This window comes from Malus domestica, chromosome 01 (assembly GCF_042453785.1).
Source record: "Malus domestica chromosome 01, GDT2T_hap1".
Taxonomy (NCBI): Eukaryota; Viridiplantae; Streptophyta; class Magnoliopsida; order Rosales; family Rosaceae; genus Malus; species Malus domestica.
In genome coordinates, this window is record NC_091661.1 from 14,986,798 (window position 1) to 15,130,190 (window position 143,393).

Sequence of the window (143,393 nt, forward strand, 5' to 3'; positions counted from 1 at the left end):
TAGACTTCCCAAATTCATTCCCATTTTTCCAGTTCGAAGGCACAAACCCTCGGGTGTTCCGGTGGCTTTATCCCTTTTTCTGGTGGCTCCGGCAAGTTTCACCATCCATGACCACCACCAAAAGATTTCCCTCAACCCCAAGAAAAAATCCCAAGCAGTGTTGGAGGCGTCGGAGTTCGATTGGAAGCCGAATCAAAACATACATTTTTCTAGGATTTCGGCGAGTTTGAGTGAAATTGAAGTATTTCCCGGCTAAATTGGACTTGTCCATAGGTATAAAGTTTGCTCTAATCTTTGAGATCTTCATTTCTGTAATTTTTGGTAATTTTTAAAAATAATTGAATTTTCCGACAAGTCGGAGCGGCCAACCGCCACCCGCGGTGACGCGTGTGGCGGCGGCGGCCTGGCCAGTGGGCCGATGATGTCCTTTTAAGTTCAATTATATACCATGATTTCATAATTGATATCCTTATGATATGTTTGATTGTTTGAACCTAATTTCATTACGATATGTGGTTAGGTCAAAAATATGATTCGATGATTCGACCGTTGGATAGTCACCAAACCTTACTGCATGATAGAACATAATATTTTTGCATCATAGAAATTTACGGATTGAGAATCTGATGTACGGATCTTCCCTAATTGGATTTCTAAGTTTGTAAAATTAAATGTCGACCGCCACTTGAATTTTGAAATTGCCGGAGATCCGACCGTCGGATCTTGTTGAGATTTTAGTATGTTGTTATTTGAGCATAATGTGGACTTTGAAAAGTTACGGATCCAAAATCCAAAGTGTGGATCTTCCTGATTGAATTGTGTAGAATTGTGGACCCTACCTTGATCGAAAGTTGACTTTTGATCAACATGTCTCGAAACGTCCTAATTACTAAAATTAGTGCTACGGGGGACTAAGTGAAGTCTAGTGGGCCTACATTGGTTAGATAGCAACTTGAATATATGAAATATGATTATTATCTTAATTTCTTATATTAGTATCATTTGTGAATATGAATTGGTCTTATAAATATGATTTTTATTGAAATGTAATTTTATATATTTAGCCATAGACCAATGTTTATTAAACATGATTTGGCTCGTGTACTGTTGATGATTGTGATATGTGATTTGACTTGCATATTTGAAAGGTGGTTGATTTGCATAAATGGTATGATATGATAAAATGTGAGTGACTTTAATATATGTGATATAGGTGATTTCCCTGTTTTCATAATTATTGTACTGAGTGGATATGAGATGGTTTATGATTATGTTTCCTATAAAATGTTTAATTTTTATATTTAGCCATCGTTGTAGTTTTATGATGTGGGAATTGACGTGCATATTGGGAATATGGGTTGTTTTGTATGATTAGTATGTTGTGTATGATTACTTTTATGACAATATGATCCTAGAATCCTATTAGAAGTATGTTGTAGCACTTATATGCTTGTGTAACATATTAGTTGGTGGCCATGAGAAGTGAATATGGTAGGTGACTACGTTGTGATTATAAAGGTGATGAGGTTTAGATATACCTGGTACATTCGGAAGGTACCATATCCCTATGGATTCCATTGAGTGATGGTCCGAAATCGTATCCTTATTTGGATTCTATTGAGTGATGGTCCGGAATTCCTTCTACTTCGTGATTCCGTTGAGTAATGGTCCAGAATCGTATCCTTGTTTGGATTCCGTTGAGTGATGGTCTGGAATCGTATCCTTGTTTAGATTCTGTTGAGTGATGGTCCGAAATCGTATCACTTGACTTGTTGGTTTCTTGGATTTGATATCAGCTTCAGAAATGTAGGCTTGGCTTAACTATGTCACTCTAGCCTTAGTTTTAATATAATTGTGAGCCATGGTTTCAAGAATCTTGTGAATTGAATTAGAAAAGCTGTTGGACGTCTGGGTGACTCCTTCAAGATTTTCTATGATTCAATTATGATTTCATAAGTATGAATTTAGAAGATATGGTTATGGTTGTTATTATTTTGGTCAAATGACTTAATTAATGTGGCTAGAGAATGGTACTGTGCTTCGTCGGTTCTTGATATGATATATGTTGTGAATTGCGGTATCATGTTGCTATATAATGAATTATATAAAAGATGGAAGGAAAATCATGATTTTCGGGTGGGTTTGTTATGTAACCTTGAGTCTAGTAATTTCATGTTTGTCAAGTTCTACTGATTGACTAAGAAATGTTATGCCTTTCGGCTTAAGCGGACTGTGATTTATATCGAGTTATAGCGAAGAAGACGAACTATGAATGGCTTGATCCTTAATTAGGGTACGTAGGTAGTCTAACGAGGAGGTTAGATGCAGCCATAAAGTGTACAAAAAATTATCATGTATCTGGATCTTGAATTATACTTGGTACATATGATAAAGGCAGGGTATGTTGCGTTACGGGCATTTAGTGACATCACGTGTTGATCTTGGACGTATGTCGGGATCGGGGCATGACATTCCATCCCGTCTCGTCTATTGGCACGTTGATTTAGACACCATATTCTTGATATGTTTGCTGTAATTGCTATTTGGTAGCTTCGTCGTCCCTTTGGACCTCGGTAACCTCTACGGGGGTAAAGGTCTTCTTTCTTTACTCCTTAAGAACTTGCACAGTGCATCATCGAGATGTGACCTGGTAAGACTTGATTTCTCCGACTCCTTATCTCGAGATGCGAAATCGGATCTTTTGATACTTGACTAGGGTTACGACATCCAGCTTTATCAGCCAAGGTCACCCTACAATCTCATCGTAGGGAGATGGGTCGCTTACTATCGTGAAGATTTACTTTTAAATAATTGGCAGTGTTCTCACGTCAAGTGTGATGTTGCCGATGGTAGTTGAGGTGTGTCCGTTAAATCCGGTGAATACCTCCACTTGGCGTATAATTATGTTTTCTAGACCCATTTTCTGAATTATTGAGAGCTGAAGTAAGTTGACCACACTTCCGTTATCAACCATCATTCTGTTGACTATAACGTGGGCTAGTTGGACAGATACCACTATTGCATCGTCATGTGGGAAATCGACGCCCTCGGTATTTTGCTCGGTGAAGTCAATGCCAGGTTGGGTGTTAACTGCTTGGACTTGTGTGACTAGTAAAGCCTGCTGAATCTTTCTTTTCTTGGAGTTGTTGCTGGTCCCCAAGTGCTCGAACTCGGCGAAGATGCCATTAATTCGAATTGTATTGGTTGGTGGCTCTTCGTCAGTGTTTACGTTCCTTCTAGGCTGCGCGGCTGGCTTGTTCTAAGTATATGTCGACCTTGCTTTCTTTCACCAGTTTTTTTTCAGGTAGTTCCTCCAAGTGTAGTAGTCGTCAGTTGTGTGACCGGGATCTTGATGGAATGTGTAGTACTTGTTATGGTCTAACTTGGAGGTATCTCCATTTGATTGCTTTGGCAACTTGAACCAAGGTTCTCTCTTGATGTCGTGGAAGATTTGGTGGATTGGGATCGAGAACTTAGAGTAGTTCTTAGGTATCGGGCATCCTTTAGTCGGGGATCGGTCTATGCGCTTAGCCTTCTGCATGCTTTTGTTGTTGTACTGCTTCTTGTCCTCATTCTTTTGAGCTACTGCCTATTCTTTTCGAGGCTGTTCGGGTGCCTTGTTTGCTAGCCGAGCCTCATCCCAAAGTGCATGTTTCTCTGCCAAAGTGAAAGAGTATGCTAAAGTTAGATCTTCTTTCATGATCAATTCTCCGAACAGCAGATGGTCTGTTGTGAGTCTTTTTTGGAAGGCTACACTAGCTATCGAGTTGTTGCATCCAACTATCGTTGCCTTCTCTACTTTGAACATCTTCACATAATCGCGAAGCGACTCATTTAGGTTCTTCTTCATGTTGAACAAGTGATCAGACTTCTTCTTGATCGAGCGATAGAGTGAATACTCCTTGGTGAAAACCAAAGAAAGCTCATCGAAAGTTTAGATAAACTGTGGCGGCAAGGTGTGGAACTAATCTTGCGTCTCGCCTTGTAGAGTGGTGGCGAATATCTTACACATGAGAGCGTCGTTGTTCCGATAGAGGATCATTGCACTTCAGTAATGCTTTAGGTGTCTGTCCAGGTCTTTATCTCTTTTGAAAGATGTGAAATGTGGCATGCTGAATTTGCATTGAGGCTCTGCCTACTTGATCTCGTCCATGAAGGGTAACCTACTTATGTTGGTCATGTCTTGTTGTAGTGTTTCGTCAGTGACCTCATTGCGTTGAAAATCGTGCAATCGCTCAGTCAGGGGCCTCTCTACTTCTTTCTAAATTTATCTTTATTGGGGGTGGTAGAGCTCTTAGTTGCCCCCGGTCGTGACCTACTAGTCTAGGTTATTCTTCCACATTTCGGCTCGTCTATGCCACGACTGCAATGCATATGGTACATTTCTAGCAGGCAAGCAAGTTCTTCGTAGGCTGGCAGTTGAACTTAAGCCAAATTAAGTGACTGTTTCTCTCTGTCCATCATGCTACCGACTTCGATGTAAGGTACATGATGTTATTTAAGGGCCAAGTCATTAATGAATATTTCGCCTGGAAGGTTGCTCATGTTGATTATCGAAGTGTGGCCCCAACCATGAATGTATGCTCGTCCGTGGGATTAACTGAGAGTGCACGCTTCTTCGCAGGCTAAGACGAGAGTATACACTATCTCAAGGACCCAATCGAGAGTGTACACTGCCCTAATGCTTGGTCCGTGGCTGGTCGAATGGCTGCTTACCGGGATGTTGCTAAAGAGGTTCGTTGTCTACCCTTGTCCTACTTCGGGACATCTCGTCTGGGGCATGCTGCATCTCGGTATGTTGCAATAGTTGATTCACCAAGGTCATCTGCTGCGCAAGGGCGTTTGTCAATTCTATGACTTGTCAGGACAAGTGTTGTTTGCCATTTGGGTTGGAAGAGCTTGGACGATATACGTCTCCTTGAGTAGTGGAAGTGTAATGGACTTCGGGCATGAGATTTGAGTTAGGATATGTTAAATCTACGGAGAAATGGAGAGAAAATCCCCTGGTTCAATTATCGGTCCAGAAACCTGAAGTCGGGATGGTTAAGCTAGTCTTGGATTACTTAGAAGGCCATGTGAGTAGGCCGGAGCAGGTTGGCATGTGGCCTAGCCCATGTCAGCGGTGCGCGTGGGTGCTGGGCCTGGGCTCGGTTAGGTAGCGCGTTGGCCTTGGGCCCACGAGTGTTGGACCGATTCTCCTGCCACAGTTGCTTGGTTCTTGGCCTACTCAAGTTGGGCCATGCTAGGCTCCCTTGTGGCGCGAGTCTGGGCTCGCAGTCACAAGGTGGCGCGGGCCTGGGCTTACGACTGCAAGGTAACGCCTTCACCGTGGGCTTGGGCTTCACTAAGGGCCGTTGCCATGGTGGCTGCCACAGTGGTGCCTCGTGGGGGTGGTGCCGCTCCACTCGTCGTTGCGTTGAGCCTTGTGGATTGTCGTGGTCCAAATCCTTGAACGTAGGAAGTTCTGTTCGTTGTGGTTTCTAAATTTCTAGTCATTGTACGTTTATTCAAAGAACTTTATAAAAAAAAAATTATAGGAATAAGAACATATGAAAAATCTATAAATTAATGAGAAATTAAAAACTTTGAATTCGAGAGTCTTCTTCGAGCATGTGAATCAAACTCTCAATGAAAGCACCAATTTGTGGATGCAAATTTCTGCCTTCTTCTCATTTGACGAAAATGCACCTGCACAATAATAACAACTAATATTAAGGCCAAAAGCCTCACGTGCCCATGATGAATGGGGGTGCTTTGGCCAAAGAATCTCTTATGCCAAAGTTAGAATTTGAAAGAGAATGTGTTCGAGAATTTTTGGGTAGAGAATGGCTTAGCATTTTAGTGGGAGAATAGAGCTATATATAGGGGAGTGGCTGACCCTATTTGGAGAATAGGGACTGCCCATATATGATGGAAATATGAGTATAATTGCAATATATTATGTCAATTAATCCTAAATTGCATAGGAAAATGGAGAGTTACCTTTTGAGTGAGGATTTGACGAAGAGTGATGATAGGGATTTGAATAAATATCATTTTGATCACCTTTGCCTCTTCTTTGATTTGAGCAGTTATTGTCTGTTGCATGTGCGTGGGAATCCTGGTGTGCCTCGGGGGAAATTTTGTCATTTTTACCCAAAAGTCCACATGTCGCCTCCATAGTTTTCTTGATTATTTTTTGCTCCACATAGACGATTCAAATTGTTGAAGTTCGATATGGTGTGGATCCCACAACTTATCCTCATTTTTGAAAAATAAAAATAAAAATCTCTTTCCTTAAAGATCCTGTATGATATATGGAGGACTGTAACGCTCTGCTGCTCGGGATCACGGGAGCTACTACTACCCACACGCGTCTCCAAGCTAACAAAAGCTACTCTCGCTCACCATGCCATTTCCTCCTGCGTTCGCTCCTATTTTGAGGAACCCCCAGACAACCTCCTTGATGTTTTGTTTTCTGATTGTAACCCTTAATTTCCTGGTGTCCAGCTTGTTTTGTATGTTGCAATCTTCTATTTCTATTCTAATGACTATTGCCGCTGCTTTCAAAGAAAAAAAAAATCCTCTATATATATGTATTGATGGATTATACACAGTGAAATTTGGATGGTGGCTTTTGTAATCTATTTGTTTACAAAGTAAAATGAACGCCTATTTTCTTACCTTCAGTTTTTTCGTTTCATCTTTTGTCATTAGAGTTGAGACTCATAGGCAAATTCTTATTTATATGAAAAGGCTTATAATTATACGAATAAGTATTGAACACCTCATCCCTTCTTGTAACACGCAAAAGAAATACAAAGGAGAGGGTTCAAAGTTCATACTCTAACACAGGGTTGAAGGTAAATATATACTCTTAAACTAAACGTTGTTAGGGTCAAAAGACACTATTGCTCCCACTGTTAGAGGGCAGTAATTGCATTTAGAGTAGTAATTCATAAGATTTGAACTCAGCACGGCTCATTCATGAGTGAAGAAAAATACTGTTAAACGTAATATTAGTACTAAGTGGCATAATATATTATTTGAAAAAGTTTTATTCTTCAAAAGCATAATATTTTGGATTTGGAAGACAAGATCTAGAAATCTAAGGCCTGACCAACCACGGACTTGTGCTCATGTGCTTAAATAAAGCCTAGGACTAGAAAAAGAGCATCGGTTTGACAACTGCAGAATCGTCAGAATTGGTCCCTGACCGTTGGTCGTTGCGGCGCATTGCCAGTTTACCATTCAATAAAAACAGACGCCTAGCTAGCTAGATAAACATGAAACCCCATTCATCAAATCAATTCTGATATAATTTTTCCTGATATATATTGAGTGAAAATGGAAGGGGAATCGAAGGTGGGTGGGTTGTTCATATGTAATATTTGAGTAAGTCTAAGACAATAATCAATGTATCAAGAACTTAATTGAAAATCCTACGCTGAAGTTAACGCGTTGAAAATTGTTATATGGTCTCACAATATTAGCTAATCACATAATGCAAAAGTTGATGTGTCCATTCTTTTCTTTTCCTAAATTATTATGGTGAAGAGAATGAGATTTAAACTCTTACTGTAAATATTGAAATATCTACCATAGATGCCTCACAGTCGAGGATATATCCTCTTGTATGTATATAATACGTGGTGAGTGCTATACACACAAATGCAATATACCAGTTTAGTACAGATTTTCTCTCCACCATGACCTCCTACTTTCAGTTAAACAAATCATCACACTGCTGATTGTGGCAAACCTTGAATTATCTAATAATCGAATTTATTATCTACAACGAATCAAATATTACGTATTCATTCAATTGTCCAAGCAAGTTGATGCTGATCCTCTGCCAAAAACCCAAGAATTTCAACCGCAGCAAAGGCTAGTTCTGCTAACCTAACCCCTTAATAATACTACTGGTCCTTCTCCCGCACATATTACGTACTCCTGAGCACTGCTTATAAGCAGTCTGCATGCATATGCATGGATTATGATGGCTCGCGGACCACATGCCGGAGTTTACAATTAATTAAGCTACAAAAAGTATAAAAATTTTCAAAACAAATAAAAAATGACAGGTGTAAAAGAAATGGGGATATAATATAATCGGAGTCGGTGTATCTAGGACAGGTGGGATTGTATGCTAATTTAAACCTCGGATAATTTTCAGTACAGGACAACCGACGATATGACGTGGTGCTTCATTTGCTGTGCCTGCTTTTTTAAACAGATCGAGCGATAAGCTGCTGACAACGACACCTTGTTTTTCTTTTGGAAAAGTAGGACGTTTCTTTCTCGATTAATTATAAGAAAAATTAATGAAAAATACTTAAAAGTTTTAAATTTTAACTATAAGAATAAAATAAATGATAAAATAAATAATATTAAAATTGATTTTTTAATATAAAAATATAATTTTTCTTTAAAATAAACAGTACTTAGAGCATTTCGTTAAATTTCTCTTAATTGTATAGGGTAACTACACTTAATTTGGACCTTGGTTTGGGACCATAACACTTTGGTCTCTGATTCTTAATAATTGACGACAACATTTTTTAGAGTTACATAATGTTTCACTGTAATATCTGATTCTTAGTCGTCAAACTATCAAGTTAATTTACTACTACAACTTGACCTGACAACTAGTAAAGCTGTTTCTTGCTTATATGAATGTTGGACTAGCCACGCTTGGGTATTTTTTTTTCATCGCTTTATAGGGGGTTAGGTTTTTTTTGACAAAAAGTTTTGATTTATTTGATTTAGGACAAGATACATATCAATTCTAACGAAGAAAGATGAAGAAAATAAAATAGTTCAAATTCTAAAAAAGAATAATTAAAGTTTACAAATATTGGATTCAATCAATATAGCTACAGAAAATGCAGCAAGAAATATTCTAATGTCAGAATTGGACATATAATATGTTGATTCTGAAGAAAATCATGAGCAAATCAGGACTCATGATTTACCATGAGCCCGTCGTGTTTAAGCAAAAAAAAAACAATCGCTTAGACTTCCAGAACCACAAAATTAAGTTTGTAATAAATTTTAGACTTTTCAATTGTCTTCCGCTTAATGTCTATTATTTTCGTTTTAATTTCTTAAGGCTTTTGAGTTGTCCCAGTGTGTTGTAAACAACTTTTTAAGTTGTGGTTGTTTCCCATTGTAATCATCAATTCAATCTTTAATAAAAAAAACTTTTTTGGGATTTCTTTCAAACAACTGGTGAATTCCATATTTTAGTTCTACAAGGATTTATGCTTGTAATCCTTCTTATATTGTGATTTGATTATTGTTCGTATGGCATTCGAGAGTACACTTGTTACCAAGGTGCAATGTAGGAGAGCAACTTCCATAGCATTATTACACCACCATCGTGGTTTCAGTGTCAATGATCTAATGCCATGTGGATAAAGACTTACCCATGATCCTATATCATTGGCATTGGATGCCACAATCACTGGCGGAGCTACACCCACGGCTACAGTGGGCTGTAGCCTAGGGAGGATTTTAACAAACTGCTGGTATAATAGTTTATATATGAGTTTGTTGTTGCTTATTGTATATATAATAGTCCACCTAAATCCTGCCAAAATTATTAGTTAATGTGTTTCTTAATTTATAAATAATACTTTTATTACCTTATATTATTTTATTATTTTTAGGCTAAAAGTAAAAATGGTAAATTAATACATAATTAGGTTTCTCATATTCCCTATGCTTTTTACCTATTCGTTCAAAACAAAAAAATTAAACCCTCTACCCTAAGAAAAGAAAAACTATGAATCACCATCAAATTAATTTCTAATGAAATTCAACACTAGGTATGCTCTTCATGTCTTCATTTAACCTATTTCTTGATTCAATTGTTAGGTTAATTTTTTTTTAGTCCTTGAATTTGTCTATTAGGGTTAAAGATTATGGGAATAGTCCATGTTTCATGGTTTTTGTATTTGTAACTAATAAAAAGGGCTCAACAACAATATCGATTCTAATAATAACAAAAGATTTCAATTTCATTTCATATATCTACGGCACGACTTGAATTGGTATCCCCTAACCTTTTTTTCTTTTGGGTACTTGTTATCAACAAAAGTGATAATATTTGTTCTCTTTCTATTGCTTTTTTGTATGCATGTTTTATTTGTGTAAAAATTAGTTGGAAAGTAATTTATAAACTTGTTTGGATTAGTACTTCATGTTCTTACTTTTATGTAGATTACTATATAATTTTATGTAGGCAAAAAAAAAAATTTCATAAGATTATATGCTAATAATTTTAGTTAGCCCACCCAAGAAAAATTTTCTGGCTCCGCTATTGACCACAATACTCTGCATAAATGTCATATGTGTCATTCTCCCAATGTAGAATCCATGCAAGCACAAAATAAATCCAAGGAGTGTCACATAAAAAAACAACAGTCGACGTGATAATTAAACAGCCCTAGCGGCCAATAATTAATATAACAATTTGTTACCAATTTTTGAAAGACAGCAAGCCCAATATTACTCATCCTATATATGAGAGAACTTGTGATTACCTATCATGCATGCGGGTGATAAATATATAATTGTTGTACATGAAAATGGTTTGAGAGAGAATGAGAAAATTCTATTAGAGAATTTCTCTTTAATTGATTTATTTTTTTAACAATAAAAAAATTTAAACTCAAAATACAATGAGTTATAAAATAATATCCTAATCACAGAGCAATCGATCACTTGCCAAGTCAGATTATTAATTTCTTTTTGGAAAGGAAGATACTTTATTAATTGCACTTACATTGCATAGTTGAGTAAAGGTAAATCCATGCACCTTGCATATTATCCACAAAAAGTTTAAAGCTAGCACATGCCAGTAATAAAAGCAAGAATATTTAGTAATATATTTGAATGGAGTAATTTTAATCCTTATCTCATCTTGTGTCAAAATCAACTGTGTCCATGATTCTTCGTTATTGATGCGCCATGAATGGCAAATGGCATTGGACTGTGTGGGAGAATTATTATGGGGAGAAAATTTTCATTGTTATCAGAACACAGATAGTACATTACGTGTTTGTATTTAAATGATGAGAAATTTTATTTTTTAAGTTATTAACTTTTTAACACATATCTCATCATTTGTATGTACTATCCCGTGTACCGATCATAATAAACAAATCTTTCTATTATGAGAACAGTTTATATACACAAATTCAGCGTTTTGAAATGTTACAATTCAATATATTTCATTGTCTTTAGAACGGAGCACTATATCAGTGATCATGTTCTGTCTCAATTAGTCCCAGTGTGACATATACTGCTATCCTCCATATCCCTTTCTGTTTTTCCACTCTCTTGTTTTTGTCAATTAAAGAGCAATTTTCTGTCTGCAAATTATGGTGGAAACATATTAAGTTTTATTTAATCTTATCCACAGATTATCGAAGTTTAAGCAGTTACAATTACGGAGACAAAACCATATCTAAATTTAAGGAGTCAAAACCATATCCATTTTTCTCTCTCAGTTACCGACCATATTTTTTACCATTTTTTTCTTTTTTCTTTTTAGCAAATTACTAGTTGGATTATGGATATGATTAAAGACCAAGTGTACTTCAGTTGCCTAATTTTACTCATGTCAGAGTGCTACTCAGTCCACTCGTGAGGATAAAGGGTGGGTTCGGTACGGTTACCGTATCAAAACCCTTGTACCAATTACCGTACCAAACTTTCGGTTTGGTAAAATCTATTACCATTACCGTACCAAACTTTTGGTATACCGAAGTTCGGTATTGCCAAAAGTTTGGTTGGCATGTTATGGCAATGGTAATTGCCATTTCGTTTTGGGACAAAATATGTTTTTGTTTTTTTAACCCAATTCAAGGGCAAGTTTGGTTGGCATGTTATGGCAATGGTAATTGCCATTTCGTTTTGGGACAAAATATGTTTTTGTTTTTTTAACCCAATTCAAGGGCAAAACTTTTTTTTTGTACCTTTATCTCATACATTATAGATTAAATTCATCTATTATTCATCATTCACAATTCACACACATAATAATTCAAATGAAGCATCAAGATTCATCATGAAAATTAAGCTTACAATCCAAATAGAAGTTACGAACCAAAACAAATAGAAGTTAACAATCCAAATAGAAATTAAAGTTTCAAACCAAATGAAAATTGGAAGTAAACTTCAAGAAGGAGAATTCATTGATCAGTTATTCAAGCTTGAGATGTCGAAGCTTTTGGAGGAGGCATTGAACTTGTAGAATATTGAATTTGTATCAAGCTTACATTACAAACAAAGAAAACATATTAATTAGTAGCAAGAAGAATTAAAGTTGAAAACCATTAAATAACAAATTTACTAAAAAAATTAAAGCATATCTTTCTTGTTTTCTCTTCTTCTATTTCCTTGTAAAATTGAAGCATATCTTCCATTGGTCCTTGTAGAAGTTTACTTCACCTGCCCTAAGCCAACCACTAGTACACACTAGTGCCTCAATTATTTTAGGAGTCAAGAATACCCTAAAAGGGTTCACAACCTTCCTCCATAGACTAAATGCATTTTCACTAGCAACAGTAGAAGTGGGGGTTACAAAGATATTTTGGCTATTTGTGAAAGAATTAGGAACTCTTTTGTGAATTTTAAGAGATCAAAGTCACCAACAACAATGCTAATATAAGTAGGGTTTTATTTTCAAATTATAGGAATATTATAAATATGTGTTATATAATTATGTATTATATAAATTATAAATTATAAATTATATTGTATTTTCGGTATGATACGGTAATACCGTGGTAATGGTATCCATTACCAATACCGTACCATGAAATTTTGGTACGGTACAATACCGTACCATTACCGATTGGTACAAAAAATTTGGCACAAAATCGGTATGGCAAGGTTGGCAATTCGGTTGGCACGGCAATTTGGCAAAATAATCCACCCCTAGATAAAGCTGCTGACCAACAACTAATAGGAGCGACTGAAAAGGAATCGACGGATGAAATTGAACCAACCAGCGACTGGTTCCACATCACCAAACATTATTCTTGCGGCAAGATAGAATACGCTACATATTAGCGCTTAAAATGAGTAAAAACTCCACAAAAACATATGTTTCCAACCAATTAATCAAAAAAGGACAAATGAGGAAACTGCCTCTTAACAATTGGTTAGAAATAGAATGGTGATGGCAGCATGGAATTGCTGCTGGTCTTTATCCTAACCTTTTAGGTGAGCTAAGTACTCGGAGAGATAGGATTTAACCATGGTTAGATTGTAACCAGAGTTGTCCCTCAACCCTATATAAAGACACCCCCTCACCCCTCTTTTGCCTCACCATTTGCTTCTCACCAATTACTCATTACCCTCAACTTTGATGCTCTCTCTCACTCCCTCATTATTTTTCATTTTCCATTAGTCTCCTCTTCATTTTTTTTCCTCCACCTCTTAATTTCTGGTAACTTCCCCCTATAATTTTGTTATTTTCGCGTTTGTATTTTTCTCTAATCATGAGATTAACTCAGAAAAAGTTTTTGTATCATGACGTGGCGTTATTAGTTTTATGTATCTATTTCTGATCACATAAATATGTGATATGAAAAAAGAAGTAGACACGTAAAAGAGAATAAAAAACCGTTCTAATTGTCATTTGTTACTTTTCTTATCGCGTGATAAAAGAGATGAACGCAAAATCTAATTAAGGCTCTATACTAACTACAATTTTATTACACGTAAATCTGACATGAAACTGAATTATGATGATTATTTTGTGGCAGGGAAGAAGATGGCGTCGAATGGGAACGGAGAGTTCAGCTTTGCGAGCGGAAACGGAACGGTGGCAACGGCGGCAAACGGTAACGGAACGGCGAGGAACGGGCTGGCGAAGATCCAGACGCAGAAGAAGGACAATGGAGTGTGTCACGACGACAGTACGCCACCTGTGAAGGCGCAGACGATCGACGAGCTCCACTCGCTGCAGAAGAAGAAGTCGGCACCCACCACCCCAATCAAGGGCACTCAGGGTGGTGCCTTTGCCGTCACCCTCTCTGAGGAGGAGCGACAAAAGCAGCAGCTCCAGTCCATCAGGTATGCACTTGTCGCCACACCCATGCACCCTCGTCACCCTTTCAAGTCCAAATAAATTTTTAGAACTTTTATCTTATTTCAAGTTATTTTGTGGAAAATATTTTAGAACCACACCCCAAAAATTTCATAGCACGCCGTATTGTGATTTAATTGGAATTTACATGCACTTGAGATGCTATAATAACGGTATCTGAAATTAAATTTTATTACAAATTATTGTGTATATTGATTTTTTTTATCTATAATATTACTTGATTGCCTTGATATATCATTATTGTTGCGCTCTAGTTGTAACATCTATGAGAGAAACTTTAAATTTTTATTAAATTAGCAAGTGACAGTATCAAAATAAATGTTTTAACTATTCATTTTATCCATTCATCTTCAATAACAGTCTACTTTAACAAACGTTAAATATTTTATTATTAACAATCTATGCCTAACTCCCTGATTTTTCAAAACAACCTTCTCTTTTTTTTTTCCTTTCTCAAGGTTAAATTTATTATTTTTTAACATTTAACAAGTGAATAGTTTCTCTAAATTTAAAAAGTACATTTTTGTTCATTTTGTTGAGATGAATTTTTGTTGTTTTCAAATGAAGAATGGACCCGCAGTACGACCCAGGATTATGTGGGCCCTCCCTCAAGATCAAATGAAATTGGGTTTTTATGGTGTTTTTCAAAGAAAAAATAATCTCCAAATAGTGGGACAGGCCCGTAATTTCCTGCTTGGTTTAATTTTGACAAACAAACAGACCTCGAATTTTCCCGGAAAGTCATATTCCGGGAAAATGGACTTGATGTCACGACCTTGAAAATTCGCATACCTTGGCTTGATTTCCTCGCCTTGTGGTTTTTGATCTGTTTGTGCTGAATCTGTGGGTGGTAGTGCATCTTTGGCATCGCTGACGAGAGAGACGGGACCAAAGGTTGTTCGAGGAGACCCGGCCAAGCAGTCCGATACCCCCAAGGTTTCGTCGCACGTGTCGCACCACCACCACTTCACGCCCACCATTAGCGTCAGTGACAGCGCCTTGAAGTTCACACATGTCCTCTACAACCTTTCTCCAGCTGGTAATACCACCACTATATATGACCATCCTTCACAATTTGCATCAATGGATAGGATAGGATAACGTTGTTTTGCTAGACTTACGTCGTGTCAGACATCTATTTATATAGAATATGTTGTCGATACTTACGTTGCTATACAGTCTAGCATAAGAACACATTTCTCTTTATCAAATAACGGAAACAGATGCATGCAAAGTTTGTCTAGGGTTAGGGTCAGGATTTTGACATCTAATTTAACCTATGAGATTTCGAAGTGATTACTCTGTAAATGAGAGTGCCAAACTCTAAATTGAGACTGTGAAAATCGTTACTCTCAATTTATATGCTAAACTGATTGAGGTAGGACCCTGAACATTAGGGGTTTTTTTATTGATGTTTGGTTTTGGGTGGTATGCGGTGCAGAGTTATATGAGCAGGCAATAAAGTATGAGAAAGGGTCGTTCGTTACGTCAACCGGCGCGCTAGCAACTCTTTCTGGAGCCAAGACTGGTCGCTCTCCAAGAGACAAACGCGTCGTCAAGGATGACACCACCCGGGACGACCTTTGGTGGGGAAGGTAATAACTAATTATAATTACTGCCGCCCGCATTTTTCACTTTTACCTTTTGTTACTGTGTGTAATTATACATAGACGTGGTGGTTATTTTCATCTGTAGCGGCTCACCTAACATTGAAATGGACGAGCATACGTTCATGGTCAACAGAGAAAGAGCTGTGGATTACTTGAATTCTTTGGACAAGGTCTTTACTTTTTCTCTTTTTTTTTCTTGTTTTTTCCTGCTAAGAAACGACGAATTTATAGGTAATAAGTTTCAAAATTTGACTCGTGTTTATTCAATACCACGTCATTATATTAGAAACTAGATTTACTTGTATTTTATAAAACAGGTAAAAAGAGTTGCCTGGTTTAGAATATTTACATGTTGAGGAAAAAGATTGGTGGTGGAAAAATGCATGCATGTTCGTATCCTTGGAATATATTGCTTTTAGGAGATAGTGATGCGTGGGTGGTGGCATCTCCCTTGTCCTTTTCCACAACTTGGCCAAGATTTCATTGGGAGTAGCAATGTTATCGATATTATCGGTTACAATTATCCGCATAATTTACTCATACATGTTTGAGCGGTGCTCTGTATTTTATCATATGCTTGCTGTGTTGTACTCGACCTCGTCACTACTTCACTGGGAAAGAAGGAATTATTCATAAAGAACATGCATTAATACCAGTCAACTGTTCACTTTGTTGAGAAATTATTGTTTGTCACTAAAACACCGCATAGATATATTACAACACGTTATGATACATTGATAATTTAATACCAGTCAGACTGTTCCCTACAGTCCATACTGTTATGATGTTTACAAATATGTAAAATAGCTTAATGAACTAAGAAAGTAGCTGAAAAAATGTCTTTGTTTATAAGATGGGAAAAATGTTTGGGGGAAGAAATTAGTTGTTGAGTACGGATAGATAATTTGTGTATAGCTATATTCTTTTTCGTACCTTGTTGATTAAGAAGCGAGTGGCGGGGAGTAAGGGTGATTGACATTTTGATATTTACAGGTCTTTGTAAATGATCAATTTTTGAATTGGGATCCAGAAAACAGAATCAAAGTTCGGGTCGTGTCTGCCAGGGCTTATCACTCATTGTTTATGCACAACATGTAAGTAAAGCTTAGGAGTTTTTATGAACAATTTGCTTCCTCTGCAGTGTATATTTCTGTATACGTTCCTTCCTCCTTTGGGTAAGCCTGCCAGATAAGTCCTCTTAACGTTGCGTATGAGTTTTGACATGTAATCTTTTCCGAGTATTACCTATGTATCGTCCCTAAGCACGTAGGTTTCCGTCTAGGTAGGTGAAAACATGTGTGATATTAGCTTAGTGTGCGTACAATTCTATAACTCGATGGGTCGCAGGTGTATCCGACCCACTCCTGAAGAGCTGGAGAATTTTGGTACTCCGGACTTCACTATATACAATGCCGGCCAGTTCCCATGTAATCGTTACACCCACTACATGACATCCTCTACTAGCATAGACCTTAATCTTGCTAGGAGGGAAATGGTCATCCTCGGCACCATGTACGCTGGGGAAATGAAGAAAGGTCTTTTCAGTGTCATGCATTATCTCATGCCTAAGCGACAAATCCTATCCCTGCATTCTGGCTGCAATATGGGGAAAGATGGAGATGTTGCCCTTTTCTTTGGATTGTCAGGTATAGTATCATCATTAGATCACGGTTGTCGTCTTGCTCTCGCAGCCATATGATATGTGCCCACTTACTCTCTCTCGCTCTATGTTAGCTATGACAGTTTAATTGTTTCTTATGGATGCTATTTGCCTTTTCTTTTCATTTTACTATTTAGGTACTGGAAAGACGACTCTGTCTACGGATCACAATAGGTACTTGATTGGAGATGATGAACACTGCTGGACTGAGAACGGTGTGTCAAATATCGAAGGTGGTTGCTACGCCAAGTGCATTGACCTGTCAAGGGAGAAAGAACCTGATATTTGGAACGCCATCAAGTTTGGCGCTGGTAATATATCACCTTGATTTCTTGGATATGTGGATATGATAGAATCAAGATGATGAAGAAGTAATAGTGTTTAATTTGTTTGGTCTTTTGAATTCGACTTGAATTTATCGAATTTTTCTTTTTTGGCAGTGTTGGAAAACATCGTGTTTGATGAGTATACACGAGAGGTGGACTATTCTGACAAATCTGTTACAGGTAAATATCAATTGTTTTCATCCCAAAATTCACACAATTTGAGTTTGAATCTCATACGGTGATTGATTATGCTTATACATAATTCTGATGGACCATATAATATATTGAGCTGTTTTTCTTCTGGTTGCAGAGAACACTCGTGCAGCTTATCCCATCGAATACATTCCCAATGCAAAGATACCATGCGTTGGTCCACATCCAAAGAATGTCATACTTTTGGCATGCGATGCATTTGGTGTGCTCCCTCCTGTGAGCAAGTTAAACCTTGCTCAGACCATGTACCACTTCATCAGTGGCTACACTGCTCTGGTAAATTCAACTTCTCTATTTGTACTCGTGAACACATAAATTTCGGTTACTATATTAACTAATTGTTGATAAATTTATAGGTTGCTGGAACTGAAGATGGTATCAAGGAGCCAACAGCAACATTCTCAGCATGCTTCGGTGCAGCATTTATAATGTTGCATCCTACTAAGTATGCAGCAATGCTGGCTGAGAAGATGCAGAAGCACGGTGCAACAGGATGGCTGGTTAACACTGGCTGGTCCGGTGGAAGGTATATGTGCATTCAATTATCATCATAATTTTAAAGAATCATTTCCGTGAGAAAATCTTAACCAAACAAACATCTTTCTTTCCTGCAGCTATGGATCCGGAAAGCGCATTAAGTTGCCCTACACCAGGAAAATCATTGACGCCATCCACTCCGGCAGCCTCTTAAATGCGAAGTACAAGAAGACTGAAGTGTTTGGACTTGAAATCCCCACTGAGGTCGAGGGAGTGCCTTCAGAAATACTGGATCCAATGAACACTGTAAGTTGGTTTTCTCTTTATATACCGTTTCCCTGTTCATTCGGTCTTGACCTTCATCATTAATGTGATATCCGAATCTTATATGTGGTTGCAGTGGTCGGACAAGAATGCATACAATGAAACTCTGATGAAGCTAGCTGGCCTCTTCAAGAGGAACTTTGAGACTTTCACAAACTACAAGATTGGGAAGGACAACAAGCTGACCGAGGAGATACTTGCGGCCGGACCAAATTTCTAAAACCTTGGCAGAAAAGGAGAATAACTAGAAACTCTAGGGAAGCTTGGGGGTCAAGGCAATTGATGGAAATAAGAATTGGACAGATTCAGAAGTAGGCGTATTGTTATTCTATTTATTAGATATGCTAAATGGTTCTTTTGTACTTTTTTATGTCCTATTAATATATATAATCAAAGGAGGTTGTTTCTCTCAATTTCCTTCCCCTCTCATTTTCTTCAAAATTCATCTGTTTCGAAGTTAATTTGACAATCTGGACACAAATTTAAATGGAAACAAAGAAAAGAAGGCAGTTTCCAGTCACCAATTTACAAAATTGAGTAGTTTTGGACAGTATTTAGAAGTTATAATAGAATGCCTTACTATATTCTAGCTAAGGGGCACCTGACTCTCAACTTATATTTTTCTCAGACTGATGCGAGCTCCGTCTTAGACTCAAATCTTATATTGAAACTCAAATATTTTAACTTCACTCAAAAAGTATTTCAAGTTTCCAAATCAAAATCAAAATCAAAATACAAATCTTGTCTGCCAGGGCTTTCCATTCATTGTTCATGCACAACATTCAAGTTTTGAGGTATGTTCCACGTCGGAAACCTGCACGAAGATACATAAGACTCACGAACGATTGATTTTGATGTCATTGTAAAACTCGTGCATGAGCTTCATTTGTGTACATTTGCAGGTGTATCCTACCCACTCCTAAAGAGCCGGAGAATTTCGGAACTCCAGACTTCACCATCTAGTGCCGGACAGTTTGCCTGCAATCGTTACACTCAACACGTGACATCCTCTACCAGCATAGACATCAATCTTGCTAGGAAAGAAATGGTCATCCTCGGATCCATGGACGCTGGGCCTTTTCAGCTTTATGCATTATCTCATCCCTAGGCGACAGATCATCTCCCTACATCCTGGTTGCAATCTGGGGAAAGACGAAGATGTCGTGCTCTTGTTTGGATTGTCGGGATATAGAACCAACTGATGTTTAATCGTAGAGTGCATGCTAAGAGGCTAGTTGGTTCTGATAAATGTTTGCTAACATGTTTGAATAATTAGGTACAAGAAAGACAACTCTGTCAACGGATCACAACAGGTTCTTAATTGGAGACGATGAACACTATTGGAGCGAGACTGGTGTATCAAACATCGAAGGTGCTTGCTATACCAAGTGCATCTCTCAAGGGAGAACTAAAATATCACCTAATTTTGTCACATGGGTTTTGGGATGGTCAATGGATTGTAAATTACACTACCCTTGTAAACTAATATTCAATATAATGAAGGTTTTATTTCCTTGTTAAAGAAAAAGCTAAATTTTTTTAAAAGTTCTATTTATAATTTTGTGAAATAAACTAAATTATGACAATTAATTTAACAATCTGACAGTAAGCAAACCTTGGCATTCAGATTTCCGCAACATTCAGGGAATAAGTTTCCAAGCATAATCCTTAATTTCGTTATTTATGAACGGACGCAAAGACCACATCAGGCAGTAGCTCTCTAACTCTCCTGAAGATGACTTGGGATTAAGTGCAGAGACGATCCTCTCCTGCATCAAGTTGTTACATTGGATGTTTTAAAAGTTCATACGAAGGGCACAGATAATGGGTATTCAGGGTGAGAGCTTTAATTACCTGCATCATATAGTCTTGCTTGACCATACTGTAAATGACACCCATCACGACAACATAATCGATAACTTCATTTCTTTTCGGATGGGATGACGTAAATTCCTCCTATAGAAGTTAGGCATCATTAAGAGGTGTTTCAAATTTATCATCAACCATAAGAAATCAGAATTGGTGTAACAATTTTACTGAGCAGTATGCAAATCTGAACTAGGAACGGAATACTTAGTGTGGAATGAACATTCAGAAAGAAAACAAAAAAGGAGAGAAAATTAGGTGATGGAAAGATCAGCCAAATATCTTAGAACTCAAAGATATAGCTCCCTCATTCCCGGAAAATCTTACACTTTCTTAATCATAATATTTTGCGACAGAAATATGCATTCAACAGTTCTATGTACCGCTCCTCTTCCCATTTTGATCAGGAAATGAATAGAAAAACTTGTAAAATAAAGGATAATCTGGAAATCAGAGATATTAAGGATTGACCTTCAAAATAGGCAAGCAGTGAAGTAAAAACTGTAAAGAAATGAGGATATTTAAGCTGGATACACAGTATAAATGTTGTACTAAGAATTTTGTAGTGAAATGAGACATTTGAATGATGGATCATATAACTTTGACCGAAACTCTGCAGATTAAACCATGCTTATTGGCAAGTGCAGGCACTCTGATTTTCAATAACAGTAAAGATTGCAGAAAATCTCCAACCCGATAAAATTACAAAGACAGTAACTCCTTAAACACCAAAGCTACAAAGAAGCAAACATGTTTCAGCTAAAACCCTAACAAAATTCCAAGCATACAATTATCAGAGTAATTTAGTGATACATTCAAATCAGTGATAACCATTGATACATGTGTCTGTGCGTATACGGGTACAAATACAACAGAAATGTACGGACAATTGGACATAAGTCCAATGATGGGCAACGATAATTACTGAACTCGGAGGCAGGGAGGGTAGATGATACAATGCTGATAATTGTACAAATAATCTATCGATATTGATTGCCAAGTGTCATGTAGTCATTGGTTTAGTTGTTTAGTGTTTGTTAGATGGACATTAGGAGTTGGTTATAGCTGTTATAGCTAACCTTAGCTTGCGAGTCAGGTATTAATACTTGTCATCTGTGCAATGCAAGGTGATTTGTGATTTTGTAAACATTGGTATTCAGTAATACAGAGAAGTATTAGCATACGAGTGCAAAGGTTAGAACAGAGTTCTATTAGGAGAAGGAACAAACAGAGATGAAACCTATCAGAACTGAATGTACAAACAGCGTCAAGATATTCCTTGGGATAAGAGAAAAGAAGGTTAAAGACTACCTTGTCACCGTTGCATGCTTCTTCATTCAACCTGTCCGCAAAACTGTCACCCTGAAAGTCGGGTAAATTTCCCATTGCAGTTCGCATTGCACCATTTACATCCTCCAGGAGGCATTCAAGTTCATTAAGTACGTTTCTGCCTACAACAGCACTTGCATTCATAAACAAAAATTTCAAGAGTACATCAAGTGTGAGATTGCATCAAGTAGGGAAATGTACCATTAACAAACTACAAACTGCAACATACATCAAACATTCAAACTACAAACTGCAACACACGAGATACGAAAGAACTACTACTACTACGAACAGATAAAACAGCTCATTGATGTAAAGGCATCACCACTTCGCTTTCCCTTTAACAAGATTCTTTTGTGATATATAATAAAAGAAACAAATAATGACAATTTCGGAAAGACATGTTACCTTTACTTAGATGGTCACAAAGTCCAAGTTGGCATGTATGCACTTCTCTACACGAATTTCACCATGTATAAGAAATACATCACGTTCATAGTCCAGACCAATAACGTATCAGAAAGTGGCAAAACTCAAAGTAAGGGAACAACACCATACAAAAACAAAGGATAGTAATTCAAGGGCAGATATAAGAAAAACATGCTCATTAGTTAGATACCCAGTAAATCAACTCTACAAATTATCAGCCAATTACAAACAAACTGTCACAACAGCAGGATAAAAGGGCATAAGTACGATCAGTGGCCTTTAACCGATATCCAATTTTTTTTATGGGGAACCGAATTCAAATGAAGAGAAAGAAGAGACTATCAATCTCTCAACTCATTCCAATTATTTCCAGTAGATTGTGAAAAATAACAGTTTTAACAAATAATTAAGCATATTTCGATAACATTATAAATCTTTGCTGATATAAAACTGATAAGAGCTTGAGAGGGTCTCAACACTCAGTTATCTAATCAACAATCCAAAGAAAGCATAAGAATATATACAGAATTGCACTCACACTTGCTTATATTTCGCCTGCCATCATCAGCGTTGAGACATCCAGCTTCAACATATGACTTAACCTTCTTTGTTTCATTACCTCGGATTATGTTTTTAACCAAATCCGATGTCTCATCTATCCGAGGTCGTCGAAGAAACTCTACAAAAACAAAAATATTACTTACTAAGAAACTAAATCAAATTTGAAACAAAACCCAGAATGCTACTTACCCAGCCCCTGCTGAAAGTTGACGAGTAATGTGCTTCCGGTGGCCACCAACTCGTCAAAATTGCTAAGCCTGCAAGATTGATGAATTTTAAAGATTGCCCAGATGAAAAAGTGAATTTCTTCCGGTAGTAAAAGACCAAAGCAGAGTTACCTGGCCATGAAATCTTTGAACCAATTGAAAATTTTGTATTCGAATTCAAAATTCGACATCGGCAATGAACTGAAGAAGTAAGGAGAAGAACTGAACAAGGAAGAAGTACAAAAAAAAGTGTGGCAGAGGTCTGAGAGTGAAGGTTCGATATGAGCTGAGAGCTTTTGATGCAGGCCACGTCGTTCTGGAATTGCGTCTGAAGGGATGTAATTAGGACGCCATTAAAAAAGCTTCGAGCTTTGTATCGGCCACTGCTATCTTTTGGATTGGGGATTTTACGGTAAATGGAGGTTGGGGTTTTGCAGCGGTGGTGAAATTAGCACCGTCCAGCGCCCCATGAACCCTACCTAAGCCCTACGCTGCTGGTCATGTGCGGATTAATTCTTAATGCGTTTCAAAGTTAAGAAATTACGTGTAGACTTGCAGAGTCTGTTTCAGTCTAGATCGTGACTTTCATTACAAAAAATAGACAATTTTTATTTATTTTTATATATTTTTTTAATAAATTTTAAGAGACTTATTGAATACTGAACACATATTATAAACTTGTTTCCCACATTTTCATTATGTTCTACTATTTTAAACCTATAATCATTTTATTTTGTAGTTTTTGTTATCTCAATAGAATTATATATTTTTATGTATAAATCAACACTTATTTAGATGATATATAATAATGTATTTGAACTCGCCTAATTCCCTTAGGCCTCCGCCTAAGCGCTAAGCTCCGCACCTAGGCACGAAGCTTCAGCTAAATTAGCTACTAGATCCGTCCATCCTAACAAATAAAACAACAATGCGCATTAATATATCACAACCACAGTCAGCATATATCCAAATTCCAATCAATAAATAAAATAAATGGTTCAAAAATCTGAGCATTCAACATAGAAGTATCGTGTATTTGAACTAAGAAGCAAATAAAAACCAGCTCGTTTCTAAACTAGGAGAATATAAGTAGCCCCACCCCCACAAAGATAATACAAACATGAAAGCTGGAACCTACATACAAGATTTTTCAGCACTTACTTGTCGTGCTTGCGCTTGTATGCTAAACCTTTAAAAGCTGCTCGAGCATCAGCAAGTTCAAGAAAAACAACCTGAAGAATAATAATTCAAGAAAATAATTAGTAGAGAATCACTCTTTAACAACACAGCATCATAGTAGACTAATATGATCAGTAATCTAGAAGTTTCTTCCTCTCTGCAGTATAAAAAGATTGGGAGAACAAAAGTACATAATGAGGCATGATCAACCAAGTGTCAAAGAGTAGTTGAAAAACTCAACTAATTAAAAAACCAAAAGCAAAGTGTCAAATTTCCTAAAACATTACAAAACTACTCTCTTCTACTCTCCTTGCCCAAACTGCGACTTAATCAAGTGCACCACAACACATTTATTCAATTATTCTTCTCACTTATTAGTAAATAGTGGAGCTCTCATATTTGGCATTAGTTAAGGAGTGGAACCAGGAAAAATGATTAATTTGCATTTAAATGTACATGATCGTAGACTAAATATTGATGTCATCAAACTGGTTTGAACCAAAAGCGTCAGTATTTGAAATTGAATCATAAAAACTTAAACAGTTAGGGTCTGGCAAACCTACAGACTTTGTAACCTCATGTCTCAATGATAGGATGCTATGTCAATTAGTTTAGTCATCTTGATGAGTAAGCATCTTATTTGTCAATTAGCTAACTAACAGTTAATTATGTGATTAGCAATTAGTTAATTCATGGGTCTTTAGCTGAACTTGCAGCCAACTATATATAGTTGAGTTAAGTGAATGATATGTGAGAGTTCTTAAATGTGATTCTGTTTCTCTTTCAGTGTCAAGGTTTAAACAAGGTTCTTTTACTCTACATAGTAGGCTATAATGGAATCAGGAAAGTTGATCATCTAAAATATTTTGACTGAACTAACAATATCGTTAGCAATTAAAACTTAAAACCCTAAATTAAATTTCAAAAGGAAGACATAAATTAGATTTCAAAACACTAAATTAATTACCTAATTTGGGGTGAGAGTGAGACTCGAACTCGGTGTGGTGGTGAGAGAGATCGTGAGAGAGAGTGGTGACCGTGTGGTGAATGAAGGTTAGAGAGTCAGAGACGATAGTATGGTGTGGTGGTGGGCCGGTGGCTGGCCAGAATTCGACACAGACATATGAGATGAGGGCTCGGTAAGGGAGGCTCAGGGGCTGCGCTTCGAGTTCGATGGATGGAATCAATCAATGGAACTGAACTACGAAAGTGAAATGGGATCTAACTTAAAAAAAATGAACAGCATAGATTAAATCCAAAACAATGAACGGTTGAAATAATTCTCTTGTAATTAAAAATAATATATATATATATGTCTACTAATTAATAAAACACTCATTGTCAACCAAAATCTTATGAAATTACCAGTTTAACCCACTAATTAAGACAAAACATGAATAAGAAATATGAGGCAGAAATGTAATTTCACACAACCAAATTTTGTTATTTTTTTTTCAAAGCCTCAGTACATGTAATCCTAACATATCTCTAATTAAAAATTAACAATTAAAAAAATTAAAAACTTTCCACTTCGACATTCTCTATCACTCTCTTCCTCTTTCCTTCTGTCACAGCCCGTCCCGAGATTTTATTTATCGAGGTTGTGAAATGACGAAATTATCCTTGACGGGTGCTAAGGTATGTTTGTGACATATTATTGAACAATGCATATTTCCCTAAGTTTTGGAAAGTTTGAATTTGATTAAAGGTTGTATGTATTTTGTGTGGTTAGGGACTTAAGAAAAATTGATGGTGATTGTTTTGGGATGGACCACACACACGGGACACTTTCTCCTTCCCCGTGCCCTCTCTCTCTCTCATCTTTCTCTGTCACTCGTCTCTCTCTCTTCCTTCGAAATTGTACGGACCACACCCAAAGACCATCAAAACTTCATGGATCGAAGTGGAGATTAGCACCATTGTGTTCGTGAGTGCCCTACGAACTCAAAGGTACCATTTTCAGGTAAGAAACCCTTCGTTTTCACGTTGAAAACTCAAGGTCCGAATTGAGTACTATTCATGAACTTTGTAATGGTTGGTTTTTAGGACAATCCAAGCTCATAGTGAGCTCTAGGAAGTTCCCACGAAGCTCGGGGACGTTCGTTTGGAAGTTTTGGACGTCGGGACACCCTAGTTCGAAGGTGGCTGGTTTTGGTGAAGTTTCCCGACGTGATTTTCGAAGGTTTTGAGGCTCCAAAGAGGTATAGCCTTCTTCCCCTCATGATTTAGGACATTTTGGTGAAAATTTCATGGAAAATGGTTGAGAATCGAACGAGAAAATGGCGATTACAGGTCTGCCCAGTTTCCGGGGCCAGCGAGTTTTTCCGGCGACTGGAGGTAGGGGATGATGCGCGTGGGGGGCGCGTGGACCCGTGCCTATTCCAGCGCGTGCAACCTTGAAATTTTTTTCTAAAAATACCTCAACGTCTATGACGTCGAGTAGGTCACTGTGGTATATTCATATACCCAAATTGAACATCGTTTGAGAAGTTATTATGAATTGTCAGTTATGTGCTTTAATTAACGTTTTTATAGTTGTTTCACATATAGGTGATACCTATCCCGAAGATGAGCGCATCAAGGGACGTCACGGGGGTTACGACCATTCGACCTATCAGTGAGTGGGTAGTTATTTTCTGTTATTACCTATATACTACTGAATTTCCCAGAAATTGAATTTAAATAAAAGTATGTTTTTAAAATGCCATGCATGCATATTATGAATTATATGAATTAGTAATTGATGCATATATATATGAAATGGTGCTGTGGACGCACATGTGAGTATCATGTGAGTTTTATGTTATTCATACGATTTATTGTAATGTGAATTGTGTTGAGAGCTCATAACCTGCACCCCTAGTATTAGTGCTTATAATATTCACCGCACCGCACGCTCACCTTGGATCCAAGTGGGTGCATGTCGTACAGACCATGAGAGGGTTCCGACATGCTAGTCGTACAGATCACTAGAGGTGGTTCCGACTGGTAGGTGACCTTAGATTATGTGCACTGATGATTGATGAGGGAAGCACTAGAGCGTATTATTACACCATTCTTGTCGTACAGACTACTTCAGGTAGTTCCGACTTATATGCAGAGTAATGCCCTACAGGTCACCGTGGTGACTCCGGTTGGTTTAGATATTGAGATATGGAATTAACCGTACAGGACCAACTGCAGGGTCTCCGACTGATTCATTATGTCACCTGTTATATTGATGCATTCTTAATCCGTTATTGACATTTATGGCATGACATATTTTCTGGGTTTTGATAAAGAATTGTGATTTGAGATATATGAAGATTATATGCATATTATGTTATTTTCTGGGAAAGTATACAGGTTTTACAGTAAGGGGTTAGAAATGTTTTAAATAAAATGATTTTTGAAAAGCTTTGTTTTACTGACCCACTCAATTTTGTTTTGCGCCCCTCCAGGTTCTAGTTAGCAGCGTTGGTGGCCCACGAGGATTTCCACGGCATTCTGACAGACTACTCATGTAGGATTCACCTTCGGGTGTTGTAATTCAGTAATGTACCTACTTGACTGCACCTTGTACTTAGGCTCTGAATATGTGTGTTTCACACTTTAACTTACTCTAGCACGTTACTTAGTTATTATTGCTAGTATTTGGTTTTTGTTTATTCGTATTTCTCTTATCTATTGCTTCCGCGTCGCACTTTTGGTTACGTCACGCCCACGTGACAGCCATCACGCCTTGATTCTAGGATCGGGGTGTGTCACCTTCTATTTCAAAAATAAAAAATAAAAAAATTTATGCGTGCCCATATGCTAGTATATATAATATTTATTTTCAGTTCGGTATGAGAATACTGAAAATATGAAGATGCAAAACCAAATCTCATACCGAAAATTTCAGTTTGGTTCGGGATGACATACTGAAAATTTTGGAAATTTTGGTTTGGAATTTTTTTGATTTGGTTTGGGATTTTTGGGATTTTTTTCTAACCCAACTAATCACCCTACTAGCGTTTAGAGCAACTCCACCCTTGGAGCCCTCCCCCCAAGCAATCCACTATTCAATCCACCTTGTGAACAGTAACTGCCATAATGAACAGTAACTGCCTTTTGCATCTTCACCCTTGCACTTGAATAGCCCTGCCAATAAGCAATAAAATATTTATTAATTTTTTTTTTTACAAAATAATATTAAATAAATTTATTTGTAATTTCGGATAAGATATTTTAAATCGTTCTCGTTGCGTCACGTGTCATTTACCCAAAACGACTATTATTGGTCATAGATTTCGATAAGATTTTTATCGAATGTCATCGTGCCACGTGTCGTTATCTTTTCAGAATATTTGAGGATAGATTTCGATCAGATTTTAAATCGTTCTCATTGCACCACGTGTCATTATCCGAAAAGATAATTGTTGGTGATGGATTTCGATAAGGTTTTTATCCAATGCCGTCGTGCCACGTGTTGTTATCTTTTCAGAATTTTTTATGACAGATTTCGATCAGATTTTTAACGAATGACGGCATGCCACGTGGCACTATCTACAACCTAATTATTTCAGAATCCTCCATATAGTCCATCATCCATCCTTTTAAATCTCACACCAATTTTCTCAATATCTCTATCATTATTCATAGTTTCTGCTTCTTTCTTCACCAAATCAAAATCTGTATCATTATTCATAGTTTCTACTTACAATGTCTTCTTCTTCAAGCATGATGTGGGAAATCGATCAAGAAGAGGAAGAATTGTTTAACCAATATGAAGGAATTTTCAATCTCCATATAGCCCAGAAGGAAGAGGATGAGGATGAGGAGTGGAGAATAAGAGATGACGAAGCAAGAATGGCCAGAGACTCACATTCTCGTCGAGTCATCCAAGCTGTGGCTAAGATATGTAGGCCCACCCGTTCCAGAAACCTTGATAGAAGCAGGCAACAACGAGGTGAGGAGCTGTTGGACGATTATTTTTGGTTTTGGTTTTGGCACCATACCAAGCTTGTGCTTGAATTAGCTACACAATGGGGGAGAAGAAATAATTATAATCAAAGTAGGTAAAAAATAAATAATACAAACAAATAATTATAATTAAAGTATGTAACAAATAAATAATACAAACAATTAATTATAATTAAAGTATGTAACAAATATATAATACAAACAAATAATTACAATGTAAATTTGGGTATAGTACAAACAAATAAATAATATATTATTACCTGATCCGTGTAATTTTTCCCACTTCGAAGATTACTACTAGCTTGTCCCAAGGCGTCTCTCCAAATAGTAAACGATTGGCTAAGTAATTTCCAACGACTAGACATCGATTCTTTGGTTCTACTCCCACCCATTTTCTCAAGATAATTGGTATGAATAAGACTCCACATTTCTCAACCCAGCTAGTACACAATGCAACGTCTTCAAGAAGCGACCAATTCGTACCTGCATCAGTAGTCATTTTTTTGAAAAAAATTGGATTGAAACTTTGAGAGAAAGATAGGAATTTGATTGAAAGTAGTTGAGAAAATATGAAATTGTGGTGTAAGGTAGATGATAATGAGAAGGTATTTATAGAAAAGTAGAAACATTTTTTTTTTAAATTTTTACAATTTTAAAAAAAAAATTATTCAAATAATTAATCTCTGCCATTGGATTTAAAAAAATTTGAATTCCAACACTCCAGATTGTGCCACATGTCACAACGGTAACTTTTCTTAATTTTAAAACTATTTTTTTAAATTAATAAAGCAGATTAACATCAACCGTTGATCTCAGATCGAATGGTTGATATTAAATCAACTTTTTTTTTATTACCGTTGGAAATTGGACGGCTTGTATTAAAGAGCCGTTGGGATCGAAAGGACCGTGGGAAGCCACGTGGCTTCCCAATGGTCATCTGCATTTCCTGCGCGCGCGGGCCCTGTGCCCTATAAACTTGTCGGTTGACGCGCCCCCACTCGTGAGTGAGGGGCATGCACCTGACACAAAAAAAATTAAAAAAGCAAACACAACTCGGGCTGCAGGCCTGTCAATTCTTCACGGGCCTGGCCCTCAGGCTCCCACCTTCATTCAAACTGTCCAAGGCTGGAGGTCTATCTAGGGGTGGGTTCGGTTTGGTTCGGTTCAATTTTTTTTCGGTTCGTTTTTTTTTTCGGTTCGGTTTTTTCCGGTTCGGTTTCGGTTTTTTTTTCAAAAAATGAAAAAATTTGAAATCTTAAATTTTAACATATCCAACACAATCATAACATAAATATTCCGACTAGACTTAAAGCTAATGAAAATAAACATTTAAAGTTCAACTAGAATTATAACATAAAGGTTTTTTTTTTTTATAAATATTTTGGGTTTAAAGTTTAACTGTGAATAGATTTCTTTTTAGATGATGATGATGAAGTACAACCTTATTCATTCCTCTCTTTCTCTCAATCTCTCTCTCCCTCTCTCTCTATATATATACATGTATTCTTCACTATCAATAAGATAAACATTCTATAATATACTATTTATTGTGATTATTGTCTAGGTAACAATTTTTGATATTTTCTTTATCTTTATGGTCCGAATTTTTTTTATCCATATATGTGGTTACATAATATAATTTCTACATTCTGTGTTCAGCTTCTACCACCATCAAATTTTGAAGAGGTGTTCATCAATATTTTTGAATATATTGATATACTTTTCAAAATTGTTAGGCCACATAAGCTACTATACTCAGCCATAGGTGAGAAAGTTTGAATTTTGTTTTTGATCTCGTAGTGTTTAATAAACTCATGAGACTTTTATACGTTGTTTGCTTTCCCTAATCAACTGCAGTGCAGTTGAGATATGTGTTCTTATATATGTGTTGCACTTAATGATATAAACTAGAAATATCGCATGTAATGGTATAAGTTCTAATTTTTGTTGTAGATGGAGAACCTGAGAAGACAATTTGGATTGGAAAGCAAACAAGTCCTACCAAAGCTGCAGTCCGAAGTATCATATTCTAATATAATAAAATCAAATAATTAAATAAATAAAATTAAAAAAATATTAATTTAAATATTTCGGTTCGGTTCGGTTTCTAGACCACCAAAACCGAACCAAACCAAAAGAGTTCGGTTCGGTTCGGTTTTTTCAATTCGGTTCCGTTTTTTCATTCGGTTCGATTTTTTCGGTTTCGGTTCGGTTTGGTTTTCGTTTTTTTTCGATTTTCGATTTTTTGAACCCACCTCTAGGTCTATCCACCGACACTCGGGCCCTTTCCCTTCGTCTGTCCTCCAAGCAACCGCCAAGGTGGAGTTGCTAAAGCAACCGCCAAGGTGGAGTTGCTAAAGCAACTCCACCCATGCTCTTTGCTGGGGGGACGGGCTGCAGGAAAGGGCCTGAGGGCCTGTTGCTTCTTCTCCAGCCATGGAGAGGCCGAGTGAAGGTGGGAGCCCGAGGGAGAGAGGGGTGGACAATTGACAGGCCTGTGGCCCGAGGCCCGTGACGTAAGGCCTGGGTCCGGGCTTTTATTTTTATTTATTTTTTGTCAGGCGCGTGCCCCTCACTCGCGAGTGAGGGCGCGTCACCCGACATGATTTCAGGCAAGTGGCCCGCGTGCCCAGTGATCGTTGGGAAGCCACGTGGCTTCCCACGGTCCGTTCGATCCCAAAGGCTCTTTAATACGAGCCGTTCGATTTGCAACGGTAATAAAAAAAAACTAATTTTATATCAACCGTTCGATCTAAGATCAACGGTTGATATAAATCTGCTTTATTAAATTTAAAAAAAAAAGAGAAAATAGTTTTAAAATTAAGAAAAGTTACCGTTATGACACGTGGCACAATCTGGAGTGTTGGAATTCAAATTTTTTAAAATCCAACGGCAGAGATTAATTTTTTGAATAAAAATAAAAAAAAATTGTAAAAAAATCCGAAAAAATTGTAAAAAATCTGAAAAAAAATTGTAAAAAATTATTTTTACTTTTCTATAAATACCACTTCTTCTCCATCTACCTTACACCACAATTTCATATTTTCTCAACTACTTTCAATCAAATTCCTATCTTTCTCTCAAAGTTTCAATCCAATTTTTTTCCACAAAATGACTACTGATGCAGGTACGAAATGGTCGCTTCTTGAAGATGTTGCGTTGTGCACTAGCTGGGTTGAAGTTATTCATAATTCCCTTACGGGTAATGAGATGCAGTTGCGAGAAATGTGGAGTTTAATTCATACCAAATTTCTTGAGCAAATAGGTGGGAAAAGAACCAAAGAATCGATGTCTAGTCGTTGGAAAATACTTTGCCATTCCTTTAGTACGTGGAGAGATGTCTTGACACAAGCTAGTAGTAATGCTCGAAGTGGGGCAAATTATGTGGATGAGGTAAGAATATATTATAATTATTTGTTTGTATTATTATTTTGTTACCTAATTTGATTATAATTATTTGTTTGTATTATTTATTTGTTACCTAATTTCATTATTATTATTATTTGTTTGCATTATTTATTTGTTACCTAATAATAATTTCATTATTATTATTTGTTTGTATTATTTATTTGTTACCTAATAATTTCATTATTATTCATTTGTTTGTATTATTTATTTGTTACCTAATAATTTCATTATTATTATTTGTTTGTATTATTTATTTGTTACCTAATAATTTCATTATTATTCATTTGTTTGTATTATTTATTTGTTACCTAATAATTTCATTATTATTATTTATTTGTATTATTTATTTGTTACCTAATAATTTCATTATTATTCATTTGTTTGTATTATTTATTTGTTACCTAATAATTTCAATATTATTCAGTTGTAGCAACTTCAAGCACAAGCATGGTATGGTGCCAAAATCAAATCAAGAAACAAATCATTCACCCGGTGGGAATGTTGGAATATTGTTAAAGATTGTCCTAAATTCAAAGTTGTGCCTGTTGGTCCAGAAGTATGCATGAACAGCATCCCTCTACATAACACCTTTGTACACAGCGCCCCTCCACACTCTACACCCGATCATGGCTCCCATGTTGATGAAGAAGATGGAGAAGAAGTGCCTGAAACGCCCATTCCTGAACAAGCGTCGGGGTCAACCCGTTATCCAATTAGGCCTCTAGGTAAAAAGGATTCAAAGAGGAAAGGGAGTGATTCCAAGAATGATTATGGAAAATACATGCAAGAACTTGCTCGTCAAGGTGAATTGACGTTGGCGCGGGAATTGGCGAAATATGAGGCTGACAATGCTAGAGATGAGGTAAAAGCTGCAGCTATTCAACAAGCATTTCAAGCTGAACAGAGGGAAAGAGAGCTACTTAGGCAAGAAAGGGAGTTGCTTAGAGAAGAAAGAATTGCACAACGAGATCGTGACATTATGAACACGCGTTTAGAAGGGATGTCTCCAAATTCTAAATATTTTTGGCAGTCGGAGAAAGCGGATGTGGTGCAAAGGAGGCGTGCAAGAGAAGCGAGATCAAGACAAGATGGTCCTAGCACAACAAGACAAGATGATCCTAGCACCACAGATTGGTTAAGTGGTGAGGAATAGGGTACTTTTGTAATCGGAGCCCATAGTTTTCCAATCACTTTGGGTTGTAATTTATTATTTATGTTGTTTCCATTTTATTGAAGTTAGTACTTTATTTAAAGTGAGAGTACATGTATTTAATTTCGTAATATATTTATCCTAATAATAGAATCTTTAATTCATCAAATTGTTCACGTATAATGAAATTATAAAACACACCAAATAAAACTCACCAATTGGAATTACATAAACACACCAAATAAAATTACATAAACATACGAAATAATAAAAAACTCACTACAAAAAACACACCAAATAAAAATACATAAACATACCAAATAATTCACACCAAATAAAATTACATAAACATACGAAATAATAAAAAAATCACTACAAAAAACACACCAAATAAAAATACATAAACATACCAAATAATTCACACCAAATAAAATTACATAAACATACGAAATAATAAAAAACTCACTACAAAAAACACACCAAATAAAATTACATAAACACTCCAAATACAAACAAACATACTAAATAAACTTAAGTATCTCCAGCTTGTTTAAATGCCCACTGGTGCTCTATCAAGTCAATTTGCCGATCATTGTGCATAGATGACCTTTGAAGTGCAGTATATCGTTGAATGACCCTTTCGTTGTAATGTCCATCCTTTTCTAATGGCTCGTGTTGCACGGGTTCTTCGGTGGCATCATGCGCACAATATATCCGTGTTCTTGAATTGTTCATCGTGTCTGGCTCTAGCTCATATTCATCAACCGCAGCATAATCAAACTCATCTTCCACAATCATGTTGTGAAGAATGACGCACGTCATCATGATGGATCGAAGTGACTCTACATCGAACATTCTGGTAGCACCCCTGACAATCGCCAAACGAGCTTGAAGGATACCAAAACAACGCTCCACATCCTTCCTGCACTCCTCTTGACAGCTCGCAAAGTGTTTTTCCTTTGCACTTCGCGGGCGTGGCACTGTTTTGACAAATGTTTCCCACCGTGGGTAAATGCCGTCAGCTAGGTAGTATGCCTCGTCGTGCCTACGTCTGTTGACGACGTATATGACTTTTGGTGCCTTTCCTTGCAGGACGTCGTTGAACACTGGGGATTGGGCAAGGACGTTGAGATCATTTTGAGCCCCCGGAACCCCGAAAAAGGTGTGCCATATCCATGTATCAAAAGATGCCACTGCCTTCAAAATGATAGATTTTGATCATTTTTTGTCCCCATATGCGCCTTGCCATGCACTTGGACATTTTTTCCACGTCCAGTGCATACTATCGATGCTTCCTATCATCCCAGGAAAACCTCGCATCTCGCCCTTCTTCAGAAGCCTTTGCAAGTCCACGTGAGTAGGTTTTCGGAGGTAATCTGCGGTGTACAAAGATTCGACTGTTCCGCAAAACCTCATCAGGGCCTCAAGAATGGTTGATTTCCCCATCCTCGTTATCTCATCCACTTGGTCTGCAGATGCTCCATACGCAAGCATCCGCAACGCAACAGTGATTTTTTGCTCAGGCAGGAGACCCATAACACCACAAGCATCCTTCTTTTGCACAAAGTAAGAATCATGGTTGCAAACATCAGTCATGATTCTGTTGAACAAATGTCGTTCCATTCTAAAACGGCGTCTGAAGTACGTATCAGGAAATGCACTATTATGGACAAAGTAATCGTCCAACAGCTCTTCACCCCGTCGTTGCCTGCTTCTATCAAGGTTTCTTGAACGGTTGAGCCTGCATATCTGAGCAACAGTCTGGATGACTCGACGGGAATGTGAGGCTTTGGCCATTCTTGTTTCATCATCTCTCCTTCTACGCTCCTCATCCTCTTCCATCTCATTTTCGGCTATCTGAAGGTTGAACATTCCTTCAGATTGGTTAAACAATTCCTCCTCTTGCTGATCGATTTCCCACATCATCCTTGATGAAGAAGAAGACATTGTAAGGATGGATGGTGAAGAAGAAGCAGAAATTATGAATAATGAGATAGAGATGTTGAGAAAATTGGTGTGAGATTTGTGAGGATGGATGGTGGATTATATGGACGATTCAGAAAAGGATCGGATTGTAGATGAGGCCACGTGGCATGCCGTCATTCGTTAAAAATCTAATCGAAATCTATCCTCAAAGATTCTGAAAAGATAATGACACGTGGCACGATCGTATTGGGTAAAAATCTTATCGAAATTGATCTCCAATAATTATATTTTCGGATAATGACACGTGGCGCAATTTTGAACGAGTTAAAATCTGATCAAAATCTATCGTCAAAGATTCTCAAAAGATAACGACACGTGGCACGATGACATTGGATAAAAATCTTATCGAAATCGATCTCCAATAATTATCTTTTTGGATAATGACACGTGGCGCAATTTTGAACGAGTTAAAATCTGATCAAAATCTATCGTCAAAGATTTTCAAAAAATAACGACACGTGGCACGATGACATTGGATAAAAATCTTATCGAAATCCATCGCTAAATAATTGTTTGTTTTTATAAAATGACACGTGGCGCAACGAGAACGATTTAAAAAATCTTATCCGAAATTACAAATAATTTTATTTTGTATTATTTAAACAAACAAAAAAACTAATATTTTATTGCCTATTGCTTGGGGGAGGGCTTCAAGGGTGAAGATGCAAATGGTAATTACTGTTCATTAATGGTAGTTACTATTTATTTAAGGCAGTTACTATTCAAAATGGTGAATTCAATAGTGGATTGCCAGGGGAATGCTCCATGGATGGAGTTGCTCTTGTATTTGAAACCTTGAATACAACACGGAGAAAAGAATTAGGGACAAGGACAAAAATGAAATTCTGAAATTTTCGCCAAACGGTCCGGGGAAGCGACAGGCAAACAGAAAGAACGACTGACGTCACGCCGTGGCGCAATGAGAATCGTTCACCAATATTTACTTGATAGAATGTATTTAAATTTTATTCCGAAAATTCGACTCTCCGTTTCAGAGTAACTTGTCGAACCCCAAAAGCTGTACAAATTAGGGCTTGCAGATTCTCTCTTCGAGAATTCTGATCGCATCGTATCCATTTGTCTTATCGAACTTGGTTTTCGATACCTAGGGCTTGAAGGCAGAGGAATCGGAATCGCACTTTCAGCGGCTCCGTACAGATTATCCTCGATTTCAGAGGCCTCAAGATTTTCGATCGGCGTTGTGGTCGAAAGGAATTTCAGGTGAGTAGTTTCGTTCTGATTTTCAGTTTAAGGAGATTTGGGATTGGAATTTCATAGTTTCGGAATGAAATTTATGCATCCGGACTGCGGATTCGGCATTGGGTTGGCCAATTTCAAAATTAGGGCACAAATGCAATGCCAAATCCATGGAATCGAACAGAGCCTATATGGGTTTTGGTTATAATTGTTTGATTTGACGAAAATTGCCGATTTTGAACAGTTGTTTCAGTTCAGCATAATAAAAATTAGGGTTTTCTTTTGTGATTTTTCAGGTACTTTGCATTTGTAATTGTTCAATTCGAGGGGGAAATGCGGGGATATGATAGAGATGTAAGCAAATTTTGGATCTTCGTCTATCTGTTTTTTATTATATGTAAATTTTCGATATTGATACTCTATTATTTTTTGGAGAAAATTAGTTTGACAACTTTTTGGGATAGGATTATGGTCAGTCAGGCGACGAATATGAGGATTATGAGGACGATGAGGATGGTGAAGAGTATGAAGAGGAAGAGGAAGATCCAAAGCCTACCAAGGAAGCATTGGCATACCTTGAGTTGAGACAACGCTTGAAAGAACAATTACGAAAGAAGAAAAGTGGTTCTTCTTTGGCCAACTCCAGTAATAAAAAGAAGAAGGTCCCCAATGACAAGTGAGTAACTACTATATAACCGCGGTTTTTCCTTCGTGGAAAATCCATGTTTTCTTAGTAAGACAAGGCAGGCGGTTCTGTTTGTTTCTAATACTAGGTTCAATGCTTCCTTATTGTAAGTAACCGACGATTATTTGATGAACAATATCTGGCCTTGTTATCTGAAGTTTTAGGGAAGCAGTAAGTGATGCAACTAAAATAGTTCTGTAATGTATTGATTAGCTTGCATTCTACCAGAGCCTGTAACGATATAGATTTTATAGTTGCAATTTCTAGGACAGGCTAATGTTTTTTTTCCCAGGGATATCACCTTCTGAAAGTAATATAGAGAAATGAGAATACATTCTGAAGAGTTGTCATCCTTGCAACTTTATTTGCAGTTCCTTGTTTTCTTCTTTTGTGATGAGGTTGTCAGACAGATGATTTCTTTCATAATTTTTCTGTGGACAGTATAGTGGTAATTGGTAAAATAGAAGTTTTGAAATTGATTTTAAATTGTTTCCCTACTTTTTCTGCAGTTTTGGATCTTTCTTTGGCCCATCTCAACCAGTTATTGCTGAGAGAGTGATTCAAGAAAGCAAATCATTGTTAGAAACCAAGCACCTAACATCCAGTGCTACCAACTCTGTCCATCATGTATGGATTATTACTCCCTCGTTTTGATATAGCTCATAAATTCATAACATTACTTGCTCACATTGACTTTTTTTTCTGTACCTGTCATAAACAATTGGTCTACACTTTAAACATATAATGAGCCCACTTATGCCGTCCTGATCCCAAAATGATTATGGGATAGTTTTGGCCCTGTAATTTCTGTGTTATGTTGTATCTTGTTATTTGTGGAAATTTGTGGGAACTTTAGTTTGTTCAAAGAAATTGATTTGACACGCATATTATTTGAGATTCTTCTTTTCATGTGGTGTAATTTACAATCTTATTGTTGCTAGAACCATTTTGGAGTTGCTTTTGCTTTCCACCACCTCTTTTATTGGTTCTAATCTCACTCGATTCTTGGTGAGCGTCAGAGAACCTGTTTCTAGATTTACCCGTATAGGTTTATATCTTGAAACTTTATGACTTACTTGGCATGCCTGATTTGTGTCTTGCTGCTTATTTTGTTTAGTTTTTAACCCCGGCATTACCTATTAAAAATATTTTCTTGGAACTGTCTTCATTTTATGAGCATGCTAATGTTTACAATGATATGCTTGATAAGATTTTTTACTTGCCTAAAATCTTGTTGCAGAAAAATATTTTGTTGCAACTTGTCTTTTTTATTTTAACACAAAAACATGTCTATAAGTTTTAGTGCATTAGTTTGATGATGGCACTTGCCTCTGCAGAACAAGAAGAGCTCTGGATCAACCTCTGCTGGATCGAAATCTGTATCAAATGATCAGAAACCCAAAGTCATTAATGAGGTGCTTGGAGAAATTGTTTTTGTTGGTGTTTTACCTCTGAATTAGTCTTCTAGTTGCCTTATTATGTGCTAATGGAATTTCTGGAAGGTGCATGTTAAGAGGAAAGTACAAAAGATTAAGGATACAAGAGATTACTCTTTTCTACTTTCTGACGATACAGAGCCCCCAGCTCCTACAAAGGATCGACCACCTCAAAATGTCTCTGTTCCAAATTCTGGTGTGTTGTGATCTACTACCTCTTATCTGGCTCTTTATTTTTGGGTCATTGAACATTCTATTTTCATTGAGGAACTTATACGGGTTTTTTGCTGATGTTAAAGAGGTGCGGTCTAGTCAAATGGTGACAAATAATGGCAGACATATACCTTCATCAAATAATGGCAGACCTGTACCTTCATCAAATAATGGCAGACATGTACCTTCTGCAAATAATGGCAGACATGTACTTTCAGCAAATAATGGTAGACATATACCTTCAGCAAATAATGGCAGACCTGTACCTTCAGCAAATAATGGCAGACATTTACCTTCAGCAAATAATGGCAGACATGTACCTTCAGCAAATAATGGTAGAGATGTACCTGGCCGTCGTGATGAAAGGAAACTGGTATCTGTGGATGGACAGATGCATTCTAAAGTGGGGCCCAATAAGTTGAGTTCTGCCAGTAGAAGACCCGATGCAACATCAATGGACTCTAGAAGACAGCTTGGTAGCAACGGTGGAAATGGGCCTGGCCGGCCTCAAGAGACAAAAAGATTGCCGTCTAAGACACCTGCTTCAGCCATTGAGAGGAAAGCTTCTACACCAGGTCTAAAGAATCCCATGTCTGGTGTGCCCAGACCACCTCTTTCAAAGTTGCAGTCATCTATTCCAAGGCAGCAGTTGCAACAAAAAAAAGAAGTACGAGAACCTAATAAGCCCAAAGTGTTACCGAAACAGTCATCAGGATTGTCAAGACCTCAGGTATGAATCCCACCATCTGCTACATATTTTCTTTCCTTTGAAAGGTAAATATTCCAGAGACCTGCTTCTGTAGTTTTTTTATAAGTGCATAATATCTGTTTCCTTTTCATGGAATTTGGCACGTAAACAAGCCACAAATGCAAAGGCAAATCTCGTCACATCCTGTGTCTCAAGCGCGTCCTCCCAAAAAGAAGCCTATGAGACGGCACCCTGATGATGATGAACCGGGTCTGGATTTTAGAAGTGAGATCAGAAAAATGTTTCGGTGAGTAGCGTTTTCATTATTTTTATTCTTCTGTTCTTAATTTTTAAATGGTTGTAAAGCCTGAGGTTGATTTCAAAATTCAGCTTTGCTGAAATGACATTAGGCTACTGGATGCAGTTTAGCTCTTTTTGGTCAATTCATGGTTAACGATGTAAAAGTAAATGTCCGCCAAATATGTTTGTTTATATTTCATTCTGCTACTTTGAATACATTTTGTTTATATACAATTGAAGCCTGAAGGTCTTTTAACTTGGTGACATGCCTGATCTTAACAAATTGGAAATTATGGAATGACTTTGTAGCCGAGCGTATTGGGAGATGCCCATTACAAGAATTTTCATCTTGGTTTGAAACTTTGGTGGTTAAGGAAGTTAGGAACTGTATAATATTGTTCTAATTATCGTTCCGAAATGCTTGCAGTCAACCAGAAAGATACGCTAGTGATGACGACGATAGTGATATGGAGGCGAACTATGAGGATATTATGAAGGAGGAGAGACGGAGGTAAGCATGGCGTTTCACTTTCAGTAAAGTATCATGATTATGTGATTATCTGTACTTGTATGAGATATATAATGTACATTGTGGTGTATGAGCCTTTCTGAGATTATATATTTGTTGTGATGTTGCAGTGCGCTAATTGCAAGAAGGGAGGACGAAGAGCAGGCTAGGTTGATAGAAGAAGAAGAAAGGAGGGAACGGATGACTAAACAAAATCGCAAGCGTAAGCTCGGTCATTAGAGTGACCAGCCACAGGGAAGGGAAGTGAAGGAAGGGGAATTTTTTTCGCCTCACTTGACAAAAAAAATTTCTTTGGTCAAATTAAGTCTGACTGCCATTGTATTTTGCTCGTGGTAAAGCGGAGTTGATGTTTTGGGACTAATTTATCCTGAAGCTGTAGGAGATTTTTTTTGTTGCAAATTCAAATGTATTTCTAGTGTCAAATAATGTAGAATGTAGTTTTTTGGGTGCTGGACTTTAGTTTTGCAAAACTCCCCTCCGCCTACTAATAAACAAAATGACACTCAAGGTGCGTCGGGAAGTATTTTCGGACATATTTTGGCAACTTTTCTTCCATGGTACGTACCGCTTAGTGGTTTATGAAATTAAGGGTCAGAATCCATCTGTTTCTTGTGAATGACTTGCCTCTGCTTGGGAATCTTATCTCGAGCTAAAGTGAAGCTTCAGTTTTAAAAAGTTTGAGTTTCACTTGTGGCTTTTGGTTCAAGAGTTTAACTAGAAAGTCATTGAAAGCACTACTTTTTATCAAAAGTATCGTGCATCTTACCTTTTTCTATCGAAAAAAATCTTGTATCTTACTTTAATCTTGGCTGTTGATTCATTTTTGCTGTGTCGGTTACTATCAGTGTTTAAAATATCCACGAAATTGTTGATATTTTCGTAAAAATTTGGTATTTTCATACAAATATTCAAAAAATTAAGTATCGATTTGGAAAGGAAAATGAAATGCAAACTTCGCAAACATTATCTTGTGTGTATATATATATATACATACATACATATATATATACATACATATATACATATATATATATATATATATCATCCACATGTAATGACATACAAAGATCACAAAAAATAGAAAAATATATTAAATGGTTTTTCAAAACCTTTTTTTTAGGAAACTTTTATGAAAAAAGTTTGGTCTAAGTTTATTCTAACAAAAAACCATACTACAACTATTTAATGAAAAAGACTTAAATTTTAATAAAAAGGACAAAAAAACTTAAATTTTAATATAAAAAGACATAATTTTAATATTAATTTTTTTTTTTGAAAAATGACTCATGGGACCTGCACATCCTCACACATATTGTTTATAAAATTTACTACACTGTTTATGAAACTTAACGGTACTACACTATTTATGAAACTTATTATACTGTTTATGAAACTTACTGCACTGTTTATGAAACTTACTGCACTGTTTATGAAACTTACTGCATTGTTTATGAAACTTACTACAATGTTTATGAAACTTAACGATACTACATTGTTTATGAAATTTAACGATACTACATTTTTTATGAAACTTAACAGTATTATACTTTGTATATATGTATATTATTTCTTTTGAGTAGGTACGAGTGAAATCTACATATATCACTCTTATATATATTATTTATTATATACATGAAAATACACCTTACAAGATTATAGTACCAGACGTGTGTTTGTGTTATCTTGCTTTGTCAAAGGCCCATAAATGGGTGTCATCGTTGCTATAGTTAGCTAATTCATACATAATATAATATGTATGTGTATTTTCAAGTACTTTTTCTTATTTAACTACATTGGAGGGGGATGGGGTTGGGGGGACGCGAGTTGGGCACACATGTTTATATTTTATGTTTTTTTTTTGTTCTTATCATTAAATAAAGTTATTAGATGATTTTTGGTTAAATGCAAAGTTTTGAAGTGACACATCCCGATCCGAAATGTCCACTTGAACTCCGAATCGAGTTGTGTTGGCCGACATCAGAAGGGTGACGAAACTGTAAAGTGTAGTGATGTGAAAAATGCGAGTAAATTTAAACCTAACAGTGCCTAAATATAAGAATGCGCTAGTGAGCGAGAATGAACTCATTTCACACGTGATGTCAAAGCATAAGTAAAGTACAGTAAAATTAGAATAAGAACTATACCATCGGAAGTAGTCTCCAATAACAGCGTTTGCCTGAAATCCTCGTCAACATGAACACTACCACTAAAACCTGAAGGAGCGAAAAATAAGGATAAGTGGAATTGAAAGACACGGGAGTAAGGGAAGAGTATGGGGTGTGGGCCCCACGTGGTACATAGCCCAAGGCCATAAAATATCTAAAACACCCTTTACGATCTAGTTCCTTAAAATTTTAACTGTAACTCCGATTTTGATTCCACTTGCGTCAATGCGTTTGTATCGTCGAATACTTCAAGAATCCGGTAAAATAATAGCTCATACACATCACGAAATAACGGTCAACGAAAGTCAATAACCTTCTCTAGGGGCATTTTCATCAATTCACTATTTTAAAATTAATAAACTTGTAAAATTAGGGATCGCTTGTCATATGAAACCCTTTTAATTAAATTTCCTTGTTTTTATGAAAAAGAAATTTAATTAAAGAGAAAAACCTCTAGTAGAACTGCTCCCCGTACAATCAAACAAAAATGCATTTGTAGTAGTAATGGGAAATGACTATCCCAAATATAAGTGTCCTGCATTGAGTGGTCAACACTAGTAATGACATTAGCAAGAAATTCGCCTCACAAAGACATGCGACCAAGAGATAAAAGAAAGAAACTAGCAAGAGATGTAATGTCGTCAATGATTGTCCTCAATCGCGAATGTGTACTACACGTGTTCAAAATGACATCAAGGATAAGTTTGGAATCTCCTTCAACACACACCTCCTTGAAACCTTTGACTATTGCAAATCTCAAAGCATCACAAAGAGTAAGAGCTTTAGCAACATAAATTGTAGTTTCTCCAGGATTGCAGGAGCCAAACACAACAGGTGAACCATTAGCATCTCTAATGACGAACCCATCAGCAATCTTAGAACCCACCACCAAACCACCAAAATTAATTTTGAGTTTAGGTGTGATCACTTATATATTTCATGCATTTATACCATCCATTTCTAAAGTCTTTGTGATGTTTTTGTGTTAAACTTGTGGCATTTTACCTTACCTTGTGTTAATGTGCAGTTAATTTTGTTTAGGATTAATCTCAAGCAAAATGGAGAGAATGGAATTGAAAATGGCTGCTTTTTGTTAGAGGGAGAGACACAGCAGACAAAGAGGGAGTGGAAGACTGATGGAATAAAAAGAAGAATAAAAAAAGGGCAGAAGCAGTGCGCAAGAGGCGCAAAAGAAGAATAAGAAGAAATATAGAAAGAGGGACCGAGGGGGACTGACAGACGGAGGGACAGAAAAGAGTGGAGAGACCGAGGGAGACAGAGGAGACTGACGCGCAGAAAGAAAAAAAAGGGCAGAAGCAGTGCGCAGAGGGCTGAGGAGCACGGGAGAAAAATGAGGCGCAGAAAAAGAAGCAGAACAGGCAGAGACTGAAGCGAGCAGAGGCAGGGAAGAAGAGACTGAAGCAGAGCGGAGGAGGAATAAAAAACGGGTGTTTTCTTTCTTGTTATTTTTATGGATAATTTCTTATGTATGAACATAATTATGTGTAACTAATTTATTATGCTAGAGTGAGGCCATGAGCCGCAACATGAATACGTAGTTTTAATTTTCAATTGCTTAAGTGTTGTTATATGCTTGCTTTGATATTTTCAATCACTAAATTAAACTATCTATGTATCTTGATGCTTGAACACCATTAGGATGCTTAGAAAAGTTATCGGATGCAATTTTGAACGAATGTCACGTTAAAATTGGTTGTGCTTCTTATGATTGAGAATTATACTCTCCTAAGGTAAATATCATGCTCTTAGGGATTATATGGTTTAACAAAAGGATTTTCACCAAGATTAATGAATCACTCATGTTTATATTTAATCCAAATGTCATGGATAAGTTGCATGTAGTGGTATGCGTTTTAGCTTGAATGTCACAAGTAAAATATACACAAGGAAAATCCAACCTTCAAAGCATGTGTGTTTTCAATTATTTAAGCAATTGGAATAGCTACGTAGAAGTGTTGTTGGTAAAGGTTGGACTCTAGCATATTGTCAATTTATTTTTCTTCAATCATTTATTTTATCTTGAATTTCCTTATTTACTTGTTTTGTTTAAGTTGAATCATTATTCCTATAAATCAATTTCCATTTTAGATATTTGTTAAGTCACACCCAGTAATATTTAGTTTCGTCAAATTAGTGTAATTTTTAGAGTTAAATAAGTTAAATACACAAAAACTCGTAAATTGTTTATATCAGTCCCTGAGGAGATCGACCTTGCTTGAGCCATTCTATACTACAAACACTTGTTCTCTTGCAAGAATTTTCTATGGTTTAACCCTTTGTTTTACAAGTGGTAAAATCGCTATTAAGGTGCATGAAGTTGTTGTCTCCACATGATAGTTTGAGATGAACCATGAGCATGAGTTGCATATCGTGTACGAATTGATCAAAGTCTTGCAAACTATAGGAAATCTAAATTATGTTTCGATATTTCTGATAAATTCTGATAACCTAAAATTAAAACTAATATTTGAGTCCAAAACTTTTCCAAATTAGTATTGAAATATTTGTTGCCGATCCAATCCGAAAGAAAATCACCTCAACGACTATCTAACCTGTTATAAAAAACAAAAATGAAAGAATAGCCAGTAAAGTTAGACGGTTGGCTTGCGGCAGATACATGTAAGTAATATTTTAATGAGAGTTTTAACAAAACACTTTCGGTACTGTTTATTTTTAACTAAAAATCACATTTTTATTTTTAACTGGTATTATTCATCATACATTTAAAAATTAATTTTCATTAAAATGAAAGTTTTTTTGGAATTTTGGTTAGTTTTCTTTTAATTAAAAGGTCTTGTGATTTCAACGCTAATTAAGTCAAAATTAATAAATTACAGAAAAAGAGAAATCACGACTTTTATCAACTCCTCCTCCTTCATTAGAGCAACTCTAGCCTTGCTGGTTGCTCGGGGGATAGTGGAGAGGAAAGGGCCCGAGGCCCTGTGGACTGAGCTCCAGCCGTGTGGAGCCCGAGCGACGGTGGGAGCCCGAGCGAAGGGGGTGGGGAGTCGACGGGCCTGTGGCCCGAGGGCTTTGCAAATTTTTATTTTTTATTTTGTGTCAGAGAGAGAGAGAGGGGGACCAGAGATTTGTTTTGTGTGAGAGAGAGAGAGAGGGGGGGACCGGAGCTGGGCTTCCATGGGTGCGGAAGGGAAGTGGGTCGTCGCGGGGGGGGGGGGAGGTAGCTGGGTTCTGGTTTTTGCAGGGGGTTCTCGGGGGTAGGAGGAGAGGTGGAAGAAATGGATCTGGGTTCGAGTTTCTGTTTTTTTTTTTTTTTTTTAATTTTTAATTTTTTTTAATTGGATTAATATTATAATATTTTTAATGTATAAAAAATTATTTATTTTTACCAAAGATTTTGAAAAGATAACGACACATGACACGATAACATTGGATAAAAATCTTATCGAAATCATTCGCTAAATAATTGTTTTTTTGGATAAAATGACACGTGACGCAACGAGAACGATTTAAGAATTTTTATCCGAAATTACAAATAATTTTATTTTGTATTATTTAAACAAACAAAAAAAACTATTATTTTAATTGTCTATTGCCAGGGGAAGGGTTATAAGGGTGGAGATGCAAATGACAATTACTGTTCATTTATGGCAGTTATTATTCATTAAAAGCAGTTACAGGTGGATTTAGCTGAGGGCTCCATGGTGGAGTTGCTCTTACTCACACAGTTTGGTTTGAAAAATGAAGGCGCTGATGAGCAGCTCGATCCTCCGCCCGTGGCAGTGGCAACCACCGCATCAGAAAACTCCAACTCCACTAGTTTGCTGCTCCGCCGTCAATGCCTCCTCCTCCTCCTCAGAAATGAAGTCAGTCAGTCACTTAATTGTTATCATTATTTTCTAAAACCTCAATTTTCTGCTTTACTTTGATCTAATCACTCCAATCTCCATTAATTTCAGGTTTAAGGGCGATGAAAATGCGGAGTCCGTCTCTCGGGCCGAAGACATTTGGAAACTCTTCAGAGAAGCTCAGAAGAGTAAGCCAAAACCAAACTCCTCAATTGCAATTCATGTTATTTGTGCTTTTTTTTTTCTTTTTTCTTTCTGTTTATTTATTTTTAACTTGTTTTAATTCCATTGCAATTTTGGAATGAAAATTCAGATATTCTGCAGTTAAACCAGCAACGTGTTAAGGCGGTAGAAGAACTCAACAAAATCAACAGAGAGAAAGAGCTGTTGGTGGATAGGATTGAGCAACTGGAGCTGGAAAAGCAGGCTGCCATTGCAAGGCCTCAAGGTACCCTAATCATCCCTAGAATTTGGTGTGGTGTTTTTAACAATGTGAAGTCTGGTCATGATAAACATGCTTTGGTTATAATTTGAAAGTTTTCGTCAAACAGTGTGACAGAAATGTAAATTTGGAGCACGTTGAAAATGTTGGGGAACTAATCTATACAAATGAACTTATTGAAATTGGAATTATAAAAAGTACAGTGGAATTGAGCCTAAACTATGGGAACTAAAGGTGTAATTTAGGCTTATATACCATTATGTGATGAAATCTTTGTTGATTTACTTGTTTTGTACAATTGTTGGTGATCATATTCTTCGAAAGTGAAAGAAGTATTTAGAGTTCATGAGGGTTAGTTTAATAATGTCTTTCTGTTGATGTACTGTAAACCAGATAGGGTAAGCTGTTGGGAGCTACTCTTTTGGATAGATTCAATGGTCCTCAATGGAATGGTTACCACCGTGGAGGCATCCGATTTGAGAAGGCTGGTTATGGATAACAAATTTAGCTTACCTGAAGTATTTAATGACAACCTGCAGAAAGGAGACACTGAGATTCTAGCTGAACTCCGTCACTTCTCTGAGAGAATCAAAAGGTAGTGGTTTGCATATTTGACAAACAAAGCTTTACATTTTGAACACTTGGAAGACAATATACCAAACTATGTTATTGTGTAAAGTATGAACTTCTTAAATCATGCAATGTTTGGCTTTGTGCATTTAAAACTTCATGGATTCTGCATTAATTGGACAATGCTCAGTTATGTATCTCTTCTAAAATGAGGAATTTTACTACCTATGCAACTTATTATTATGCTTTTTTCTTCATTCTTTGAGTAATCTGCTGATTTCCCCCCTGAACTTTCACTTATCTTTCGATTCCCCCCCCTCCCCCAAACTTTTTAATTGGAAAATTAAGGACTGAAACTAATTTTTTTGGTCGATTTCCCCCTGCTGTTAGTTTCATTCATTCCATCCAAATTTCTGTTAAATGAAAACATATGCACAACATGTGAGGTAGTTTGGTCGCTTCATTATTTAAAATAATTGAAAACCCTAGATTTCTTGACCTGTGCAAATCTGTGTGATTCTATAGCTTTTGCGTTTGAAGGTCTAGCGAAGTGACGTTTTTGTTCTCAAAGGAAAGTCACGTGGTGTGCACGTGATAAGAGTTAACATTTATTTGGCTGGAATCTATGGAAAACTAACGGCAGGGGGGGTGGGGAATCGGCCAAAAAAATTAGTTTAAGTCCTTGATTTTCCAATTTCAAAGTTTAGGGGGTAAATCAAAAGTTAGGTGAAAGTTCAGGGGAGAGATCGGCAGTTTACTCTCATTCTTTTTGTCGCTTCTTTCTCTTTCAAAAAGTGATTTATGTTTTATTTTGAAACTTTCAGGAATGGCTTTCACATTGTCCATGTATGCACGGAAATGGCACCCCTGGTCTCTGTCGGATCCTTGGCTTCATATGTGACAGGCTTGTCCTGTGCACTACAAAGGAAGGGAAATTTGGTGGAGGTGATACTTCCAAAGTAATTATGGGACCTCCTTTGTACTTTTTGTTTTTTACTCAGAGTGCTTAACTATGGAAGACCTAAATATTGTTTTCTTTGATAGAGAACTTTCAGACAAAAATTGCTCTTATGAGTATGGGTGGATGATCATAAGTTGATACAACAACAACAACAACAACAAAGCCTTTTCCCACTAAGTGGGGTCGGCTATATGAATCCTAGAACGCCATTGCGCTCGGTTTTGTGTCATGTCCTCCGTTAGATCCAAGTACTCTAAGCCTTTTCTTAGAGTCTCTTCCAAAGTTTTCCTAGGTCTTCCTCTACCCCTTCGGCCCTGAACCTCTGTCCCGTAGTCACATCTTCGAACCAGAGCGTCAGTCGGCCTTCTTTGCACATGTCCAAAACACCGGAACCGATTTTCTCTCATCTTTCCTTCAATTTCGGCTACTCCTACTTTACCTCGGATATCCTCATTCTCAATCTTATCCTTTCTCGTGTGCCCACACATCCCACGAAGCATCCTCATCTCCGCTACACCCAGTTTGTGTACGTGTTGATGTTTCACCGCCCAACATTCTGTGTCATAAAACATCGCTGGCCTTATTGCCGTCCTATAAAATTTTCCCTTGAGCTTCAGTGGCCTACGACGGTCACACAACACGCCGGATGCACTCTTACACTTCATCCATCCAGCTCGTATTCTATGGTTGAGATCTCCATCTAATTCTCCGTTCTCTTGCAAGATAGATCCTAGGTAGCGAAAACGGTCGCTTTTTGTGATCTTCGCTAGATTGCTCCGGTCATTAGTGTGGATAAGTATATAAATGGATAGAGATAGGAAAGCAAACACAAGATGTACGTGGTTCACCCAGATTGGCTACGTCCACGGAATAGAAGAGTTCTCATTAATTGTGAAGGGTTTACACAAGTACATAGGTTCAAGCTCTCCTTTAGTGAGTACAAGTGAATGATTTAGTACAAATGACATTAGAGTACAAATGACATTAGGAAATATTGTGGGAGAATGATCTCGTAATCACGAAACTTCTAAGTATCGGAGTGTGGTATCATCTTGACTTGCCTTATCTGTCTCATAGGTAGATGTGGCAGCTTCTCTGGAAGTACTCTTCCTCCATCCAGGGGTGGTATCTTTAACTGGTGGAGATGCACAAGGTAATGTATCAATTTCACTTGAAGCTTACTTGTAGTTTCAGGCTTGGTCAAGCGCGATACAAACCATGTAGTAGGAGTCCCCCAAGTCGCCGAGCTAGGGGATCTGCTGAAAGAGGTGACAGACAAGGTAAGCAATCAGAGCTCCGGCTGATTGTTCACCTTCTCCCCATCTTGCAGCAGCATGAAGGATAAAGAGAAGAAAAATGAGAAGAGATGATATGGGATACTTTTGCTTTTGAAGAAGTAACTTTCCACAGGCTTATTCTTGAACTGAGCTGGAGGGTTTTCTGGTTTCCTCCAGAGTATAAGGCCGACTGAAGAATTTGAGGGTCAAAACAAGTCCATCAAATCTAGAGTACGTTCGACCCTGCTGATATGGGATACTTTTGCTTTTGACAGAGTAATGGAAGTATCGGCACGTGTGCTGTTCCGCTTGTCTCCACATGCTTCCTTGTATCCTTCGCACTTGCCCTATCTGTTCCTCAAGCAGATGCGGTATCTTCCCTGGAAACATAAGCTGTTGAAGATGAGTACTCGAAAGCAATACCAGGTAAGTAATCAGGTAAGGGGTTCCAGGCAGTCAGTTCCTGGCTGGGAGCTTGATTTCAAGTGCTGACTGATTGCTCTCTTTCTCCTTGTCTTGCAGGTAAAAACAAGGCCAAAGGAAAAGACAGGGAAAAAGCATGATATGGGATACTCTTGCTTTTAACCCTGATGATATGAGATATTCTTGCTCTAGTATAGCTTGTTTGCAGAGGTATTATCGGGGGGAAAGAAAGCTGAATATTTCGAAAGGCTTCGTTGGGAGTGCCCTCTCAGATATGAGGAAGGGTTGAGCATTTTTGCAGGTCTGCCTGTCCGTTGGGGATGGAGGTCGACATATATAGGAGTCTCCCTAACAACAAGTAGTAATGTTATTCCTTTACCCTGCTTGGTCATAGCACGGTAGTGGGAGCTGCCAGCTTCACATGTTTTAACTCTGTCAGAGCACTTTGAAAAAGTGGTATGTGGTATCTGGCTCTCGAGATTCGGAGAACGATGCTTCTTCGATTTTTGAGAAAGCAATCATGCTGGGGTCTGGCTCTCGAGATTCGGGGAGCAGTGTCTCTTCGATTTTTGAGAAAGTAATCATGTTGGGAGTCTGGCTCTCGAGATTCGGAGGGCGGTGCCTCTTCGATTTTGGAGTAAGCAATCTTGTTGGGAGTATTTTCTCGGATGTGAGTAAAGGTTGGGCATGTTTGCTAGTCTACCTTGCCACGAAGCACGGAGGTTGACACACAGGGACTTTCCAATTATCCAGCAGTGGTACTGTGCCTTTACCCTTGTGGGTAATAATATGGTAGCTAGACCTTCAAAATTTATGTGTCTAAACTTTGTTAGTGCTGTTTCTTTGCTATTCTTTTACCTTTCTTGGTCAGAGCGATGTAGTGGGAGCTGCAAACTTCACGTGCTCAACTTTGGCAGAGACTTTGGCAAAGTTATATGTGGTACCCATGAGCTATTGTTGCGTGTGGGAAGTGGGTGATTGAATAGTAAGATTCATGTGCTTTCTACTTCACCAGAAGTCTTCGACAGAATGCCCATAATTTCCGCAAAGCTGAGTGTGCGTGTGACAGGTGCTGACAAGGCTAGAAAAGTAGGTGCCTCTCGATTTCTGAGATCGGCCCTCGTGGTCTCTGAGCCGCCCAGCTTTTGAGAAAGCGAGCGCCTCTTCGATTGATTCGAAGAACGATGCCTCTTCGATTTTTGAGAAAGCAATCATGCTGGAAAAGTCATGAGTTCCGAATCTCGGGGAGCAGTGTCTCTTCGATTTTTTAGAAAGTAATCATGTTGGGAGTCTGGCTCTCGAGATTCAGAGGGCGGTGCCTCTTCGATTTTGGAGCAAGCAATCTTGTTGGGAGTGTTTTCTCGAATGTGAGTAAAGGTTGGGCATGTTTGCTAGTCTACTTTGCCACGAAGCACAGAGGTTGACACAGGGACTTTCCAATTATCCAGCAATGGTACTGTTCCTTTACCCTCTCTTCGATTTTTGAGAAAGTAGTCATGTTGGGAGTCTGGCTCTCGAGATTCGGAGGACGGTGCCTCTTCGATTTTGGAGCAAGCAATCTTATTGGGAGTGTTTTCTCGAATGTGAGTAAAGGTTGGGCATGTTTGCTAGTCTACCTTGCCACGAGGCACAGAGGTTGACACACAGGGACTTTCCAATTATCCAGCAGTGGTACTGTTCCTTTACCCTTGGCAGTAATACCCCTGTTTTTTTTTCTCTTAGCCGATGTAGTGGGAGCTGCAAGCTTCACGTGCTCAACTTTGGCAGAGAACTTTGGCAAAGTTATCTGTGGTACCCATGAGCTATTGTTGCGTGTGGGAAGTGGGTGATTGGACAGTAAGATTCATGTGTTTTCTACTTCCCCAGAAGTCTTCGACAGAATACCTATAATTTCCGCAAAGCTGAGTGTGCGTGTGACAGGTGCTGACAAGGCTGGAAAAGTAGGTGCCTCTTCGATTTCTGAGATCAGCCCTCGTGGTCTCTGAGGAGCCCAGCTTTTACGAAAGCGAGCGCCTCTTCGATTTCTGAGATCGGCTTTCGTGGTCTTTGAGCAGCCCAATTTTTGAGAAAGCAAACACCTCTTCGATTTATGCGATCAACCCTCGTGGTCTCTAAGCAGCCCAGCTTTTGAGAAAGCAAACGCCTCTTCGATTTCTGAGCAGGCGCCTCTTCGATGTCTGAAGCTCCGTCGAGTGCAGCTTTTTATAGGGGCTGGCATTAAGTTCCAAAGCACACTTGAATCTCCACCAGTAGAAGCTCCATTCTTGCACTTCTAAGATCTTGATTTGTCCGACCTCTTCTCTCTTCAACACCTTTGAAAATGTCTGGCCCCTCCGACCGTCGTTTTGACTTGAACCTTGTTGAAGAGGCAGCCCCGCCTTCTCCAGACAACATATGGCGCCCATCCTTCGTCTCCCCTACTGGTCCTCTTACCGTTGGGGATTCCGTGATGAAGAATGATATGACCGCTGCGGTGGTGGCCAGGAACCTTCTTACTCCCAAAGATAACAGACTACTTTCCAAACGGTCTGATGAGTTAGCGGTTAAGGATTCGCTGGCTCTCAGTGTTCAGTGTGCAGGTTCTGTGTCTAATATGGCCCAACGCCTATTTGCTCGAACCCGCCAAGTTGAATCATTGGCGGCCGAAGTGATGAGTCTCAAACAGGAGATTAGAGGGCTCAAGCATGAGAATAAACAGTTGCACCGGCTCGCACATGACTATGCTACAAACATGAAGAGGAAGCTTGACCAGATGAAGGAAACTGATGGTCAGGTTTTACTTGATCATCAGAGATTTGTGGGTTTGTTCCAAAGGCATTTATTGCCTTCGTCTTCTGGGGCTGTACCACGTAATGAAGCTCCAAATGATCAACCTCTGATGCCTCCTCCTTCTAGGGTTCTGTCCAGTACTGAGGCTCCGAATGATCCCCCTCCGATGCCTTCTCTTTCTGAGGCTCTACCGACTGCTGAGACTTCTTCTAAGCAACCTTTGTGAAGGCTCCATCTTGTTTGTTTATTTTGACTCATGTATATGTACATATTTGTAGCTTATCGGGGATATCAATAAATAAGTTTTTCTTCATTTCAACGTATTGTGTTAAATACACCAAAGCCTTCTTCGCTAAGTTCTTTGAATTTTCTTTTGTTGAAGCTTGTATGTTGAAGCTTTCTGAGTGGAGCATGTAGGTTGGGGTAGTGTTCCCTTAATTTTCCGAGTGAGGAAAACTTCTCGGTTGGAGACTTGGAAAATCCAAGTCACTGAGTGGGATCGGCTATATGAATCTTAGAACGCCATTGTGCTCGGTCCTGTGTCATGTCCTTCGTTAGATCCAAGTACTCTAAGTCTTTTCTTAGAGTCTCTTCCAAAGTTTTCCTAGGTCTTCCTCTACCCATTCGGCCCTGAACCTCTGTCCCATAGTCGCATCTTCTAATCGGAGCGTCAGTAGGCCTTCTTTGCACATGTCCAAACCACCGTAACCGATTTTCTCTCATCTTTCCTTCAATTTCGGCTACTCCTACTTTACCCCGGATATCCTCATTCCTAATCTTATCCTTTCTCGTGTGCCCACACATCCAACGAAGCATCCTCATCTCCGCTACACCCATTTTGTGTACGTGTTGATGCTTCACCGCCCAACATTCTGTGCCATACAGCATCGCCGGCCTTATTGCCGTCCTATAAAATTTTCCCTTGAGCTTCAGTGGCATACGGCGGTCACACAACACGCCAGATGCACTCTTCCACTTCATCCATCCAGCTTGTATTCTATGGTTGAGATCTCCATCTAATTCTCCGTTCTTTTGCAAGATAGATCCTAGGTAACGAAAACGGTCGCTCTTTGGTATTTCTTGATCTCCGATCCTCACCCTTAACTCGTTTTGGCCTCCATTTGCACTGAACTTGCACTCCATATATTCTGTCTTTGATCGGCTTAGGCGAAGACCTTTAGATTCCAACACTTCTCTCCAAAGGTTAAGCTTTGCATTTACCCCTTCCTGAGTTTCATCTATCAACACTATATCGTCTGCGAAAAGCATACACCAAGGAATATCATCTTGAATATGTCCTGTTAACTCATCCATTACCAACGCAAAAAGGTAAGGACTTAAGGATGAGCCTTGATGTAATCCTACAGTTATGGGAAAGCTTTCGGTTTTTCCTTCATGAGTTCTTACGGCAGTCTTTGCTCCTTCATACATATCCTTTATAGCTTGGATATATGCTACTCGTACTCCTTTCTTCTCTAAAATCCTCCAAAGAATGTCTCTTGGGACCCTATCATACGCTTTTTCCAAATCTATAAAGACCATGTGTAAATCCTTTTTCCCATCTCTATATCTTTCCATCAATCTTCGTAAGAGATAGATTGCCTCCATGGTTGAGCGCCCTGGCATGAACCCGAATTGGTTGTCCGAAACCCGTGTCTCTTGCCTCAATCTATGCTCAATGACTCTCTCCCAGAGCTTCATTGTATGACTCATTAACTTAATACCCCTATAGTTCATGCAATTTTGTACGTCGCCCTTATTCTTGTAGATAGGCACCAAAGTGCTCGTTCGCCACTCATTTGGCATCTTCTTCGTTTTCAAAATCCTATTGAAAAGGTCAGTGAGCCATGTTATACCTGTCTCTCCCAAAACTTTCCACACTTCGATTGGTATATCGTCTGGGCCTATTGCTTTTCTATGCTTCATCTTCTTCAAAGCTACAACCACTTCTTCCTTCCGGATTCGACGATAAAAAGAGTAGTTTCTACACTCTTCTGAGTTACTCAACTCCCCTAAAGAAGCACTCCTTTCATGTCCTTCATTGAAAAGATTATGAAAATAACCTCTCCATCTGTCTTTAACCGCGTTCTCTGTAGCAAGAACCTTTCCATCCTCATCCTTGATGCACCTCACTTGGTTTAGGTCCCTTGTCTTCTTTTCCCTTGCTCTAGCTAGTTTATAGATATCCAACTCTCCTTCTTTGGTATCTAGTCGTTTATACATATCGTCGTAAGCCGCTAACTTAGCTTCTCTGACAGCTTTCTTTGCCTCTTGCTTCGCTTTTCTATACCTTTCACCATTTTCATCGGTCCTCTCCTTGTATAAGGCTTTACAACATTCCTTCTTAGCCTTCACCTTTGTTTGTACCTCCTCATTCCACCACCAATATTCCTTTTGGTGTGGGGCAAAGCCCTTTGACTCTCCTAATACCTCTTTTGCTACTTTTCGGATACAACTAGCCATGGAATCCCAGATTTGGCTAGCCTCCCCCTCTCTATCCCACACACATTGGGTGATTACCTTCTCTTTGAAAATGGCTTGTTTTTCTTCTTTTAGATTCCACCATCTAGTCCTTGGGCACTTCCAAGTCTTGTTCTTTTGTCTCACTCTTTTGATATGTACATCCATCACCAACAAGCGATGTTGATTAGCCACGCTCTCTCCTGGTATAACTTTGCAATCCTTACAAGTTATACGATCCCCTTTCCTCATTAGAAGAAAATCTATTTGTGTTTTTGACGACCCACTCTTGTAGGTGATCACATGTTCTTCTCTCTTCTTAAAGAAGGTGTTGGCTAAGAAGAGATCATATGCCATTGCAAAATCCAAGATAGCTTCCCCATCCTCGTTTCTCTCCCCAAAACCATGGCCACCATGAAAACCTCCATAGTTGCATGTCTCCCTGCCCACGTGTCCATTTAAATCTCCTCCTATAAATAGCTTCTCCGTCTGAGCAATTCCTTGCACCAAGTCTCCAAGGTCTTCCCAAAATTTCTCCTTCGAACTCGTATCCAACCCTACTTGAGGTGCGTACGCACTAATCACATTGATAAGTTCTTGTCCTATTACAATCTTGATTGCCATGATTCTATCTCCTACCCTCTTGACATCTACAACATCTTGTGTCAAGGTCTTGTCCACGATGATGCCAACACCGTTTCTCGTTCTATTTGTGCCCGAATACCAAAGTTTAAACCCTGAGTTTTCTAGATCCTTTGCCTTACTACCAACCCACTTAGTTTCTTGTAGGCACATAATATTTATCCTTCTCCTCACCATAACTTCCACTACTTCCATAGATTTTCCCGTTAAGGTTCCTATATTCCACGTTCCTAAACGCATTTTGCTCTCTTGAACTCTACCCTTCTGTCCTAGCTTCTTCACCCTCCCCCGTCTAATAGGATCAAAGTACTTCTTTTGTGTGTCCCGTGTAAAGTTGATAGGAGCATATGCTCCCAAACAACTTTGAGTGGAGTCGTTCGAAAAGAAGTTTCTACGGCCCCCTTGCTCATTTAACACTGCATCCGGGTGCCGATGGAGATACAGCGACCCTTGCTCACTTATCACTGTGCTCGGGCCACACAGCGCGCCACTTACGGGTGACGGCCTAGCTTTAGCGCGATTTTGTTCTGGATTCATTTTCATAAGGATTCGACGTGATCATGGAGTGCCGGCTGTCGACTACCTGACGCCCTCCCCCTCCTCCTTTATCCGGGCTTGGGACCGGCTGTGACAATAATATTGGTTTAGTGAAACCTGTTGTAGGTACTATGTGGCAGTAGTATGGTATTGACATATCCTCGTGTAGTCCAAGAAATCTACTAGGTAGCTCTTGCTTAATTCAGTTGCCTGCCACATTCCTAATGGCCAAGGGAGATAGAGGAAGCCGAGTCTGATGTAGTAATGCTGATGGAAGAGATAGTTACACCATGTATGTTCACTTAGGTCTGTTCTTTTCTCATGGGATCTGAAGTACTCTAGACTTGCCGCTTATTTCATTAGAATGCACGGTCATGAAGATAGAAAGCCTGTAGGATTGCAGAATATGGAAAATGTGAATATTCTCTTATTCTTTGTTCAAATTGTTGTTTCCGAAAATATAATTTTGGGAAAGAAAGATCTAACGGTTTCTTAAAATGATGGTTTATAGAGTGTTTTTGGGTAGAAAAAGTGCATTCAATGACAAGGATGGACTTTATTTTGTACATGAGTTCCTATAAACCTTTTAATAAATTTTGCTAGAAAACTAGACAATTACTAATGATTTTGTTCATGACTGTACCTTGTGATTAGGTTTTCAAGCTTGGACTTAAACGAAGTTCAAGGCCTAAAAGAAATTGAGGCAGAATGTTATTCATATTACAATGGTCAGTTGCATGGGAACAAAATCTGGACTGGGTAAGCTTGAGTTGTTTCTTTGTACACCATATTTATGTTTGCTTTAGAAAATTCAGTTTGGTAATAGTCGAATATATCTGGGTTCAAGGTACACCGCTGACAACATTTGGCTAACCCGTTTGGGTGAGAACTTGAGTTCTAACATATGACGTCAGACTTGACCAGCTCATGGGTATTGCCCATTAACTGGCCATGGTATTATGATCACGAGCCTATCATGGCTATGTTTTTTATTTTTTAAATGGGCCCTCTCTTGCTGAGGATCATAAGACTAAAAGGGGAAAATTAAGAAACCCGATTAGTACATTGATTGACTTGGAATGTGTGGTGGTGAGGTCTTTCACATGTCTGTGAGTCTGTCTGCCTGTTTGGGTGCGTGCGTGCATGTGCGCATCTGTGTTCTAGATCCAAAGTACCAACTAACTTCTAACTAGCTCTTTTATTAGAAAAGCATCTGTGTTGTTATCGTGTTATGTTTGAAAATCTTATTTATCTAGCTTTATCTACTTGTTATGCAGCATTGTCTATGGCATTGGAGTTACTTTAATTCAACCAGTATACTACTCATCCTTTTTCAATCGTGAGAGGCTATATGGCTACTCAGATGACTTTGAAAGGTCAGTATAATTTTCACTCATATTCTTGACCATTTATCTTTGGGTTGTATTTTGATGAGGTTCTTAGAGGAGGAAACCTTACTAAAACATAGATTCATAAGATTGGCCCTTTCTTAAACTTAAAGTATTATGAACTGAAAGTGGGTTACTTTGCACTAGTGTGCTCTCATAGAAATAAAATTATATTGAGCACTTTGGGCTTTTAAAACCATCAATGAATTCAGATACTCATGGGTATCTTACTCTCTCTATACAAGAAAAGGCCTAACTTTTGTGGTGCCGTATCTCCATATTTAGGATTATATCTAATATGGTATCTAGCTCTGCCATGAGCAATTTCTTCTATGGTGGTTCATGTATTTGATGCATTCAGGTTTACCTATTTTTCCCGTGCTTCATTGGATTATATTGTAAAATCTGGAAAGCGTCCTGATGTGATACATATCCACAACTGGGAGACTGCTATTATTGGGCCACTTTTCTGGGATATTACTGTTAAACAGGTACAGCTTCAAACTGTATTTTCTTTGCTCTATATTGAATACCATTAAATAAGTACTACCGCATCCTTCTCTTTGCTCCCGAGCAAGAACCTTTCTTTTAATATTCATTTTCAAAGAATAAATTTGCGGCTAATTTATTAAATGAAACTTAATGCAACGCAACTTGGAACGCGTATTTAATATATATTTACACAAATTTATGATGTATGTGTACCGCATTATCTAATAAGTAGCTAAGTGTGTGCAGCCCATCGTGTACTTAGCCATACATACTTAAAATTTGATTCCTGGTTGAGATGCTATAACTTAATTAGCTACTTAATAAGGACCAAATAAGGAAGCTCTTTTTCCTATGGATATAATTTGAGGGCAATGTCTTGAGTGTGAATTATGGAAAATATGTAGTGTGGAAGACGGTATGATGCTAACAGCTTGCTTACGAGGTAACATGTCTGTCCCGCATCATACAACTCGCACCTTGCTTAAAACGATTTGTAAAGGATGTGGAAAGGCAGAAAACTTTATGTGGTCAACATGGAAGCCAATCTAAGTACCTTAATGTCCATCACAGTACTGATGTCACGGGCCGCTTTAGTTTTCCGTCACATGAGAGTCAATTTTTCTAATGTATCTTGTTGTATTTTTCTTGCTCCTTCCCAACTTGTGGTTGCAGGTTAGAGAAAAACATTTATTTATTTTTGGAATGGAATTCGTGCCACCGTATAATAGTTTTTCCTCATCTGTACAGGGACTTGAAGGTACAAGAATTCTATTGACATGCCATGACCTCAACTCACAGGCAAGTAGCTGTATATTTTTCTTTTTAACTTTACATACTCACATGGATCCAATTTATAATGCTCTGTGTTTCGATACTTTAGTGTCTTGAGCATCCAGAGAAACTAGAGTTATGCGGACTCGATCCTGCTGGACTTCACCGTCCTGATCGTTTACAAGATAATACCAAGGCACATCTCGTTAATATCTTGAAGGTATATTCCATAGCTATTCTGTCTCTTTTCTCTTGATAATTTTTTCCAAGATAATACAGGAATTCACCGTCCTTTATATATCTTATGTCATGTAACTAAAGCATAGTATACACAGTTGGATAGATATTTTTCAATGACTGCATGTTATAGTCTTCTGACGTTAAAGTCACTATTTTATCTTATGTCTGAGAAACTTCACGCCAATTTTGCCAATTTTGACAATGATGGGTTAAGAGGTCGCACTTGGTGCGATGGCAAGTGCCTTCGCCCATGAGCGGTAGGTCTCGGGTTCGAGACTTGGGAGCAGCCTCTCCATAAATGGGGGTAAGGCTAGCCGACATTCACCTCTCCCAGACCCTGCGTAAAGCGGGAGCCTTGTGCACTGGGTACGACCTGACAATGATGGGTTAGGATTTGAGTATTGTTTCCTTTTTCCTGAGTATGATGTGAAATAAGAATGCATTCCAGCCTTGACCTGGTGACTTTATGAATGGTTTACTGTTTAATTCAGATTGTAGATGCATAAAATTTAAAATATTCAAATGAGAATCAATATATCATTTCAACTTTCAACTGAACGGAAATTGGCTCGGTTATGATACAATTGTGAAGGAGGCCAAGGTAATAAAGTATATTTATTTATGAACGGTTGCAATACATTCTTTTATGTTTGCTTTTTCGTTGCATTCCCTCAAATTTCAGCTTCCATATATAAGTTTGGAGAACACATAAAAAGGCGGCATTGCTATGATGTCCTGGTTTCCAGCTCATTTCATTTGTTATTCAATATTATTTCCCATACTTCAAAGTCCCTTCTTTATCGGAAGGTCTAGTTTCCTTTAATATTCGACATGGATTCCCTGGAGGTTTTATTTTCTATAAATTTGCAGGGTGGAGTTGTTTACTCCAATAAAGTTGTCATTATGTCATCCATACTTTCAAAAGGCAGGGTTATTCAGAGTCTGAGTCATGGGCTGGATCCTACCTTAAACATTCACAAGTAAGTAGCTCACTCAAACATTCATGCAGATTCTTTTGGTTTCTTACACTGAAAGAAAATTCACCTAGTGTTCCCATTTTCGTTCAGAAACAAAGTGATTATTGCTCCTTGTGGATTTGACAACTCCACCTGGGATCCATCCACGGACAACTTTCTTCCTGTACAGTATAATGCTAAGGATATGAAAGGGAAAACAGTCTGCAAAGCTGCATTGCAGCAGCACCTTGGGTTATCCGAGCATGCTTCTACTTTTCTTGTACGTATGCATCCGAGGTTATCTGAACTGTGAACACCTAGTTTTCATTAGCTTGTACTTGGTGTGTTACGACCTGTTATTTCTTAGGTAACCATGTTAGGTAGGTGAAAAGTTGAAAACACGGACAGAATTAACATTCTTCGGTAAGATGTGTGTTAACTTATCTGACAAAATCAACATTACGAGTTAAGCCTTGATTGTCTTTCAGAAATTAATCTATGGTATGGGACTGGTTGCTCAGGGGAAGCCTTGTCTTCAGAATAACTTAACTTTCTTTTCGTTTTGTCTTTCTTTCATCTTCGTTTTTTTATGCAAGGTTTTATACTTGTTTTCTGATTTTTACTGGAAATGCAACAAATTACGAATATTTTATCAGGTTGGATGCATCTTCTCTAAAGTATCAGATGTTGATCTGGAGAAGCTGAGGGAAATATTTTCGAAAACTAGTGGGATTGATGTACAGGTAGTTACTTCCCCTTTTTCTTTTCTCATCAGAAAAATGTATGGCTTAGTGGCCGAGCCTTGCTGAATGCCTTTACGGTGTGCAAAGGGTAATTTAAAAAAAATAATGGTCAGTGTGCTTGGTAGCAAGGGAAGAAATAACTAGCCATTTCTTTCGGAAAACTTTCTTTAAAGAACCTGGTATTTAAGTTGTTTTTCTAGATTGTTTCTCGTGGATGTGATGGTTAAGTGTCTTTCTACAGTACATCGTCATGGGGATTGGCAAAATATCAAGTGTAAACAAGTTGGGATCATTGCATGAACCCTTGAAGGTACAGGTCGCATTGCCTCGTGTTCGTTGTGTTAATGACATTTGTGGCAAATCATTATAGAATATTGCTTTTGTATTTTGATCTTTTCCGTCTTAACAAAAGTTTCTGCAGACCCTAATATGTTCAAGCTAAATGCAACCCATAGTTGTGTTTATGAGATTCTTTTTATTCTTTTGATGTATATAACTGTTAGGTCGTAGGTGGCAGTATTTCTTTGATGTGAGAACAAAAGTTGTTGCATGCTTTTCGCGTCACCTATACATATTTTGTGTTCTCCTTTGGCTGCAGGATGCAAATGTACAATTCATAGATGGGAATGATGAAGCGTTATCACATTTGGTTTTCGCGGGATCTGATATTATCTTATGCCAATCTTTTCATGACCCTGGCCTTCAAGTTCCAGTTAGTTCTCTCTTTCCGTCTCCCTAGTATTAGTTTATGTTCTTGTCTTTTCTCCTTTTAGTTTTGATTTTAATACTTTTTAAAATTTCTGGGAAAACTCCGCCGTGTAAGTTTATCTTACATTGCCGGTCCCAAGCCCGGATAAAGGAGGAGGGGGAGGGCGTCAGGTAGTCGACAGCCGGCACTCCATGATTACGTCGAATCCTTATGAAAATGAATCCAGAACGAAATTGCGCTAAAGCTAGGGCGTCACCCGTAAGTGGCGCGCTGTGTGGCCCGAGCACAGTGATAAGTGAGCAAGGGTCGCTGTATCTCCATCGGCACCCGGATGCAGTGTTAAATGAGCAAGGGGGCTATAGAAACTTTTTTTCGAACGACTCAACTCAAAGTTGTTTGGGAGCATATGCTCCTATCAACTTTACACGGAACACACAAAAGAAGTACTTTGATCCTATTAGACGGGGAAGGGTGAAGAAGCTAGGACAAAAGGGTAGAGTTCAAGAGAGCAAAATGCGTTTAGGAACGTGGAATATAGGAACCTTGACGGGAAAATCTATGGAAGTAGTAGAAGTTATGGTGAGGAGAAGGAAAAATATTATGTGCCTACAAGAAACTAAGTGGGTTGGTCGTAAGGCAAAGGATCTAGAAAACTCAGGGTTTAAACTATGGTATTCGGGCACAAATAGAACGAGAAACGGTGTTGGCAAGATGTTGTAGATGTCAAGAGGGTAGGAGATAGAATCATGGCAATCAAGATTGTAATAGGACAAGAACTTATCAATGTGATTAGTGCGTACGCACCTCAAGTAGGGTTGGATACGAGTTCGAAGGAGAAATTTTGGGAAGACCTTGGAGACTTGGTGCAAGGAATTGCTCATACAGAGAAGTTATTTATAGGAGGAGATTTAAATGGACACGTGGGCAGGGAGACAGGCAACTATGGAGGTTTTCATGGTGGCCATGGTTTTGGGGAGAGAAACGAGGATGGGGAAGCTATCTTGGATTTTGCAATGGCATATGATCTCTTCTTAGCCAACACCTTCTTTAAGAAGAGAGAAGAACATGTGATCACCTACAAGAGTGGGTCGTCAAAAACACAAATAGATTTTCTTCTAATGAGGAAAGGGGATCGTATAACTTGTAAGGATTGCAAAGTTATACTAGGAGAGAGCGTGGCTAATCAACATCGCTTGTTGGTGATGGATGTACATATCAAAAGAGTGAGAAAAAAGAACAAGACTTGGAAGTGCCCAAGGACTAGATGGTGGAATCTAAAAGAAGAAAAACAAGCCATTTTCAAAGAGAAAGTAATCACCCAGTGTGTGTGGGATAGAGAGGGGGAAGCTAACCAAATGTGGGATTCCATGGCTAGTTGTATCCGAAAAGTAGCAAAAGAGGTATTAGGAGAGTCCAAGGGCTTTGCCCCACACCAAAAGGAATCTTGGTGGTGGAATGAGGAGGTACAAACAAAGGTGAAGGCTAAGAAGGAATGTTGTAAAACCTTATACAAGGATAGGACAGATGAAAATGGTGAAAGGTATAGAAAAGCGAAGCAAGAGGCGAAGAAAGCTGTGAGAGAAGCTAAGTTAGCGGCTTATGACGATATGTATAAGCGACTAGATACCAAAGAAGGAGAGTTGGATATCTATAAACTAGCTAGAGCAAGGGAAAAGAAGACAAGGGACCTAAACCAAGTGAGGTGCATCAAGGATGAGGATGGAAAGGTTCTTGCTACAGAGAACGCGGTTAAAGACAGATGGAAAGGTTATTTTCATAATCTTTTCAATGAAGGACATGAAAGGAGTGCTTCTTTAGGGGAGTTGAGTAACTCAGAAGAGTGTAGAAACTACTCTTTTTATCGTAGAATCCGAAAGGAAGAAGTGGTTGTAGCTTTGAAGAAGATGAAGCATAGAAAAGCAGTAGGCCCAGACGATATACCAATCGAAGTGTGGAAAGTTTTGGGAGAGACAGGTATAACATGGCTCACTGACTTTTTCAATAGGATTTTGAAAACGAAGAAGATGCCAAATGAGTGGCGAACGAGCACTTCGGTGCCTATCTACAAGAATAAGGGCGATGTACAAAATTGCATGAACTATAGGGGTATTAAGCTAATGAGTCATACAATGAAGCTCTGGGAGAGAGTTATTGAGCATAGATTGAGGCAAGAGACACAGGTTTCGGACAACCAATTCGGGTTCATGCCACGGCGCTCAACCATGGAGGCAATCTATCTCTTACGAAGATTGATGGAAAGATATAGAGATGGGAAAAAGGATTTACACATGGTCTTTATAGATTTGGAAAAAGCGTGTGATAGGGTCCCAAGAGACATTCTTTGGAGGATTTTAGAGAAGAAAGGAGTACGAGTAGCATATATCCAAGCTATACAGGATATGTATGAAGGAGCAAAGACTGCCGTAAGAACTCATGAAGGACAAACCGAAAGCTTTCCCATAACTGTAGGATTACATAAAGGCTCATCCTTAAGTCCTTACCTTTTTGCGTTGGTAATGGATGAGTTAACAGGACATATTCAAGATGATATTCCTTGGTGTATGCTTTTCGCAGACGATATAGTGTTGATAGATGAAACTCAGGAAGGGGTAAATGCAAAGCTTAACCTTTGGAGAGAAGTGTTGGAATCTAAAGGTCTTCGCCTAAGCCGATCAAAGACAGAATATATGGAGTGCAAGTTCAGTGCAAATGGAGGTCAAAACGAGTTAGGGGTGAGGATCGGAGATCAAGAAATACCAAAGAGCGACCGTTTTCGTTACCTAGGATCTATCTTGCAAAAGAACGGAGAATTAGATGGAGATCTCAACCATAGAATACAAGCTGGATGGATGAAGTGGAAGAGTGCATCCGGCGTGTTGTGTGATCGCCGTATGCCACTGAAGCTCAAGGGAAAATTTTATAGGACGGCAATAAGGCCGGCGATGCTGTATGGCACAGAATGTTGGGCGGTGAAGCATCAACACGTACACAAAATGGGTGTAGCGGAGATGAGGATGCTTCGTTGGATGTGTGGGCACACGAGAAAGGATAAGATTAGGAATGAGGATATCCGGGGTAAAGTAGGAGTAGCCGAAATTGAAGGAAAGATGAGAGAAAATCGGTTACGGTGGTTTGGACATGTGCAAAGAAGGCCTACTGACGCTCCGATTAGAAGATGCGACCATGGGACAGAGGTTCAGGGCCGAAGGGGTAGAGGAAGACCTAGGAAAACTTTGGAAGAGACCCTAAGAAAAGACTTAGAGTACTTGGATCTAACGGAGGACATGACACAGGACAGAACACAATGGCGTTCTAAGATTCATATAGCCGATCCCACTCAGTGACTTGGATTTTCCAAGTCTCCAACCGAGAAGTTTTCCTCACTCGGAAAATTAAGGGAACACTACCTCAACCTACATGCTCCACTCACAAAGCTTCAACAAAAGAAAATTCAAAGAACTTAGCAAAGAAGGCTTTGGTGTATTTAACGCAATACGTTGAAATGAAGGAAAACTGATTTATTGATATCCCTGATCAGTTACAAATATGCACATATACTTGAGTCAAAATAAACAAATAAGAGGGAGCCTTCACAAAGGTTGCTTAGAAGAAGTCTCAGCAGTCGGTAGAGCCCCAGAAAGAGAAGGCACCGGAGGGGGATCATTCGGAGCCTCAGTACCGGACAGAACCCTAGAAGGAGGAGGCATTAGAGGTTGATCATTTGGAGCTTCATTACGTGGTTCAGCCCCAGAAGACGAAGGCAATAAATGCCTTTGGAACAAACCCACAAATCTCTGATGATCAAGTAAAACCTGACCATCAGATTCCTTCATTTGGTCAAGCTTCCTCTTCATGTTTGTAGCATAGTCATGTGCGAGCCGGTGCAATTGTTTATTCTCATGCTTGAGCCCTCTAATCTCTTGTTTGAGACTCATCACTTCAGCCGCCAATGATTCAACTTGGCGGGTTCGAGCAAATAGGCGTTGGGCCATATTAGACACAGAACCTGCACACTGAACACTCATAGCCAGAGAATCCTTAACAGCCAACTCATCAGACCGTTTGGAAAGTAGTCTGTTATCTTTGGGAGTGAGAAGGTTCCTGGCCACTACCGCAGCGGTCATATCATTCTTCATCACGGAATCCCAAACGGTAAGAGGACCAGTAGGGGAGACGAAGGATGGGCGCCATATGTTATCTGGAGAAGGCGGGGCTACCTCTTCAACAAGGTTCAAGTCAAAACGACGGTCGGAGGGGCCAGACATTTTCAAAGGTGTTGAAGAGAGAAGAGGTCGGACAAATCAAGATCTTAGAAGTGCAAGAATGGAGCTTCTACTGGTGGATATTCAAGTGTGCTTTGGAACTTAATGTCAGCCCCTATAAAAATCTGCACTCGACGAAGCTTCAGAAATCGAAGAGGCGCCTGCTCAGAAATCGAAGAGGCGTTTGCTTTCTCAAAAGCTGGGCTGCTCAGAGACCACGAGGGTCGATCTCAGAAATCGAAGAGGCGTTGGCTTTCTCAAAAGCTGGGCTGCTCAAAGACTACGAAGGCCGATCTCAGAAATCGAAGAGGCTTGCTTTCTCAAAAGCTGGGCTGCTCAGAGACCACGAGGGCCGATCTCAGAAATCGAAGAGGCACCTACTTTTCCAGCCTCGTCAGCACCTGTCACACGCACTCAGCTTTGCGGAAATTATGGGCATTCTGTCGAAGATTTCTGGCGAAGTAGAAAGCACATGAATCGTATTGTTCAATCACCCACTTCCCACACGCAACAGTAGCTCATGGGTACCACAGATAACTTTGCCAAAGTTCTCTGACAAAGTTGAGACACGTGAAGCTTGCAGCTCCCACTACATCGCTCTGACCAAGAAGGGTAAAAGAATAGCAAAGAAACAACACTACCAAAGTTTAGACACATAAATTTTGAAGGTCTAGCTACCATATTATTACCCACAAGGGTAAAGGAACAGTACCACTGCTGGATAATTGGAAAGTCCCGGTGTGTCAACCTCTGTGCTTCGTGGCAAGGTAGACTAGCAAACATGCCCAACCTTTACTCACATTTGAGAAAACACTCCCAACAAGATTGCTTGCTCCAAAATCGAAGAGGCACCGCCCTCCGAATCTCGAAAGCCAGACTCTCAACATGATTATTTTCTCAAAAATCGAAGAGAGGGTAAAGGAACAGTACCACTGCTGGATAATTGGAAAGTCCCGGTGTGTCAACCTCTGTGCTTCGTGGCAAGGTAGACTAGCAAACATGCCCAACCTTTACTCACATTCGAGAAAACACTCATAACAAGATTGCTTGCTCCAAAATCGAAGAGGCACCGTCCTCCGAATCTCGAGAGCCAGACTCTCAACATGATTACTTTCTCAAAAATCGAAGAGAGGGTAAAGGAACAGTACCACTGCTGGATAATTGGAAAGTCCCTGTGTGTCAACCTTTGTGCTTCGTGGCAAGGTAGACTAGCAAACATGCCCAACCTTTACTCACATTCAAGAAAACACTCCCAACAAGATTGCTTGCCCCAAAATCGAAGAGGCACCGTCCTCCGAATCTCGAGAGCCAGACTCCCAACATGATTACTTTCTCAAAAATCGAAGAGACACCGCTCTCCGAATCTCGAGAGCCAGACCCCCAACATGATTGCTTTCTCAAAAATCGAAGAGGCATCGTTCTCCGAATCTAGAGAGCCAGATCTCCGACAGGATTGCTTGTTCGAAAACCGAAGAGGCACCATTTTCCCAACTTCAAGAGCTGGATCTCCTTGGATAAAGCTTGTCTGTAATCTTCACACGCAACATCAGCTTTCCAGATACCACAGACCACTTTTTCAAAGTGCTCTGACAGAGTTAAAACATGTGAAGCTGACAGCTCCCACTACCGTGCTATGATCAAGCAGGGTAAAGGAATAGCATTATTACTTGATGTTAGGGAGACTCCTATATCTGTCGACCTCCATCCCCAACGGACAGGCAGACCTGCAAAAATGCTCAACCCTTCCTCTTATCTGAGAGGGCACTCCCAACGAAGCCTTTCGAAATTTTCAGCTTTCTTTCCCCCCGATAATACCTCTGTAAACAAGCTATACTAGAGCAAGAATATCTCATATCATCAGGGTTAAAAGCAAGAGTATCCCATATCATGCTTTTTCCCTGTCTTTTCCTTTGGCCTTGTTCTTACCTGCAAGACAAGGAGAAAGAGAGCAATCAGTCAGCACTTGGAATCAAGCTTCCAGCCAGGAACTGACTGCCTGGAATTACTTACCTGGCATTGCTCTCGAGTACTCATCTTCAACATCTTAGGCTTCCAGGGAAGATACCACATCTGCCTGAGGAACAGCTAGGGCAAGTGAGAAGGATACAAGGAAGCATGTGGAGACAAGCGTAACAGCACACGTGCCGATACATCCACTACTCTGTCAAAAGCAAAAGTATCCCATATCAGCAGGGTCGAACGTACTCTAGATTTGATGGACTTGTTTTGACCCTCAAATTCTTCAGTCGGCCTTATACTCTGGAGGAAACCAGAAAACCCTCCAGCCCAGTTCAAGAATAAGCCTGTGGAAAGTTACTTCTTCAAAAGCAAAAGTATCCCATATCATCTCTTCTCATCTTTCTTCTCTTTATCCTTCATGCTGCCTGCAAGATAGGGAGAATGTGAACAATCAGCCGGAGCTCTGATTGCTTACCTTGTCTGTCACCTCTTTCAGCAGATACCCTAGCTCGGCGACTTGGGGGACTCCTACTACATGGTTTGTATCGCGCTTGACCAAGCCTGAAACTACAAGTAAGCTTCAAGTGAAATTGATACATTACCTTGTGCATCTCCACCAGTTACAGATACCACCCCTGGATGGAGGAAGAGTACTTCCAGAGAAGATGCCACATCTACCTATGAGACAGATAAGGCAAGTCAAGACGATACCACACTCCGGTACTTAAGTTTCGTGGTTACGAGATCATTCTCCCACAATATTTCTTAATGTCATTTGTACTAAATCATTCACTTGTACTCACTAAAGGAGAGCTTGAACCTATGTACTTGTGTAAACCCTTCACAATTAATGAGAACTCCTCTATTCCGTGGACGTAGCCAATCTGGGTGAACCACGTACATCTTGTGTTTGCTTTCCTATCTCTATCCATTTATATACTTATCCACACTAATGACCGGAGCAATCTAGCGAAGATCACAAAAAGTGACCGTTTTCGCTACCTAGGATCTATCTTGCAAGAGAACGGAGAATTAGATGGAGATCTTAACAGAAGAATAAAAACTTGGATCTAACGGAGGACATGACACAAAACCGAGTGCAATGGCGTTCTAGGATTCATATAGCCGACCCCACTTAGTGGGAAAAGGTTTTGTTGTTGTTGTTGTTGTTAAAATTTCTGGGAAATGTACTGACGGAAATAATTTTTCTTGTCTGATGTCGAATTATTCATTGTATGTAGCTAAAAGCTTTAAAATACGGAGCTGCTCCAATTACAGTAAACTCCAACGACGAGGGGTTCGGGTAAGTGTTCTTATTCGGAATGAAAACGTACAGATGGTTATATTTTCTTATGATGTTATTTCATTTGAAAGTATAATTATAAATGTCTCATTGGCTATAACTTTGAACAGGAACTTTGTCGAACATAACTACGAGACCACAAATTTCTCACGTTTCATCAGCTCTACGTTTGGAAATATGACTCTAAGCCAAGCCCTGGATGAAATTGTATGCGATTCTTTACCTGGTCATTAAACTTTCAGATTCTCTTCTAACTCCCAATTATTATCAAGATGCTAAAGTTGTTGAAATTTGCTGTCCTGTTATTTGAAGAAAAACAACCCGTCGAAGTGGAAGAGAAAGATAACGGATGCCATGGAAATGGACTTCTCGTGGGATGCTGAGTGCTGCGACATCCATACTTCTGCGTATACAGCCTTGAAAAATTTGTGAACGTGTACGTAAACGCGTATGTTAGAGCTTGCGTATTCCTCTATGCAGGTTTTCCGTTGCCGAGAGCTGGGTTCTAGAGATGTACAGTTTCGAAACCGAGTAGGTATGAGCGGGTGAATGAGAAAAGTTGGGTTTCTGTATCTGTTAAATAATGTGGGTAAAATGGTGTCAAGTTGTTACAGTTTAAGAATTAGTTAGTGGAAACAGATTTACGTAATTTGGGTGAGTGTGGATGTAATTGTCTACTGCAAAACCTGCTTTCTTCTTCTGTTGTGGGTGTGCTTGGAAGTGCTTTTTAAAATGACTTAGCGCACATAACTAGTGCTTCTCTTAAATGCATTTCAAGTGTTTTTGAAACCCAAAAACATTTTTATTCCTAAAGCATTTTTAGTAGTTTTAAAAGCATTTTCAAACGAGTTCTATGTTATTAGAGTACGAAACTGTAACCGGACAGTTTTAAACCAATCTAAACTGTCAGGAGGTGGACTTGAACTCTAAGAAGAACACATACGCTCTAACTAATGTGGCTATGCAGACATCTACATTATTATTCTAATCTCAATTGAAAAATGATAAATAAATAACAAGTCAAATGGGGGAAAGAATTACCAACGTTTCTCTACACTAGAGGGGAGAGGAAATGTTTGAACCCGAGACACGAGGAACAAAGAGGAAGACTTTAACTACCAAAGCAATCCCTCACTTGTAGTCATTTCTCTATTCACTAATACTATAATTTAGGTTCACAAAACGTCAATCTTATTGCTCACCAAATATTGTACAGGTGGATCAATACCCGACATGGCAGTGTGACTTTTACAAATAAAAATACTCTTAACTATGGCCTTATGATATATATTGTTGGTTTGTTTGCTCAAGTATTATTTTATGGTATAATCATTAATCTACTAACTCTCGCCATTTGAACAAAAATACCCGTAGACCATACTACTAAAACGAATTTTGTGGTTAAAATGAATATTTGTTATTATTTTTAGATAAAAATGAGTTTCAAAACATGGTTAAAGATGTGTCCCGAGAGAGAGGAGAGAGGGGGGAGAGGCAGAGGGTGCTGTAAACTTTGGAGGTTGCTTGCGTAACAAGGCTCTCTCTCTCCACCCCTCCCTCTTCTCTCCTCTCTCTCATGATCTCATCATTATTATGGCGGAATCACAACAACGAGAGAAGCAACAGGAGCAGCACCACCATCAACCGCCTCCTCCAACCCCAACTCCGCCGTCCGATACTCCCAACCCAGATATGTCGGAGAGCCCCATCTCAGACTCACCTCGATATCCATCATGGTTCACCCCCAAAAGGTAAACATTCCCAACTCAGTTTCCTTTAAATTACTTTTGAATTAACAATTCTTGGGTTTTCTGCATTTTTTTATCTGGAAATGTAATTAAGCTAGTAAATTTTCAAAATTTGAAGCTGCATTTGAAGGGAAGAGGTTGCTCGTGGAAGGTGATCAAATATTTTGTTTATTTCGTATGTAAAACAGGTTGCTCGTTATGTTCTGTGTGATTAACTTGATTAATTATGTCGATCGAGGAGCAATAGCCAGCAATGGTGTCAACGGTAGCATTGGGATTTGTGATCCTAGCGGCATTTGCACCGCGGGTACCGGAATTCAGTAAGATTTTTAAAGTTTCTTATGAGAGTTTCGGGGCCTTAGAGGCCAATATTAATCTGGCATTCTACTGTCTAATCCAGTGGCTGTTGTGGCATATGCATTTATTATCCATTTGTTTATCAAGAAACTAGATTCATTTCCGATAAGTTTTTGAAAATCCATGAAGCGTTTAATTAGGGTCACTTGTTTGAATAATTTGCACTATTTTTCACGATTCCCTTGATCTGTTGGTTGTATTTGGTTTACGGTGGCATGTTTCTTACAGGGGAGATTTTAAATTGAGCAATTTTGAAGACGGCTCTCTGTCATCTGCATTTATGGTTGGGCTTCTTGTGGCCTCACCCATCTTTGCATCGTTGGCAAAGAGGTGAGTACTTACAGTATGCATGAGATGAGTTGCTAACTTGTTCATCTCTTCAATGGAGATATCCTCAGCTTGATTTGGTTTCAAGTTCATAAGCATTGTTGTCTTTTCAGTCACAATCCTTTTAGGCTGATTGGAGTTGGATTATCTATTTGGACATTTGCCACAGCTGGGTGTGGTGGTTCAATTAACTTTTGGACCATTGCAATATGTCGCATGTGAGTGCAACAATGCTGTACTATTCTCCGATTTTACAACTTTGGCTTTGTTCTTTGCATCAGCATCACCTTCCTGTGTTAGATTGTGAGTTTATAATTGAGGTTTACCATTCTAGGCTGGTTGGAGTTGGTGAGGCATCTTTCATTAGTCTTGCAGCACCATTCATCGATGACCATGCTCCTGCAACTCAGGTTTGGTTTCTTTCCCTTCTCTTCATCCCTCCCTATTGTTCTTTACGATCAAATATGTTTCAGAGGTAGACATTATTTGATGTATTTGATGATTATTTTCACAATTATGCTGAATATTTGTCAATTGTGGGCCCAGAAAACAGCATGGCTTGCTATGTTTTACATGTGTATACCTACTGGAATTGCCATGGGCTATGTTTACGGCGGATTTGTAAGTTTTAAATTTTGCAAGCTAACTTCATATTTGTACATATATAAAGGCTGCTGGTTGAATTTTCAAAATTCCGTTTTGTTTTTGGGTGAGGGTGGGTCTATTGGAGCTTGTTAATTGGTTTACCGTGGGTAGGCTCATCTATCTGCTTTTACTCATGGTACCAATCACCTCGCATGATATTGTTGGATATCCATGACATCATTGACAAACTCAGTTCAATATTTTAGGGTCTGTAATTATAGAGATAGCAATTCACGTATCTAGGCGATTGCTGGCCTGTCCCTCACTTTCTCTTCCTCCCAATCTACAAAACCAATCAAAAAGTTTGATAACTTAAATTGTTGGTTGCAAGAAACAACATGCAATACTCTCTGCTCTTGAAGGTTCCCTTTCACTTCTGAATTTGGAATGTATCCTAGTGTTTCAAAATTAAGCGTTTCTTTCCTTGTACTAAGGCAATGGCTTGTTCAACTTCTTAGTTCTTAGTGGTAAGGGCAATTGATTTCAACTGCAATTTAGCCTTTCATACACCTCTCTTTATTTGTGGTCATTGGTTTGAATAAATCAAATTTCTCTATTGGTAGCATCTTTGTACATCATGGTGATTTTGCACTGGGGTAGATGTCTTGTCGTAATGATATTTCGCTTTGGATCAATGTTTAGGTGGGATCCAGTTTCAGTTGGCGTTATGCATTCTGGGGAGAGGCATTAAGTATGCTTCCATTTTGTGTGTTGGCTTTTGTGATGAAACCATTGGAGTTGAAAGGTGAATTTTATCGTTTTGTTCTTTTTGCGACTCTGTGATGCATCGTCTGTGATAAAGAAGCTTATGTTTTATGTATGATCCATCGGATTTGTTGTAATGTTGGTAACTTTAGGTCTTGCTCCTGCTGACACAAGGAAAACTTTGGAACCTATTGAAACAACTAGTCCTTTAATTGAAGGTATTTCATGTTCTATTGTTGTTTTGCAAAGTTGATTTCATTTTTCAAAAAACAAATATTACTCTGTATTTTTTAGTTCGAAAATGGTCCCAAGAACAGTTTGTGTTGTCATTTACTAGCAGTGTAGGATAACAATGGGGCATTTGAACTTTCCATTCTTTAATTTCTAAAAGATATCCCTCGTTAATCTTAAAAAGTATTAATGTGTGAGAAACCTTGTTCAGCTTCAATCATTTTTATCGATATAATCAGTTACATTGTAGCTTTTCCTTAAATGCATTTGTAAGGACAGGAACTTCGGGTGGATCTAAGATGGTCAACGTAATGACTATGAAAGGTAGTGTGGAAGCAGTTCTCTGATGCTTGATATTTTTTTTTTAAAATTTCAAGAAGTTATTTGTTATCCAAATTTGTATGTTTATTCTGATTAGCTTCTAACTGCAGACTCAGATGTCACAGAAAAAGCTTCTTGGTAAGTAACGATTGCATCCATTTTTTCCCTATTACTTGGTTATCTTCACTGTCCTTCGTAATTATGAGAAAAATAGAATTATTAGCCCACTTCAGAAGTGTTCCCATTTTGCTCTCTGTCAACTGGGAAAACCTGCTGAGCATTACCAGGTAGGGTGCTCAAATAACAAAAACTGTTGCAATGCATCTGCAATTCAAATGCCAGTTCCATTTCAGATATGGGCACATTAGTAACATGTTTAAATAAATATTTTGTTCTCTTTTTCCTTGTGTCTCATGTGGCTAGACCTTGCTTCTTAATCCGCTGTTGGATCTTTCGGCCGCTAGCCCCCTAATCAACTGAAAAAAAAGGAGTTTTAGTAATGTCAGCGTGATAGAATCAATAGAGAGGGTAGGACAGGATTATTACACATCTAACATCCTAAAATGGTATTTCTTATCTGTTAGATTGTTCTTCTTTTTGTGTATTTCAGGCCAAGCCCTGCTACAAAGTCTTTGAGCCAACTCTCAAGGTTCTCAAGAGATATGAAAGCGCTTTTGCTCGATAAAGTTTATGTTGCTAATGTCTTGGGTACTCCCTCATCCTCTACTTGTTCTTCTAAAATTTTATCCTAATATAGTAAAATATAATTTCATTGGGAGCAGCCTCTCCATAAATGGGGGTAAGGCTAGCCGACATTCACCTCTCCCAGACCCTACGTAAAGCGGGAGCCTTGTGCACTGGGTACGACGATAGTAAAATATAATTTCAATTGTACTTAATCCTATAGATCTTGATCATGTTTTTACACGTGTGTATACCTGTATTGGGTAAAAAAAAAAAGTGGTAATGTTTGCAATCTAACACTAATTTAACCAGAGAAAGTTCTGATAGAGTGCTACTAAAGGTTACTATTTATTATTTACAAACTTTTTATATTTTTTTCCTCACAATTTAATTGACTGGCAGGTTATGTGTCATATAACTTTGTCATTGGAGCCTACTCGTACTGGGGACCAAAGGCTGGTTATGACATTTATCATATGGTATAGCTCTTTGCTCTTTTTTTTTTTTGTCATATAATCCTGCTTTTTTTGCTAAAAGTAAACTGAATTTTGACCTTAACTATCACAAGCGTTGGTATATCAATGATCTCCCGGTGATATTACTTATGGGATCAGCTCTTTTACCTTATAAATGCATTATCAGAATATAATAGACTATATTAATAACGGCAGTCTAGCATAAAGCAAATAATGTTCTAACAATTCTGACAGTATTCTCGTTCATTGGAACTTTGGACAGAATAAGCCAGATTTGTGGTTCGGAGGTATTACAATTGTTTGTGGAATTCTGGGGACGTTAGCTGGAGGGCTCATCCTTGATGCAGTGACTGCCACAATTTATAACGCTTTTAAGGTGAGTTCTGCTTGTGTCCAGCATTTACGATTCGGTCTTCTTTAACAGGTTTTATTAGAATGTGCTGTTGAAACCCTTTGCTTCTTTCACAGCTTCTCTCTGTTGCAACATTTCTAGGCGCAATATTTTGCTTCAGTGCCTTCTGTGTAAGGAACTTGTATGGTTTTGTAGTTCTCTTCGCATTGGGGGAGCTCCTTGTGTTTGCAACCCAGGTAATCTTAAAATTCTCCAATCTGGGTTGAACTTGGTTGTTTCAATGCATACTGTGCACGCTAAACTTCAATTTGTAATAGTCTGCTTATAATAACGAGTGGATTAGTATATGATGAGTATGATCTTGTCTACTAAACTTTAACTCCATAACTCAACGTTTGATTATGCACATAGCACCACCAGTAGGGATGAAAACCCACACATATGTGGTTGGTCTGAAGCATATAATATGATAATGACTGCTCACTGATATATAATAAATATAACATACTATTCCAGTTTTATATAACGTTTACCCTGTTAATCACTTTTCCTTGGCAGGCTCCAGTTAATTATGTGTCTCTGCGGTGCGTGACACCAAGTCTTAGGCCATTGGCTATGGCTGTCTCAACTGTTTCAATCCACATCTTTGGTGATGTTCCTTCCTCGCCTCTTGCTGGAATACTCCAGGTGCGCCTTCAAAGTTCTTTTCTATATAATTTGTTTGAGAAGTGGAGATTACAGCTGATGTTTAGGTGATATAATTATGTCACTCTATTACTGTTGTTATTTGGAGAAGCAGCTCCTAGGCAGTATACCGACAACAAGGGAAAGAAGTTGATTCCAGTGTTCAGTTTGGAGTGAATTTTCATAGAAGGGTTGTCTTGTCGGTTTAGCATCCTCACTGTGTTCGTTTTTCCTGTTTTGGGTTTTGTTCTTTTCATATGCAGGATCATGTTAAAAATTGGAGGATAACAACTCTTGCTGTGACATCTGTTCTGTTTCTTGCGTCTGGAATATGGTTCATAGGTTGGTGAAGGACAATTAGTTATAATAATTTCTTCAATTGGTATTATAAATTTTTAAAACGAGTGAATTTTTTTGAGCGGCATCAGGTTAATAAGCTTGCACTACTCTTTTTAGGGATCTTCGTTAGCAACAAGGGTAGTTCTGACGAAGATGGTAAGGAAGAAGTCTCCACGGTTGAGACAGTCAGAAAACCACTTGAAGGGAACAGAACTGAGGGAGCGAAAGACCCTGTTGAAGCATAAATTTACTATAGTGAATGCTTGCAAGTTGCTTGTTTCGTCTATAAGGTAATGCAGATGCGATAACCGTTTGCATGTCTCTGTTACCATTTATGCTGGGAAAATGTGTGAATAATGTTAATTTTCCACGAAAATCTTCGTGGTTAGTAAATTCTAGAGTTAAACAGTAACCTGATCAATTGAGCAACTCACCTCTTGTTCCAATTCACTATGGCTTCTAATGCCCGAATAACTGGAGGATGGTAATGACGACAAAATTCATCTCCAGAATGCTGAAAACCATTCGAAAATTCATCTGTAGAACTTTCAAGGTGAGAGTTGTAGTGCTGCTTCCACCATTTCCAGATTACGCCTCTGTATCGAATTATTTTCCAACAAATTTTTGTTGGGAATTATATATATGATAAAAAAGTTTGCTTATTTATAGTTACCCTTTGAAATCAATATGTAGAGTTGAATTAACTCGGTGAAACAAGCGGGCAACTGTGATGTAATTAAGTTGTCTGAGATGCAATTCAATAGCTTCCTAGCTTGTCTAATAGAAAAACACCAGTATTGATATTTATGATATAATTTCTTCCTTAATTCAGCTTTTGTATGCAGCAGCACATTACTTCTGCCTTGTAATCTTGTTCAGTTCTCTACATTTTCTTTTTCGGTTGCTGAAATACCATCGCTGTATACGTTTCAAATATGGCTGCGATGATTCCATGTCCAGAAATCAACGGTTGTCTTTCTCCTCCTTTTGATTGATTTATTTTCAGGGTACATGGAGTGACGTAAAATGAAGTGTCGTCTTTGTGGCGTAAAACGACTAATTTTTTCCCAGTTGAATGAGCTAGAATTTATGTCGTAGTAAAGGTTCATGGACGACGCTTTGGTGATTAGAAATCCCATGCTGTTTCTGGACAGAGTATCCTTTACACATCAAACACAGGCAGCTATGTTTCTGTGTGAAATTGTGAATGGTACTGTTTTTCCCAGATGACGAAACTCCTACAAATACTCAACTAGTATATGCACAATGTTTAACATTCATTCACTACATTGACATAAAAGGAGTTTGATGATGATTTTTCTGAGAATGAATGACGAAAAAGACTTCCATGGAACGAGTATATAGTAACTGTGGCATCTTGTATTAACCAACATCGTTACCGTGATGTTTCGTGTCATGTGGGCAATGCTATGTGCAAGTATATTTTCACATGACATTGTATGATTGACACCAAACACTATAGTGGCGGTGTACTTATATCATGGAAGTTGGTCACGCGGACAACTTTGTGTTGGTTATGTTGCTTGAATGACAAGGGACCCCATGTGGCAATGTCAGTGTATTCGTGTGGTGGAATGCTCTTAAAGATTAGGAGCATGGACTTTTCTTGACAGCTATACTATTTGTTCCGTCTATGATTCCTTAAGATGATGACAAAGCCGTAGCTATCTTGAGCAGAAATGGAATGGAAGGAGATATATGATATATCCAACCATACACGTGCCATCATACAACACCTCAAACACGCTGACAAACAAAATAAAGCAAATTTTGACATGTAGATTAAGGATAATGCTAAGTAAATCAAATGACGTGTTATCAATAAAAAATAAGCACTTTAATCAACATACTATACATATTTTTTTCAAAGAAACAGAGGACCTGAAAAGATATATAGAGAGTTTGGTTTTGGTTGAGCAACGGCAATGGCAATGGCAATGGCGAGTGGCGTAGAGGAAGTGAGGAACAAGCAGGTGGTACTCAAGAACTATGTCTCTGAAAAAGCCGAAGAGTCCGACATGCACGTGACAGTTAGTACCTTGAAGCTCAAGGTTCCACAGGACTCCAAGGCAGTTGTGGTCAAGAACCTTTACTTGTCGTGCGACGCTTATTTGAGGATTCGAATGGATAGAACTCAACCTCCTAATAGTGTCTTCACTTCACTCACTCCTGGCTCTGTGAGCACTCTCTTTGGCTTTCTTGATTTTCTGTTTGGTTCCATGATTATCAATGTATGTTCTGTTTTGGTTATGTATTTTTGTGATTTATAGATTGTAGGACGACAAGGCAGTGGTGATCAAGAACCACCATTTCCACGTTCCACGTCCTGCCTAAGACACGCATAAGGGGATCCCCTGCATTCAGGGGCACCAAAATAGGTCTATGTAGGACTTGAATGAAGGGAATCACCCTTGTCTGTCTTGGGCAGATAACTCTGTAGACATCGAAATGTCTTTTTGTGTTTCCAGACTGACGTAGCACGAATGACCATATTCAAGTATTTTTTATCAGAAAATTATTTTCTCACTCTCCTTTATCCTCTGCACTCATCTCTTTTTTTTAGCGATTGGATTGAATAAATCAAAGAATAGTATAGGGGAAGGAGAAGATGGAGTATGAAATCACTATGCTTTCTCATTTTAGTGTGTTGAGATTCAATCATCTGGCTTAAGCATGTTAGAACTGAATTCACTAAATGAAAAATCTGAAAATAAATACTTGTTGATGGATTTCTTCAGCCATTAAATGGGTTTGGAGTGGCTAAAATTTTGGAGTCGGGGCACCCGGAGTTCAAGGAAGGTGACTTGGTTTGGGGGACGACTGGATGGGAAGATTACAGCATCATCACAGAACCAGAACAGCTCTTTAAAATCCACCACACTGATGTTCCCCTTTCCAACTATACTGGACTTCTTGGTATGTTTTAGTTCTTCATCATAACTATGAGTTATATATGTTCATACTTTTTATAATCACTATATTAATCTTTTATTTCTTTGAATCATTTAGGTATGCCGGGTATAACTGCCTTCGTCGGTTTTCATGAAATCTGTTCGCTGAAGAAAGGAGATTATGTCTTCATTTCAGCCGCAGCTGGTGCAGTTGGTCAGCTTGTTGGGCAGTTTGCAAAGCTAATGGGATGCTATGTTGTTGGAAGTGTTGGAAGCAAAGAGAAGGTGAGTTATTAGCTTTATAATCATTTAGGGATAAAATTAATGATTAAGGAGAACCCTCATTAAGTGCAAGTTTAAGCAAACAAAGTTCAAGTGACTAAACCAACTAGTATTACTGTCTAGTAGCATTCATCTTCATTTGTAAGTGAGGGGTCTCATGTTCGATTCAAATGGATGGCACGGATGTATAATATTTGTGCTGAGTTTGATACCTAGTAAGCGGTTGGGCCATTGTGTGGCCTTGCCAATCCCTCTCCATAAAGTACATATCCTCCTTCCACTTAGTGTCAAATATTACCGTATTAAAAACAAGTTAAAGCAATAGAGATTCTTTTTACAGGACGTTCGTTCTTTTATAAAGGACGGACCTTTCAAGAAAGTCTCACTTTATGATAAAGTTTATTCAACTTTAATACTACTTAAAACGCATAATCGAAGCCATCAACTAATCCGAGATTAGAACCCATAAAGTTTAAGTTCTACACTTTGAAAGGTGATTCTACACTCTAAAGATGGAGAAAATTGGAAAGAAACAAGGTTTTCTCAAAGAGTCCATTTCTTAAGAAAAAAAAATGGACATCTTATACGCAATAACTGTATTTGTATGTGTGTGTGTGTGTGTGTGTGTGTGTGTGTGTATCATAAAGTCCACAATTTGCCTTCATGGCCGTAGGTCGATCTACTAAAGAACAAGCTTGGATTTGATGAGGCTTTCAATTATAGGGAAGAGCCTGACCTGGAGGCAGCTTTGAAAAGGTACTTCCCTGAAGGCATTGACATTTACTTTGAGAACGTTGGAGGAAAAATGCTGGATGCTGTGCTCCTTAACATGAGACGTCATGGCCGAATTGCGGTATGCGGATTGATCTCATATTACAGTCTCAAACAGCCGCAAGACTTTAGCAACCTCGTCTCTATCATCTACAATCGGATTCGCATCGAAGGCTTCGTCGTGTTTGATTATTTCCACCTCTACCCCAAGTTTCTGGACATGGTGATCCCCTACATCAGAGAAGGGAAAATAGTGTATCTGGAAGACATAGCTGAAGGCCTTGAGAATGCTCCTGCAGCTCTTGTGGGACTTTTTAGTGGCAGAAATGTTGGAAATCAAGTAGTTTTGGTTGCCTATGAGTGATTTAGCCTAAACTTATGTGTACATATATATACACACACACATAAAGGAAGCCTTTAAGGCCTTGAGAGTGCTCCTGCAGCTCTTGTGGGACTTTTTAGTGGCAGAAATGTTGGAAATCAAGTAGTTTTGGTTGCCTATGAGTGATTTAGCCTAAACTTATGTGTGTATATATACACACACACACATAAAGGAAGCCTTTAAGGGAAGGGATTCCCATTTTTTCATAAAAATGGGGATTAGTTGATGGGTCCACACGACATCGAATTTTAACGATCCAAACTGTCTATTTTTCAAGTTGCACTTTATAGATCATCTTTGCAAAATATTAGTCAAATCGGAAATATTTAAGATATCTAATTGGTTTCAAAAAAATTAACAAATACTTTGTTATATAAGAAACACAGAAATTTTATCTTGATAATTAAATAGGCAAATGATTATGGCTTGAATTGAAATTTTGCAAGGATGATCTATGATCGAAACTTACAAACTAGACTGTTCGGATCGTTGAAGTTCAATGTGGAGTGGGCCCCACACCTAGTCCCTATTTTTTAGAAAAAATGGGGATCCCTTTGTAAGTCTCGATTTATAGATCATCTTTGCAAAAATCCAATTTAATCCAAAATCATTTGCCTATTTAATTATGAAGATAAAATTTCTTTGTTTCTTATATAACAAAGTGTTCGTTAATTTTTTTGAATCCAATTAGATGTCTTAAATATTTCCGATTTGGCTAATGATCCATGAGGTTCAACTTGAAAAATAAACAGTTCGGATTGTTAAAATTCGATGTGGTGTGAACCCATCAACTAATCCCCATTTTTATGAAAAAATGGAGATCCCTTCCCTTAAAAATTTCCTATATATATATATATATATATATGATATTATACATGTCATATGTTGTGAAATGAGAATATGTGTGCAATGGATTATAAAATAAATAAGTCACAATATGTACAAGGTTCGGCAAATGTGCCTATGTCCTTGGGGCAATAATAGTGGTTTCGCTCGAAATAATAGGAGTACAAAATAAATCTCACTATTTTTCTCTCTTTTCTCCTCTTGGTTTTATAGGCAGATGACCAACTATTTTTTCTTCGTTCAACACCCCATTTCCTATTTGTGAATAATATAAAATACAAAAATTAGGTGACCAATACAAGAGAGGATCCTCTAATCACATCCATTCATCGTGCATCGTGCGGTCACTTTATCAGGTACTGTTTATATTCAATTTTAAATAAAATAATTTACAACCAGATGTGATTAGAGAATTTTTGGAATCCTCACAAAGAAGATCCGGCGAAAACCCTCTCTCGACCAATACCGACCAATCCATGATCCGATTGCCAAAGTCATCATGTTTATATTCACACTGTTTTCATAGTGGGCATTCATACTATTTTTACAACATGAAACCTATTATAGCATGAGATCATAGGGTCATTATACAAAATGGTCCCTGAGATTTGTATGATCAATAGAAATGGTCCATGAGATTTCAAATCAATAGAAATGGTCCCTGAGATTGTCCACCATCTATGATTTTGGTCATTCCGTTAAAAACTCTGTTAAGTGTCCCGGAGCTCTTGGCTGGAAGTTTGGGCAATTTTCAAAGTTTCATAACTCAATTGTTTCTTAACCAAATTTAACCCATAATATATCAAAATGGAGATAGGAAAGTGTAGAATAAGGTTGTACCTATTTGGAAGCCTAATGGTTACCGGAGATGGCCAGAAAATAGCCTGAAAGGTGACTGGTATGAGAAAAAACTAGAAAACTAGCCAAAAACTGGGTAAACTTTAAACGTACATAAATTCTTCAATACTCAACCAAATCGAGTGATTCAAAAACAAAAATAATACTTCTTGACGAGACAAAGGTAATGGTACCTTTTTCGAAGGCTAACTCGCCGTGGTTTGGTCGGACAACGGCTCGAAAGTGGCTAACCATTTTCGAGTTAGCCACTTTCGAACAGGTTTCAGGCCAAACCACGACGAGTTAGCAGTAAAAAAAGATACCATTCTCTTTGTCTTATTGAGAAGTATGATTTTTATTTTTGAATCACTCGATTTCGTTAAGTATTGAAGAAGTTATAAACGTTTAAAGTTTACCCAGTTTTCGGCGAGTTTTCCAGTTTTCCCACTGATCTGTCACATTTCAGCTATTTTTTGGCCATCTCTGGCAGTCATTGGGCTTCCAAATAGGTATAATCTTGTTCTACACTTTCCTATCTTCATTTTGATATATTATGGGTCGAATTTGGTTAAGAAATGATTGGATTACGAAGCTTTGAAAATTGCCCAAACTTCCAGCCAAGAGCTCCAGGACACTTAACTGAGTTTTTAATGGAATGACCAAAATCATGGATGGCGGACAATCTCAGGGACTATTTCTACTGATCATGCAAATCTCAGGGTTTAAACTTTGGTATTCGGGCACAAATAGAACGAGAAACGGTGTTGGCATCATCGTGGACAAGACATTGACACAAGATGTCGTAGATGTCAAGAGGGTAGGAGATAGAATCATGGCAATCAAGATTGTAATAGGACAAGAACTTATCAATGTGATTAGTGCGTACGCACCTCAAGTAGGGTTGGATGCGAGTTCGAAGGAGAAATTTTGGGAAGACCTTGGAGACTTGGTGCAAGGAATTGCTCAGACGGAGAAGTTATTTATAGGAGGAGATTTAAATGGACACGTGGGCAGGGAGACAGGCAACTATGGAGGTTTCCATGGTGGCCATGGTTTTGGGGAGAGAAACGAGGATGGGGAAGCTATCTTGGATTTTTCAATGGCATATGATCTCTTCTTAGCCAACACCTTCTTTAAGAAGAGAGAAGAACATGTGATCACCTACAAGAGTGGGTCGTCAAAAACACAAATAGATTTTCTCCTAATGAGGAAAGGGGATCGTATAACTTGTAAGGATTGCAAAGTTATACCAGGAGAGAGCGTGGCTAATCAACATCGCTTGTTGGTGATGGATGTACATATCAAAAGAGTGAGACAAAAGAACAAGACTTGGAAGTGCCCAAGGACTAGATGGTGGAATCTAAAAGAAGAAAAACAAGCCATTTTCAAAGAAAAAGTAATCACCCAGTGTGTGTGGGATAGAGAGAGGGAAGCTAGCCAAATGTGGGATTCCATGGCTAGTTGTATTCGAAAAGTAGCAAAAGAGGTATTAGGAGAGTCCAAAGGTTTTGCCCCACACCAAAAGGAATCTTGGTGGTGGAATGAGGAGGTACAAACAAAGGTGAAGGCTAAGAAGGAATGTTGTAAAGCCTTATACAAGGATAGGACCGATGAAAATGGTGAAAGGTATAGAAAAGCGAAGCAAGAAGCGAAGAAAGCTGTGAGAGAAGCTAAGTTAGCGGCTTATGACGATATGTATAAGCGACTAGATACCAAAGAAGGAGAGTTGGATATCTATAAATTAGCTAGAGCAAGGGAAAAGAAGACAAAGGACCTAAACCAAGTGAGGTGCATCAAGGATGAGGATGGAAAGGTTCTTGCTACAGAGAACGCGGTTAAAGACAGATGGAAAGGTTATTTTCATAATCTTTTCAATGAAGGACATGAAAGGAGTGCTTCTTTAGGGGAGTTGAGTAACTCAGAAGAGTGTAGAAACTACTCTTTTTATCGTAGAATCCGGAAGGAAGAAGTGGTTGTAGCTTTGAAGAAGATGAAGCATAGAAAAGCAGTAGGCCCAGACGATATACCAATCGAAGTGTGGAAAGTTTTGGGAGAGACAGGTATAACATGGCTCACTGACCTTTTCAATAGGATTTTGAAAACGAAGAAGATGCCAAATGAGTGGCGAACGAGCACTTTGGTGCCTATCTACAAGAATAAGGGCGACGTACAAAATTGCATGAACTATAGGGGTATTAAGCTAATGAGTCATACAATGAAGCTCTGGGAAAGAGTCATTGAGCATAGATTGAGGCAAGAGACACGGGTTTCGGACAACCAATTCGGGTTCATGCCAGGGCGCTCAACCATGGAGGCAATCTATCTTTTACGAAGATTGATGGAAAGATATAGAGATGGGAAAAAGGATTTACACATGGTCTTTATAGATTTGGAAAAAGCGTATGATAGGGTCCCAAGAGACATTCTTTGGAGGATTTTAGAGAAGAAAGGAGTACGAGTAGCATATATCCAAGCTATAAAGGATATGTATGAAGGAGCAAAGACTGCCGTAAGAACTCATGAAGGACAAACCGAAAGCTTTCCCATAACTGTAGGATTACATCAAGGCTCATCCTTAAGTCCTTACCTTTTTGCGTTGGTAATGGATGAGTTAACAGGACATATTCAAGATGATATTCCTTGGTGTATGCTTTTCGCAGACGATATAGTGTTGATAGATGAAACTCAGGAAGGGGTAAATGCAAAGCTTAACCTTTGGAGAGAAGTGCTGGAATCTAAAGGTCTTCGCCTAAGCCGATCAAAGACAGAATATATGGAGTGCAAGTTCAGTGCAAATGGAGGCCAAAACGAGTTAGGGGTGAGGATCGGAGATCAAGAAATACCAAAGAGCGACCGTTTTCGTTACCTAGGATCTATCTTGCAAAAGAACGGAGAATTAGATGGAGATCTCAACCATAGAATACAAGCTGGATGGATGAAGTGGAAGAGTGCATCCGGCGTGTTGTGTGACCGCTGTATGCCACTGAAGCTCAAGGGAAAATTTTATAGGACGGTAATAAGGCCAGCGATGCTGTATGGCACAGAATGTTGGGCGGTGAAGCATCAACACATACACAAAATGGGTGTAGCGGAGATGAGGATGCTTCGTTGGATGTGTGGGCACACGAGAAAGGATAAGATTAAGAATGAGGATATCCGGGGTAAAGTAGGAGTAGCCGAAATTGAAGGCAAGATGAGAGAAAATCGGTTACGGTGGTTTGGACATGTGTAACGAAGGCCTACTGACGCTCCGATTAGAAGATGCGACTATGGGACAGAGGTTCAGGGCCGAAGGGGTAGAGGAAGACCTAGGAAAACTTTGGAAGAGACTCTAAGAAAAGACTTAGAGTACTTGGATCTAACGAAGGACATGACACAGGACCGAGCACAATGGCGTTCTAAGATTCATATAGCCGATCCCACTCAGTGACTTGGATTTTCCAAGTCTCCAACCGAGAAGTTTTCCTCACTCGGGAAATTAAGGGAACACTACCCCAACCTACATGCTCCACTCAGAAAGCTTCAACATACAAGCTTCAACAAAAGAAAATTCAAAGAACTTAGCGAAGAAGGTTTTGGTGTAATTTAACACAATACATTGAAATGAAGGAAAACTTATTTATTGATATCCCCGATAAACTACAAATATGTACATATACATGAGTAATAAACAAACAAGAGGGAGCCTTCACAAGGGTTGCTTAGGAGAAGTCTCAGCAGTCGGTAGAGCCCCAGAAAGAAAAGGCACCGGAGGGGGATCTTTCGGAGCCTCAGTACTGGACAGAACCCTAGAAGGAGGAGGCATCAGAGGTTAATCATTTGGAGCTTCATTACGCGGTACAGCCCCAGAAGACGAAGGCAATAAATGCCTTTGGAACAAACCCACAAATCTCTGATGATCAAGTAAAACCTGACCATCAGTTTCCTTCATTTGGTCAAGCTTCCTCTTCATGTTTGTAGCATAGTCATGTGCGAGCCGGTGCAACTGTTTATTCTCATGCTTGAGCCCTCTAATCTCCTGTTTGAGACTCATCACCTCAGCCGCCAATGATTCAACTTGGCGGGTTCGAGCAAATAGGCGTTGGGCCATATTAGACACAGAACCTGCACACTGAACACTGAGAGCCAGCGAATCCTTAACAGCTAACTCATCAGACCGTTTGGAAAGTAGTCTGTTATCTTTGGGCGTGAGAAGGTTCCTGGCCACCACCGCAGCAGTCATATCATTCTTCATCACGGAATCCCCAACGGTAAGAGGACCAGTAGAGGAGACGAAGGATGGGCGCCATATGTTGTTTGGAGAAGGCGGGGCTGCCTCTTCAACAAGGTTCAAGTCAAAACGACGGTCGGAGGGGCCAGACATTTTCAAAGGTGTTGAAGAGAGAAGAGGTTGAACAAATCAAGATCTTAGAAGGGCAAGAATGGAGCTTATACTGGTGGAGATTCAAGTGTGCTTCGGAACTTAATGCCAGCCCCTATAAAAATCTGCACTCGACGGAGCTTCAGAAATCGAAGAGGCACCTGCTCAGAAATCGAAGAGGCGTTTGCTTTCTCAAAAGCTGGGCTGCTTAGAGACCACGAAGGTTGATCTCAGAAATCGAAGAGGCGTTTGCTTTCTCAAAAGTTAGGTTGCTCAAAGACCACGAAGGCCAATCTCAGAAATCGAAGAGGCGCTCGCTTTCTCAAAAGCTGGGCTCCTCAGAGACCACGAGGGCCGATCTCAGAAATCGAAGAGGCACCTACTTTTCCAGCCTTGTCAGCACCTGTCACACGCACACTCAGCTTTGCGAAAATTATGGGCATTCTGTCGAAGACTTCTGAGGAAGTAGAAAACACATGAATCTTACTGTTCAATCACCCACTTCCCACACGCAACAATAGCTCATGGGTATCACAGATAACTTTGCCAAAGTTCTCTGCCAAAATTGAGCACGTAAAGCTTGCAGCTCCCACTACATCGCTCTGACCAAGAAAGGTAAAAGAATAGCAAAGAAACAGCACTAACAAAGTTTAGACCCATAAATTTTGAAGGTCTAGCTACCATATTATTACCCACAAGGGTAAAGGAACAGTACCACTGCTGGATAATTGGAAAGTCCCTGTGTGTCAACCTCTGTGCTTCGTGGCAAGGTAGACTAGCAAACATGCCCAACCTTTACTCACACTCGAGAAAACACTACCAATAAGATTGCTTGCTCCAAAATCGAAGAGGCACCGTCCTCCGAATCTCGAGAGCTAGACTCCCAACATGACTACTTTCTCAAAAATCGAAGAGAGGGTAAAGGAACAGTACCATTGCTGGATAATTGGAAAATCTCTGTGTGTCAACCTCTGTGCTTCGTGGCAAGGTAGACTAGCAAACATGCCCAACCTTTACTCACATTCGAGAAAACACTCCCAACAAGATTGCTTGCTCCAAAATCGAAGAGGCACCGCCCTCCGAATCTCGAGAGCCAGACTCCCAACATGATTACTTTCTCAAAAATCGAAGTGACACTGCTCCCCGAATCTCGAGAGCCAGACCCCCAGCATGATTGCTTTCTTAAAAATCGAAGATGCATCGTTCTCCGAATCAATCGAAGAGACGCTCGCTTTCTCAAAAGCTGGGCTGTTTAGAGACCACGAGGGCCGATCTCAGAAATCGAAGAGGCACCTACTTTTCTAGCCTTGTCAGCACCTGTCACACGCACACTCAGCTTTGCAGAAATTATGGGCATTCTGTCGAAGACTTCTCGAGAGCCAGATACCACAGACCACTTTTCCAAAGTGCTCTGACAGAGTTAAAACATGTGAAGCTGGCAGCTCCCACTACTGTGCTATGACCAAGCAGGGTAAAGGAATAGCATTACTACTTGTTAGGGAGACTCCTATATATGTCGACCTTCATCCCCAACGGACAGGCAGACCTGCAAAAATGCTCAACCCTTCCTCATATCTGAGAGGGCACTCCCCACGAAGCCTTTCGAAATATTCAGCTTTCTTTCCCCCCGATAATACCTCTGCAAACAAGCTATACTAGAGCAAGAATATCTCATATCATCAGGGTTAAAAGCAAGAGTATCCCATATCATGCTTTTTCCCTGTCTTTTCCTTTGGCCTTGTTTTTACCTGCAAGACAAGGAGAAAAAGAGCAATCAGTCAGCACTTGGCATCAAGCTTCCAGCCAGGAACTGACTGCCTGGAACCCCTTACCTGATTACTTACCTGGCATTGCTCTCGAGTACTCATCTTCAACATCTTATGTTTCCAGGGAAGATACCGCATCTGCTTGAGGAACAGATAGAGCAAGTGCGAAGGATACAAGGAAGCATGTGGAGACAAGCGTAACAGCACACGTGCCGATACATCCATTACTCTGTCAAAAGCAAAAGTATCCCATATCAGCAGGGTCGAACGTACTCTAGATTTGATGGACTTGTTTTGACCCTCAAATTCTTCAGTCGGCTCTGGAGGAAACCAGAAAACCCTCCAGCTCAGTTCAAGAATAAGCCTGTGGAAAGTTACTTCTTCAAAAGCAAAAGTATCCCATATCATCTCTTCTCATTTTTCTTCTCTTTATCCTTCATGCTGCTGCAAGATGGGGAGAAGGTGAACAATCAGCCGGAGCTCTGATTGCTTACCTTGTCTGTCACCTCTTTCAGCAGATCCCCTAACTCGGCGACTTGGGGGACTCCTACTACATGGTTTGTATCGCGCTTGACCAAGCCTGAAACTACAAGTAAGCTTCAAGTGAAATTGATACATTACCTTGTGCATCTCCACCAGTTAAAGATACCACCCCTGGATGGAGGAAGAGTACTTCCAGAGAAGATGCCACATCTACCTATGAGACAGATAAGGCAAGTCAAGACGATACCACACTCCGATACTTAGAAGTTTCGTGATTACGAGATCATTCTCTCACAATATTTCCTAATGTCATTTGTACTAAATCATTCACTTGTACTCACTAAAGGAGAGCTTGAACCTATGTACTTGTGTAAACTCTTCACAATTAATGAGAACTCTTCTATTCCGTGGACGTAGCCAATCTGGGTGAACCACGTACATCTTGTGTTTGCTTTCCTATCTTTATTCATTTATATACTTATCCACACTAATGACCGGAGCAATCTAGCGAAGATCACAAAAAGCGACCGTTTTTGCTGCCTAGGATCTATCTTGCAAGAGAACGGAGAATTAGATGGAGATCTCAACCATAGAATACGAGCTGGATGGATGAAGTGTAAGAGTGCATCCGGCGTGTTATGTGACCGTCGTAGGCCACTGAAGCTCAAGGGAAAATTTCATAGGACGACAATAAGGCCAATGATGTTGTATGGCACAGAATGTTGGACGGTGAAGCATCAACACGTACACAAAATATGTGTAGCGGAGATGAGGATGCTTCGTGGGATGTGTGGGCACACGAGAAAGGATAAGATTGGGCATGAGGATATCCGAGGTAAAGTAGGAGTAGCCGAAATTATAGGAAAGATGAGAGAAAATCGGTTTCGGTGATTTGGACATGGGCAAAGAAGGCCGACTGACGCTCCGGTTCGAAGATGTGACTACGGGACAGAGGTTCAGGGCCGAAGGGGTAGAGGAAGACCTAGGAAAACTTTGGAAGAGACTCTAAGAAAAGACTTAGAGTACTTGGATCTAACGGAGGACATGACACAAAACCGATCGCAATGGCGTTCTAGGATTCATATAGCCGACCCCACTTAGTGGGAAAAGGCTTTGTTGTTGTTGTTGTTGTTAAAAAGAGAGCATGCTCCAGAAAACCAAAGTCTGTAGTTCTATATGTATTGAAAACCATGCTTTGATATGTTAAGAAATTAAAGGGAGAAGAAGAAAAAATGATTGGAACTTTGATTATTGTTTCATTTGTTAAAAAGAATACAATTCTTTAGTAATAAAAACCCTACAGAAGCTAACTACAAAAAGATAAACCCCTAATAACATTTAAAGAAATTACTCTATATTAATTTGTAATCAAAATGAGAGGAATTGAGAATGAATTGAATTGAGAAGAAGTTAAAATGAAATGGAATTAGAGTCAGATTTCTGCTGAAATTGTGTACTAAAATTTTCAAGAATCTGAGTACGAATAATATTGAATTATATAAGCTGTTTACTACTTCACACAAATTAGAATGAAATTCAATTTGATTAATAAATGCCTCTATTCCCGAATCATGTCCTTGCTCATTTCACATAACCTACCTATAATTATATCCAAACTCAAAACAAACACGGTTTAAATTAACCTCAATTTATTTATTGATAACTAACAAGAAGTGTCAAATACTTAATTGAAAACATAACGTTTCATTCTTCTCTTTGTTCCTCTGGCAACTGATCCACATTTTTTCACCATGTCCAGCTAGCAAACCAAGCTGTACAAAATGCAAGTAGTCATTTACCACAGTGGTGGAAATGTGTTAAGTCCTTACATAACGGCGTGAGTTTAAACCCCGTCGATAGCTAATCTAATATTTAATCTAACAAAATAGATCTTTTCCTTGTAAAATTACAAAACGAAAGGAAGTAAAAAAGAAAGCCCAAACAAAACCTATCAATAGCACATAATTAAATTGAATCAGTAAATTAATAAACCTATATAAAAGCATGCAATTTCGAAATACGAACCAACCTTAAAAAACTTGAAATATTAGGGAAATTAAGATTTCAATTAGGGGTGGGCACGGGACGGGCCGGGCCCAAAATTGGAGGGACCGGACCGGACCCGCTTGAAAATACAACGGGCCGGGCCGGGGCGGATTTTATCATTTTAAAACTAAGAACCGGACCTAATCCGGCCCGTATAAAACGGGCCGGTTCCTACGGGTCCAATGGGTACCCTGTTTTTTTTTACCTTATAATTTCCAGAACTCAGATTCCCAATCGAATTCGAGTTTGAAATCGAATCAGGACAGGAAGAGGGCGCCACCGAAGATCGAATCAAGCTCTTTCCTTAGTCACCGTGAGAAAATCCTGCAAGCGTTCGTCCTCTGATTAACAACTACAGCCAATTAATTTTCTTTTTTGCCAACACAGAAGGTGAAGAACGACCTCATTGAGGTAGTCTTCTTCAGCACAGAAATGAATCAATGGTTGAGAACAAGTCGTGGACGACTCATTTGACGCCCGAATGTTGGACAAAATGAGTGACTGCATGCTTGAGCAAGTCGTAGGATATTTTGAGGTAGGGGGCTTTGTTGATTGGTAGCTTGGAGGTAAGCTCGACGGTTCAGGTAAGTCGTCAACGGCGGAGAGAGGAAGCTCGACGAAATCAATCGAGTTAATAGCGCCATAGAATTAGGCGAGTCGAACCAGATTAGGTGGTCATCTCCGATCTGTTCACCTTCGCCTTCTCTGATATGTTTGAGCGCCACAGAATCAGCCCAGTTGTTCATCTTCGCCTTCTCCGATCTGCTTGAGCCCACCGTCTTCTCCGATTTGAAGCCTCACAACGTTCGTCTTCTTCGATCTGATTGAGCCCGCCGTCTTTCGTCGTTCGTCCCCTCGAGTTCGATAGAGAGAGAGACTTGAGTTTGTCATTCGTCCCTTCGAGTTCAATAGAGAGAGACCGAGAATCGAGAGGGATGATAGTTGTTCTGAACTCTAGAAGAGACAAATCTTGAGGGAAGAGATCGAGACACAAGAGGGATGACAGAGAGATGAGATTCAATCTGAGTTCGGGAGTCTTTAAGAAAGTGAACTGAGAGGAGATTTAGTTCATTGGATACGGTCTGGGCTGGGGGCCCGTGTCTTTAGAAAATTGGAACCGCCCCGCCCCGCCCCATTTTGTATATAACATAATATGGACCCGCCCCGAACCGCTAGTACCCGCCCTTACCCGCGGGCCCAGGGCTCGTTTGCCAAGCCCTAATTTCAATAGTCCAAAAAGAACATTTACTTGTTTTCTTTTCTTTTGTGTCAAACATAATCTTCATTGATAAACGAAAATGTTATCAGAGATAAACTTAAAAAAAAAAAGCTGCTAGTAGGCCAAGTGGACAAAGAAGCCCAACCAAATCATATGATGGTCCAATTAGTCAGTTGACAGAAGTCATCATCGCCAGAACCATTATGTACCTTACCAATTCGTCGTTTGGGTCAGCTGATACGCGATCAACACTAACAAAAAAAGAGCCATAAAAATTAACCACAAATGCAAATAAGTCCCAATTGAAGAACAAATCTAATCCCTATTTACACAACAACGAAGATGCACAAAGAATACACAAATTTGCCTGTAAAATACTCAGCAAAAGAAATAAGCAACCTACCCTAGTAACCATATCCATCACCCGAGGACCAATGCCAACAAAGTAAGAAGACACAACACCATCAAAACTGTAGAAGGAGGCAGCACAAAGACCTAAACCAACAGCATAGCGATTTTGCACACCTTTATCTGAGTGAGTGATGACTCGCTCTCGAGGTGGGTAGTGAACACATTGGCCATATGAGGCTTCTCAATCGAAAGCAAGCATCTAGCAGACAATAGAGGATTTGTGGACTAAGGAGTAGGATGATAGAGGAGTGTGAGGAAAAAATAATCCAAAAAATCATGGAGCTGACATGTGGATGATTCCCTAAGAAATACAAGATTGCCCCTATTAAATGAGCAAGGAGCAGTCTCATTCACCATGCGCAGCTAAGGTAGAGATCAACAACTGCTCAAGGCAAACCTGCTCGTAGGAAAAGTCAAAGGTATTTATGATAAGATAATTCCTTATTCTTATCATAAATACATTCCTAATTAGAGAAGGTTTTTTTCAAGTAAGTAATCCTAATCCTATTTATTTAGGATATTTACCAAATCACTCTAAGATATTTATTTACACAAATATCTTGGAATATTCCCACTTAAACACAAGCCTAGGGCTGGCCACCCCTAAACCTTGGAGGACCGACCCATCTCCTCCATCTCTCTTATAAATCCACCTTTTATCTCCAAAATTTTGGAGGTTTTTGCTATCCACAAACATCTAAACAAATTTTTCTAGAATTCTAACCTTGGCATAAGAGATTCTTCAACAAAGCCCACTCTTATTCATCGTAGGCTCGTGAGGCTTTTGGCCTTAATCTTAGGTGTCATTATTTTGCAGGTGCATATTCATCAATCAAAGGAAGGTGGAAATTTGCATCCACAAATTGGTGCTTTTATTGAGAGCTCTGATTCAAAGACTTGAAAAAGATTGTTGCTTTCAACTTTCTTCGTTCGTAGATCCACAATTACGATGGCAAGAAATTCAGAAACTATAACCTATGGGACCCTCTACATTGAAGGACATAGACCACCGATGGAGATTGTGACGTGGTTCCACATCATCGCTCATTGAGGCTTACCATGGCAATGACCGCTAATTTACCTCAATGAGGTATCGTGGCAATGCCAACAACGGTAGCCGCCGCTGCAGTGGCCTATGGGGCAACCTCTACTCATCGCAAGAAAACCCTAGGGTAGGAGGCCTATAGCATAAACAGCCAGCAGGCATAGGCTCAGGCTCAGGCAGTTGCTCGGCCTCGATAGCAGCCCCTGGCACCTACCACATTCACTTGGACATGAGTTGCTCAAATCGAGGTAGCCCAAACCGCGCTAACCGGGACGCAAGCTACAGCCTAACACAAGCCCAACGTGCCTCCAACTTAATGCCAAGCAGAACAAACTGAGGCAGCTTAATGCCCATGCACCCGACCTGTTCTCGTTGCACTCTAGACGGTTCAGCATGGTCCCAGACCAGTTTAACCTGCCCAAATCCAGATTTTGAGGCCAATAATTAAACTAAGGGTATTTTCACCATACCTTACTATATATCTGACCCACCCTGGCTCAAGCTTTGCACCTATAGTCCATTACACTTCCACTACTTAAGTAGACGTCTACCATCTCAGCTCTTTCACTCCAAATGGTGAACAACACCTATCATGACAGGTCGCCAAGTTGACAAACGCCCTCGCGTAGCAGACTACCTTGGTGAATCAGCTCTTACAGTGCACTGAGATGCAGCGTGCCCTAGACGAGGTGTCCCGAAGTAGGACAAAGGTAGGTGATGATATTTCTCTCCAGCAACATCCTGGCAAGTAACCCCTTGACCAGCCACAAATCAAGTGTTCTGGCAGTGTACGCTCCCACCTGGGCCCAATAGATAGCGCACACTCTCGTCTTAGTGTGCACTCTAGGTTAAGCCCCTAGACGAGTATACATTCACGATTAGGGCCACATTCTAATAATCAACATGGACAACTTTCCAAGTGAAGTGTTCATTCACAGCTAAGCCTGCAAAGAGCATCATCCACCTTACATCGGAGTAGGTAGCACGATGGATGAAGATGAGTAGTCAATCTGGCCAAGTTCAACCAACAGCCTATGAGTAATCCGCTCGCCTGCCAGGAACGTACTATATGCACCGTAGTTGCGACATAGACGAGACGAGCATAAGGAAGAGTAGCCGAGACCAGGAGGTCATGACCAAGGGCAGCTAGAAGCCCCGCTGCCCTGGTAAAGGCAAATTCAAGAAGAAGTATAGAGGTTCATGACTAAGCGATTACGTGGGTTCCAGCGCATTGAGACCACAGATGATGCCCTTAGCAGGGACGTGGTACACATTGGAAGATTATCTTTCATGGACAAGATCGAGCAGACGGAGCCCTCGTGTAAGTTTAATACGCCACATTTCACCTTATTTAAGGGAGACGGAGACCTGGAAAGGCACTTGAAGTACTACCGCAGCACAATGATCCTCTACAAAGCCAATGACACTTTAATATGCAAGATATTCACCACTACTTTGCAGGACGAGGTGCATGATTGGTTCTATACCTTGTCTCCACACTTTATACGGAGTTTCGACGAGTTTTATGTAGTTTCCACTAAGGAATACTCATCCTACTGCTCGATCAAGAAAAAGTCCAATCATCTCTTTAATATGAAGAAGAATATGAAGGAGTCGCTCCGTGACTAAAAAGGTTCAAAGTGAAGAAAGCAAAGATAGCTTGCTGCAACGACTCGATCGCTAGCACAGCCTTCCAAAAGTGACTCCAGTAGATCATCCTCTATTTAGAGAATTGATCATGAAAGAAGACCTAACTCTAGCATATTCGTTTGCTTTAGCAGAGAAGCATGTGCTTTGGGATGAGGCCCAACGAGCAAATAAGGCACATGAGCATCCTCAGAAGATGTCCGAGATAGCTCAGAATAAAGTGGATAAGAAGCAGTCCAATGACCAAAGCAAGCAGAGGGCCAAAGGAGGTCAGGCTACTAAGAACTATACCAAGTTCTCGATCCCAATCAATCAGATCCTCCGTGACCTCAAGAGTGAGTCTTGGTTTAAGCTGCTAAAACAACTTAAATGAGACACCTCCAAGCTAAATCACACCAAGTACTGCGCGTTCTACCAAGGTCATGGCCACACAAACGATAACTGTTATACTTGGAGGGACTACCTAAAAAAGCTGGTGAAGAAGAGTAAATGCAACAGAAACCTGGACAAGCCAACTACGCAGCCTAGAAAGAACATAGACGCAGATAAAGAGTCGTCTACCAAGACCATCAGAATCAACGGCACGTTCGCTGAGTCTGAATATTTAAGGGCCACAAACAACTCCAAGAAAATGAAGATCAAGTAGGCTATATCAATCTCTTAGGTTCAGGCAGTCAACGCCAAACTTGGACCCATCGTTGGTTTGACTGAGCAGGATACCGAGGAAGTTGACTTCCCACACGATGATGTTCTGGTAATGTTCATTTAACTGGTATACATTATAGTCGACAGAGTGATGGTGGACAACGAAAACACAGTAAATCTACTTTAGCTAATCTGTCATTCAGAAGATGAGTCTGGAAAACATGATAATACATTGAGCAGAGGTATTCACCGAATTCAACGAATACACCTTAACTGCTATTAGCTACATAACACTCGATGTGAGAACACTACTAGTAGTCTCAAAGTAAACGATCACAATTGTTAGTGACCCGTCTCCCTATAACATGATTTTAGGAAGACCGTCGTAACCTCCATCGAGTACTAGATATTCTGATTCCGCATCTTGTGAGGAGAAGTTGGAGAAATCAAGTCTGATAGGCCACATCCTAATAATGCACGATGCAAATGCTGAAGGAGTAAAAAACGAATTCATTCACCCTGGTACAAGCTATTGAGATTCAGAAGGACAAGCTTACTACAAAATAGCAACCACAACAGGCAGATCAAGATAATGACGTTCAGAATAACACGCCGACAGAAGAAAAAAGATGGAGGCCAGAAGAGGACGCCGAATACCTTATTCTTGATCTCGAGCAGTTGGAGAAGACGTCTAGAACCATCTCATGACTGAGCCCAGCCGCGCTCAACCGTTTCCTCTCATCTACTATTCAAGCCGAAAGTAGTCAAGGAATTATACATTTACTTGGCAGTAGTAAGCTATGCCCTCATACGAGAAGAGCTGGAGGCTTAACTTCCAATATTCTACACTTTTAAAGCTTTCCTTGATGCGGAAACAAGATACACGAGGATTGAAAAGCTAATTTTGGCACTAATTGTTGCAGCTCGGAAGCTCAGACCATACTTTCAGGAGCATATGATTGTCGTTATAACTCAGTATCCCCAATCTATCTTACATGGTCCAGATTCTTCTCAACAAGTGAGGAAGTGGGCATTGGAACTCGACCAATACAACTTAATTTACCAACCCCGCACGACGATGAAAGCTCAGGTATTGTCAGACTTCATAGTAGAGTTGACTCCCAGCCTAGAAGACATAACAACACAACCCAAAGGTGCCCCCGAAGCAGCCAAGCACGCCTTGGCCGTGCTAACCCTTTCTGACTAGGACTTTTGGCATTTGTACGTCGATGGTTTATCCAACTACAAGGGCTCTGAAGCAGGCTTGGTTCTCATCACCCCATACGGCTCGGTGCTCGAGTAAGCAATCACTCAAGGCTTTAAGGCATCAAACAACGAAGCAGAGTATAAGGCCTTATTGGCAGGCCTACAAATGGCACAAGATCTAGCAATCAAGAAGCTCGCAATCCATTCTGATTCTTAACTCATCACTAGCTAGATTACCGATGAGTATGCAACAAAGGATCCAAGGATGACACTTTACCTCAAGAAGGTACGAAAACAGCTTAAGGCGTTTTGGACTTACACACTTACACGGGTGCCACGGGCAGACAACGTTCATAAAGATGCCCTTGCAGCCTTAGGGTCCGATTTGGACTACCAATTCAGATGCTCTAACCCAATCGAGTATTTGGGAAAGTCGACATAGAAGAAAAATCGATAGTCGAGGTGTTACAAGTCAACGCAACCCCAAGTTGGCAAGGCCCCATCATCGACTACCTAGTCAATGAGACATTCTCTGCAGAAAGATCGAAAGATAGAAAGTTTCGAATAAAGGCGATATGCTACTACATGTGGAACGACATTCCCGTCAGAAGATCTTTTTCAAGCCCATATCTCCGCTGCCTAGCGCTTCCAAATGACTTGAAAGTTCTGAGCTCGATCCACGAAGGAGTTTGTAGAAACCACTTAGGATCCCGATCCTTAGCACAAAAAGGTTTTCAACGCCGGTTACTATTAGCCTATCATGCATCAAGATGCTAATGAATTTGTTTAAAAATGTGACTGCTACTAGCGCTTCAAGCCTGTACCTGCATTGCCTGCCAATAAGCTCCACCCGCAGACAAGCTTGTTGCCATTCATGTAGTGGGCAATCAACCAGGTAGGGTCCATACAGCCCACTATTGGAGGTAGGGGCATGATGATCATGGCTATCAACTACTTCACCAAGTGGGTAGAAGCCAAGCCCATGACCACCACCACTCAATTAGACATAGAGGCCGAGCCCATGACCACCACCACTCAATCAGACATAGAGCGCTTCATATAGAGGAACATCATTTGGCGATTTGGCATCCCACAATCTATCATCACCAACAACAACCCGTAATTCATGGGCAAAGACTTAGCGAAGTTTTTCCAGAAATAAGGCATCAAGTAGCACATGTTTACACCTAGATATCCCCAAGGTAACGGGTAAGTGAATGCATCTAACAAGATAATCTTGGACTGGCTTAAGAAATCCCTCACAGACAAACAGGGAAAGTGGCCAAACGAACTTCCCAGTGTCTTATAAGCGTATCGCACCACCAGACGATGAGCAACCGATAAAACTCTTTTCTCCTTGGCATTTGGTTTATAAGCAATCATCCTTCCCAATGTCATCGTGCCGAGCATCAGCACCATACTGTCGACTTTGGAGCATAACAGAAATGAGATGGCCACAAATCTAGATCTGGCAAAAGAGGAACGCGAGAAGGTTATCACTTGCATTGTAGCCTACTAGCAGCAGCTCCTCTCCAGCTACAACAAAAGGGCAAATATCAGGCAGTTTCAACCTAGAGATCTAGTTCTAAGAAAAGCATTCTATGTTGTTTAAAGAGAAGGCTCCAAAAAGATGAATCATAGTTTGGGAAGGTCCATACAAAGTTAGCAGAGCAGGCAGCAAGGGTAACTACACATTTACCACCATGAATGACAAAGATCGACAAGTAGTGGAATGCCTACAACCTGTGGAAGTACTATGCATGACCTCTTACTTCATCATGAGCACTGCTCATACGAAATAAAGCTCAAAGACTCAAGTAGCTCGATGAGTACTACCTCGCAAGTCGAAGACTATCCAATTGTTACGCGATTTCTACCTTTTAGCTAAGTTCGATATCATTGCTCTCATTTTTATGAAGATTTCTAAAGTTATTCATCATTTGGCTCGATTGCGTATTTGCAACAACTGTTTACTCATGTTCTCATTGAAGATCACGTCCAATCAGGGACCTATCACATGAATTACCCCCCTCTTGGGGGCCAACCATGCTCTCATCCTAGGAGAGGGTAAATTGTGCACTATGAATATCTAGACATGGATAGGTCGAACTGCCCTAGTGTAACTAGAGTACGATAGCCTGCACCGCATCCCTAGAAGTAGCCATAATGGTATTTTCAAGGCTTAGCAAGACTGAAGTATTTTAGGCCTTTTGCATGATCTGCGAGGACCTAGGCTTCAGAGACAGAGGATCATAACTCACCCTTTGGATGGCTGCCCATGAAGGTGGACCATAGTTTAGCATCTTTGATATGATCGGCTGTTGGCAACCCCCGACTGAGCATCATGTATGTGACCAACTAGCGATCTTCGTGTTTATAAATATTATTCCATCTACCCGTTAGAGGGACATCCCTTTTGAGCATCCTACAGTTTCTAGAAGATCCCTGGGAACCTAAAGTCACTGCCAATTTTAACAAACAACCTACGATTTCTGGAAGACTGCCTACGGTAGACCCATCAGTTAGCCGCATAAACTTATACAACTGCACAATCTTGTGAATTAACATGTTAGTTCACATATGCATTGCTTAGTGATAGGAGCATACTTATGCAACTTTGTTATCTTATTTCTTTGCATTTACTTAGTTAATTTCCATTTATTATAGTAATTTAAGTTATTTTCATATTATTATAGGAGCAGTTTAGAGCAGTTTTGGACTTGGATTGGATAGCATGCGTGGATGGCATATGGGCTGAACGTTTTGGTGTTTAAAAGGTGTTAAACATGTGCTAAAATCTGGAGAAATTAAAGTTGAGGCTCGGAAGGCAAGGAATTACACAAGAAAAATGAATCCTAGTTGGAGAGAAGTTGTTACTTGTTTTGAAGTCCAAATAAAGAAACAAAGATGAATTTGGCTTGTTAGACGACCAGGAATAGAATGGGAAAGGAATTGGGATATCTAGCCTGATTTGGAGGTGCCAAATAAGGCAAAAACGTGAAAAATAAAGGCTAAGTTGCTGGGATCACTTTGGAATATCTTGCAGCCTCTTTCACCCCATAAAAAGTTGCCTTTTTGCCACTTTTACATGCCCTTTTTATTCTAGGTGAATTACCTAATTCTGATTACCTATTTTCCTCTGTTTTCATTCACTCTAAAGAAAACCCTAGCCATGCCATATATATATATATATATATGAAGTGTTCTACAATGTTGAAGGGTGTGCCGTGCCTACCATTCGTCCATTGAAGTTGCTAGAATTTTTAGAGTTCTTTATCTTTTTGTTTTAAGTTTCAATGTTTATTTTAGATTGCTTTTCAGTTATGATGAACATGTGTAACTAAGTTTCTTTTTAGCTAGAGGTGAATTCGAAGCCATGATCATATGTTTTATATAAATTGATTACATCTTGTTATTGTTTCATAAAACATGAATGCAATTTACTTATCTACTTTATAGAGAACTTATTCTTGTATGTTTATTAAGGATGCATACTTAGTTTGCATGCAGGGATTTGATGGTAGAATATAAGGGAATTTCACCTAATCGTTATGAACTTATATTTGCAAGTAGTAAAAGTCACTAGTCATGATTGAGTTAAGTAAATTCTTGGCAGGAGTATCATTCTTTTCATAGTTACGAATGTTTTGTCAATGCTTATGATTTTCACAAAACTTAATGATCTTTGAGATATATCTCTATCATGCTTTTCATAGTTAGGGAACTTGAGAAGAATAATTTGGTTGTGTTGCTGAGTCCAATTCAATGAACTTAGGAAAATCTTAGAGTTAATTGGTGTTGTTCATAGTTAATTTGGGGCATTGTCATTCATGGTTTATAGGAAGAATAACTGGAATCGATTTGTATGCATATGATTCATGTGTGGAAAAAGAATCATTTAGCTATCCCTTCATCCATATTTCATTCACAACTTAATTTACTTGTTGCCATTTACTTTTGTTGTTATTAAATTCATCCAAAATCCCCCCAACCATTGTTTTGTTGTTAGTTTAACTTAGTTTTCAGTTCTATAAGTTTAATTTATGTTGATTAGTATCCATTTTAATCCCCGGAATAGAATGATCCCTACTTACTCGTACTATGATTGCATAATTTATAGGGTTTAATTTGTGTGTTAGTTTCTACCACATCACTTAACGCAAAACAACCCCTTGGGTTCACACTGATTCCTAAAGTGATGTGCTACTTGTTACGCAACCTACGAAAATTGGTTACATAAAGTGCAAAGTGTTCTTTCGAACCACTACCCACGAAATTCCATATAACCACATGCTTTTGATGTGAAAGGGTAGCGAATTTCATGTGCCAGCAATTTTTAGTATGTTGTGATGTAGGCCATGCAGCTTAAAGGATTAGATAAGTGACGACTAGCTAAGCAACCTATGGTCAGGGGGCAATAACGCGAGATAAAGCTTAGTAGTTTAACGCCTTAAAAGATCAATGTTAACAATCGAGCAGTCATGCAAACTCGTCTGCTTTTGTAAGTAAGGCACTTGGTTGCTAACTCTTTGGTTAACAGCTTAGCAGAAGTCCTAAGCCTAGATCAACAGTCACATAGGTCATGCAAGCCCATTTGCTTATTAAAAAGAAGTGCACTTTGCCAACGACCTTGTGATTAAAGATCTAGTGAACCACCGATACGAAACATGCAACTACGAAGGTCATTCGGCCTTGCAAGTTAAAAGTTTCAAAAGACGCCTCAAGCAAGCAAAGATTCGCACCTGACAACCCGAAGTTGGCGCCTAAAGCAATGGTGATGGGCTTGACTGCTTTGTTCAAAGCAGCCTGCTTAATTGTTCATTCTACTTCAAAAGCTTGAAGCAAGGCAAAGAGACAAATATGAAGTAAAGCGAAGAAAAATAGTTTATTAATTTCTAGCAAATTGGCAAACTAGCATGATGGCCAACACAATACAAGCAAAGGAAAAAGCAAAGCAGAAAAGGAAAAGAAAGTAAATCCTAAAGTCTATTTAAAAAGACTACTCCTCAGAAGCTTTGACATCGTCAACAGCCGCATCACTCCCAGCAGCATCAACCTCCCACACTTCATCTACAGCTACTCCATCAGGAGCAGCACTGTCACAAGCCATCCCTATTGGGCGGCATCACATTCGGCTGCACCTATCTGGGCAGCTTGATCTTTAGCTGTTCCACCTATGGTGTTCACGAAGGAAAACTTAAGCAGATCCTCGGAATAAATAGTAAAAAGATCGAAGTCCTTATTACAAAAGGCGTAGTCAAACGACATGCTAAGGAAATGATCTATATAGTCAAGCTTGTAGAAGTCAACTTAACCTTGGGCAAGAACAACCTCAAGACTGGACTTTTCACTCTTCAGTTGCTTATTCTCCTCAAACAGGTCAATACGAGCACTTTGTAACTCATCTAGTTCCTTATTTAGGTTCTCGTAGGCAGACAACACTCATTGTAGCTCAACTTCCTTGGACTCAAGTTTACTGGATGCCTTCTTGAGTCGAACCACGTCATTATGCATGGTGAATAGCTTTACGTCCTTGGCATCACAGGCAAACTGAAGTTCTAAAATGGCACACTCGAGGTCTTGCACTAGCATCGATTGGACATTAATCTTTTTATCTGCAAGCCATACTTCCCCTGGATCGAGTCAAGTTGAGCCTTCAAGTCACTGATCTCTTGGCAAGCAGTCTCAAGTTACAGGGTAGTGGAGGCAGAGATATCAAATCCTTCAAAAAGGTAAGTTCAGACTCCAACTCCTTAATTTTCTCAGCAACCGAGCAAGCTTTAGATACCATGGCTATCACTGTCTCCCTAGTAGCCTTGGCGTCATCCTGCTTTATATGAGTGTACTCGGTAGCCAATATCACATATTTATGCATCAGAGCAAGCAGGGAACCCCTTCGTGACTAAGCTTTACGCCACACAGAGAAACTGGAGTCAATAACCTTGCTCACACCATCAACAAACTTGGCACATGCCTCTATGTTCTCAAGCAAATTGGGCTTCAATAGTGTATGGATCTCGAAAAACTCCCCTAAAGATAGTTTGGCAGGTTAATCATAACTGCTCACGCAAGCAGACGCTTCTTTCTCAGCATGAGGGGTCGGCCCTAGCACTGGCTTGGCAACGAAATCACCATCCTCGTTCTTCACCACTGCATGCACCTTCAGAATCAGATCGGACTAGACACGGAAGGCTGCCTCGGAATAAAACTAGGTAGAGGTGGCACAACAGAACTCTTTCGCTGCACAATCCTGTCAATGACTGTTTTAGCAACCCTCAGAGCAGCAGGCTTCACAGGCTTAGATCTAGCAACCTTTTTCTTCCAGTTAGAAAAAGTCAAGTCAATCGTGAGTTTCCCAGTAGTAAACGGACCTTCGTGAGTAGCAGAGGAAGTCTTCGACTTCTTTTCCACTGACGGCTCTTGAGCAGGTGACAATGATATTTTTCTCATGTTTTCACTAGCAACAGGCTCCACAGTAATGATTAGACAAGCGAACGACTCACCCTTGATCCTCCTAATCTCCTCATGCGGGGGTAGCTCACATTTCTCCCTACAAAGAGGACTGAGCAGCCAATGCTGCTTACAATATTTAGCAGGGATCCCTAGAGCGATGTGCATATTCTTTATGTTTGGAGAAGTCTTGGAAGTTGAACTGAATTCCGAATCTACATAAATAGAAAAGGACAAATCAGAATGCGACTCAACAAAAGTATAAAGTAGCTTAGAGACTAAGCAGCCTACTTACTATCAATGAAAGCAGTTAAAATGCATAGCCCAAACGATGAGTCAAATTCCTACTCTCCATTGATTTCTAGGGTCTCCTTGGCCAAGTCCTAATCCCCTTTGCTTGTGTGATCAAAGAGCCTATAGAGGGTCTTTAGCTGCTTAACACCATCGGTGTGCCATATGTCAAAGAATTACCAAAACTCGTTAGCAGTTAGGTCCAAGTCAAAAACCCGCTTAAGTTGTGGAACTCTACCATAAAATGGACCACGTTCAGAGAACACTGAGCAGGAGCACACTTCATGGAGCAAATCACCTCTCGGAAGAATCAAGGCATGGGAAAGGTGAACCCTAACACAAAGTAGTAAGGGTGAAACTTGATAGCTTTCCTAGACCCACACAGTTCACGGCTGCTACCATCCTTGGCCCGCTTCACGTGAACCCCAGATAGAATTACGTGCTTAAACATCTCAAGGAAGTATTTGAATTGCCTATCAGAACCTACCTTGACGTGAGCAGCCTTGAAGTAACTTAGCTTACTCGCAGATCCCTTATAGCAATACAACGGCGGAATAAATTCATCATTCTTGTGGCTTATGGAAGACATGTTCGAAAAAAAATCCTACAACGGCATAAGAAGGTTGCTCGAAGAAGAAAAAAAAAATATAGGACTAAGACCGCAGGAGCCCAGTGTTGACCTCTCTCTCTCTCTCTCATTCTCACATGGCCCAAACGGCCCGCAGACCCAATCAATGAAGGAAGGCATGCGCCTCATTCCTACACTCTCTCTTCTCCAGCGCACGGGCCCAGGGCCAATGCCATAACCTAGAAGGCCTAGCTCGTATGGAACATAATTCTTTGCACGGGCAAGCAAAGAAGATAGCTAGAAGAGGGGGAACAAATATCCTCTTGCTTTCTCTCTTTCTTGTGGGGTTTTAGTTGCACTCCAAATTTGTTTAACCTTTTCCTTGACGCAGACTAAATAGGTTTTAATGGCAATTATATTCCTTTGCCTAGAAGAATTTAAATTCCAAATTAAAGAGGGAATCTACATCAAATTGAGACACAAACTCCATTTTAGCTTTGGATTCCTACACTTCTTGCCCTTTCCTACGAGCAGCCCAGCAGGTATGGGGGCATTTGTGGAGCAAAAAAAATTCAAAAAATCATGAAGCTGACAAGTAGATTATTCCCCAAGAAAGACAAGACTGCCCCTTTTAAATGGGCAAGGAGTAGTCTCATTCACCACGCGCATCTGAGGTAGAGTAGGTAGAGATCAACGGCTGCTCAAGGCACCTCTACCCGTAGGAAAGTCAAAGGTATTTATGATAGGATAATTCCTTATTCTTATCATAAATACATTCCTAATCAGAAGAATACATCTTTCAAGTAAGTAATCCTAATCCCATTTATTTAGGATATTAACCAAATTACTCCAAGATATTTATTTACACAAATATCTTGGAATATTCCCATTTAAACACAAGCCTAGGGCCAGCCACCCCTAAACCTTAGAGGGCTGGTATATCTCCTTTATCTCTCCTATAAATACACCCATCTCTAAAATTCTAGAGTTTTTTGCTACCTGCAAATGTCTAAACACATTCTTTCTAGAATTCTAACTTTGGCATCAGAGATTCTTCAGCCAAAGCCCCATCCCCATCCCCATTCATCGTGGATGCGTGAGGCTTTTGGCCTTAATCCTAGGTGTTATTATTTTGCAGGTGCAGATTCGTCAATCAAAGGAATGCGGAAATTTACATCCACATAGATAACACTTATTTGATGCCCATAAGAAGGAGAGCTAAGTAATTATTAGGGTCAGGGATTATAAGTAATCTTGGGGCTAATTTGAATCTGGTGCGGCAAGCTGAAAATCTCCAAGAGATGAGCAAAAAACCAAAAAGATAGGGATGAAACACCCAATTTGAAACCAAGCTCAAGTCCACCACCCTTAAAATTCGTGAATTGGAGTGAGCCACCATCATTAAAGAGATGAGGCATGCCACCATCTTTAGAGATATGAAGCAAAACAGGCAGCAATGATGAAAAAATGGGAGAAAGAAGGGAGGGGAAAATGGGTGACAGATGAAGAGAAAGGGAGAGGAGGAAGCAGGAAGGAAAGGGAAGGGTTGCCACCTACCCATCAGACCTAAAGTGAGTGGGTGGTGGCTGGAGGGAGAGAACCTTGACTTTAATCACTCTTGCAAAATTCAAAACTTTTTTTTTCTCTTACCCATCAACCATAGCAGCTTTGAGTTGCTGAAATCAAGGCTTTCGTTTTGGTAATTAAAGAGAAGAGCCTGCGAAAATAGAGGTTGGAGAGGGAAAACTAGTAAGAGGTGCAACTTAAAAAATAGACGGTTTTGATTAGGGGTGGATTCGGTATGGTTATCGTACCAAAACCCTCGTACCAATTACCGTACCAAACATTCGGTTTGGTAAAATCTATTACCATTACCGTACCAAACTTTCGATATACCAAAGTTCGGTATTGCCAAAAGTTCGGTTGACATGGTATGGCAATGGTAATTGCCATTTTATTTTGGGACAAAATCTGTTTTTGTTTTTTTAACCTAATTCAAGGGAAAAACTTTTTTTTTGTACCTTTATCTCATACATTGTAGCTTAAATTCATCTATTATTCATCGTTTACAATTCACACACACAATAATTCAAATGATGCATCAAGATTCATAATGAAAATTAAGTTTACAATCCAAATATAAATTAAAGTTTCAAACCAAATGAAAATTGGAACTAAATTTCAAAAAGTAGAATTCACTTATCATTTATTCAAGCTTGAGATGTCGAAGCTTTTGCAGGAGGCATTGAACTTGTAGAAGATTGAGTTTGTGTCAAGTCTGCATTACAAATAAAGAAAACATATTAATTAGTAGCAAAAAGAAATAAAGTTGAAAACCATTTTATAACAAATTTGCTAAAAAAATTAAAGCATATCTTTCTTGTTTCCTCTTCTTCCATTTCCTTGTAAAATTGAAGCATATCTTCTGTTGGTTCCTTATAGAGGTTTACTTCATCTGGCTTAAACCAACCACTAGTACACACTAGTGCCTCTACTAATTTAGGAGTCAAGGATGCCCTAAAAGGGTCCACAACCCTCCCTAGGCTAAATGCATTTTCACTAGCAACGGTAGAAGTGGGGGTTACAAAGGTATCTTGGCTATTTGTGAAAGAATTAGGAACTCTTTTGTGTTTGATTTCCACCATTTCAAGAGATCAAAGTTACCAACAACAATGCTAATATAAGTACGGTTTTATTTTCAAATTATTGGAATATTATAAATATGTGTTATATAATTATCTATTATATAATTTATAAATGATTTATTATATTGTATTTTTGGTACGGTACGGTAATACCATGATAATGGTATCCATTACCAATACCGTACCATGAAATTTCAGTACGGTACAATATCATACCATTACCGATTGGCACAAAATCGGTATGGCACGGTAATTTGGCAAAAAAATCCACCCCTAGTTTTGATCGTTAAAGTTCAATGTGGTATGAGGCCTACAACTAATCTCCATTTTTATAAAGAAAAAATGAGAAGCCCTTAAAAGGCTTCATATATATATATATATATATAAAGGCGGATCCGTGGCACCACAAAAAAAACACAAGTCTTAAACCATTAATCTTTGAGATGTAATCTAATTAGTCCAATTAAATTATGAATTGGGAATAAAATTCTAAAAACCTAATTAAGATTTTTATATTTTCTTTCCTATCTCATTAATTTCCCTTTTCTCCTTTGACTTTTTCCTTCTCCCTCTTCATCGTTCATCCTATGAACATATCTTTCCCCACTTTCTTCTCCATTCATCCTCCCATGGCCATACTATCTTATTTTGTAATTTTTTTGTTTTGTTTTTAAATTTCTTCTCCACCTTGGTGATCGAATCTTTCTGAACTACCTAAACTTTTGTTTTCTTTATTCAAACTCGATTCCTTTATCCCTTGGAATGTTTTGAACACATATAGAATCGCAGTCCATATAAATGTTGCACAACTTAGCTAGCTAGCAACAGATTAGTGCGTCCAGGAATCATCCATTTATTGAAGAAATAATTGAAATTGTTGTAACCTATAAGCCTCGTGCATCGCATGATATTAATTGTTTGACTGCAGAACCCTAACTCAATGTGAAATCTATAGCCATATTAACCCCTTGAAAATTCAAATTGTTCGATTATATATGTTTTGCTACTGAGGATGGGTTCATGCCCATGATATATATTAATTGTTTGACTGCGTCCAGGGATCATCCATTCATTGTTTTACAAATCAAATTATTGGATTATCTATGTTTTGCAACTGAAGTTGGGTTCATGCCCTTATGGTTAGTCAATGAGACATGTGATTATAAGGATAGAGAAAAAAAAATTGTAAAGGAAAAAAGAAGTAGAGAAAAGAAAATATGCAGGGGAGAGATCACTACTGGAGAAGAAAGGAAGAGCGAAAAACATGCAGAGGACGGAAAGATTGGAAACAGAAGAAAGATCGGGGGAGAATAATTAATTTTTTTTAAGTTAAAAAAACCTAATGCAAAAATATTTAAATAAAAGAAATTTATTAGACTAATTTACATCTCAACCATTAAATGTGTACAAATCTTATATATATATATATATATATATATATATATATATATATATATATATATATATATATTCCCATTGATTTTGAAAGGTAATTGTTATTGGTACTTCAAATTTCTCATTCTACACTTCAAATTTCTATATTTAAAAAGAAAAATATAATGGTGATGAATGTATAATGAGATTTTTAGAATGCTAATAACACTTCATTTCTGAAATGGTTTTGTAATGCCAAGTGAGATTCAATGGACCTTCGACAGATTTCACTCAAATGGTGGGACCATTTCAAGCATGACCAAATCATTAAGCAAATCAATACAGAATTCTCTGTGGCCAAGCCTCTCTATCAAAGGCTTGCTACTTTAGAAACCTCTACTTCTTCCATCTCAATCGGTAAGAAATTCAAGTCAGAACTTAAAGAAATAGCCAGACAGTTAAAGGTACAAGTATCCCAAATGGGTGAAGATGAAATAAATTTCCTCTTATGCATGATCCTCTAGTCAAAAGGCCAGTTCACCTCCCCAGAAGTTACATTGGGCAGACTACCAGATGCCCAAGGACCCTTATGACCTTAATGAAGAGTAAAAATTCAATTCATTAAAGATAAATATTGTTGACTAATGTGGTAGCCAAAATCTACTGTTTTCAGTCTTGACGAATTTGTATTTTTGGCTCCACAACTACTATTCATTCAGAACAAAAGTTAAACGGTAAATCCGACAAGTTGCTATTCATCTATAGTGTTGTCATGTAAAGTATCATTACGCATATAAGATCAATAGTAAAAGTTAATCATTCAAAGTAGCCTTTATTTACGCGCTCATCCACGATAAAAGCTAATTCAAACCAATCCCTATTCACCCATGCACCAACAGTAATTCCTTCAATTATTCAAATCTCAAGCTCCAGTCTATAAATATTGGGCTCTGTAGCCTTAGTCATCCAAGTGTCTCTGATTTCTACTTGTGTTTTAGAGAAACCAGTGTAAATACACACAAAAAAGCGCATTATACCTATTTATTTTTAGTTTGCATTACTTTTATGAAAACACACACACACGTGAAATAGTAAAACCTTTCCATCAAGGTTTCTGTAAGTTTAATTTTTGTTCTCATTTATTTACTTAGAGATAGGGAGAATATATGAAAGAGAAAGATGGGAAAAAGAGGAGGAGGATGAAGAAGAAGTTAGAAGTGAAAGCAAATCCATGAAACAAAAACTTGAAAAGAAAAACTATTTGAAAAAATGGTTTAAAACTTTCGGTATCAATTTTTTTGTTTCCCCTACCTTGCTCTGTCATTTTGCCGGCATTCCTCTCATACGCGTCCCATTTAACTTTAACTAGAACACAAAAAACAAAAATTGAAATGGTTATTCAACGGTTTACATCATAAAATTGTAATTGTAATTGTAATACACGACATACAAACAAAACAAGGGAATGGTAATAAAACAAAGTAATCATCACCGTAAGTAATACAATGCATGAGTCAATGCCAACCTTTAGGTTTAAGATAATACGCAAATACAAATTAATCTAACATAGTACTGCAACCAAACTCAAGATCTAGATCTAAACTGGCCAAAACCATCTTCCAAACAGTTCTCACTAATGGGGGAAAGACACAGAGATCAAAAATCTCACTATTTGGTCTTCCCCTATCCTACCCAACAAGGCCACATTAATCCCATGCTCCAATTCTCCAAGCTTTTACATCACAAAGGAGTCAAAATCACACTAGTCACAACCCTTTTCGCCTACAACACAATACTGCACAAATCATCATGATTATCTAGTAGCTACTTTGCCCTGGAGACCATTTCAGATGGTTACGACCAAGGCGGCATCAAAGAGTTGAAAGTGTAGAGGCCTACTTGGAGAGCTTTAAGCAAGTCGGTTTGCGAACTCTGGCCAAACTCCTTGAGAAGCTTTCAAGCTCAGGCTGCCCAGCTAACTGTATTGTTTATGACGCTTTCATTCCTTGGCCTTTAGATGTTGCCAAAAAGTTTGGAATAGTTGGAGTTGTTTTCTTTACTCAGTCTTGTGCAGTTGACAATATTGACTACCATGCTTACAAAGGATTGCTCAAGCTCCCTCTTACTAAATATGATCAGTCTAAGATTTTGCTTCCAGGATTGCCACCAGTTGAACCTGGGGATATGCCATCTAGGTTATATGATTTTAGGTCTTACCCAGCTATCTATGACATAGTTGTGGGTCAGTTCTCCAATGTTGACAAAGCTGATTGAGTTTTATGCAACTCATTTTATGAGTTGGAAGAACATGTAAGTACATTTGGAAGATGTTTTAATCATTAATTAGTTTCATTCCTTCGGTAATGATATTGTTTTAGTGCCAATTAAAGCTTTGATTTAAGTTTCAAACTGATGATATGATTTTAGTATGTAGTGTTAGAAAGTAAATAACTCCGCTTGTGTAAGTTTATCTTACATTGCCAATCCCAAGCCCGGATAAAGAAGGAAGGGAAGGGCGTTAGGTAGTCGACAGCTGGCACTCCTAGGTTACGTCGAATCCTTATGAAAATGAATCCAGAACGAAATGGTGCAAGCTAGGGCGTCACCCGTAAGTGGCGCGCTGTGTGGCCCGAGCACAGTGATAAGTAAGCAAGGGTTGCTGTATCTCCATCGGCATCCAGATGCAGTGTTAAATGAGTAAGGGAGTCATAGAAACTTCTTTTTGAATGACTCCACTCAAAGTTGTTTGAAAGCATATGCTCCTATCAACTTTACACATGACACACGAAAAAAGTACTTTGATCCTATTAGACGGGAGGGGGGGTAAAGAAGCTAGGACAGAAGGGTAGAGTTCAAGAGAGTAGAATGGGTTTTGGAATGTGGAATATAGGAACCTTAACGGGAAAATCTATTGAAGTAATGGAAGTTATGGTGAGGAGAAGGATAAATATTATGTGCCTACAAGAAACTAAGTAGGTTGGTCTTAAGGCAAATGATCTAGAAAACTCAGGTTTTAAGCTTTTATATTCGGGCACAAATAGAACAAGAAACGGTGTTGGCATCATCGTGGACAAGACCTTGACACAAGATGTTGTAGATGTCAAGAGGGTAGGAGATAGAATTATGGCAATCAAGATTGTTATAGGACAAGAACTCATCAATGTGATTAGTACGTACGCACCTCAAGTAGGGTTGGATACGAGTTTGAAGGAGAAATTTTGGGAAGATCTTGGAGACTTTGTCACGCCCCGACCTGCGAATAAAGACTATCCACGAGCTAGGGTGTGAGCCATATCTTAGCTATAGAAAAAAATTCTACAACCAAGATATGGTGGAAAATAAAATAAAATTATAACAATTACACCATTCATCAACCAAATCTTACATAAAAATTTATTGAATACGCATCGGAATAGCTATAGTGCACAAATTAATTCACAACAAAAACTACTAACAAAATAATAATTAAATTGTAACAAATATTAGTATACAAAATTAATTCATAACAAAAGTACCAACTAAAATAATAATTGAAATGAGTAGCTCTTGAAAATACATAAAATGTATGCAATGAGATGCATGAATGTACTCACTCCCTTCTAATCCCGTCAACACATACCTAAGGTACCCAAGCCTGCACGTCCCATACCATGCTTATATCACTTGGCTCTGAGTACGTTAGATTATGAGTTAACTCCCGTTCATCCCTTAACCCAATTTTTGTAATTAAACTCTCAGTTTCCACTTTATTAAACAAGCACTTCCCCTGACGCCCAAATGTATATTCAAGCCCTACACCCTACGTCTGACATATACAAGATTTCATTCTTTTTATAATCAACCAATTTGTATACTCAAGCCCTGCACCCTACGCTAGGCATATACATTGTTCATTATTATTCAAGGCAAACTTCAGCTTTTGAATATCCTCACAACTTAAACACTTTACACAAGTGAGCACTTGACACAACACATTTTCTAGCTTTGCAATGCATATGTATATGTCATGTTCACATAGATATCAATACTCACACTTTATCTTACAAGTCTGCAAGCTTCAACATAAAACAAATTGATTAGTAACAAGAGTAATATAATCATAATACTAATAACAAAGTAATAATTTATAATCCATCATATAGAGTGTTGCTCGTTGACCACTCCATATATGTTTTTCCAATGTCTCGTCCATCTTGCTCGGGCAACCTATTTTTATTAGAAAAGAATAGACATCCATGTTAGAGAAAATAATTGTTAGAGTCCAATATATGTCTCCAAGGCCACAAGGCATAGAATCATGTTTCTAGCTTTTCCCTTTCCAAACATCATCTTTTATTTTTATTTTAGCCCACCACTTCTACTTCTTCTTCTTTAATATAGCTGAAACTATCAGCTGTTCGAACTGGGATATAAGTCAACATATAGATTACATTGTCATGGTTTTTGGATATGTTATAGAGGAGATGATAAGGAATAACTTTTGTGAAGGAAGTGTTTCGATCCAAGGCTACGAAAAATAGGGTTTTGGTACTCATAACATGGCTGTCCAGTTTTCTACAGGATTAGAGACTGAGTTGGTATTTTAAACATATTGGAAGATTGCACCTTTGGCATTTCCTGAAATTTTGATATGTCATGGTAGAGAGATAGACGAACAACTCTCATGAAGAAAGTATTATAATATAATATATGTATGATGGTGTTTTAGTCTGTTAAATAGGCTGGACGAATTTCTAGTTTTTGGATAACTTTCTTTTGATAGATGGAGTTTGGTGGAGATTTGTTGGGTAAGGTTTCATCTATTTTTCTGGGATTTGTCTAACACTTTTTATACATCATCCTCAATAGAGATGAATAGAGATTTCCGATAGTTTGGTGGAAGTGCTTCTCATGGCAATGATCTCCAAATGTAAATGCATAAACAACACAAGATTTAAGTGGTTCGCCAATTCGACTACATCCACTGAGGTTTGCTTTCATTGTATTTCACTATATATATAAGGGACTTACAAATACAAAGAAAGATGGCTTAAATCCTTAAGAATATGTATATGAAAGATAAGGGGTAATATGAAAAAGGAGAATAGCTTTGGAGTTGTTCTTTTTCTTTTTCTTTTTCTTCCTCTCTCTTCTCTCCCTTCTCTCCCTTCTTTCTCTATGTCCCCCCGTTGTTTCTTTTCTCCTTCCTTTATGTAGATTGCATGCCATCTTCTTCTCCAAAGAATCTCCACAAGTGTGCCAATGGAAAGAAAGCAGTGTTGTGCTAATCATTACCATGAAATGTGTTCCAATCACAAAGCAAAAATTGTTGTCCTAATCAATAGCAATGAAATGTGTTCCAATGGAAAAACAACAAGTGTTAGATTAATCATGAATTAATGAATATCATGCAAGGTGGTCCTTGCACCCAAAGGCCACGTCCAAACAATTTGGGGAATGAATCCTCACCAATTATCAACCATGTTATGTGGTTCAATAGCAAAACAACAAATGTGAAGTTAATTATGAACTAATGAATAATATGAAAGATGTTCCTTGCATCAAAGGCCGCATGAAATGTTCTAACCACAATAAGTTGTCATCTTCCTTTATTTAGAGTGGTGAATATCATGCAAAGTGGACAAAAGCTCAAAAGCCACATTCATCTCTAAGGGATATGAATCCCACCCATTCTCACCTTATTGGAAGATTTGGAATGATAGATTTGAAGCATTGAAGAGAGAATATAGACAATTAATTGAGATTCCCCTAGGCTAGTGAGTAAGCACTCTAAAACAACAACAACATATTGCCACATGCATGCCAATACATACACATACCTAGTCTATGGCTCTATATAGACTCACACCTCTCAAATGTTTAGAGGTGAGTAATCTCTCTACATTAACTCAACTTGCCAACTCACTCCTACTTGGTAAAAATATCAAACCAAACTCAACACTTAGCCACACATATAAGCCAAAGGCTTCCCACCTCCACACCCTAATAATTAGCTTCTATTAATTACCAACTTCCACCTTTACCTATCTAGAGTGGTGACTAACCCCTCCTCTTTATTCTCTAATGGTTGGCAAAACTCCACTTAGCCTTTGTGAGAAAATAAAGCCAAACTCATGCACTTAGACACATGCACGTATGCTATATAGACTTCCACTCCACATTTAGAGTGGTGAGTAATCACCAAATCATTAACTCCTAATGTTACAAACTCTCCACCTCATCTTTGAGAGAAAATAACAAGACATAACTACTCATTTAGTCCAACCTCAAACTCTTGGCCCTTTGTGAGGAAAATCAAACCAAATTCATTTAATTTCCCTTCTCCAATTCAAACTAAAAATATCTCTAATTACATATGAACATGAAATAGCTAGTTTTTGAAATAATTTGTAGGAAAAAGGATTTTACATTGACACTATTTTACATACCGAAAATAGGTTCTTGTACGTAAAAATAATTACTCACACACACACACACACACACACACACACATATATATATAACCATTTTTTTATATGGGGTATTACAGACTTGGTGCAAGGAATTGCTCAGACGGAGAAGGTATTTATAGGAGGAGATTTAAATGGAGGTTTTCATGGTGGCCATGGTTTTGGGGAGAGAAACGAGGATGGGGAAGCCATCTTGGATTTTGCAATGGCATATGATCTCTTCTTAGCCAACACCTTCTTTAAGAAGAAAGAAGAACATTTTATCACCTACAAGAGTGGCTCGGCAAAAATACGAATAGATTTTCTTCTAATGAGGAAAGGGGATCGGATAACTTGGAAGGATTGCAAAGTTATACCGGAGAGAGCTTGGCTAATCAACATTGCTTGTTGGTGATGGATGTACATATCAAAAGAGAGAGAAAAAAGAACAAGACCTGGAAGTGCCTAAGGACTAGATGGTGGAATCTAAAAAGAGAAAAACAAGCCATTTTCAAAGAGAAAGTAGTCACCCAATGCGTGTGGGATAGAGAGGGGGAAGCTAGCCAAATGTGGGATTCCATGGCTAGTTGTATCCGAAAAGTAGCAAAAGAGGTATTAGAAGAGTCCAAGGGCTTTGCTTCACACCAAAAGGAATCTTGGTGGTGGAATGAGGAGGTACAAACAAAGGTGAAGGCTAAGAAGGAATGTTGTAAAGCCCTATACAAGGATAGGACCGATGAAAATGGTGAAAGGTATAAAATAGTGAAGCAGGAGGCGAAGAAAGCTGTGAGAGAAGCTAAGCTAGCGGCTTATGTCGATATGTATAAGCGATTATATACCAAAGAAGGAGAGTTTGATATCTATAAACTAGCTAGAGCAAGCTAAAAGAAGACAAGGGACCTAAACCAAGTGAGGTGCATCAAGAATGAGGATGGAAATGTTTTTGCTACAGAGAACGCGGTCAAAGACAAATGGAGAGGTTATTTAAATAATCTTTTCAATGAAGGACATGAAAGGAGTACTTCTTTGGGAGAGTTGAGTAACTCAGAAGAGTGTAGAAACTACTCCTTTTACTGCCGAATCAGGAAGGAAGAAGTGGTTGTAGCTTTGAAAAAGATGAAGCATAGAAAAGCAATAGGCCCAGATGATATACCGATTGAAGTGTGGAAAGTCTTCAGAGAGACGGGTATAGCATGACTCACAAACCTTTTCAATAGGATTTTGAAAATGAAGAAGATACCAAATGAGTGGCGAAAGAGCACTTTGGTGCCTATCTACAAGAATAAGGGTGACGTACAAAATTGCATGAACTATAGGGGTATTAAGCTAATGAGTCATACAACGAAGCTTTGGGAGAGAATCATTGAGCATAGATTGAGGCAAGAGACACGGGTTTCGGACAATCAATTCGGGTTCATGCCAAGGCGCTCAACCATGGAGGCAATCTATCTCTTACAAAGATTGATGGAAAGATATAAAGATAGAAAAAATGATTTACACATGATCTTTATAGATTTGGAAAAAAACGTATGATAGGGTCCTAAGAGACATTCTTCAGAGGATTTTAGAGAAGAAAGTAGTACAAGTAACATATATCCAAGTTATAAAGGATATGTATGATGGAGCAAAGACTACTGTAAGAACTCATGAAGGACAAACCAAAAGCTTCCCCATAACTGTAGGGTTACATCAAGGTTCATCCTTAAGTCCTTACCTTTTTACATTAGTAATGGATGAGTTAACGGGACATATTCAAGATGATATTCCTTGGTGTATGCTTTTCACAGACGATATAGTGTTGATAGATGAAACTCAGGAAGGGGTAAATGCGAAGCTTAATCTTTGGAGAGAAGTGTTGGAATCTAAAGGTCTTCGCCTAAGCCGATCAAAGACAGAATATATGGAGTGAAAGTTCAGTGCAAATGGAGGCCAAAATGAGTTAGGGGTGAGAATCAGAGATCAGGAAGTACCAAAGAGTGACCACTTTCGCCACCTAAGATCTATCTTGCAAAAGAACGGAGAATTAGATGGAAACCTCAACCATAGAATACAAGCTGGATAGATGAAGTGGAAGAGTGCATCTGGGGTGTTGTGTGACTACCGTATGCTACTGAAGCTCAAAGGAAAATTTTATAGGACGACAATAAGGCCGACGATGCTGTATGATACGGAATGTTGGATGGTGAAGCATCAACACGTACATAAAATGGGTGTAGCGGAGATGAGGATGCTTCGTTGGATGTGCGGGCACACCAGAAAGGATAAGATTAGGATTGAGGATATCTGAGGTAAAGTAGGAGTAGCCGAAATTGAAGGAAATATGAGAGAAAATCGTTTACCGTGGTTTGGACATGTGCAAAGAAGGCATACTGAATCTCCGGTTAGAAGATGCGATTACGGGACAGAGGTCCAGGACCGAAGGGGTAGAGGAAGAACTAGGAAAACTTTGGAAGAGACTTTAAGAAAAGACTTAGAGTACTTGGATCTAACGGAGAACATGACACAGAACCGAGCGCAATGGTGTTCTAAGATTCATATAGCCGACTCCACTTAGTGGGAAAAAACTTTGTTGTTGTTGTTTTTTTAGAAAGTAAATAATTCGATCTTTAAGCGGGGTTAGTCTAGTTGTGAGAGTGGGTAGAGTGATGGATAGAAGTAGGCTAGGTTCAGAATTCGAAACTCTTCGTAGTAATGGAACAAAAGAAATTACATAATTCTTTTATTGTATTAGTAGATAACATTACATGACAAGTAAAACTTACATCGGTTTATTTCCTCAGTGAATAATTGATACATGAATGCATATTAGTATGCAATTCACTGGGGCATGTGGTTTATATAAGAAATCAGACAAAAAAAATTGTGATCGTTCATTAATTTTTTGTATAATTATTTTGCTTTTTGTTAGGTGGTGGATATGACAGAGAATATGGTGTCAACCTCTTCAAGCTCAACAACGATGCATGCATGAAATGGCTAGAACAACAGCCAAAATGGTCTCTCACATACGTGGCATTCGGCAGTGCAGCACAACTCGAAGCTGAGCAAATGAAGGAATTGGCTTGGGGTTTGAGGAGGAGCAAATGCAAATTCTTGTGGGTGGTTAGGGAAGTAGAAGCAGCCAAGCTCCCAAAAGGATTTGCAGAGGAGACGTCTGAGAAGGGTTTGGTGGTTACATGGTGCCCACAACTGGAGGTTTTGGCTCACGAATCTGTTGAATCCTTCGTTACGCATTGATGAGTTTACTGACAATGTGGTTCAACAAAAGACAATTAGGGTTTTAGGTGAGATGTAACACCAAGTTTTCTAATAAAGCTTAATTTGGTTCATGTTATGCACTTGTCGCAACTTTTTATTCATCAATTAAAGCTGCATTTTATATAGGAAACTTTAACGAAAAACTCCCGGTACTGTTTACTTTAACGAAAAATCACATTTTACACTAAAAAGTCAATCATAGTACTATTCACTTTACCTTTTATTTTATCATTATCGTTAAAACTCAAAGTTTTCAAGTTCTTTTTATTAGTTTTCTTTTTTATATATCTAAGTTAGCAAGGTTAATTAAATGGGTGATGTAGTGGTGTAGAGTATTTTTTATGGCCGGAGTTCAAATTTCTATCCCTAATATTTTTGAGCCAAATGGTAGTTATTGTAGTTTTTTTTAATTTTTTAATTTTTTTTTAAGAACTATATTCGCCTATTTTTTTGCAAGAATAATATATATATATTATTTATACAATGATACACATACACTAAAAGATGGAGAAATAAATTATTGACGACCTAGTCACTTCCAAGTTATAAACTATTCAAATTCTTGGAAACAAAATGAGTAATAGACAAGCCAACGAGGGTTGACTCAGCTAGTAAGGTTATTGCCTTGTGTCAGCCCACAAAGTTCGAGTTTTCCAATAATTCTCATTAGTGCACAATCTGTAAACTCCTACATAAATTCATATTGTGACCGTTTAGTTTACATACCATACATAAATCCTTCATGCTCGAGATTTAGATATGTCTTGACGCTGGAAGTTGAATAATCAATGTCCCCCCAAACTTGGTAATAATAAAAAGTTCGAAATTGACACCACCACAAGGTGTCCGTCAAATAATCCCTCAAAAAGGTGTCACTCGAGGGAAGGGCAGGAAAATGAATTGGGCGAGCGAATATGAAAAACATAAAAGTTAAAAACGTGGACGACGAGAAATACATACCATCACTTTGAAAGCAGGCAAATTCGCCACTGGATGTGTACATTCATTAGTTACCGTCTAGTTCTTAGTAATTCCGATGGAGGCCTCAAATCCGGCCTCCCGTTCGGACTTCTACGCATATCAGCTGCAAGCAAGCCTCAGAAAGCGAGACTTACTTGCCGCCAATCAATCCATGCCCAGATCATCAAATCCGGCCTTCACCTCTGCAGTGTGTTTTTTATGAACAAACTCATGACCGCGTACCTCAAAACCGGCTCTGCTTCCGATGCCCACCGCGTGTTCGACGAAATGCCCCTAAGGAATACACTCTCATGGAACACTATTATCTCCGCTTATGCAAAGCAGGGAAGGTTTGACGAGGCACTGAGCGTTTTCAACGCAATGCCGCAACGGGACTCCGTTTCCTGGACCGCAATGATCGTGGGTTACAATCAGATGGGTCGTTACGGGAATGCCATTCAGATGTTTGTGCAGATGATTGCGGACGGAGTTCTGGTGACCCAGTTCACCCTTACTAACATTCTTTCCGCATGTGGTGCTGTTAAGGCTTTGGAGATTGGTAGGAAGGTTCATTCGTTTGTTGTTGAACTTGCGGTTGGCAGTTATGTTTCTGTTGCCAACTGTCTTTTAAACATGTATGCAAAATCTGGTGATCCCAGGACCGTGAAGATTGTTTTCGATAGGATGAGGTTGAAAAACACATCGAGCTGGAATGCTATGATTTCTTTGCATATGCAATGCGGTTGCGCTGACCTTGCTCTTGCTCAGTTTAAGCAAATGAAGGAGCGCGACATTGTTTCTTGGAATTCGTTGATTGCAGGATACAATCAGCATGGCCTTGACATGGAAGCACTGACTACCTTTCATGTATGCTTCAGGATTCTGTTCTACAGCCCGACAAGTTCACCTTAGCAAGCATTCTGTCAGCTTGTGCTAACCTTGAGAAGTTGGAACTTGGGAAGCAAATCCATGCCCATATTGTAAGAGCTGAGCTGGGCACATATGATGCAGTGAAAAATGCTTTGATCACAATGTATGCTAAATCTGGTGGGTTGGCAATTGCTCAAAAGATTTTAGAGCAATGCGTGACTTCCGATCTCAATGTTATAGCTTTTACGGCCCTATTGCATGGGTACATAAAGCTTGGGGATATAATGCCAGCCGGGCAGATATTTGACGCGTTGAGAGACCGTGACGTGGTTGCATGGACAGTAATGATTGTTGGTTATGTACAGAATGGGTTGAATAATGATGCTTTGGAGCTCTTCATGTCAATGATAAAACAAGGCCCCAAGCCGAACAGCTACACCTTAGCAGCTATGTTAAGTGTCAGTTCGAGCTTGGCTTCTTTAGACTATGGAAAACAAATTCATGCAAGTGCCATGAGGTCGGGGGAAGTCCATTCAGTTTCTGTAAGCAATGCTCTAATTTCAATGTATTCTAAAGCTGGAAGCATCAGTGGTGCAAAGAAAGTATTCAATTTGATTTACTCGAATAGAGATACGGTTTCTTGGACTTCCATGATCATAGCCCTGGTTCAACATGGTCATGGGGAAGATGCCATTGAACTGTTTGAGAAGATGCTGTCACATGGTATTAAGCCTGACCATATAACTTATGTCGGCGTGCTCTCTGCCTGTATACATGTGGGATTGGTAGAACAGGGCAGGAGCTACTATAATTTAATGAGGAACGTCCACAAAATCGAACCCACCCATAGCCATTATGCATGCATGATTGATCTGCTTGGGCGCGCTGGATTGCTTCAAGAAGCATTCAATTTTATACAAAGTTTGCCAGTTAAACCAGATGTTATAGCTTGGGGTTCACTTTTATCTTGTTGTAAGGTTCATAAAAATGTAGATCTAGCAAAGGTTGCAGCTGAAAGATTGCTGCTTATTGATCCAGACAAGAGTGGGGCCCACTCAGCCCTTGCTAATCTGTATTCAGCTTGTGGAAGATGGGAAGAAGCTGCACAAGTTAGAAGGTCAATGAAGAATAAGGGAGTGAAGAAAGACAAGGATTTAGTTGGATTCAGATTCAAAACAAAGTTCATGTGTTTGGGGTTGATGATGGAGTTCACATGCAGAAAGAGGCAATCTACAAGATGATGGAAAAGATATGGAAAGAGATTAAAAATATGGGTTTTGTTACTGACACTGACTCAGTATTGCATGATGTTGGTGAAGAAGTGAAGGAGAAGATGCTTAAACATCACAGTGAGAAACTTGCCATTGCATTTGGGCTAATAAATACACCAGAGAACACGATGTTGAGGATCATGAAGAACCATCAAATTTATTTCCAAGCTTGTGGGCAGAGAAATCATTTTGAGAGACGCTACTCGTTTTCACCATTTTAAGAACGGGCAGTGTTCTTGTCGGGACTATTGGTAGACACGACAGTGAGGACTTAAAGATGGTTTGATGCTCAAGTGGACAGAAAATGATTCTGGTATTTCTCGTAAAAAGATGGTTAACTATTTGGCAAAGAGATTGGTAGCTCCATACTGCTATTAGTGCCACTTGGATTGAGTGAACCTTTGAAACACTGTTCATTCAGGTATAATCTGCTGATAAGATTCTTGAACTCTTAAACTTGGGAATAGCTGTCGGAAAACTGAAAGGACATAGGCTAATGGAACATCTTCTCGGTAAGTTGAATTCATTTGTGTGCTGCAGATGGAAAGTAGGCTGTACTTAGAAACCACAATCCTTAAGAGTTCATTTCTATAAACCATCTATTAGAGATTCTACTATACCTTAAATACCAAAGGCCGTATAGCTTTTCTAGATTTAGGTGCATGTTCAACAGCTTCCATGAATATCTTTCCGTGGTCAGGTGTTTGATTATACTTGCCATTGATTCGTTTTCCCATTAACCATATCACATGCAGTGCTGGAAATAAAAGTAAAAAGAAGAGAAAGGAACAAGTACCGGAATCAAGAAATGCTAATGCAAGGCAAACTTGCACTTCTGGATCTTGCTAGCAGTGAACAAGCATTGGAAACAAACAGTGGAGGCCAAAAATTAAGGGATGGAGCATATATTAACCATGCACTTCTTGCCTTAGCAAACTGCATAAATGCACTGGGCGAACAGCAAAAGAATGGTCTTGCTTATGTTCCTCACCGTATTAGGCATGTGATTGTAATTGTTATCTTGAAGTCCTCCCTGGCGCTGTGCCTTCCTGCTACTGTACTTAATGTGATTAGTTTTGCAGCAAATTGACATGAATACTCAAAGATGGTTTGAGTTGCAATTGTCAAACGATCATGGTTGCTATCCCCTGTGGACAGTTAGCATCATCACACTGTGAATACTTTGAAGCATGCTGATCGAGCAAAGGAAATAAAGACGCACATCCAGGTAAGCGCCAAATATGCATCTAAACCTATTCAATTGGTTCATCAAACTGTTGCTCATTCTACGATCGCTTGCTCAATTTGTTAATCTGTTATGATCTCACTTGCAGTTGGCCATTAAGAAGTTTTAAAATTAACATTGTGGTTATCTTTCCACTTATGTTGCATAGGAGCATTGTGGTTGGAACTCGGCTTGGTAAGCTTTTAGTTTGGGGGTTCCGATGGTGGCGTTGCCGCAATGGACCGATCAATGCACAAACGCCAAGTACGTTATGGATGTGGAGAAAATTGGGATTGAGACTGGCTGATGAGAAAGGACAAGGGCTATTCACCACTTGCATTAGAGCTGCAATTTTAACATCCATTTAGCAAGGTGAATAAGACGGGTGGGTGAAGCAGCGATGTTGATTGTTTTTCATGGCCAGAGTTCGAATCCTTCTCCATATGCATGGGATGCGACATCTCTTTAGTTACCTTTCATAGGTACTAAAGATAACTATAATGAAACCTCACTAAAGAAAATAATCCAGAGTTCGTGTATTGGAAAACCCTGAACCTTAAATCCAAAATTGTTTTGATATTTGATTCTGAGTCTGGCTATAATAGAACCCAGCACTCAGTCGTACGAATTTTATTAAAATCCCGTTGCAAAACTTCTGGATAACACTTGTGTTCTCGGAAATCAGCTCATTCTCCCACTTTAAGAATGTATCATCGCCCAAAAAATTTCATAATCAGAACCATTTAATTTCTTAATCTTAATTTGAAGATTATTCCTACAAAAACTCATTCGAACTGGAGTTCGTTTAGTCATGTAAATGTATCAAATACATAGTGGTTTAACATGAATATATAACTTGGTACCGACAATGTTGATTTATTTGATACATTTGGATGTAAACAAACTCCGATCCAAATTATTTTTTGTAGGGATGATCTACAAATGAATCTTAAGAAATTGAATGGTTTCGATTAAGAAGCTTTTTCAATGAAGATATGTTATTTACACGTGGGGAATGAGTTCATTCCCAAAGGAATAACGCAAGTATTATTCTTAGGTTTTTATGTGCAAATTCTAACCGTTAAATTTTTAAATCCTCAATGATACGTATCATGGAAGAAAAATTAATTTTTCTCATTGATTTTAAAATTTAGTTCCTAAAGAAAATAAAAGGTGACCTCCTACTTGTTCCTTTCTCTCTCTCACACACCTATCCTCTCTCGGCAAGAGCCATCTCTCCTTTCAAAAAACCCTAGCATGTTACCTTCAGAGCAACTTCACCCATGGAGCCCTTCCCCCTGGCAATCCACTATTGAATTCACCCTATTGAACAGTAACTGCCTTTAATGAATAGTGACTGCCCTTAATGAACAGTAATTGTCATTTGCATCTTCACCCTTGGAGCCCTCTCCCCCCTGGCAATAGGCAATAAAATATTATTTTTTGTTTGTTTGTTTAAATAATACAAAATAAAATTATTTGTAATTTCAGATAAGATTTTTTAAATCGTTCTCGTTGCGCCACGTGTTATTTTATAAAAAAAACAATTATTTAGCGATGGATTTCAAATTTTTTACAATTTTTTTTTCAGATTTTTTACAATTTTTTCAGATTTTTTATAATTTTTTTTAAATTTTTATTCAAATAATTAATCTCTGCCGTTGGATTTAAAAAAAATTGAATTCCAACACTCTAGATTGTGCCACGTGTCACAACGGTAACTTTCTTAATTTTAAACTATTTTTTTTTTTTTTTAAATTTGAAATCAGTTGCATCGGACGACTCCTATTTAAACCCCTTCAGATCGAACAGACCGTGGGAAGCCACGTGGCTTCCTAACGTTCACCTGCCAATTCTCTGCGCCCGGGCCCTAGCGCCTGAAATCCGGTCAGACGACGCGCCCCCACTCGCGAGTGAGGGACACGTGCCTGACACAAAAAAAATTAAATAATGCCTGGCCCTCGGGCTGCAGGCTGGTGGATTCCTCACGGGCCTTGTGCTCGGGCTCCCACCCTCACTCGGGCTCTCCATAGCTAGAACACTGTCCACCGGGCCTCAGGCCCTTTCTTCTCCCCTGTCCCCCGAGCAATCCACATGGGTGGAGTTGCTCTCATAGCCGTCGGCCTCTGGCTATGGCTGAGGGCCGGTGGTAGCTTCTCCCTTCTTGTCCTAGCCCTTTTTCCCTTTCTATCTCCCCCTTCACCCCCATCCTAGCCTTTTCTCCCCTCCCCTCCCAATCCACGACTCAGCCCTCTGACCACGAGCTTACCCCCCTTTCGGCCTTCACGTACCTCCTCTTGGAGTAGTGTAGTTGTGTTTCACTCACAAGTCTTGTGGCCGTGCTATTCTGATGGATAGATTGGTCTTCGCCTTTGAGCGATGAGTTATGTAGTCTCGTTTGTCAACAATGATTTGATGTGGATCTTGCTCTAGTGCAATGACTTTATGTAGCCTCGCTATCGACAATGACCAATGTGGCTGCCCGTTTAACTCTTGTTGTATATATCGTTTATTGTAAAAGATCAATACTAGTGGCAATTATGCGCTTGTCGATTGTGTGTTTGTGCTTGTGTTAACCTTCTAGGGGCTTACTCTTATTTATCTAATTGTGCAAACTCACTCCGCATCAATTGATTGGTCATTAAACCTATTTACCCAATAACATTCTTGTATTTTATGATAATTAATGAAATATCACTCTATCGTTTTTTTTGTAAGAAAAAAAAAAGGGAGCCGAAAAGACACGAAAAAGAAAAAGAAGAATATGAATCTTCTTATATGTACAGCTAGGCTTGTCTTGGAAACATTAGGACATTGTGCACACGCCCAATGAGAAATGTCTTCAACATTCTTTGGTTAGCGTGTAGAAGAAGAAAAAACATCCCCTATAATAAACTCCTCAGATGATGACACTCGTCATATTTCATAGAATTAGTTAGGCTCATCATTACAGAGGATAGCTTGTTAAGGGTGATGCTATTCATATATATCTTTTTATTTTATTTTACACAATGTTAATTTTTGTTATTTGATTTTTTTAATTTATTTAATCTAAAAGCCGAAAATTGAAAAGAGTGTAGAAAATAAAAATCATTTGTGGATAGCACCACCTCTTTTTTTTTTTTTTTTTTTTGCGTACATCGACATTTTACACTAAAAAAAAAAAAAAAGTTTCTGTAAGCCACACAATAAGTAACATAAAAGGCTCTGTTTGTGTTTTGTACGGATAACTTTTTTGTTAGTGAAATAAAAGCTTCTTTTTTACCATCAAAAAAATAAAATAAAAGGAACTTTAACGAAAAGCACCCGGTACTGTTCACTTTAACGAAAAATCACATTTTTACACAAAAAAGTCAATTCTAGTACTATTCACTTTACCCTTTATTTTTTCATTATCATTAAAACTCAAAGTTTTCAAACCATTTTTCATTAGTTTTCCTTAAAAAGCCTTCTTGTGTATTATTTCTTCAACTAATTATGTTATCTTAACATTAAATTCGCTTTGATTCCCAAATCTTTTCACTTTTCACTTTTCACTTTTCACCGAAAGTAGGATGAAGACACCATACCAAACAGGCAAACAATATCCATTTAATTAATAAATTTTGGCTTCTTGGAAACCCACTCAACTGACTTAAGTTCAATACAATGCAGAATGCACTGTCTTTGTCCAGAACGTATTAAAAGGAGAGGTTACAGTAGTGGTCCCTCAGTCTCGATTACTATTTCATTTTTGTCCATTTACAATCGTAGTTGTCATTATGGTCCCTATATCTTGAATCATTTCCATCGTAGTCATTTTTTCCAATCTATTCATACTTGTTATTGTTTTTTGGGGGGTGATTTTGATCCTTACATATTTGGAGTTATTTTTATTCATATGCTTCTACCGACCAGTTTTTAAAATGGCCGAAAACGTTTTAGGTGAAAGTTTTTTAGATTTTAAAAGCACTTGAAGTGCATTTCAAAAGAATCATCAATTATGTGTTTCTTGCAGGAAACACTTCAAGTGTTTTTTCAAAATAAACTTACATTTTTATTAAGTAATGGTTCTAAAAACCCTTTAAGTGGTTTCAATCATTTGGTTTTGAATTCATATCTAAAAGCCTCTAAAGAAAATGACATTCTAATTCTTTTTTTTTTTTTTTTTTGTTATAGAATCCCCTTAACAATGACTACACACCTTGCACATTTTACTGAATCAGTGGCATCCATTTTTAATAGATGATAGTATATGAGTGCATTTTCTTGACCAACTGTAATAATCTATATTTGCTAACATTTGCTCTCTATGATAGCAAACTAATAATCCTTCTCATGCAACTCTAATATCACGAGGGGGTAGTATACCGGTGATCCCAAGAAATACATTCGTGAGAATTCGAGCTCGAGTTAGAGATTTCAAATCTTTTCTCGCTTTTCACTAAACCAATTCTTTAAAGTTGACATTCTGCCTCTTTAGGTTATTATAAAATATATATATATATAATTAAAATTTAAATAATTAAACGAGGAGTATCAAAATTACCATGTTGAAAAGAAAAAAAACAGAAAAAATATCCCTCAAGAAGCTTTCAGTAACATGAAACTTTAGAGAAAAACATTTAAAATCAAATTTGATTTTTTTTAAAGTTCCATTCGATTCGAGGCATCGATTCATTAACTTTTCCAAACACACGTGCATGCAACTCAAGCCAATATCATCTCCTTCACATGGCTTTCCTTCTTTTTAGTTTGGTCTACTCCAAACACGGCTTTAAAACCCTCCTTTCCCAATCATAATAACAAGAGAAATTTTTTATTGTGTCCAAAACGCATGTTATACTTGTGATCACATATTTAGAGGAAATTTCATAAGGAGTTGTTTGATTTTTTTTTCTTTGAGAAAAATGAGGACAACTGGTGGCAAGTCACGTTTAAACACCATTTTCAAGCCCGAAGATGCTATGGGAAATTCACGTTGCCTATGGCCATAATCAAACCGACTCACCAGCTCAGATCATTGAACTTGAGACCTCCTATATTTTTAGTTTATTCGGGAGCCGCAGTTTGCGCCTTTCTCATTGAGCCACTTGATGTAGTTATGAGGAATTGTTTGATTGATAGGACTAAGATGGAGGCTAGGGGTGGACACTTAGAACCAAAAACCAAAACCGAAACACGAACCAAATCGGACTGCACCGAACGGTTTGGTTTTGTTGTTTTGAAACCAAAACGTACTGTAGGGAAACAGTTTGGTTTCGATTTTGGCTTTTGAAAACCACACCACAAATACTAATAAACATTTAATTAGATGTCCATATTAGATGTTATGTTTAACTGGTTGTTTATTAGAGTTCCATGCATTTAGTATCTACTCAACCACACTAGAATTACTAGAATATCATCATTCATCATTTGCTGCAGGTTTGCTTGTTGCATATTTGTAGGGCTGGAAAAAATTCTCGAAAATCCCAAACCAAACCAAAACAAATCCTGATCCCAAACCAAAATTCCCAAAATTTTCGAGATGAAATTCTAAACCGATCTCGAAATTTTGGTACGAAATTCGGTATTGTCTACTCAATCTTTTGATAATCCCATACCCAACCGAAAATTATATATATAACTTTTTATCACCGCATCTGCCGCTACGAACCTCCCACAAATGTGTCTAGTTTTTCAACACGAAATCAAAAAATTGTATTGTTAGTTTTCAAACATATTGGGTTTGTAACTTATTTTTTTGCTTCTGGTTTTGTTACTTAATTTATTTTGGTTGCATGTTAATTTAACTTGGTATGAATGATTGCTATTTCGATTTGTATGAAATTTGGGAATACCAAACCATCCCAAAATACATAAAATATTTTGGGAATCCCGAAAATTGGGAATATCGAAATTTTGGTTTGGGATTGGTCTTCAAATTCTCATCCAGAAAATTTTCAGTTTGGAATTCGGGATCCCATTTTCGGTTTGGGATCCAATACCGAACCACCCCTACAAGTTTGTTTATTGCATATATTGTTGCTACAGGTTTGTTTGCTGCATATATTGTCCTAATTTTAGACAGAAATAGATTATCAAAACATCCTCACATAATGTACTGATTGTTAACATGGGTTCATTAATTAATATATTGTGTAAAAAATGAGACCGTCTTATGCGTAGATAGATGTATATTTTAAAATGTATATTTTTTTCTTAAAAACCAAACCGAAACGGTTGAAACCACACCGAACCGAATCAAATGGTATGGTTTCATTTCGATTTTAACTTCAAAACCGTACCTAACAAAACCGCAAAAAAAATTTGATTTTGATTTCAATTTCACTCAAAACCTCACCGTACCAAACTGTGCCCATCTCTAATTGGCGCTGTTTAACACCAGTCTCCCCCCTCAAAGCAGTTCTAGCTTGGGAACCCTTCCCCCAAGCAATACATTATACTATCCACCCAGTGAACAGTAACTACCCTTAATGAACAGTAACTATCTTTTGCATCTCCACCGTTGCACTTCAATAGCCCTGGCAATAGGCAATAAAACATTAGTATTTTTTTTATTTATAAAATAATACAAAATAATTTTATTTGTAATTTCGGATAAGATTTTTAATCGTTCTCGTTGCACCAGTGTCATAAAATCCGAAAAGACAATTATTAGTGATGGATTTCCGATAAGATTTTTAATCGTACTCGTTGCGCCACGTGTCATTATCCGAAAATACAATTATTGGTGATGGATTTCCGATAAGATTATTAACCAATCACGTCGCGCCACGTGTCACAATCTTTGAGGATAGATTTCCATCAGATTTTTAACGAATGACGGCATGCCACGTGGCATTATCTACAACCTAATCCTTTTTTAATCCTTTATATAATCCACCATCCATCCTCACAATCTCACACCAATTTTCTCAAGATCTCTATCATTATTCATAGTTTTTGCTTCATTCTTCACCAAATCTCTATCATTATTCATAGTTTCTGCTTCATTTTTACAATGTCTTCTTCTTCAAGGATGATGTGGAAAATCGATCAGCAAGAGGAAGAATTGTTTAACCAATCAGAAGGAATGTTCAATCTCCAGGTGGCCCAAAATGAGAGGAAAGAGGATGAGGAGTGTAGATGGAGAGTTGATGAAGGAAGAATGGGCAGAGCCTCACATTCCCATCGAGTCATCCAAGTTGTGGGTCAAATCTGCAAGCCCAGCCATTCTGGAAACCTTGTTAGAAGCAGGCAACGACGAGGTACGGAACTCTTGGACGATTATTTTGTCCGTAATAATGCATTCCCTAATACGTACTTTAGACATCTTTTTAGAATGGAACGACATTTGTTTAACAAAATCATGATTGCTGTTTGTAACCATGATTCTTACTTTGTGTAAAAGAATGATGCTTTTGGTGCTATGGGTCTCCTTCCTCAGCAAAAAATTACTGCTGCCTTGCGGATGCTTGCATATGTAGCATCTGCAGACCAAGTGGATGAGATAACGAGGATGGGGAAATCAACCATTCTTGAGTCCCTGATGAGGTTTTGCAGAGCAATCGAATCTATCTACACCGCAAAGTACCTCCGGAAACCTACTGACATGGACTTGCAAAGGCTTCTAAAGAATGGCGAGATGCGATGTTTTCCTGGGATGATTGGAAGCATCGATTGTATGCATTGGATGTGGAAAAATTGTCCAAATGCATGGCAAGACGCTTATGGGGATAAAAAAAGAAGCAAAAAGTATCATTTTGGAGGCGGTGGCATCTTTTGATACATGGATTTAGCATGCCTTTTTCGGGGTTCCGGGAGCTCAAAATGACCTCAACGTCTTTACCCAATCCCCAGTGTTCAACGATGTCCTGCAAGGAAAGGCACCAAAAGTCACATACTGCGTCAACGGACGTATGTACGACGGGCCATACTACCTAGTAGACGACATTTACCCAAGGTGGTCAACATTTGTCAAAACAGTGTCACGTCTGCGAAGTGCAAGGAAAAACACTTTGCAAGCTGTCAAGAGGCATGCAGGAAAGATGTGGAGCGTTGTTTTGGTACCCTCCAAGCTCGCTGGGTGATCGTCAAGGGTGCTGCCAGATTGGTTGATGTAGAGTCGCTTCGATCCATCATGATGACGTGCATCATTCTTCACAACATGATTGTGGAAGATGAGTATGATTATGATGCCGTTGATGAATATGAGCCAGACATGATGAACAATTCAAGAACACGTATATATTGTGCTCATGACGCCACCGAAGAACCTGTGCAACATGAGCCATTAGAAAGGGATGAACGTTACAATGAATTGATCATTCAAAAATATACTGCACCTCAAAGGCCATATATGCACAATGCCCGACAAATTGATTTAATAGAGTACCTGTGGGAATTGAAACAAGCTCAAGATACTTAAGTTCATTTAGTGTGTTTTTTTTTTTTATGGTGTGTTTATTTAATTTTATTTGGTGTGTTTATTTAATTTTATTTAGTGTGTTTTTTTAGTTCATTTAGTGAGTTTTTTTTTATTTGGTATGTTTATGTAATTTTATTTGTTTAAATGTCTTTTGAATAAAGATTCTCTTAGTATAAATAAATTACCAAATTAAATAAATATACTCTCAGTTTAAATAAAGTACTAAAATCAATAAATTGGAAACAACATAAAGTACTCTATTCAATAAATAAGAAATTACAACCTAAAGTTATTGGAAAATTATGGGCTCCAATTATAGAAAGTACTCTATTCATCATCACTTAACCAATTTGTGGTGCTAAGATGATCTTCTTTTGTCGTGCTAGGACCATCTCCTCTTGCTCTCGCTTCTCTTGCACGCCTCATTCGCACCACTTTCGCTTTTTTCGACTTCCAAAAATATTTAGAATTTGGAAACTTCCCTTCTAAAGGCGTGTTCATAATGTCACAATCTCGTTGAGCCATTCTTTCTTCTTTAACATGTTCCTTTTCTTGCCTAAGTAGCGCTCTTTCTTTCTCATTAGCTTGAAATGCTCTCTCAACAGCTGCAACTTTTACCTCCTATGTAGCCTTATCAACCTCAAATTTCGCCATTTCCCACGCCAAAGTCAATTCACCTTGGCGAGCAAGTTCTTCCATATACTTTGCATAATCATTATTGGAAGCACTCCCTTTTCTCTTTGAAGCCTTCTTACCTTAAGGCCTAATTGGATAACGGGTCGATCCTGACGCTTGTTCAGGGGGCGTTTCAGGCACTTCTTCTGCTTCATCTTCATGAACATGCGAGGCATGATCGGGTGCAGAGCGTAGAGGGATGTTGTTCATGAAAAATTCTGGACCGATAGGCACAACTTTGAATTTAGGACAATCTTTGACAATATTCCAACATTCCCACCAATTGAATGATTTATTTTTGCTTTTGGTTTTGGCACCATACCAAGCTTGTGCTTGAAATTGCTACACAATGCAGGATAAGAAATAATTATAATGAAAGTAGGTAACAAATAAATAATACAAACAAATAATTAACAAATAAATAATACAAACAAATAATTAAAATGTAAATTTGGGTATAGTACAAACAAATAAATAATATATTGTTATCTGATCCACGTAATTTTCCCCAGTTCGAAAATTAGTACTAGCTTGCGCCAAGGCGTTTCTCCACATACTAAATGATTGGCTAAGTAATTTCCATCGACTCGACATCGATTCTTTAGTTTTTTTCCCAACCATTTTCTCAAGATAATTGGTATGAATAAGACACTACATTTCTCTCAACTACATCTCATTACCCGTAAGTGAACTATGAGTAACTTCAACCCAGCTAGTCCACAACGCAATATCTTCAAGAAGCGTCCAATTCGTACCTGCATCAGTAGTCATTTTGTTGAAAAAAAAATTGGATTGAAACTTTGAGAGAAAGATAAGAATGTGGTTGAAAGTAGTTGAGAAAATATGAAATTGTGGTGTAAGGTAGATGATAATGAGAAGGTATTTATAGAAAAGTAAAACAATTTTTTAAGAAAAAAATTCAAATGTGTTTTCGGATTTTTATTCATTTTTAAATTTTTTTTTATTCAAGTAATTAATCTCTGCCGTTGGATTTAAAAAAAATTGAATTCCAACACTCCAGATTGTGCAACGTGGCACAACTGTGACAGCCCGTCCCGAAATATATCCTTGATAGTGTGAAATTCCTATCTTACCCTTGGACGTTGTGTGGTGTGATGAATTTAGGTTGTGGACCAATTCAATTTTTCCTAAATTCTTGGACCCAATTAGAACTTAGGTTTTATTTTTCTTTTGTTTTGTTTGGTGACCAACTAGGACCACACACACACACCATTCCCGTTGACTCTCTCTCTCTCTGTTTTTCTTCATTTTCCGTACAATTGTACAGTCAACTGGTGAACCAACCATTTCATGCATGGATCGAGGCTGTGAAGGTGATATTCATGTTCATTGCGAGCGTAGGAACTCATTTATACCTTTGGTTGGACGTGAAGATTACGAAAACTCGAGAACCAGGAAACCCCGATGTGGTGCATAGTGACTCTGTTGTGATCGCAGAGGTTTCGTTGAATTTTAAGGTTCTAGTGAGCCTTAGGATTTCTTCACAAAGCTTAGGGAAAGATTTTGAAAGGTTTTGGACTCCGAGAAGCTCAGTTTTGGCGAGTGCAGAGGTGGCCGGATTATCAAGATATTTCCGGCGAGACTTCGTGAGTTTTAGGGCATAAAAGTGGTAAGGATGTGTTCCTTTCATCCTAAGCTTCATTTTGGTTTAAATTTCGTGAAGTTTGGTGTTGGAATGAGTGAGATATGATGATTAGATGTTTTTCTAGAAACCGGCAATTGCAGAGGTCACCGGCGCCGGACTCCAACGAGCTGAGGTTGAAGGAAGGGAATATTCCGTCAAAGTTGACGAAATATGCTAACGGCGTCAGGTATATTTAACGACATGTTCTATTATTCATCGGAAATTTTTTCTAAAAATATGGGGATGTTCATGGGTTTGAGTAGATCACGTTTGTATATTCAAACACCCCAATTGAGCAATGTATGAGAAGTTATTACCTAATTTTGAGTATGTGCTTAAAATAACGTTAAAATAGTTGTTTCGAAAATAGGTGAGATGTTTCCAGAGGACGAGTACAGTCAAGCGAGACTCGGGGGCTACGACCCTTCTACATATTAGTGAGTGGGTCTTTTCCTTTCTATCGTGTATATATATACATATGATTGATAATTCCACAAACGTGTTTAAGTTGATTTATGCATATTACCTACATATAATTACTGTGAATGCTTTGAAGTACTAGTGCGAACTACAAATGGCTTGATCCCTATTTAGGGTACGTAGGTAGTTTAACGAGACGTTAGATACATCCATACAATAATTGAGACAATAGTCTTGTTTGGGGAATTGAGCAATGTGAGGGACATTGGTGGAAAATGTGAGATTTAACCTTATGATTTGGTCCTTAAATGTTGGTCATAAATCAATGTGTGAAGAATCAAGAAATTGAAGTAAGGAAACGTAAGTAATGATAGTTAATTAAACTAATGTCTAATTGGGCTTATCACTAATAATTATGCCTAAAAATAAATAGTTCGGGAGTAGGGCGTTACAACTTATGCATTTTATTCCATATTATATATATGTATATATTTGGAAATACTATGATATGGTTGAGTTTTAGATTGCATCATGGTATATCCAAAGGTACATTACCTGCACATAATTATTGTGAATGCATTGAAGTGCGAAGGTGAATGCAGGACGCACATGTAAGTTCAGGTGAGTTTATGGTATTAGTTGAAATGATTGAGTCATCGTATGACTACATTTATGTTTTAGGCAACTCCGACCTTGTTGTACAGGTTGCAATAATAGGCAACTTCGACACTGTCATACAGGTTGCTCATGAGTCGTATATGTTATATTAAATACAGTTAGAGCTCATAAACTTGCACCTCAGTGTTAGTGCTCCCGCTTGTGGCCAGGGCACAGTCCATAGGTGCACAATCCTGTTGTACAAACCACTATAGGTGGTTCCAAAGGTGACCTGCGATTATTCACACAGTCTTCACGTGATTGTAGCACTTGAGCGTACTTATTTACACCCAGTTCTGTCATACAGACCACTAGAGGTGGTTCCGACTCATGTGCAGGGATATGTGATAAGCTATGGGTTTAGCCGTACAGGCCAGAAGATGTGGATTCGGCTGACATATTACTTGGATATGTGATGAGTTATGGGTTCAGCCGTACAGGCCACAAGAGGTGATGAGTTATGGGTTCAGCTGTACATGCCACAAGAGGTGGATCCGGCTAACATATTACCGGGATATGTGATGAGCTATGGGTTCAATTGTACAGGCCACAAGAGGTGGATCCGGTTGACATATTACTTGGATATGTGATGAACTATGGGTTCAGTTGTATAGGTCACAAGAGGTGGATCCAGCTGACATATTACTTGGATATGTGATGAGTTATGGGTTCAGTCGTACATGCCACAAGAGGTGGATCCGGCTGACATATTACTTGGACATTGGATGAACTAGGTTCAGTTGTACAGACCACAATAGGTGGATCCGGCTGACATATTACTTTTCATGGATTTATTTCACATGGGTTACTTATTTCATTACGTTGATATATTGGGCATGGCGTACATTTGGATTCTGCTATTCCGGGTATGGTTCGATATTGATATGTATTCTTTTTTTTTTTTGAGAAATTATTCCGGTTTTACGGTGAAAGGTTATTACTTTGATAAATTAAGCTTGTTTTCGCCCACTCACATTTTTCTGTTTTGCGCCCCTCCAGGTTCTAGTAGCAAAGTTTCTGTATCGACGAGAATTCGTGGCACTTCTCAGTACAGGTGGCTTCTTATGAGGATATAATCATTATCTTACTTTGATATACTTTACTTATGCTCAGTATCACGTGTGAATGAGTCCATATCCGCTCACCGCGCACTCGTATATTGAGCCATTTTTAGGTTTAAATTTATTCATTGTTTACGCATTATCACGTTTTATGACTTCGTTGCCTTCCAGGTGTCGGCTAGCACAACTCGATTCATAGTCCTAGCGGACATTCGGGGTCGGGGTGTGTCAACAACGGTAACATTTCTGAATTTTAAAACTTTTTTTTATTTATAAAGGAGAATAATATCAACCGTTGATCTCAGATCCAACGGTTGATATTAAATAAGATTTTTTTTATTTTTTTTACCGTTGCAAATCTGACGGTCCACATTTTCTTGCTGTTGAGATCCAACGAACCATGGGAAGCTTCCCAACGGTAACAATTTGAAACTGCGCCTCGAGCTCCATTCGTTGAAAACATGTCGGGTGACGCGCCCCCACAGGCGGATGCAGTGCACGTGCCTGACAGAAAAAAATAAAAAAAAGGAACTGATGCCTGGCTGACGTCAGCCTTGTGTCAGATAACCTTCAGGCTCCCAGACTGACAATTCGTGATAGGCCTGATGCTCAGGCTTGCCCTGTCCCTCGGGCTCCCACACGCTGGAGTCAATAGGCCGGGCTCTTGGCCCTGTTTGCTGGCCTGTCCCCCGAGCTCCAGCCAACGCTGGAAGTGCCCTCAAGTCGCATCTCATTTACCCGCGTTAATTGCCCTGACCGGTAACCAGCTGGTCCCATTTGTTGCAATACGTTACATTACTAAGATACGTGGAGAGCAGCGAATCATTTCCCGTCTCATCTGACAGAGATTTTGTCATTTTCTCTCTCCTGCCCTCTCGACTGCCGAAACGAGCCTTTGAGTCGTTCGTCCCACGTCTTCTCGCTCTTGGATTCTGCTTCGATTTCCGAAGAAAATGTCGTTTCGCTGAAATGTAGAGGAATTTTGAAGGAATCCGGAGCAAATGCGATTTCAAAAGCTTAATGAATTTTTTTAATTTTTTGAATTGTGGAAAACTAACACTCAGAAATTCAGCTGCGTTGACCTGCTCCGACTGTTAGGGTTTAGGGTTTTGGTGGTGGTGGTGGTGGCGGAAGATGAACCGATGTTGATCAAACATGCCTACCATTAGAGCTCCGGCGACGAAGAAAACTACAACACTCACTGTTAGTATTTGCTGCTGTGTAGATTTCACAGCATCACAGAAATTGCATTTGCCTTGTTTCAGCCTTCAGGTAATTGATTTCGAGCTCGCATTGCTGCAGGTTGCTGTGAAATGCAGGCCGTTGAGGCTGAGGGAGCGCGGTCGCGACATTGTTCGCGTGGTTGACAATAAGGTTTGGGCTGGCGTATACTTTGATTTGAATTTTATGTGAATTTGTGGAATCCGAATGATATTATTCGGAATTTGAAATTTTATTTGTAGGAGGTGCTTGTGTTAGATCCTGATCTGTCAAAGGACTACCTTGAACGAATACAGAACCGGACAAAGGAAAAAAAGTATTCTTTTGATCATGTGTTCGATCCGGTTTCTTCTAATTTGGTACATCAACTACCGAATCTTATGCTTTTTTATTCCTCATGATTTGTTATGGTGTATATATCTGCTTGAAACACTTGATTCGGTATGGTTTCTTATATTTTTTTTGGTTGCTTGTATTTAAAGTATATGTCTTGACAATGTTTGAATATATCCAGGATGTCTACACAAAATGCATATCTTCCGTGATATCTGGGGTTGTTCACGGCCTCAATGCAACTGTGTTTGCATATGGTTCTACCGGGAGGTACTAAACCGATGTATTCTTATTTTTTTTTTTTTTTTCACCTCTCAAGTTCTCAAGGTTTTGATTGACTTTACCAAGTGAGGCAATTTTCATTTATGCAACTCAGTCGTTCACCCTCACTAAACCCTAGTCCTTGGAGTATGTATTTCAGTTCTGAGGTCAATGTATAGATGTGCAAATTAAAAAGAACTGTATAAGTAAAGTCGTCATGCTTTATTTTCAGTGTATGATCTCACCATTCATAATTTGCATTGTCCATTACTTAATATTCTCCAGAATGTCTTGAACTTTGTCACTTTACTTTTTCAGTGGTAAAACTTATACGATGGTTGGGACACAAGATGATCCAGGACTTATGGTTCTCAGTCTGCATACGATTTTTGATCTAATAAAGAAGGACAAGAACTCTGCTGAATTTGAAGTTACCTGTTCATATCTTGAAGTCTACAATGAGGTGGGACATGCAATTTATTAAGAAATTAAATTCATTAACAGTGCCTGTGTTCTTTTTGTAAAAATTGTTTCGTATTTTATTTCCACAATATTTAGGTCATCTATGATTTGCTTGAAAAGTCATCTGGCCATTTGGAACTCAGAGAGGACCCAGAGCAAGGAGTAATTGTTGCTGGGCTGAGGTGTATCAAGGTTGATACTTAGCCATCTGTTTGCATCTGGTTTGACTATCTGTGAATAATTGTCAATCTCTTTCCGGATTTTTATTTTTCCATTTTGTTAAAAGTAATTTGTTAGTTCTTTTGAGTCTCTTTCTAGCACTAATATGAAAGTGATTCTTGAATTGGTCGAACCAATTATGTACTTTGGGAAGGGTTCTTACTCATCCTTTGTGACGTGTTTTACTTATTCAGGTACAATCAGCAGATAAGATTCTTGAACTCTTAAACTTGGGGAATAGCCGACGGAAAACTGAAAGCACAGAGGCTAATGCAACATCTTCTCGGTAGGTTGAATTCATTTGTGTGCTGTGGACATACCATTATCGTTGTTGTCCATTTGAGTTTTAAACTTTTAATCATGCTTAGGACAATAGGCTGTACATAGAAACCACTCATTTTCCAATTTCATATGCCTAAACCTTCTATTACAGATTCTACCATACCTTAGATACCAACAACTGTATAGCTTTATTAGGTTTAGGTGCCTGTTCAATAGGTTCTGTGAATTCTTCTGTTGTCAGATGTCTTGGTTATACTTGCGTATGATTCGTTTCAAACAGAAATTCACAATTCAACTATTAAAATGTACTACATCAAATAGAAAAATTCTGTGTGGAGTTTATTTTCAAAAGTTGAGAATATTTTACAATTGAATGCAGATCACAGAAGTTACAATACTAGTAAAAAGCATTTAAAGTAATAGGTGCTATCGTTTTTTTCATAGTTCCACCAAAACCAGCAAAACCACACTACATTTTGAAAGTAAAGTGTAACCGTGTAACCTTAATTTTCATACAAAGTTTTTCCTGTTTACCAGATCACATGCAGTGCTGGAAATAAAAGTAAAAAGGAAACAGAGAAACAAGTATCGTAATCAAGTAATGCGAGGAAAACTCGCACTTGTGGATCTTGCTGGTAGCGAACGAGCTTCGGAAACAAACAGTGGAGGCCAAAAGTTAAGGGATGGAGCAAATATTAACCGATCACTTCTTGCTTTAGCAAACTGCATAAATGCACTTGGGAAACAGAAAAAGAAGGGTCTTGCTTATGTTCCTTACCGTAATAGGTATATGATTGTAATTTTTATCCTGAAGTCCTCCCTGCTGCTGTAGTTAGCTTCCTGCTACTGTAGTTAATGTTATTAGTTTTGCAGCAAATTGACACGAATACTTAAAGATGGTTTGAGTGGCAATTCTCAAACTATCATGGTTGCTACTGTAACCCCTTTGGACAGTCAATATCATCACACTGTGAATACCTTGAAATATGCTGATCGAGCAAAGGAGATAAAGACACACATCCAGGTGAGAGCCAAATATGCATGAAGGCATTCAATTTGGATCATCAAAACATGATTAAGTAGTAGTCCATTTCGACATTGAAGACAATTAATATTCAGTTTTCATTCTGAGATTGATTAATCTACTAATCCGTCATGATCTCAATTGTAGTACGCTATTAAGAAATTAAGAACTTCAAAAAGGCATTGTGGTTTAGCTTTCCACTTATGTTGCATACTAGCATGTGGTTCTTTGTTGAGTGATTTGTCTATGCTGCATATTGCCTTTGTCGAACTACCAATTTTGTCTTCATATGGGTTTCTTCTATGCACGAATTTTTCGGATTTGCAGAAAATTTCTTTTCTTGTAATCATGTATCACTGGCTAGACTTGTACTTTTATATATGCACTGAAATTCTAAGAACAATCATGTTTAATTCACAGAAAAACATTGGCACTATTGATACCCATGTATCAGACTACCAACAAATGATTGACAGTCTTCAGGTAAGTGGTTGAATTGGTTTCATCTATAAGATTTTATTTACAACTTTTATTTTCTTGGAAGATAACCTATTTCGGACTGCAGATTGAGGTTTGTCAATTGAGAGAAGAACTAGCTGAAAAGGAATCACAGCTAAGTGTCAAACCTGTTGAAAAGGCTGCAGACGATGAACTTTCGTGGTTGAATATTTTGAGCCATGAAACCAGTGAAAATGTTCAGGAAAGGATAAACTTACAGAAGGCATCATTTGAGCTTGAGGAAACCAATCTTCGTAACCGGATTGAACTCCAACATCTTGATGATGCTATAGCAAAACAACAGGTTAGAAGGTCCCGCATACAATGCAGTTTTATTGAAAAGAGTTTGCATTCTGCACATTGTCTTGTAGCGCCCACAATTCATCTCAATTAAATTAGTTCAGATTTTTTGCTCAGAATAAAAGCCATGACATTCCCGAGAAACGACTTTGTTATGGACTATAATTCCTTTTCGTTCCCACTTTTCTTGTTTTGTAAAGAGGTTTTGTAGCTTCAACCAGATGTGGAGATGAAATAATGTTAACTTTCTTGCATTTATTTACTTTATTGGGGAACTGAATATGATATGATTATTGAAAATTTTTGAGATAAATTTTTTCTGATAATATAAACTAATTCTTGAGTACCTTTACTGTGTTACAGGCTATTGGAAACGATGGTGAAATTTTAGATGCCATGCGAACGAGGCGACAAGTTATTTTGGATAACATCCGGGACAATGATGAAGCTGGTGTTAATTACCATATGGTAATATCTCAGCTGTAATCAAACTCACAAAAAAAAAAATACAACTTTTATCAGCTTTTGATTTTATTGCCAAGTTGCCAACTCTACTTTTTGTAGGAAATCGAAGCAAATGAGAAGCATCGATGCAATCTTCAAAATATGATTGAGGAGGCCATTGGTAACAATGGAAATAAAACGTACTTGCGTATTCTTAGTCAATACAGGCTCTTGGTGAGTTGATTAAACCCAGACTGAATATACATATACTGGACAAAATAAATTAGGAAATGACTGTTTTGAGTTGAATATGCATTTATTTGAAACTCTTGACCAAAAAAAACTTGACCAAGATCATTGACATATATTTTATGTTCTCTCGAGAAAAATGCTTATCTAATGCCAATGACAGAAGTTTTCATAAGATATTACCATATTTAATATATTCTACAGCTCAATTTCTTATTTTTGCATATTTGTGGTAAACTTTCTGTTAGGCGTAACAGTTTTACTTCGATTAATATAGGGAATGGCGAATACTGAGCTTCAGTTTGAAATGGCAATGAGGGATCAAGTGATTAACAACCAACGGGAAGCACTGCTAAACATGTGGGACTTGCTTATGGGGTTAGGACTTGATGAGAGACAGATCATGGACCTTGCATCTAAAAAGGGAATAACAATAGAAGAAGACTCTACAATGACACCCCATCTGGGGCTTTCTGCTAAGGAGCAATCACCAGATTTGGAATCTGGAAAATATTCTTCTTTTTATCCTTGTCGTGGCATGGGGCATATGTATTCAAGATCGTCTTCCACCTTTCAGCACTCTCAAGAGTTAGGTCCGAGATCATTGCCCCGGGGGCATTTGGATTTGACTGAGTCTTTTTGCAGAGAGGAACACCACAGTTCGTATTACTTACTGTCACATGATCAGTTTCCTTCAGCCTGTATGAGTATGAGGACAAGTAGTGAGCACTGGGTTGGTGGAAGGTCAAGTCCGTGGTTTGAAACTATCAATAAACATCCTCAAGATTTGCAAAAATCATATCCAGTGACAGAGAACTCAAGCTTCAGCAGATGGTAAAATCTGTATACCAGCGTCTTCTTTCGGTGTTGATTTTACCAAGCAGAACAAGGTATTTGCAATGATTGTACTGGTGGAGTGCTAGTTTTGAGGCTACATCTGTACAGCGGTCCTCCTGATGTAACGAGTAGCAGCCAAGTAGATTTATATGTAGGCCACAGTGGTACAATTCAAGGTACGCGTATAACCCATTCAACTGCTGAGATTTATCCCACGTTCTGTACAGGGCCAATTTCTTTTGGTTCCAGATAACCCTGATGCACAGGCCTCCCTTCTAATCTTCGGTAGCATTGTTGTAATTAGTTTTTACCCCTTCTCTAACCTTATCGTTCTTTGTTCGCTATCTTGTTCCCCGCATGTAAGTGTGTTGTAGTGTTACGGTCTCTGTGAGGTTAACTTGGCAAGTAGTTTTACTGACTGTATGCAAAGAGGGGGGTTTTTGGATAGGAGGAAGAAGAGAAATGCAAGGGGTTGGTTAAAAGAGGTACGCCTAGTCTTCTGAAACTCCGCCTCGCGGAATATAGTGCTAGTGCTGTGTACATATGTTATCAAACTTATTACAACTTTCCTGTGTGTTAATTGTTTCATTTCTTTGAAGTTGTAAGTATTTGTCTCTTTCGCTTCTAGCACCAACCTAGAACTAAAAGAACACAGCAACAAATTCTTAAACAAAAGCAAGGCAAAAAAACGAGTTTATAACTCAAATTTCAATATGATAATTCAAATAACTTTCACATGTGCTCTTTTGTTATTTGTTGTAGAAAATTTCGAGTTTATAGTAACGATACAAAATTAACAATATAATAAACAAACTTTGGCGGCACAACTATTCAAATTGATGATGTCGCGATCGTATAATTGATAACATACGAAAAACATGATCATTATGAACAATTTTTTCCAACATAAAATGTGTAAAAGTATTTACATATCTTCACTTTTATAAGTAAAGCTGTTTAATTTCTTATTCTTATAATGAGTTGTTCATTTATTTTATTCATTCAGATAACTAATTGATTTTCAATTCGAGTAACTTTTTTTAATAGTGCTAATCTTCAAATACAACTGAAAAAAAATTAAACGGTTTGAAGATGAAACCACACACATATACACTGTAAAAATATATTTAATATATATATGGAAGAGTGAAGTTTGAGAGAGACGTGAAAAACAGAGAGAAAGAACATGAAATAGGTTTAAATTTTTATTCTTTAAAATTTAAAAATGAGAGAAATGCTATGATGACATGTGAATGAGCAAAGAAGAAAAAACAACAAAATTTGTCTTTTGCGAAATTACATTACAGCTCATAATTTTATTTCGTAATAGAAGATGAAATTGTTTTTTCAGCCCTCTTTGTTTGTTAAGAGAGTTTTGTTAATAGATAGTTTACAAATTTGCATTCCCTTTCGCCCTTAGAACATATTTAAAAGAAATGTCAAATTTTAAAAATCAAAATGATATTTGATGGCTTATATGGCAATTTGACATTTTGTACAATTTTTTATTTTTATTTATTTTTTCTTAAAAAAGGGGACGATTGGTGTCAAGCCACAATTATCCACCTCTTCAGGGTCCAAAGAGGCTATGGAGAATTTCACCATAACCTGGCCACAATCAAGTAAA

The 143,393-nt window shown here is 38.7% G+C and overlaps 7 protein-coding genes, 1 long non-coding RNA gene and 2 pseudogenes across 19 annotated transcripts; 8 read left to right on the forward strand and 2 right to left on the reverse strand.

The window, feature by feature from the left end:
- Positions 1-13,320: 13,320 nt before the first annotated feature.
- LOC103417932 (phosphoenolpyruvate carboxykinase (ATP) 1) lies at positions 13,321-19,127 on the forward strand. The gene is made up of 13 exons (XM_008356085.3): positions 13,321-13,441; positions 13,761-14,070; positions 14,959-15,143; positions 15,546-15,699; positions 15,800-15,884; positions 16,708-16,808; positions 17,062-17,360; positions 17,512-17,685; positions 17,815-17,880; positions 18,011-18,189; positions 18,270-18,439; positions 18,528-18,696; positions 18,791-19,127. The coding sequence occupies exons 2-13, from the start codon at positions 13,769-13,771 to the stop codon at positions 18,932-18,934; spliced, it is 2,028 nt and encodes a 675-aa protein (XP_008354307.2). The 5' UTR covers positions 13,321-13,441; positions 13,761-13,768; the 3' UTR covers positions 18,935-19,127.
- Positions 19,128-19,373: 246 nt separating this feature from the next.
- Positions 19,374-23,458, reverse strand: LOC103417933 (uncharacterized). 5 transcript variants are annotated; one of them, XM_029089913.2, is made up of 8 exons: positions 23,238-23,458; positions 23,089-23,156; positions 22,877-23,017; positions 22,318-22,359; positions 21,892-22,031; positions 20,569-20,670; positions 20,330-20,483; positions 19,374-19,528 (listed from the first exon to the last, which is right to left on the reverse strand). In XM_029089913.2, the coding sequence occupies exons 1-7, from the start codon at positions 23,294-23,296 to the stop codon at positions 20,355-20,357; spliced, it is 681 nt and encodes a 226-aa protein (XP_028945746.1). In that variant the 5' UTR covers positions 23,297-23,458; the 3' UTR covers positions 19,374-19,528; positions 20,330-20,354. The 5 variants fall into 5 exon arrangements, with proteins under 5 accessions (XP_028945746.1, XP_017182966.1, XP_008354309.1 ...); XM_017327477.3 differs by lacking the exon at positions 19,374-19,528 and adding an exon at positions 19,571-19,692; XM_008356087.4 differs by lacking the exon at positions 19,374-19,528 and adding an exon at positions 19,736-19,856.
- A 13,111-nt stretch (positions 23,459-36,569) lies between these two features.
- Positions 36,570-41,436, forward strand: LOC114819266 (uncharacterized). Of its 2 annotated transcripts, none has more exons than XM_029089980.2 (10): positions 36,570-36,993; positions 37,266-37,323; positions 37,434-37,645; positions 38,164-38,281; positions 38,992-39,069; positions 39,157-39,286; positions 39,390-40,033; positions 40,165-40,298; positions 40,719-40,802; positions 40,931-41,436. In XM_029089980.2, exons 2-10 carry the CDS (start codon positions 37,303-37,305, stop codon positions 41,037-41,039), a joined length of 1,530 nt encoding a protein of 509 aa, XP_028945813.1. In that variant the 5' UTR covers positions 36,570-36,993; positions 37,266-37,302; the 3' UTR covers positions 41,040-41,436. The 2 variants fall into 2 exon arrangements, with proteins under 2 accessions (XP_028945813.1, XP_028945834.1); XM_029090001.2 differs by having other exon boundaries at positions 36,581-36,993; positions 39,169-39,286.
- A 5,223-nt stretch (positions 41,437-46,659) lies between these two features.
- LOC103426542 (probable starch synthase 4, chloroplastic/amyloplastic) lies at positions 46,660-70,490 on the forward strand. Its single transcript, XM_029090068.2, has 18 exons — positions 46,660-46,833; positions 46,927-47,003; positions 47,129-47,263; positions 47,651-47,852; positions 48,652-48,786; positions 57,551-57,655; positions 58,174-58,272; positions 58,646-58,775; positions 59,524-59,574; positions 59,657-59,767; positions 60,658-60,767; positions 60,855-61,023; positions 61,400-61,486; positions 61,728-61,796; positions 62,085-62,198; positions 69,658-69,719; positions 69,830-69,926; positions 70,032-70,490. The coding sequence occupies exons 1-18, from the start codon at positions 46,709-46,711 to the stop codon at positions 70,149-70,151; spliced, it is 1,998 nt and encodes a 665-aa protein (XP_028945901.1). The 5' UTR covers positions 46,660-46,708; the 3' UTR covers positions 70,152-70,490.
- On the reverse strand, positions 68,244-68,604 carry LOC139196999 (uncharacterized). Its single transcript, XR_011581958.1, has 2 exons — positions 68,468-68,604; positions 68,244-68,383 (listed from the first exon to the last, which is right to left on the reverse strand). It is a non-coding gene; the product is annotated as an uncharacterized lncRNA (long non-coding RNA).
- Positions 70,491-71,186: 696 nt separating the features above from the next.
- LOC103453454 (probable sphingolipid transporter spinster homolog 2) lies at positions 71,187-77,726 on the forward strand. 5 transcript variants are annotated; one of them, XM_070823433.1, is made up of 18 exons: positions 71,187-71,470; positions 71,656-71,787; positions 72,053-72,154; positions 72,265-72,369; positions 72,486-72,561; positions 72,698-72,772; positions 73,439-73,541; positions 73,654-73,719; positions 74,012-74,056; positions 74,164-74,191; positions 74,664-74,761; positions 75,140-75,216; positions 75,476-75,589; positions 75,682-75,801; positions 76,124-76,252; positions 76,513-76,591; positions 76,706-76,878; positions 77,595-77,726. In XM_070823433.1, exons 1-17 carry the CDS (start codon positions 71,313-71,315, stop codon positions 76,831-76,833), a joined length of 1,635 nt encoding a protein of 544 aa, XP_070679534.1. In that variant the 5' UTR covers positions 71,187-71,312; the 3' UTR covers positions 76,834-76,878; positions 77,595-77,726. The 5 variants fall into 5 exon arrangements, with proteins under 5 accessions (XP_070679534.1, XP_070679535.1, XP_070679541.1 ...); XM_070823434.1 differs by lacking the exon at positions 77,595-77,726 and adding an exon at positions 71,586-71,618 and having other exon boundaries at positions 71,715-71,787; positions 76,706-77,415; XM_070823440.1 differs by lacking the exons at positions 74,012-74,056; positions 77,595-77,726 and adding an exon at positions 71,586-71,618 and having other exon boundaries at positions 71,715-71,787; positions 76,706-77,415.
- Positions 77,727-78,415: 689 nt separating this feature from the next.
- LOC114820074 (2-alkenal reductase (NADP(+)-dependent)-like) lies at positions 78,416-81,203 on the forward strand. 3 transcript variants are annotated; one of them, XM_029090186.2, is made up of 5 exons: positions 78,416-78,786; positions 79,348-79,525; positions 79,619-79,785; positions 80,456-80,831; positions 80,976-81,203. In XM_029090186.2, the coding sequence occupies exons 1-5, from the start codon at positions 78,535-78,537 to the stop codon at positions 81,059-81,061; spliced, it is 1,059 nt and encodes a 352-aa protein (XP_028946019.1). In that variant the 5' UTR covers positions 78,416-78,534; the 3' UTR covers positions 81,062-81,203. The 3 variants fall into 3 exon arrangements, with proteins under 3 accessions (XP_028946019.1, XP_028945994.1, XP_070679547.1); XM_029090161.2 differs by having other exon boundaries at positions 80,456-81,054; XM_070823446.1 differs by having other exon boundaries at positions 78,434-78,840; positions 80,456-81,054.
- Positions 81,204-110,355: 29,152 nt separating this feature from the next.
- LOC103451529 (mogroside I-E synthase-like) lies at positions 110,356-118,439 on the forward strand (annotated as a pseudogene).
- An 847-nt stretch (positions 118,440-119,286) lies between these two features.
- On the forward strand, positions 119,287-123,425 carry LOC103417929 (pentatricopeptide repeat-containing protein At2g22070-like; annotated as a pseudogene).
- A 12,898-nt stretch (positions 123,426-136,323) lies between these two features.
- LOC103446095 (kinesin-like protein KIN-8B) lies at positions 136,324-142,364 on the forward strand. Its single transcript, XM_008385157.4, has 14 exons — positions 136,324-136,839; positions 136,939-137,010; positions 137,100-137,216; positions 137,372-137,460; positions 137,770-137,914; positions 138,010-138,105; positions 138,327-138,418; positions 138,952-139,200; positions 139,288-139,438; positions 139,859-139,921; positions 140,004-140,240; positions 140,600-140,704; positions 140,801-140,914; positions 141,207-142,364. Exons 1-14 carry the CDS (start codon positions 136,792-136,794, stop codon positions 141,765-141,767), a joined length of 2,139 nt encoding a protein of 712 aa, XP_008383379.2. The 5' UTR covers positions 136,324-136,791; the 3' UTR covers positions 141,768-142,364.
- Positions 142,365-143,393: the final 1,029 nt, after the last annotated feature.

Coding starts and splice junctions, on each gene's coding strand:
- LOC103417932 (XM_008356085.3), top strand. CDS start 13,769: ATGGCGTCGAATGGGAACGGAGAGTTCAGCTTTGCGAGCGGAAACGGA. Junction 15,144..15,545: donor CTACAACCTTTCTCCAGCTG/GTAATACCACCA, acceptor TATGCGGTGCAG/AGTTATATGAGCAGGCAATA. Junction 18,440..18,527: donor ACTGGCTGGTCCGGTGGAAG/GTATATGTGCAT, acceptor TCTTTCCTGCAG/CTATGGATCCGGAAAGCGCA.
- LOC103417933 (XM_029089913.2), bottom strand. CDS start 23,296: ATGTCGAATTTTGAATTCGAATACAAAATTTTCAATTGGTTCAAAGAT. Junction 23,157..23,237: donor TTCAAAGATTTCATGGCCAG/GTAACTCTGCTT, acceptor TCAATCTTGCAG/GCTTAGCAATTTTGACGAGT. Junction 22,360..22,876: donor CAGGCGAAATATAAGCAAGT/GTGAGTGCAATT, acceptor CGTGTAGAGAAG/TGCATACATGCCAACTTGGA.
- LOC114819266 (XM_029089980.2), top strand. CDS start 37,303: ATGCGGGGATATGATAGAGAT. Junction 37,646..38,163: donor AAGAAGGTCCCCAATGACAA/GTGAGTAACTAC, acceptor CTTTTTCTGCAG/TTTTGGATCTTTCTTTGGCC. Junction 40,803..40,930: donor ATGAAGGAGGAGAGACGGAG/GTAAGCATGGCG, acceptor GTGATGTTGCAG/TGCGCTAATTGCAAGAAGGG.
- LOC103426542 (XM_029090068.2), top strand. CDS start 46,709: ATGAAGGCGCTGATGAGCAGCTCGATCCTCCGCCCGTGGCAGTGGCAA. Junction 48,787..57,550: donor GTGGAGGTGATACTTCCAAA/GTAATTATGGGA, acceptor CCTTGTGATTAG/GTTTTCAAGCTTGGACTTAA. Junction 59,575..59,656: donor GCCATGACCTCAACTCACAG/GCAAGTAGCTGT, acceptor TCGATACTTTAG/TGTCTTGAGCATCCAGAGAA.
- LOC103453454 (XM_070823433.1), top strand. CDS start 71,313: ATGGCGGAATCACAACAACGAGAGAAGCAACAGGAGCAGCACCACCAT. Junction 74,057..74,163: donor CAACGTAATGACTATGAAAG/GTAGTGTGGAAG, acceptor TTCTAACTGCAG/ACTCAGATGTCACAGAAAAA. Junction 75,802..76,123: donor TCCTTGTGTTTGCAACCCAG/GTAATCTTAAAA, acceptor TTTCCTTGGCAG/GCTCCAGTTAATTATGTGTC.
- LOC114820074 (XM_070823446.1), top strand. CDS start 78,535: ATGGCAATGGCAATGGCGAGTGGCGTAGAGGAAGTGAGGAACAAGCAG. Junction 78,841..79,347: donor TTGGTTCCATGATTATCAAT/GTATGTTCTGTT, acceptor GGATTTCTTCAG/CCATTAAATGGGTTTGGAGT. Junction 79,786..80,455: donor GTGTTGGAAGCAAAGAGAAG/GTGAGTTATTAG, acceptor TCATGGCCGTAG/GTCGATCTACTAAAGAACAA.
- LOC103446095 (XM_008385157.4), top strand. CDS start 136,792: ATGCCTACCATTAGAGCTCCGGCGACGAAGAAAACTACAACACTCACT. Junction 137,011..137,099: donor TTCGCGTGGTTGACAATAAG/GTTTGGGCTGGC, acceptor TTTTATTTGTAG/GAGGTGCTTGTGTTAGATCC. Junction 140,915..141,206: donor TTAGTCAATACAGGCTCTTG/GTGAGTTGATTA, acceptor CGATTAATATAG/GGAATGGCGAATACTGAGCT.